General features: G+C 41.5%; 6 protein-coding genes, 1 long non-coding RNA gene and 1 pseudogene across 10 annotated transcripts; 7 read left to right on the top strand and 1 right to left on the bottom strand.

Annotated features, from left to right (window-relative positions):
* The first annotated feature begins 21,183 nt into the window (after positions 1–21,183).
* Positions 21,184–30,724, top strand: LOC111973790 (solute carrier family 2, facilitated glucose transporter member 11). 2 transcript variants are annotated; one of them, XM_024001203.2, is made up of 12 exons: positions 21,184–21,296; positions 22,264–22,362; positions 23,080–23,240; positions 23,547–23,671; positions 23,833–23,962; positions 24,075–24,223; positions 24,798–24,985; positions 25,596–25,706; positions 29,103–29,204; positions 29,477–29,552; positions 29,822–29,949; positions 30,126–30,724. In XM_024001203.2, exons 1-12 carry the CDS (start codon positions 21,258–21,260, stop codon positions 30,321–30,323), a joined length of 1,506 nt encoding a protein of 501 aa, XP_023856971.1. In that variant the 5' UTR covers positions 21,184–21,257; the 3' UTR covers positions 30,324–30,724. The 2 variants fall into 2 exon arrangements, with proteins under 2 accessions (XP_023856971.1, XP_023856970.1); XM_024001202.2 differs by lacking the exon at positions 21,184–21,296 and adding an exon at positions 21,314–21,752.
* Positions 30,725–30,956: 232 nt separating this feature from the next.
* LOC111973965 (glutathione S-transferase theta-1-like) lies at positions 30,957–36,435 on the top strand (annotated as a pseudogene).
* Positions 36,436–36,655: 220 nt separating this feature from the next.
* Positions 36,656–46,678, bottom strand: LOC111974924 (serine/threonine-protein kinase Chk2-like). Of its 2 annotated transcripts, none has more exons than XM_024003004.2 (15): positions 46,580–46,678; positions 45,760–46,023; positions 44,556–44,680; positions 44,317–44,449; positions 44,020–44,110; positions 43,812–43,911; positions 43,670–43,723; positions 43,366–43,430; positions 43,093–43,192; positions 42,443–42,529; positions 42,063–42,226; positions 41,104–41,222; positions 40,812–40,897; positions 40,579–40,671; positions 36,656–37,651 (listed from the first exon to the last, which is right to left on the bottom strand). In XM_024003004.2, the coding sequence occupies exons 2-15, from the start codon at positions 45,995–45,997 to the stop codon at positions 37,592–37,594; spliced, it is 1,515 nt and encodes a 504-aa protein (XP_023858772.1). In that variant the 5' UTR covers positions 45,998–46,023; positions 46,580–46,678; the 3' UTR covers positions 36,656–37,591. The 2 variants fall into 2 exon arrangements, with proteins under 2 accessions (XP_023858772.1, XP_023858771.1); XM_024003003.2 differs by lacking the exon at positions 46,580–46,678 and adding an exon at positions 46,382–46,546.
* Positions 46,679–46,691: 13 nt separating this feature from the next.
* Positions 46,692–58,515, top strand: LOC111974925 (endosome-associated-trafficking regulator 1-like). Its single transcript, XM_024003005.2, has 9 exons — positions 46,692–46,774; positions 46,928–47,015; positions 47,512–47,618; positions 47,851–48,279; positions 50,367–50,440; positions 50,665–50,776; positions 53,986–54,048; positions 57,816–57,955; positions 58,144–58,515. Exons 2-9 carry the CDS (start codon positions 46,970–46,972, stop codon positions 58,232–58,234), a joined length of 1,062 nt encoding a protein of 353 aa, XP_023858773.1. The 5' UTR covers positions 46,692–46,774; positions 46,928–46,969; the 3' UTR covers positions 58,235–58,515.
* Positions 58,516–59,513: 998 nt separating this feature from the next.
* Positions 59,514–88,970, top strand: LOC111975118 (snRNA-activating protein complex subunit 4-like). The gene is made up of 25 exons (XM_024003295.2): positions 59,514–59,672; positions 71,420–71,560; positions 71,709–71,749; positions 71,837–71,915; positions 72,069–72,100; positions 72,213–72,353; positions 72,845–72,970; positions 73,059–73,137; positions 73,235–73,316; positions 73,507–73,608; positions 73,850–73,922; positions 74,022–74,186; positions 74,465–74,615; positions 74,995–75,101; positions 75,253–75,347; positions 78,577–78,668; positions 78,775–78,860; positions 78,952–79,407; positions 79,843–79,932; positions 81,683–81,863; positions 84,697–84,767; positions 85,148–85,204; positions 86,315–86,354; positions 86,868–88,432; positions 88,537–88,970. The coding sequence occupies exons 2-25, from the start codon at positions 71,434–71,436 to the stop codon at positions 88,630–88,632; spliced, it is 4,134 nt and encodes a 1,377-aa protein (XP_023859063.1). The 5' UTR covers positions 59,514–59,672; positions 71,420–71,433; the 3' UTR covers positions 88,633–88,970.
* A 949-nt stretch (positions 88,971–89,919) lies between these two features.
* Positions 89,920–98,632, top strand: card9 (caspase recruitment domain family, member 9). 2 transcript variants are annotated; one of them, XM_024002639.2, is made up of 11 exons: positions 89,920–90,219; positions 90,477–90,614; positions 90,798–91,123; positions 91,328–91,507; positions 92,096–92,248; positions 92,585–92,710; positions 93,006–93,194; positions 93,669–93,714; positions 93,897–94,006; positions 94,316–94,389; positions 96,816–98,632. In XM_024002639.2, exons 1-11 carry the CDS (start codon positions 90,021–90,023, stop codon positions 96,916–96,918), a joined length of 1,644 nt encoding a protein of 547 aa, XP_023858407.1. In that variant the 5' UTR covers positions 89,920–90,020; the 3' UTR covers positions 96,919–98,632. The 2 variants fall into 2 exon arrangements, with proteins under 2 accessions (XP_023858407.1, XP_023858406.1); XM_024002638.2 differs by having other exon boundaries at positions 92,093–92,248.
* Positions 98,633–99,459: 827 nt separating this feature from the next.
* Positions 99,460–110,505, top strand: ccdc180 (coiled-coil domain containing 180). The gene is made up of 37 exons (XM_024001039.2): positions 99,460–100,209; positions 100,306–100,475; positions 100,694–100,782; positions 100,912–101,021; positions 101,222–101,350; positions 101,444–101,554; positions 101,638–101,733; positions 101,825–101,988; positions 102,170–102,289; positions 102,410–102,489; positions 102,583–102,671; positions 102,955–103,074; positions 103,180–103,353; positions 103,482–103,597; positions 103,731–103,863; positions 103,963–104,005; positions 104,108–104,235; positions 104,325–104,509; positions 104,606–104,781; positions 104,886–105,066; positions 105,187–105,333; positions 105,415–105,559; positions 105,678–105,794; positions 105,925–106,020; positions 106,197–106,283; positions 106,477–106,655; positions 106,882–106,952; positions 107,186–107,249; positions 107,395–107,472; positions 107,571–107,640; positions 107,797–107,941; positions 108,042–108,202; positions 108,605–108,742; positions 108,849–108,960; positions 109,045–109,150; positions 109,292–109,433; positions 109,569–110,505. The coding sequence occupies exons 1-37, from the start codon at positions 100,150–100,152 to the stop codon at positions 109,701–109,703; spliced, it is 4,467 nt and encodes a 1,488-aa protein (XP_023856807.1). The 5' UTR covers positions 99,460–100,149; the 3' UTR covers positions 109,704–110,505.
* Positions 110,506–120,785: 10,280 nt separating this feature from the next.
* On the top strand, positions 120,786–132,548 carry LOC111973688 (uncharacterized). The gene is made up of 3 exons (XR_002878624.2): positions 120,786–121,333; positions 131,038–131,242; positions 132,470–132,548. It is a non-coding gene; the product is annotated as an uncharacterized lncRNA (long non-coding RNA).
* The last annotated feature ends 516 nt before the right edge of the window (positions 132,549–133,064 follow it).

The raw sequence follows: 133,064 nt of genomic DNA, 5'->3' as shown, positions 1-133,064 counted from the left end.
TTATAAGGGATATTATACTTATATTATACAGGAAGTATAATTAAAGAGATGCCTTACATTGAAATACAGATAGAGATGTAGTAGTCCCAGAGTTGATCCAAGGTCAGTTTTGCATTTCACCTCCTGATGATTATGATGACTGACCGTGTTAGAATTTTAAAAAACAAAGCTTAATCGTGCTCTCTCGCTATCCATCTGTCTCTCGTCTGCAGGTATGTTTTGATGTGAGAGAGGAAGCCAGTCCCGTCAACGCCACCTCACCCGCTCTTAAGATAGCTTTGGGCTCCCAGTCGGCCCGGAGGTTGGTTAGGAGACACCGCAAGAGACACTATGTAATTGTGATGAACTGAGAGAATATTAGGGTAGCACTGTAATTCATTAATCATATGCTGTCTTCCCTGCTTCTCTGTTTTACCTCTTTTGTTTTCTGTCTTCTACACCTCTCTCCCCACCTCCTCTTTCTTCCTCTTTTTTTTAATAATATGTGCATTGAAGTATAGCTTGAACTTGTATTTAGAATATTACAATTATAATATTTATAATGCATGTATTATGTATTTATAACACCTGGATAATGAACTTTCAATAAAGCGTTTCACATTCTCCACTGGTTGAAATTAAGTATCTCATTGGAATACTACACAACTATCCTGTGTCATCAGATTAATGCAGATGAAGTATTATAGGTGTATTTCTGTATATATGAATTACAAATCAGCCTTTACTTAAATCACGTTTCTTCTCTATTGCATAGCTACAATGTGTAATCATTGATGTCCCAGGAGCAGGAGTGTCACATCGTGTATGTAGGTGGCAGGGAAGTCAAGCGCAGGAGAATTAAACTTGGTATAAATGGAATATTTTAATAACTTAAAACATAAACTCCAAAACCAAAGTCCATGATAAAATAAATGTGAGTACAAGAACCAGTCGCACACCAATCCATAGAACATGAACATAACAATAAACAATCTCTGTCAGGGACATGAGGGGAAACAGAGGGTTAAATACACAACAATTAATGAATGGGATTGGAACCAGGTGTGTAAGAAGACCAGACAAAACCAATGGAAAATGAAACATAGATCAATGATGGCTAGAAGACCGGTGACGTCGATCGCCGAGCACCGCCCGAACAAGGAGAGGAATCGACACAAGGAGTGGTAAACACTGTTGAAGTGTATAATTGTAGTACATACATGCAGACACAGCATCATTCAAATAATGGAGTTTGATACATCTGGTATTGGATATGACTGAAAAAGAATGTCTCACAGAGATTCATACCTGAACTGCACCTTTAATTGCCAAGGAAGAGTACATGATCAGTGAATATATTCAATGTACAGGCTACAATGTGGGGATCTCATGCGTGGTAATAACTACAGTACATGTATATACGACTTGCATCCTTGGCACAATACAGTTATTATATTCTACTCAATCCATAGGCTTCATTAATGCCATTCAGACTTGAAGTTGATGCAAAAACTATGATAGCTGAGGTTCATAGATAGATATGAATATTAGTTCAGAACCTAACATTTTAGGGTGCATACACAGATCGGCTACATACTGTAGCTAGCTACACATCCATAGGCGTAGAATTATTCTTATCCTCCACTACACAATAAGCAAGTAATGGTGACTAACCCCATTCCGTACAAATTTACGCAACCACGACATTCAAACGAGGCTGCAATGAAAACTAATGGGACTGCAGCGACTGTGTTGACATCCAAATCTAGGATGTGAACTACGTTTCTATTCATGCGTTAATTGACATGGTAATGGATCAATAGTATTGGAGAAAAGTTGAAAAAACTGACCCCTCCGACGCTGTACGTTAAATTGTGTCGTGTCATGACGTAACGTACAGCACACATAAAGCAACTAATTCTGTGTCTTACAGCCTCTCTCCACCAGGTGTAGCGCTTCTCTCACCGTTTAAAAATAAGAAAGGGACAGGGTAAGGGGGATAACGTTACCTAGTCATTTTTGCGTCATAACTGCAAGCCATCATGACTCTCAAAAGCCGCTGTTTACTTCTGAAGATAACTTTAGCGCCGCCCTAAAAACCTGATTCAAATTCGACACAAACCTTCAAATAGGTATGGAATAACAAATTATATAAACTCTTTATAGTGTTTTATTTACATTTTAGAGGTGATAAGGTGATAAGTTGGACAGATCTGGTGAAAAAAGCAGTTTCCCCACATTACATATCTCTCCCTTTCACTATCACGCAGTAGGTTTCGCTTCCCCACCTGCCATTTTTAAAAAGACCCGACGGAGCTCATTGCCTTCTTGAATCATGCAGAGATGGGCATCATAAAGGTCTCATCATTGGTTTTGTTGGAAAGGGGAGAAATTGTGCTTTACAATGGTGTTGATATTACAGTTGATCTGGAAGTATTACGTTTTTTGGACGCTAAAATAAGGTAAATTATACGGACCAGTGCGATGTACAAAAGTGAGTTAGTTACCGTTAAATAGTTAGCTAACTATGTTACATCAGCTGCATTGCACGGCAAGGCAAGCTTACACAATTGTACATTCAATTTGCAGTAAATGCTTTAGCTAGCTGGATTCTTTACATCCACTGCGTCCCATGACGACAGCCTGGTTTGCTGGTTTTCTCAGGAGTCCCTAAAACATTAGAATTAGAATGTCATACTCATGTCATAACACCAGCTAACTAGCTGGCTAATGTTAGCTAGTCAGCTAACTTGCTAAATAGCGATTTTCGTAAATTAACTTTATGACCAAAAAATATGCACAATCGTTTGTCTCTACATGAACTAAAATATTCCTCTCAATTGTAAATTTTTCGCTTGACTCGTTATGATGTTAAAATTACTTACACTTGCTTCCGCCGTAATGTTATGTTAGCCATCTTTGCTGAAGAAAGTAACCAGGGACTGGTAGCTCGCGTCAAATTCGTAATTGAAACCCCTCTATATGATTGGTCATATAAAAACCTTGGGACCCAAATGCATAATGAGTGCTGTAACTCCCCCTTGTGGTGGTCTGGAGCAATGACGCCATGATGCTGGGTACCTCTAAGTCCCGCGGTATAAGTTCGCAACTTTTAAAGGAGGAACCACTGTATACACTGACGCTCCCTGCCAGTCCGAGGCGGGTCCCTTTCTGCTGCGCTTAATCTGAGTGTGGTTACCCTGAGCCGCGTCTACTGTAGACCCTGTGTGCAGTTAACCTCGGTCTCCTCAGGAACGATCAGTAAGCGGAGTTAGCGTCCCATCCTCGTCGCCAATTGTTGTGGTAATTCTAACCAAAAGGAAGAGAGGTTGCAGATTCTTTCAAACAACACTTTATTTAAGATTTGTAAAAGATTGAGCAGTTAACTATGCACTTCAACAGTTGGGCAGTTAATGCCCAACGAACAGTGTCGGTTCTCAGCTTTTATAGAGAAGTACATCCTTTTTGTATATGTGCCAGTCAGCAGATAGTGTGTAAAAGGCAATTAGTTGTCTGTGCAGATTTAAGATAGCATGAGGTTGATAGCCAGAGGGCTCAACCGTCTAACTGTATTCACAACAGAAAACACTATCATGTGCTCCTTTCTGCAAGTTTCCATACATGTGACTTCCTGTAGATAGTAAACCCACGGGATGTCACATGCTGCGGTTGCACCCAAACGGCTCTTAGCTGTAAGTCCAGTCTTATGACTAAGCAACACAAGACAAGCCTGTAATTACTTCGCCACTATTGGCCTATTTATTGCCTTACCTCCTTACTTAATTAGCACACATTGTATACAGATTTTTCTATTGTGTTATTGACTGTACGTTTGTTTATCCCATGTGTAACTCTGTGTTGTTGTTTTGTCGCACTGCTTTGCCTTATCTTGGCCAAGTTGCAGTTGTAAATGAGAACTTGTTCGGGACAGGGGGCAGCATTTTCACTTTGGACGAATTGCGTGCCCAAACTGAATTTCCTCCTACTCTGTCCCAGAAGGTAATACATGCATATTATTATTACTATTGTATAGAAAACACTCTGAAGTTTCTAAAACAGTTTGAATTATGTCTGTAAGTATAACAGAACTCATATGGCAGACAAAAACCTGAGAAGAAATCCAAACAGGAAGTGAGAACTCGATTTTCAAAACAGTGCCAAATGATATCCCTTTTAGTTATGGATGAGCAAACACTTCCTAGGGCTTCCACTAGATGTCACCGTCTTTAGATTCTGGTTATATGATTCTACTATAAAGGAGGGGCTCATAGGAGCTATTTTACTGAGTGGTCTGGAGTAATTCTCGGTCTCATTGAGCGCGCTCACGAGAGAGAGTGCTCTCGTTCCAATGCTCTTTCTTCAGACAATGAAATTCTCCGGTTGGATCCTTATTGATGATTAATGTTAAAAACATCCTAAATATGGATTGCATACATTCATTGACTTTTTCTACGACCTGTAACGGAACCTTTTGAGTTTTTGTCTGGAGGGATTGCTCGTGCGTCATGAAAATGGATTACTGGGCTGAACATGCTAACAACAAGTGGCTAAATGATGGACTTTATGGAACAAATCAGTCATTTATTGTCGAACTGGGAATCCTGGGAGTGCCTTCTGATGAAGTTATTCGAAGGTAAGTGAATATTTATAGTGTTTTTGTAGCTTCTGTTGACGCCAAAATGGCGGCTATTTCTTTGGCTGGATTGTGCTCTGAGCTCCATTCTCAGATTATAATTTTTCCGTAAAGTTTTTTTTTTTTAATCTGACACAGCGTTGCATAGAGATAAGTTTACTTTATTCTGTGAATAACACTTGCATCTTTTATCAATGTTTATTATGAGTATTTCTGCAAAATCACCGGATGTTTTGGAATCAAGACATTACTGCACGTAACGCGCCAATGTAAACTGAGATTTGTTTTAATATATATATGCATATTATCGAACAAAACACACAATACATGTATAACATGATGTCCTATGACTGTCATCTGATGAAGATAATCAAAGGTTAATGATTAATTTTAACTATATTTCTGCTTTTTCTAACTCCTATTGTTGGCTGAAAAAATGGCTGTGTGTGTTTGTGACTTGGCTCTGACCTAACATAATCATATGTTGTGCTTTCACTGTAAATCATTTTTGAAATCGGACACCATTGGGTAGATTAACAAGATGTTTATCTTTCATTTGCTGTATTGGACTTGTTAATGTGTGAAAGTTAAATATTTCTAAAATTTGAATTTCGCACGCTGCCTTTTCAGTGGAATGTTGTGGGTGTTCCGCTAGCGGAACCCCTGAGCTAGAAAGGTTAAATAAAGGTGAAAAAAAATATTATAATAATTAACATATAGCAATGGACAATTCTCTAAGTAAAAAGAGCATAGTATGTCTAATTAAACAATATAGTATGTAATGAATATTACATTTCCACCACACCTCAAAGCAGGTGTTTGGAGGATATATTGGCATAATTTGCCGGACAATATAATAACAACACCCGTGCCAATATATCCTCCAAACATTGGCTTCTCTGGCATTATCACTTAAAATGTAATACCACCCAGTTCTGAACCAACTAGTATAAACACATGTTTCTTTACAGACATCGATCCAGTCACTTCATGGACAGCAGAGGGATCTAGAGATCTAGATACAGGTTTAACGGACATCAAAGAGTAACTGACCTGTCTGTCCATCTCCCTCCCGGCTTCGTCTGCCTTGCTGAGGTAGAATCGCAGCTTGTCCGCAATCTTATCGCTAAGTTTCTTCACGATGTTGAGCGTGCGCTTGCACAGCGCCTGGCCCACGGGGTCGAAGAACACAAAACCAGGTCCGCCTGGAGAGACACGTAAAGATAAGAGGCAGCCCAAGGTAGTGATTTTCTAAAAGATTAAGAGTTATTTCAAAAGGCATCCTCTTTGTTACACCCCCCCCCCCCCCCACACACCCCCACCCACCCACAGACCCACCCACCAACATACCAGAATGATTACACAAGGTGATGCAGTCCTACCTATGTGATGTGATCAGGGTGTGTGTGTTCGTGCGTGCGTGCGTGCATTTACTGTATGTGAAGCCACACCAGAGAAGGGAACGAGTCCCCGTTCAACAGGCCCGGGATGTCCACGAACGTCACCAGACTGAACTTCTTCTGCTTTTAGGTGGGAGATCTCAGCATACAGGTAGTCCGTAACATCGACAACACACGCCAACTGGGTCAGCTGGCCCCAATTCGCTCCCTACCCCTCCCCCTTGGACCTAACCCTTTAACGTTAGCCGATCTGTAGTGTATGGATAGGTATAAGCAGTGTAGTGGTGGACCTTCCACCATATTGCTTCCATCTTACATATCTGCAAACATTAGCGGGTTAGAGTCCAAGAGGAAGGGGTGAATTGGGACTGGCTGTGTGCATACATACAGAACTGGATTCTGGACTAAAGTGTGGCCCTTCTGGAGAACTTGTAGGTGATAAATAAGAAGTGGAGTCCCGCTGAAGGCTGTCAGCTCCAATGTCTGTTTTATTTGTTACCCATAAAGCCGCAGTGCGGTCAATACTTGGAAAGCCGAGGACGTGGCCCTAGTCTGCGAGAATGCAAGAACTGTCCATTCAAAATTGTTAAACTAAATGATTTTGCATACTCCTGCAGTAACAATTATGATTCATCGTTTGTAAACTACTTCAATAACCCTCTGATTTGATCCAGAGCTAGTAGTACACATTGTTTGACCCACTCCTCAGGCAAAAACATGTCCTCAGAGATCAACCCTCAATTTGACTCTGGGATCCCCATTAGTTGACGCCATAACGCCAGCTAATCTTCCTGGGGTCCAACACAGAACTAAAAAGACATTACAAACAATTAGAATTGTCATTAAGACATTACAAACATTTAACAATTAGACATTACAGACAATTAAAATACCTGACAGGTAATACATTTAACATTCAGTAGATGCTCTCTAGTCTCTGTCCAGTAATATGGTCGAACACATTAGATGTACTTTTATTGTTTTCTTGAAGGTGGATTTACTTTTTGCCTGAAAAATGTGAGTTAGTAAAGAATTCCATTCAGTGATTGCTCTGTATAAAACTGTAGATTTGTCCTTGACCTGAGGGGTATCAGGGGCCTTGAATTAGATTGAATCATGTCTTAACATCCCCATCTGCAGAGAGTTCTGTAGTCATAGTTACCCACAACAGCTCTTCAACTGGCAGCTTTACGGAGGGGAGGGAGACATAAAGCTAGCCAGTGAAGAACGACTGTGAAGCAACGCACAGCGGTGGTAACATGACTCCACATACACACACACATACGCATACACATTAAATGTAGCTATGACAGACCCTCCCCCTCCGGCCAACCCCTTCCCTCTCAGCATCAGAACAGGATGGATGAATGTTGAAACACATACCTACCCTCCTCCTCTCCCATTGGGTTGTCACAGCCTTGTGCTGCTGGTGCACATCAGCATTCCCAACATTCTCCTGCATCAACATGGCTGCTCTGTGCTCGCTCCCCTAATGCATCAATCTCCCCAGCGGCTCGAGACGAGACGTCTCCATAGATTTCCACCAACAGGACTTGTCTCCATTCACAACCCAACCAAGACTCAAGGGCAAGGTCCCGTCAACGGCACAACCAAGCTGCATGTCAAACACAGTTACCGAGTTTGAGCTCCTGTTACTGCACTCCAGTAGGGTCCAGTTATAAGACATTAAGGATCCAGCGCAGACACCTGTGTCTGCCCCTATAGGGGTTGACAGACACGAGACAACTTGTGCTACTTGTCATTATACAAGAAATTCAAAAAATAGCCAATCAGATAGATTGGGTACAGACATGTTCCTTTAATAGATTACTTAATTGTAAGCAGCCGTAAATAAGCCTCTTGAAAGATGAAAAGGTAAAGAAAGAGACATTCTACTCTGGCCCTGCTAGCGCTGGGCGCCTCAGACAGAGGGATACATACCCGCCATATCCAGTGCACCAGGAAAAGGCCAAAGGCTGCAAAAATGCAGCATCACCCAAGACTGCTAGACAAGGCGGCCCTGAGGGGCAGCATAGGACAGGGGCTGCATGTATCAAGCATCTCGAAGTAGGAGCTCTGATTTAGGATCAGTTTTGCCTTTTTAGATCACAATGAATCAGATTACATGGACAGGTGTAGCTGATCGTAGTTTGATACATATGGCCCCAGAGTAATGTAGTATAAGTATACACAACCAGAGTTGGACCAAACCGATGGCTGTCAAAACAAATCATTTCTTGACAGGAGTTTGATTAAAGACTGGTGTTCCAACACTCTGTGGAAATGATACTAGGCATATTGTTTTATAAAACACCTGTTCCACAAAGTGAGTACACATTTTCTGTTCTGACAACTGCTCAATCACCCTTCACTGCAAGGCGTACTGAATAGTGGCAAGCAAATAAAGAAACGCATCTTAAAAGACAGTATAAACCAGCAAACAAAAGCCAATAGTCTCACAAAAGATGAAGAAGGATATCAAACAGCGTTTCGATGAGTCATCCTCCAGTGCCTAATAACATCTCAACATGTCTTTGGAGAGAGGCATTGGTGTCGGGGTGGTGTGGAGATAAATGGCTACTGTATCCAGGACAGATCAATGATGATTCTCCGGCGGCAGCGGCTGAGGGTGCCTTGGCTGCTCCATCTCTAATGGCCGTGACATTTCTCAGCCGCTCCTCCTCCTGTCGTCCCGACTCCACCGCACTGCCGTCAATGGGGTGTGTGACTCACAGCTCCGTACAGTACAGTGTGCACTCTGCACCCGGTGAACCCTCTCTCTCTCAGTCTCTCTCTGTACTACACATCTCACTGTCAATGTGGCACCACACTGCACAGCCCTCCCCTGGCCCGAGGCACCTTGGGCACACCCACCCAGAACATATCTACATTGTGATTACCACATACCTAGTAGCCACCATACTGGAGCTCCAGCCTACTGCAGTGTCACATACCGTACGTCATAACGGCCACCATGCTATTGGTGTGTATGCATGTGTGCTGTTGTATTGTTGGGGATCTGATTCATTCTGTCACCCTCCCTTTGTTTTGCTGCAGACACATCATCTAGCTATCTTCTAAGTGTCATATCCTAAGATGATAGCAGTACTTGTTGTGAAACAATATATACGTAGTGTTATTTGTCCTTATCTGATGGTCCTATGTAATCCCAATAATTTCACCTCCATCTCATAAATACAGAAAAGAGATTGAAAGGCAAGCACACAGAGTCTGTAGGACAGATGACGTGGTAAATTCCCTGATATACTCAGAGGACACGTCCTAGATGGCACCCTATTCCTTAGTGCAATACTTTAAAGAAGCAACCAGAGACTATGATGACTCAGAATTGAGCATTAGCATCAAGACGAACAACCTATAACCTCTTGCTCCTATCAGACAAACACATGCTATAGAGAGAAACAATTAACAGTAGGTTACTGTGGTCATCTTTGGATCTTCAATAAGAAATCAATGCATTCCAAGTGGATTTGATGTAATGTTCTGATACTGTGGACAAAGTCACTTGGGTCAGATTTACAACTTTAAGCCTCCGCACCAGTGAACAGTTTACCACGAAATGGTATTTATTCAAGTGTGAATTTTAAACGTGTGTTTTAAACCTCCCTTAACAAAACAGGTGGACACTTAACAGGTGAAAACTTAGCAGACACTGTGGTGGTTCTGAGGTAAATATGCTTCCCATAAGAATTATGGACAGGAGCACACAGAAGTGTCATTAAGTTACAGGTGGGCAGACTTTCCTGCCACTGTGAAAACGAAAATGGGTGTCAAAATAGGAATACAGCATAAACAGTGAAATATAGGCCCAATATAAAGCTGTGGAAATTAGACGGCAATCAATCTTACTAGGGCCTCCCGGGTGGCGCAGTGGTCTAAGGCACTGCATCGCAGTGCTAGCTGTGCCACCAGAGATTCTGGGTTAGAGCCCAGGCTCTGTCGCAGCCGGTCATGACCGGGAGGTCCATGGGGCGGCGCACAATTGTCCCAGCGTCGTCCGGGTTAGGGAGGGTTTGGCTGGCAGGGATATCCTTGTCTCATCGCGCATTAGCGACTCCTGTGTCGGGCCGGGCGCAGTGCACGCTGACCAGGTCGCCAGGTGTACGGTGTTTCCTCAAACACATTGGGTGCGGCTGGCTTCCGGGTTGGATGTGCAGTGCGGCTAGATTGGGGAGAAAAAAGTTTTTAAAAAATGTAATCAACTATGTTATTACTCACGCAAGAGAAAAATATAAATTGTGCCACAAAAAGACTGGAACTCCGGAAAGAATTTCAATCCACAGGGGAGGACCTACCTTTAAACTCCAGGAGTGGTCGGAAATGGGGGTAGAGATGGAGCGTGGCGTTTCCCTGTGGAAGATAAAAAGATGGTGAGAGAGGTGGTAGGAACAGACAGACAGTGTCTAGGTACGTGTGGACTTGTTGTCAGAAAGATGTCTTCCTCCTTCTGTAGCCAGGCGAGGCGACACTCTTGATCTCAATGACAGGGGCTTTTCTGTGGCTCGCACATGGCTTTAAGCCCTTCCTGTATATAGTAGATAATCCTTCACTATAATTATATTATTCATCTTCATTTCTTTCACAATAGTAGGGGAGGGAGAGATAGAAATAAGCTTTTTCCCGAGCCTAATCATACTGCAGTTACACCTCTCTCTCTCTCTCTGTGCTCTCTCGCTCTCCCCTCTCTCTATGTGCTCTCCCTCTTCCCCCCCTCTCTCTATTTCTCTCTTTGCAGCCCAGCTCCTCTGAGGAAGGAGCAGCATGCAGAGCGAGCTATCACCACTGTCAGTACTGTTATGTTAACACAGGCATGCAGGCATCACTTCAGCGAGTAAAAAAAGTGGCCTCTCATCGCATTGTCTTGTACAACTATATGGAGTACAAATAATGTAGAGTAATATCAATATCAGCAAATCCCACAACATTGGTTGTGTAGATCCAGCTGTATGCCTCAATTCCAAATGAGTGGAAAATATGTGAAAGTGTGATGTCCCTTTAATAACGTCATAGCACCAAAGCTGTCAAGAAGATTTCCTGAATATATACAATAGCATAGCAATGGCAATAATGAATTACATTCATGGAGCTTATAACAGTAAACCATTGGTAAGCAATCATTATTATAAACAAGGTTTATTATTATGCTATTCAATCACCACTGGGTGAATACAAAATCAGTTTTTCATAGCATGGTTCAAATTCAAAAGTGCTTTGAGAGACATTCAGAGCAGTGGTGGCATGGTGCTATAAACATACCGTCAGTGATTCTCTTTTCCAGCTGTTTGTGATAAATTTAAATCCCTGTGTTTTGATGGCAACGCCTATTTTCTGAACATGTTCTTCTACATACCTGAAATAGCAGCGATTGAAATTGGGTCAACAATATACTCCAAATTGACATTAATTTCATCACCGGTGAAATCACATCAAACTTGCTAATATGAACGAATATTCATTTCAAATGTATAGGTGACCATATGAGATTCAAGATATTCTCCAAGGATACAGTGATAACCATGACAATGTCAGACAAATAAAACAGAATCTTTCAATGTCATCCTGTATGTATTAAACACAAATACATTTACATTCTTAGGTAATTCATACCCTCAATAATTTGCTTGATGCATTTCCATTAGGAAATGTCTCAGATAATCACCTGATTGTTAGGCCACAATGTCAAGGCTAAAATCTTGTTGCACCTCCAATCCCTGTCCCTGCATTGTCATTTGTTTATTTATTTCCCTCCATCCTTCCTTAATTTTCGTTTTCGTCTCACACCCGACTCAGCTCTTGACTGTGGCCTAGCCTGCTCTGGCCCTGAACAGCTATTGTGAAAGTAGAAATTGGGGAGTTATTTGACCAATTAATAATGGAGCTCTTTCCAGCAGTGGTTCCCCATTATCATCACAATGATCTTATACCCTACCCCTGGGATGAATTTCAGTGTTTGGGGAGAGTGACATAATATCACTGGATAGTGACAGAAAACGCTTGTTGATTTGAGTAGAATATTCAAGCAAGGGTAACACTTTGTTTGACGTAAGCAGAAACGTTCAAATGAATGGCTACTTTGTTGCACAGCAGACATGACCAATATGCACAGCTGTTTGTTAATGGATCATATATTTGTGCAGCAACAGCTCGCCAACTTTACGTTTTTGCCGTCGAAATATAAATTGTGGCATTCTCACAAGATTCATTCACTGGGTGTGGTCATCACGGATTCCAGAGGGACCTTATATAGACAGGTGTGTGCCTTTCCAAATCATGTCCAAACAATTGGATTTACCACAGGTGGACTCCAATCAAGTTGTAGAAACATCTCATGGATAATCGATGGAAACAGGATGCACCTGAGCTTAATTTAGAGTCCCATAGCAAAGGGTCTGTTTTTAATTTTTACTACATTTTAACAAAATTCTAATAACCTGTTTTCACTTTGTCATTATGGGGTATTGTGTGTCGATTGCTGAAGAAAATGTTTTATTTAATACATTTTAGAATAAGGCAGTAACGTAGCATAATATGGAAAAAGTCAAAGGGTCTGAATACTTTCCGAAGGCACTGTACATACAGATCAGGCGGCTTTCTTTCTTTTACACAATACTGTAACAGTTATGGGTCATGCGAGCTGTCTACCAGTGTCTTAGCTATTGCTAGCTACCTACCTATCCGCCTGCTGTGTAACGGAGTCCTAGCTTGCTAGCACTCAGTGTCCTAAACGCCTGCCGAACACCTACAACACTGGCCCTCGCCGTCGTTAACAGAACTGCGGGAAAACACTACCAAACAAGCGGGGTCTACCGGTGTGCTAGCTAGCTACCTCTCCCGCCTGCTGTGTACCGGAGTTCTAGCTAACACACAGTGTCCTTCGTTCCCGCTTGCCAAACGCCTACAGTGCCTTCGGAAAGTATTCAGTCCCCTTGACTTTTCCCATAACGAAAACAGGTTTTTAGAAAGCCTCAGAGAATAACATCGATCTATACGCTGACTCGGTGAGTGAGTTTATAAGGAAGTGCATTGGAGATGTTGTACCCATTGTGACTATTAAAACCCACACTAACTAGAACCCGTGGATGGATGGCGGCATTTGCTCAAAACTAAAAGCGTGAACCATCGCATTTAACCATGGAAAGAGAACTGGGAATATGGCTGAATATAAACAGTGTGGTTATTACCCCGCAAGGCAATCAAACAAGCGAAATGTCGGTATAGGGACAAAGTGGAGTCGTAATTCCACGGCTCAGACACAAGACGTATGTGGCAGGGTCTACAGGAAATCACAGACTACAAAAAGAAAACCAGCCACGTCACAGACCCCGACGTCTTGCTTCCAGACAAACTAAACACCTTCTTTGTCCGCTTTGAGGATAATACAGTGCCACCGTCACAGCCCGCTAACAAGGGCGTGCGGCCCCCCCCCCCCCCCCCCCCCTCCTTCTCCATGGCCGAAGTGAGTAAGACATTTAAACGTGTTAACCCTCGCAAGGTGCTGGCCCAGACAGCATCCCTAGCCGCGTCCTCAGAGCATGTGCAGACCAGCTGGCTGGTGTGTTTACGGACATATTCAATCGCTCCCTATCCCAGTCTGCTGTCCCCACACTTCAAGATGGCGACCACTGTTCCTGTACCTAAGAAGGCAAAGATAGCTGAACCTTCTGTCATCATGAAGTGCTTTGAGAGACTAGTTAAAGATCATATCACCTCCACCTTACCGGCCACCCTAGACCCACTTCAGTTTGCATACCGCCCCAACAGGTCCACACGATGCAATCGCCATCACACTGCACAATCCTATCTGGACAAGAGGAATACCTACAGTGGGGAGAACAAGTATTTGATACACTGCCGATTTGTGCAGGTTTTCCTACTTACAAAGCATGTAGAGGTCTGTAATTTTTATCATAGGTACACTTCAACTATGAGAGACGGAATCTAAAACAAAAATCCAGAAAATCACATTGTATGATTTTTAAGTAATTAATTTGCATTTTATTGCATGACATAAGTATTTGATACATCAGAAAAGCAGAACTTAATATTTGGTACAGAAACCTTTGTTTGCAATTACAGAGATCATACTTTTCCTGTAGTTCTTGACTAGGTTTGCACACACTGCAGCAGGGATTTTGCCCACTCCTCCCTACAGATCTTCTCCAGATCCTTCAGGTTTCGGGGCTGTCGCTGGGCAATACGGACTTTCAGCTCCCTCCAAAGATTTTCTATTGGGTTCAGGTCTGGAGACTGGCTAGCCACTCCAGGACCTTGAGATGCTTCTTACGGAGCCACTCCTTAGTTGCCATGGCTGTGTGCTTCGTGTCGTTGTCATGCTGGAAGACCCAGCCACACCCATCTTCAATGCTCTTACTGAGGGAAGGAGGTTGTTGGCCAAGATCTCGCGATACATGGCCCCATCCATCCTCCCCTCAATACGGTGCAGTCGTCCTGTCCCCTTTGTAGAAAAGCATCCCCAAAGAATGATGTTTCCACCTCCATGCTTCACGGTTGGGATGGTGTTCTTGGGTTGTACTCATACTTCTTCTTCCTCCAAACACGGCGAGTGGAGTTAGACCAAAAAGCTCTATTTTTGTCTCATCAGACCACAGACCTTCTCCCATTCCTCCTCTGGATCATCCAGATGGTCATTGGCAAACTTCAGACGGGCCTGGACATGCACTGGCTTAAGCAGGGGGACCTTGCGTGCGCTGCGGATTTTAATCCATGACGCGTAGTGTGTTACTAATGGTTTTCTTTGAGACTGTGGTCCCAGCTCTCTTCAGGTCATTGACCAGGTCCTGCCGTGTAGTTCTGGGCTGATCCCTCACCTTCCTCATGATCATTGATGCCCCACGAGGTGAGATCTTGCATGGAGCCCCAGACCGAGGGTGATTGACCGTCATCTTGAACTTCTTCCATTTTCTAATAATTGCGCCAACAGTTTTTCCTTCTCACCAAGCTGCTTGCCTATTGTCCTGTGAGCCATCCCAGCCTGTGCAGGTCTACAATTTTATCCCTGATGTACTTACACAGCTCTCTGGTCTTGGCCATTGTGGAGAGGTTGGAATCTGTTTGATTGAGTGTGTGGACAGTGTCTTTTATACAGGTAACGAGTTCAAACAGGTGCAGTTAATACAGGTAATGAGTGGAGAACAGGAGGGCTTCTTAAAGAAAAACTAACAGGTCGTGAAGAGCCGGAATTCTTACTGGTTGGTAGGTGATCAAATACTTATGTCATGCAATAAAATGCAAATTAATTATTTAAAAATCATACAATGTGATTTTCTGGATTTTTGTTTTAGATTCCGTCTCTCACAGTTGAAGTGTACCTATGATAAAAATGACAGACCTCTACATGCTTTGTAAGTAGGAAAACCTGCAAAATCGGCAGTGTATCAAATACTTGTTCTCCCCACTGTATGTAAGAATGCTGTTCATTGACTACAGCTCAGCATATAACACCATAGTACCCTCCAAGCTCATCATTAAGCTGGAGGCCTGGGTCTCAAACCCGCCATGTGCAATTGGGTCCTGGACTTTCTGACGTGCCACCCCCAGGTGGTGAAGGTATGAAACAACATCTTCACTTCACTTCGCTGTCACATATACATTCATTTCAGTACAGTACATTTCATTGAGATAATAAGGTATTATGTTGAATACAAACTTAAAGAAGAGGCCAGAGCAAAATATGAAACAAAATGTTAATATATTGATCAACGGTTTATCAAATCAAGTTTATTTGTAGAGCACATTTTAAAACAACTGTAGAGTGCAAAAATGCCAAACAGTGGGCACACAATGAAACAAACAAAACATATCAGATACAATGAATAAGAGTACATAGAAGTCAAACTGGGCAACAACAATGGTAAGATACAATTATGTGAAGTGCAGTGGACATAGAACTGGTGCTCTCCTGATACAAAGGGGAAACAGGGGAAGCAGGTCTACAAATCCTTTACTTTTAGTAGAAATACAGGTAAAATAGAGACTTATCAGATGCTGGTTAATTTAGGCTGTGGCTAGATTTAATTTCCCAGCCTGAATACAACTCAAAAAGTCTTGAACTCAAAAAAAAGTATTTGCTATTAAATGTACTTAAGGATCAAACATAAAATTACATTTGAAGGTTTTGTAAACCTATCAGATGCTTAATCATTTTAATAAACTTAAACCTCCTCTTCAGACTCCTCACTCTCTACCGCAATCACCCTCTTTACACGGTCCATGAAGTCTGGCCTCCTGCTCCACACAGCTTTTATTGGATCATACTACCTGATCTCTGCAGAGGACAGCTGGACCATAAGGAGATCTGACAGTGTATCAGACTTTAGGTTGGACGGCCAATCGGTTTTTTACTCGCCAAACGGAAAATCTACCCGCATTTGGCGCTTGGCGGGTGTTCATTTCGGACCCTGGTATACAGATATGCATCTGTTGGTCACAGATACCTTAAAAAAAGATAGGGGCGTGGATTGGAAAACCAGTCAGTATCTGGTGTGACCACCATTTGCCTCATGCAGCGCAACACATCTCCTTCGCATAGAGTTGATCAGGCTGTTGATTATGGCACGTGGAATGTTGTCCCACTCCTCTTCAATGGTCATGCAAAATTGTTGGATATTGGCAGGAACTGGAACATGCTGCCGTACACATCAATCCAAAGCCTCCCAAACATACTCAATGGATGACATGTCTGGTGAGTATGCAGGCCATGGAATAAATGGGACATTTTCAGATTCCAGGAATTGTGTCCAGATCCTTGCTACATGGGGCAGTGCATTATAATGCTGAAACATGAAGTGATGGTGGCGGAACGACAATGTACCTCAGGATCTTGACACGGTACCTCTGTGCATTCAAATTGCCATTGATAAAATGCAATTGTGTTCATTGTCCGTAGCTAATGCCTGCACATACCATAACCCCACCGCCACCATGGGTCCCTCTGTTCACAACATTGACATCAGCAAACGGCTTGCCCACACAACGCCATCTGTGAAACTGATTCATCCATGAGGAGCACACTTTTCCAGCGTGCCAGTGGCCATTGAAGGTGAGCATTTGCTCAATGAAGTCAGTTACGTCGCCAAACTGCAGTCAGGTCATGACCCTGGTGAGGACAACGAGCACACAAATGAGCTTCCCTGACACAGTTTGACAGTTTGTGTAGAAATTCTTCGGTTGTGCAAACCCCCAGTTTCATCAGCTGTCCGGGTGGCTGGTCTCAGACGATTGTGCAGGTGAAGAAGCTGGATGTGGAGGTCCTGGGCTGGCATGGTTACACGTGGTCTGCGGTTATGAAGCTGGTTGGATGTACTGCCAAAATCTCTAAAACAATGTTCAGAGGCAGCTAATGGTAGAGAAATGAACATTACATTTTCTGGCAACAGCTCTGGTGGACATTCCTGTAGTCAGCATGCCAAGTACACGCTTCCTCAAAACTTGAGGCATCTGTGGCATTGGGTTGTGTTGCAAAACTGTACATTTTAGAGTGGCCTTTTCAGTGGCAACCTGTCATTCAGGGCAAATCATTGAGTTAATAAACATGGTCTCTTTTTTGCTTTCTTGAGTAAGGCAGATTCAAAATGCAGGTGTTTCAGCCTAGCGCAGTCATTTCTGTGGTGGTGGGGCAGCCAGCAGAAAAGAGTGGTTAGAGCTTTGGGCCAGTAACCGAAAGGCTGCTAGATCGAATCCCCAGCTGACAAGGTAAAAATCTGTCGTTCTGCACCGGAACAAGGCAGTTAACCCACTGTTCCTAGGCCGAATTTGTTCTTAACTGACTTAACTAGTTGAATAAAAAATATTTATTAAACCCGTTTGCCAGCTCCAGGTAGGCTACACAATTGGCACAAATTAACTTGCAAATTAACTCCAGTGATATCGTCATTTCAACAAATGTATTGTATCAAATGGTAGCCTACAGTAGCCTACAATGGCATATAAATGAATAGGCTTATTGATGGCTAACAGAGGCAAATGTATCATTCTTCACATTTAATGTCAGTTTCATTGAGGACTTTTCCCTTTAAAAAGAACCACGCGATAACTTCCATTTCAAACATCCACTCGCGTAGTCCCCGACACCCAAGAACTGAGCATGCGTAAAACAGTTCTCGCTTGATTTTTTATTTAACTAGGCAAGTCAGTTAAGAACAAATTCTTATTTACAATGACGGCCTACCCCGGCCAAACCCGGACGACGCTGGGCCAATTGTGCGCCGCCCTATGGGACTCCCAATCACAGCCGTATGTGACACAGCCTGGATTCGAACCAGGGACTGTAGTGACGCCTCTTGTACTGAGATGCTGCGCCACTCGGGAGCCATTTTTTTTAAAGTGAAGTCGACATTACAATGGAGTTTAAACCACCTCAAGCGAATATATGTAATCCACCCAAAGTTGTTTTCCAATGCTTTGTCTCCATTATTTATTGATGTGCATCAGTTCTAGAGTGTTAATATGTTTAATGGGAAAAAATTTGGGGAAAAAATAGGTGTCTCCATAATGACAATCTAAATAGCCTACCTATAACTGGTAAAAGTTGTCACGACTTGCGCAAGTGCTGCTCTTTCTCCTCTCACCACTCACTCACTTTGTGTCACTGCCTGACAGTCAGCAGCAATAGAAATAGCCCAATTTTCTCCCAGGACATAATTTTCAAAGTAGCCCAATATTGGGAAAACCGCGAACAGGGCAACCCTGGGTATTATGACTCATACTGTGGCACTCCATGCATGCTGAAATCTACACCCAACAGCACTGCTGAAATCTACACCCAACAGCACTGCTGAAATCTACACCCAACAGCACTGCTGAAATCTACACCCAACAGCACTGCTGAAATCTACACCCAACAGCACTGCTGACATCTACACCCAACAGCACTGCTAAAATCTACACCCAACAGCACTGCTGAAATCTACACTCAACAGCACTGCTGAAATCTACACCCAACAGCACTGCTGACATCTACACCCAACAGCACTGCTGACATCTACACCCAAGAGCACTGCTGAAATCTACACCCAAGAGCACTGCTGACATCTACACCCAACAGCACTGCTGAAATCTACACCCAAGAGCACTGCTGACATCTACACCCAACAGCACTGCTGAAATCTACACCCAACAGCACTGCTGAAATCTACACCCAAGAGCACTGCTGACATCTACACCCAACAGCACTGCTGAAATCTACACCCAAGAGCACTGCTGAAATCTTCACCCAAGAGCACTGCTGAAATCTACACCCAAGAGTACTGTTGAAATCTACACCCAACAGCACTGCTGAAATCTACACCCAACAGCACTGCTAACATCTACACCCACCATGACATTAGAACTTTGCACTGGGTGAAATGGCATGAAAAGAGTATGTCCATACCTTACATGCTGACTAGAACGTGCATGCGCCATCACGAACATGTTGATTTTGTCCATCCACACCAGACGAGATCAGGACCCGCAGGTTTAAATATAAAAATAACTCTGAACCACCTATATTAATTTGGGGACAGCTAGCTAGCTAGCTTGCTGTTGCTAGCTAATTTGTCCTGGGATATAAACATTGGGTTGTTATTTTACCTGAAATGCACAAGGTCCTCTACTCCGACAATTAATCCACAGATAAAAAGGTAAACCTAGTTAGTTTCTAGTAATCTTTCCTCCTTCAGTCTCCTTCTTCTTTGGACATTATATGGCGGTTGGCAACCAACTTTAAGGTGCATTAAAGAGTGGGGACCTCAATTCGTCTTTCAATCACCCACGTTGGCATATGCTCCTACAAACCAATGAGGAGATGGAAGAGAGAGACTTGCAGCGCATCACGAGTCAAAAATAGAATAAAGTTCTATTTTAGCGCCTGGCTACTCAAACGTGCGTTCACCGCGTGAGCAGTTTGGATGAAACGCGAGCGATGTGGTCAGCATGAAGAAACTAATGTCCGTTGGCATGGAATAGCGTTTGGCTGGTGCAAGGAGTCTGGATTGCCAGGCAAATGTCTGACAGTAGTACTTAAGACAGTCAGTATAGTATGAAGATAGGCAGAAACTGCTTCTTCAATAAAAATCCCCGATCACGCTTGTAGGCGATGTCATGTTGTCTAGCTAAACTCAGATACATATAATTGGGTCTAACAGTCGTCTCGCGCAGAACTGCAGATGTTGCATAGTTGTTTTTGACGAAAATCAAAACGTGTTAGTTTATCACTTTCACGTGGTTGGAGTAATAACATGTTCAGATACATAAAAGTTTGGCTCGAAACTAGGTTGTGCCTTTAGATTTCGAGAAAATGAACAACTAAGGAAAGAAAGTTTTGCTTATTTCATTGACTTCTCTAACCCCAAACCCCGGCCTGGTATGCTTAGAACGCTTCGCAAGCATTCCCGGAAGTCTCGCGATGTTGCACGTCTGGGTTTAGAAACCCGTAGAACGGTTTACAGTATTTATTTAGTAGGCTATACATCAAATAATATAAGTAATTTAATGCAAGGGTCTCTTTTGTCTACAAATTGGCTAAGAATTTAGACATTTTGACATTCCAAGTCTAATGTTTGTGTAAACATGCAAGGTTATTGTAGGATAGAATGAAAGGTATCTAGTCCCCATAGGCTCAATATGCTAGTCAATACTGAAAAAATATGTTTCAGTTTTTTCCCATTGTGAAAATGTATTTAGAAATGGAAAGGATTGATATTATAGCAAAAACATGTAGATCCTATCTGGCAACAGTTAAATGACCATGCTGCTGACCAAGAAGAGGCTTATGAGCTTTGTTGGTCACTTCACAAACAATTAGGTCTTTATGATCAAAGAGGGAAATTGCCTCACTAATGAAAATGGGTGAAATCCCATATTTCCATATTATATTCTACCTCTTATCATTGTTTTTGTTTTTGTACATGGTTTTAGATCAAAATAATGGATAGTCAACCTCAGTGGAGTGCAATTTCTTAACTTGTTTCACATCAGCTTGAGGTGAATGTACTGCATAGGCTACTGGTAGCACAGAGTAAAATAATGTTGATGTGTGCTGTCAAACGCCCTAGTGATAATTATACAGCATAAGCCTACAATGGAATCACACATTAGAACTGCTGTGTGCCCTTGGCTGTTACCAGGCAATAAAGAGCCTAGGTTTTTTTAATCCATAAGTAGGTTGCAGTTGCCTAACTTTCATTAATGGTGCCTATTGAATGTTCTGGCTCAATTAACCAAAAATGGATAGTAATGAAGAGTCTGCAGAATTAAAGAAAAGGGTAGGCATAACAGATTTTCTTTATTTATTGATATAATGACAAATAAAAAAATAGCCTGTTTGATGACAATATCCACACAGAATGGATTATCTGTAACCGGTGTGTGAGAGAGGAATGCCTTTCACACAGTCATAATCAACGGTTTCTGTGTAAAGAGTGCAGAATTAACTTAGACTGTAATTCGATGTTATGCTCAGACGATGGGACACTGATTAAAACAACTGATCAATTGTATTATAGTCAGTATATTTACTGCGCATCCAACCACATTCTCGAAAGGCATTCTGCTTAAGGATGAGTACGTTTGCACTTGTAAGATAGATAGATAGATAAATGTATTTTGCTTGACAGCAAAATCTATAGATTAAACAAAGTACAGGACTCAAAATGACTAAAACAGATACGGAATATCAACCTTTGCTTGAAGGTATCACAGAAACAAAACAGAAAATTAAGGTACGTATAATAATACAATAACAATGTGTTATTACTATATTAGTAATAATAATGACAACAGTAATAACACAGTAATGACAATTTATTATAATTACTACTATTATGATTACTATTATTATTATTACAATTGCTTGTAATGACAGTTTAAAAGTGAATTATAGGTTACATAAATGTATTATAATGCATATCAACTAAGCCCACTGTTTTAAGTGTCCTTCATCTGCAGATGGGGCCTGAAATTATTAACTTATTTAAAGAAACCTATAGTTTACTTCATTGTCTACACTTGGCTATTGTAATTAATAACCTTAGCTAAAATATAGTTGATCTGTACTTGTGCCTCATTTGAACTTCTGAAAGCTATCTAATAGTAAAATATGATAATGATTAGGCTGCTCTTGTTGAAGATATCCTTTTTCTGTTAATAATGAATGTTGAAGAGTACTACTGCACAGATTCTGTACATATTATGGAATGCTAATCCACCAATTATGTGTGTTATTGGTTTCAGTGTCCTAACACATCCCTTCTACTGGCAATTTGTGCAGCTTGCATCGGAGGAACCTTTCAATATGGTTATAATATTTCGATCATCAATTCCCCCACCAAGGTAAGACATTATTGTCCATATTTGTCTACTTAAATTGACTGTACGTAGATAGCTAAAGAGGAGAGGTTTAGTTGTTATTGAACTGATGAGATGATGATGAGGACATTGGATAATAATTTGTATTTTGCCCTCATTGAACCATGCCTGTGTGTTCAGAAAACACAGTCACAGTCACATGCAACCCTGGAGACTATATTCCATTTCAATCTTAGGTCACACTACAAGGGAATCTTGACTAATCATTTAACACTAACAAGAATACTCTTTTGAGTAATTCTTTTTTAAATTCTACCATGTAATTTCAGTAGCCTTGTGTAACTGTTGTGTAACTGTTGTGTGGTTGGTACATTTCTCACACACATTCAAGGGCACAGATGTAGGATTTTAATTTGATCTATATGTTCACAACAAAATAATACTGCATTAACATTTAGTGCATAATGTTGCTTGATCGGTGGTTATGCCAAAAGTAGGTTACATGAAAAGTACAATACTATTAATATAACTGTAGGTTTTCAATGAATTTATGTAAATCACAAAGCTCATCAGCATTTCCTGCGGTGCAGGAAGATTCTCAGCAACAAAAGAGTGATCAAATTAAGATCTTACAACTGTATAATAATACTAAAATAAGGAAAATTATGATTACATTTCAGCTGTGAGCAATGCATTCTCTTTTCAAGGCAGTATTGAGTAAGGGACGCCTTCTTTGTCCAGTCTGTGCAGAATTTCATCAACCAAACCTGGCTGGAGCGCTATGAAGAGAACATCTCAGAGCAATACCTCACTCTACTGTGGTCCAGCATCGTGTCCATTTTCACAATAGGTGGATTTATTGGAGCGACTATTGGTGGAACACTGGCTATTAAATTTGGGAGGTATAGAGAAGTGTTTTGTTAATAGTGGCTACTGGCTATAATTCCCATTTGGATATTTGTGTCAGTTTCCAATTTTACACATAGGCTATTATTACTATTTTAGCAATATCCATTTGACTGTATGTATTTTTTCTATCCAAACAAGGCACTTTCAATAAATGTTGAATTAATGGCAAATATTCTCTATACCCTGATGCAGACAGCTTGTCTGTCGAAACATTGGATATTAGGTTATTAAATAATTGCATCTGAGCTCCTAGAGTGTGCGGCTTTCCTTTAATTTTTCAAATATTCTCTGTGTCACAGAAAAGGGACACTGCTGATGAACAATGCATTTGCCTTACTGGCTGCTCTGTTGATGGGCCTGAGCTATCCCACTGGATTATTTGAACTGCTCATAATTGGACGATTTTTCATTGGAGTAAATGCGGGTAAATATGTCAGTTAGTTAGTCAAGTGAAGTGTTGACATCAGCAGTTTGCAGTCTTTATTTCTAAGATGAGTGTGTTGAAAAATATAGATGTATTGAAGGTTCTGTCTTGCCTGTAAGTCAATGTGCCGCACTTTGTTCTAACAATCTGCTGATTTGCAGGCATTGGCATATGCGTTCAGCCACTGTATCTGGGGGAAATCGCCCCAAGGGCACTTCGTGGCGCCATGGCGATGGGGACCTCTATTTTCATCACTGGGGGCATCCTTACTGGACAGGTGATTGGGCTTAAGTAAGTTAAGATCATCCTGGACTAAAGCCTACCTCGCAGAGTACTTTGAAATGAAGACGGTGTATAATGTCTTGTCTGCGTTCCCACACTAAATGTGTCTATGATCCTGCAGTGAGCTCCTGGGTAAAGAAGAGTACTGGCCCATCCTACTCTCCACCACCTGTATCCCAGCGTTCCTGCAGCTCCTCATACTACCCTGGTTCCCAGAGAGCCCTCGCTACCTGCTGATCGACAGAGGGGATGACGTTGGATGTGGAATCGGTATGTTTCAATCATATGTAAAAATCCCTCTCACATAAGAACTGACAACTTGTCTTAAAACAACATTAATAGTGCTTTACACTATTTTGACAGAAAAAAAGTTGTTTCAGTGACAAAGTAGGAAGGAACAAAGTGTGCAAACCTATATCGTAACCTACAATCATTGATCTAAAAAAGAGAGCTGAGCTGTGTCACTCTCAGTCCCTGAACATTGATTTGACATGGTGCACATGGTGGAAACTTTGGAGAGGGTGATCATTCCACCTTTATCTCAGATCAGAAGGGTCGGAACTCTGAAACATCAATTGTACAAATATTTCCCCTTGAAAGACATACCGGGTCAAGCATATGACTGCAGTACATACTATAACAGAAGGTTACACTGCTAGGCAATGTCTCTCTAGTCACACAATCCTTGATTCTTAAAGAAATATTACTGTGTATCCCACTGTGTCTGATTTGGTTGGCTGGGTGAATGAGTGGATTCCTGTTTGTTATGAGTGTGAGGGATAACAAATTAACCATGGAGAGGAGAGGGACCATGTGAGCTGTGTCTTGTGTTCCTTGTGGACAGCGATGAAGCAACTCCACGGCACAGATAACTTTGACCGCGAGCGGGAGGACATGGAGAGGGAGAGGATCAGCGCTATGGGGATCAAACCCAAAAAGCCCTGGGAGCTGTTCATGGACCGCAGCCTCCGCTGGCAAGTCCTCACCATCATCCTGATCAATGCCGCCCAGCAGCTCAACGGCATCAATGCTGTACGTCAGCAGCAGACCAATTCACCACATGACCCTATGAGCCCTCAGGGCTGCAATGTTTCTCAGTATAAACGCAAGTCAGCTGAGATGAGAAGATGTTGGTTTAATTGTACAATATTCCATTCAGTTAGAACCCTTTTGGGTTTCATGTAGAACCCTTTCCACAGAGGGTTCTAGATGGAACCCCAAAAGGTTCTACCTAGTACCAAAATGGATTCTCCAAAGGGTTCTCCTATGGGGACAGTCAAAGAACCATTTTAGGTTCTAGCACTTTTTTTTCCTAAGAGTGTATGTATGCCCTGTATAGTCTATATACTCTATAACTTGCATGTCCAGGAGGCTATATGAATTTAACGCGAGAGTTCTGTAAATGGAATATTGTACACAGAGGGTTCTACATGGAACCCAAAAGGATTCTACCTGGAACCAAAAAGGGTCCTAACTGGAACCGAAAAGGGTTCTCCTATGGAGACAGCCGAAGAACCCTTTTGAAAGCGTATTTTTGTCAGAGTGTAGGGTATGGTATACACTTTACAATATAGGGTATAGTATGAAGCCCCTGTGTTTAATTCGTTTTTTATAACTCTCTCTTTTTCTCTCGCTCTTGAAGATTTATTTCTATACAGATTATGTGTTTGAGGAGGCTGGAATTCCAGAGGTTAACATACCCTACGTAACTGTGGGCACAGGAGCCTGTGAATGCCTCACTGCCCTTACCTGTGTAAGTGTCAACTATTGCTCAGAGTACAGATACTTTATATCCAAGTATTTAGAAGCATGCATGGAGTATATTGCAGAGCGTATTGTCATGCAACCCCATGCCTCTTCTCCACATGACTGATCACAAATTGCATCATGCCATGGTGGTATTCCCACAATATTGTTCTCATAGAACATAAGTATTCATACGCCTTGGATTTCTTCACATTTTATTGTTACAAAGTCGGATTCAAATGGATTTCATTGTAATTTTCTGTCAACAATCCACACAAAATACTCTTTTTATTGTATTTTTTTGACTAATAGAAATGAAATAACAAAAATATGGTCGTTACATAACTACTCAGCTCCCTGAGTCAATACATGTTAAAAACACATTTGGCAGCGATCTGGATTGTGCAACATTTCCCCATTATTCTTTTCATAATTATTCAAGCTCTGTCAAGATGTTGGGGATCATGGCTAGAAAGCAACTTTCAAGTCTTGCCATAGATTTTCAAGCAGATTTAAGTCAAAACTGTAACTTGGCTACTCAGGAACATGAACTGTCTTCTTGATAAGCTACTCCAGTGTATATTTGGCCTTTTGTTGGAGGTTATTGTCCTGCTGAAAGGTGAATTCCTCTCCCAGTGTCTGGTATAAAGCAGACTGAAGCAGGTTTTCCTCCAGGATTTTGCCTGTGCTTAGCAGCATCCCATTTCTTTTTATCCTGACAAACTCCCCAGTATTTGCCAAGCATACCCATACCATGATGCAGCCACCAACATGCTTGAAAATAAGGAGGTAGTTACTCCGTGATGTGTTGTGTTTGGCCCAAACATAAGGCTTTGAACTTAGGCCAAAAGGTTTATTCATTTTCCATGTTTTTTTTGCAGTATTACTTTAGTGCGTTGTTGCATACAGGATGCATGTTTTGGATTTTTTTTATGCTGTATATTTGTATTCAACTTTTCACTCTGTCATTTAAGTCATTATTGTGGAGTCAGTGCAATGTCGTTGATCAACCCTCAGTTTTCTCCCATCACAGCCACTGAACTCTGTAACTGTTTTAAAATCACAAATGGCCTCATGGTAACATCCCTGAGAAGTTTAATTCCTGTCCTGCAGCTCAGTTCAGAAGGACAACTGTATCTTTAATGTGTCTGGGTGGTTTTATACATAATCCACAGCATAATCATTAACTTGACCATGCTTAAAGAGATATTCAATGTCTGATTTGTTATTGTTACCAATCACCTCCCTTCTCAATGAGGCTTTCGAAAAGCTCCCTGGTCTTTGTAGTTAAATCTGTGCTTGAAATTCAATACTTTATTGGGGGACCTTACATATGTTGTATGCATGGGGGACAGAGGAAGGGTTAGTCATAAAGAAATTATGTCAACCCCTATTATTTCACACAGAGTGAGTTCATGTAACTTGTGTGATTTGTTAAGCCAAATTTTACTCCTGAACTAATTTATGTTTGCCTGAACAAAGGGGCTGAATACTTATGCAGTGACTATATTTTAGTTATACCATTTTTATTAACCTTAGTTAAAGATTTTTCCCACTTTGACATTACAGATCATTTCGAGTAGATTCAATTTAATTCAATTTTAATTCCACTTTTAACACAATAAAATGTGAAGAAATCCAAGGGTTATGAATACATTTGCAAGACACTGAATGTTACTATTCATCCAATGGATTAACATACAGTTCATTCAGAAAGTATTCAGACCCCTTCACTTTTCCCACATTTTGTTACATTACTGCCTTATTCCAAAACTGATTAAATAAAAAATGTTCCTCATCAATCTACACACAATGCCACATAATGACAAAGCCAAAAAATCTGAAATACCTTATTTACATAAGTATTCAGACCCTATGCTACGAGACGCAAAATTGAACTCAGTTGTGTCCTGTTTCCATTGACCATCCTTGAGATGTTTCACCTGTGGTAAATTTAATTGATTGGACATGATTTGGAAAGGAAGACACCTGTCAATATAAGGTCCCACAGTTGACAGTGCATGTCAGAGCAAAAACCAAGCCATGAGGTCGAAGGATTTGTCCTTAGAGCTCTGAGATAGGATTGGGTCGAGGCACAGATCTGGGGATGGGCACCAAAAAATGTCTGCAGCATTGAAGGTCCCCAAGAACACAGTGGCCTCCAGCATTCTTAAATGGAAGAACTTTGGAACCACCAAGACTCTTCCTAGAGCTGGCCGCCGGGCCAAACTGAGCGATCGGCGGAGAACAGCCTTGGTCAGGGAGGTGACTAAGAACCTGATGGTTACTCTGACAGAGCTCCAGAGTTCCTCTGTGGAGAGGAACCTTCCAGAAGGACAACCATCTCTGCAGCAGTCCACCAATCAGTCCTTTATGGTAGAGTGTACAGACGGAAGCCACTCCTCAGTAAAAGGCATATGACAGCCCACTTGGAGTTTACCAAAAGGCACCTAAAGGAATCTCAGACCATGAGAAACAAGATTCTCTGGTCTGATGAAACCAAGATTGAACTCTTTGGCCTGAATGCCAAGCGTCACGTCTGGAGGAAACCAGGCACCGCTCATCACCTGGCCAATACCATCCCTACGGTGAAGCATGGTGGTGGCAGCATCATGCTGTGGGGATGTTTTTCAGCGGAAGGGACTGGGAGAGTAGTCAGGATCAAGAGGAAGAGGAACAAAGCAAAGTACAGAGAGATCCTTGAAAACATGCTCCAGAGCTCTCAGGACCTTAGACTGTGGCGAAGGTTCACCTTCCGACAGGACAATGTCCCTAAGCACACAGCCAAGAAAATGCCAGAGTGGCTTTGGGACAAGTCTCTGAATATCCTTGAGTGGCCCAGCCAGAGCCCGGACTTGAACCCGATTGAATATCTCTGAAGATACCTGAAAATAGCTGTGCAGCAACGCTCCCCATCCAATCTGACAGAGTTTGAGAGGATCTGCAGAGAAGAATGGGAGAAACTCCCCAAATACAGGTGTGCCAAGCTTGTAGCGTCATACCCAAGTAGACTTGAGGCTGTAATCGCTGCCAAATATGGTTCAACAAAGTACTGAGTAGAGTGTCTGAATACGTATGTAAATGTGATATCAGTTTTTTAATTATTTTTTATACATTTGCAAAAATGTCTGTTTTTGCTTTGTCATTATGGGGTATTGTGTGTAGATTGATGAGGGGGAAATAACAATTTAATCAATTTTAGAATAAGGCTATAACTTAACAAAATGTGGAAAAAGTGAAGGTGTCTGAATACTTTCCGAATGCACTGTACTTAATGAAGATACCAGTGGTGTGATACTAGGTATGACTGGAAATGTGTTAATTAGGTTTTTCAACTAAGAAGATCATATATTTCTCCACGGCTTGTCTGCTGGTATGTCATGTGAGATGCTGTGTCTTTCAGGGCATGCTGATCGAATCTCTGGGACGAAAAGTGCTTATCATCGGAGGGTACACCCTTATGGCTTTCTGGTGTATTTGCTTCACTCTGACCCTCACCTTCCAAGTAAAGCATCTTTGATCTAACAATTCCATTTTGTGTGAATGTTTTAAATCAGAAAAAGATACATGTATTGCACTTATGCATTTTTAAATGTGACTTGCTAGTTTCTGTAACATCAGCAATAGTATGTTTCTATACCCTTGTGTGTTACCATAAGAAAAATTATATAAAATAAATCACGTTGGTGTTGCCAACCCTGAATGTGGCTTGGGTGGCCATTTTGGGAACACTAGTTTGTTTATGATTTTATTGTTGTGTTCTTTCCTTGAACACAGGGAGCAGGCCCATGGATACCTTATCTTAGTATGGGATGTGTCTTTGCTTTCATACTGAGCTTTGGCATGGGACCAGGTAACCGACAGAACTTACGTATAACTAATCTATGCCAGTATGGTGTGATCTCGCAGCAATATTATTTATAATCTGATTATAAATCCATTTAAAACTAACACTTTAGCTCAGGTTCTAGGTCAATTCAGGAAGCACACTGAAATTCAAATTATTTTCAATGCTTTTCAATTAGAACATTTTGAGTTGAAATTTGGTTTACTTTCTGAATTGACTGGAATTGAAATGGAATTGACCCCAACCCTGCTATACCTTCACTTTGTCCTTTGCAGGTGGTGTGACAAATATCTTGATCACAGAGTTATTCACACAAACCACACGGCCTGCTGCGTACATGATCGGAGGGTCCGTGAACTGGCTCAGCTTCTTCTTCATTGGCATGGCGTTTCCATTTATTGTGGTAGGTTCCAACTGTTTCGTGATACTTAACATTTAAAATAAAGTGGTTACTGTTAGGTTATATGTATTGATATCAGATTAGTTTTATTTAAGTACCGTTGACTGATATGGAATTAGGATATGGTTGTTTTGAAAGCTGGCTTTAGATGGATTTGGTCTGCTCTTCTACCCCCACAGACTAAGTTGCAGCAGTATTGTTTCCTGGTGTTCTTGGTTGTTTGTGTCTTGGTGGCTGTATACATATTCCTGGTAGTCCCCGAGACGAAGAACAAAACCTTCCTGGAGATCCAAACAGAGTTCCAGTCTGGAGAAAAGAGGAAGGCTTCCAAAGCTGACCACAGCCCAAGGACAACGTTGTTGTCAACCCCTCTGTGAAACAGAGCTACAGTGTTTGCTGCAGGGACTTGTCAAATGTGTACCACACTATGAATATCTCCCTGTCATTTGGATTTTTTTAAAGTTCCAGAATGTTCAGTCTTTGTCAGGGATCGTGATTTTGAAGAGTAGACATTATGATAATGGAACACAGGAAACAACATTTGGTGCTGTTAATGTTACTGTTAAGTCCAGATCCACAACATATTGGATCCGTTTTTACAAATATACTAATGATTTAAGGCTCAGTAGTTTAACATACTGGTCATATGGTATTAGCTGCTCAGGATTACATTATAAGAATTTTACTGGAAAATGTGTTGACATTTGATCTATATCTGTATCTGCCAACATCTGTCAATTTACCTAATGAATTAATAAAATACATTTTGAGATGACTATCCTCCAAGTCCATATTTCCAATAAAATCTGTCCCCAACATGTCAGTCTCCTAAATGAACACATGGAGAGAGGCTTACAAGTTTGCAGCCCACTTTATGAGGCAGTCTATGATTTCATGGATTTAACTGGACCATACCATACTCCCACCCAAATCATCTCCAAACAAACCAGCACTCAGTTCAATGTTTTTGTGCTTACACACTTACAGCATCATATTGTAGTGTAGTCATAATGTGTTGTTAGTTTACTTACTTTTTAGTTACTCAACATTTAATTTGAAGTTGGATTACCGAGATTAAAATCAATAGAATCACAGCCATATGGCCATTCCAGGGCATGTGATAATGAGGCTGTCTAGAAACTGAACAAAGGAATCATTCATGGTCAATAGGACAAAAAATGCCATTGCAGCATTATAATATAAAACAAGTGGTAATATTAAAATATAATAAAGAAATTAGCTAATGACAAAGTGAAAAAATGTTTTTAGAAATGTTTGCAAATATCTCCTTTACATAAGTATTCACACCCCTGAGTCAATACATTGTAGAAGCACCTTTGGCAGCGATTACAGCTGTGAGTCTTTCTGGGTAAGTAGCTTTCCACATATGGATTGTGCAACATTTGCCCATTATTCTTCAAGATCTGTCAAATTGGTTGTTGATCATTGCTAGACAACAATTTGCAGGTCTTGCCATAGATTTTCAAGTAGACTTAAGGCAAAACTGTCTGCCTTCTTGGTAAGCAACTTGTGTAGATTTGGCCTTGTGTTTTAGGTCAGTGGTTCCCAAACTGTGGGGCGAGGGGGAGCGCTCCAACTGGCGCACTCAGTCCGGCTTTCAACTTACTAATAGAACGTAATAACAATAGAATGCACAAGGTACAATTGCGAAATTGGTTAGTGCAAACCTACAAAATATTTTGCAAACTATTTGAAGTTTGTGTCATGAACAGTGCTTGTGCCCATAGAAATAGACGTGGCGTACGCTCGCGGGATGTTCCCCAATGCTGGAAGGGGGGCCTGAGTGAAAAAGTTTACGGACCCCTGTTTAGGTTATTGTCCTGCTGAAAGGTGAATTCATCTCCCAGTGTCTGGTGGAAAGCAGAATGAACCAAGTTTCCCTCTAGGATTTTGAGGTTTATTTTTTATCATAAAAAACTCTACAGTCCTTGACGATTACAAGCATACCCATAACATGATGCAACCACCACTATGATTGAAATTATGGAGAGTGGTATTCAGTAATGTGTTTTATTGGATTTGCCACAAATATAACACTTTGTATTCAGAACAAAAAGTGAATTGCTTTGCCACATTTTTTGCAGTATTACTTTAGTGCCTTGTTGCAAACAGAATGCATGTTTTGGACTATTTATATTCTGTACAGGCTTCCTTCTTTTCACTCTGTCAATTAGGTTAGTATTGTGGAGTAACTACAACGTTGTTGATCCATCCTCAGTTTCTCCTATCACAGCCATTAAGCATCCTTCACTCATGCTACCAAACATACCCTCGTAAAACTGACTATCCTACCGATCCTTAACTTCGGTGATGTAATTTACAAAATAGCCTCCAACACTCTACTCAGCAAATTGGATGTAGTCTATCACAGTGCCATCCGTTTTGTCACCAAAGCCCCATATACTACCCACCACTGTGACCTGTATGCTCTCATTTAGCTGGCCCTCGCTACATATTCGTCACCAAACACACTGGCTCCAGGTCATCTATAAGTCTTTGCTAGGTAAAGCCCCACCTTATCTCAGCTCACTGGTCACCATAGCAGCACACACCCGTAGCACGCACTCCAGCAGGTATATTTCACTGGTCATCTCCAAAGCCAAGTCCTCTTTGGCCGCCTTTCCTTCCAGTTCTCTGCTGCCAATGATTGAAACTAATTGCAAAAATCACTGAAGCCGGAGTCTTATATCTCCCTCACTAACTTTAAGCATCAGCTGTCAGAGCAGCTTACCGATCATTGCACCTGTACACAGCCCATCTGTAAATAGCACACCCAACTACATGATCCCCATATTGTTATTTATTTTGTTGCTCCTTTGCACCCCAGTATCTCTACTTGCACATTCATCTTCTGCACATCTATCACTCCAGTGTTTAATTGATAAATGGTCATTATTTCACCACTATGGCCTATTTATTGCCTTACCTCCCTAATCTTACTACATTTGCACACACTGTATATAGATTTTTCTATTGTGTTATTGACTGTACGTTTGTTTATCCCATGTGCAACTCTGTGTTGTTTGTGTCGCACTGCTTTGCTTTATCTTGGCTAGGTCACAGTTGTAAATGAGAACTTGTTCTCAACTGGCCTACCTGGTTATAAATAAATAAATAAAATAAAAACACTAACTGTTTTAAAGTTCCCATTGGCCTCATTGTGAAATCCCTGAGCAGTTTCCTTCCTCTCCGGCAACTGAGTTCAGAAGGAGGACTGCATCTTTGATGTGTCAGGGTGGTTTAATACATCATCCACAGCATAATTATTAACTTGACCATGCTTAAAGATATATTCAATGTCTGATTCTTTATGAGGCTTTTGAAATGTTCCCTGGTCTTTGTAGTAGAAACTGTGCTTGAAATTCAATACTTGACTAAGGGATAGATAGATGTATGTATGGGGGACAGAGGAAGGGGTAGTCATCATGTCAACCCCTATTATTTCACACAGAGTGAGTCCATATAACTTATGTGATTTGTTAAGACAAATTTGACTTCTGGTCTAATTTAGGCTTGCCTAAATAAAGGTGGTGAATACTTATGCAATTACTATATTTTAGTTATTTAAAGGTGCAATATGCAGAAATCGCTCTGCTATTCCCTGGTTGCTAAAATTCAAATAGTTCACCTACGTTCAATTGTGACAAAACAAGCAATGTATAGTGTAGAGAATCATTTTACCATCTAAACCGATGCAAAATATATTTTCAATAACCAAAAAGAGAGTATCTTCAGCTGTTTGAAACTGGTGTACAAAACCGAAAGTAAAAGAAGCAAAAACTGAACTTAAAAACAGGATTCGAACTTGCAACCTTTCGGTTACAAGTCCAACACTCTAACCACTATGCATGCCAGTCTCTCTTGGCTAAAAGTAGAGGAGAGACTGACTGCATCACTTCTTGTTTTTCTAAGAAACGTTAATGTGTTGAAAATTCCAAATTGTTTGCATAGTCAACTTACACACAACACTGATTTACCCCATCAGACATGCCACCAGGGGTTTTTCACAGTCCCCAAATCAAGAACAAATTCAAGAAGACGTACCGCCATGATTGCATAGAACTCCCTTCCGTCTCAGATTGCTCAAGTGAACAGAAAACCTGATTAAAAAAAACAGATAAAGCAACACCTCATGGCACAACGCATCTTCCCTACTTGACCTAGATATTTTGTGTATGTACTGATATATAGGCTGTGTGAGATGTTTTAAATTGATCAAATCACATTTTTTAGTGGTCACACATGGTTAGCAGATATTATTGCTTGTGTAGCGAAATGCTTGTAGATAATTCTATCCTTGAGGTGTTGTCTATTAATTCATGTTCTGTATAATGTAATGTTTCATGTTTTGAGTGTACCTCAAGAAGAGTAAGCTAATGGGATCATAATAAAATATCAAACTGATGGTTTGTAACTTCCATAATGTTGTTTTTACAGCCATATGATCTACTTTGAAAACTGAGCATAACCTGCAAAGATTTACTTAGAAATTAGATGTAAAGCGTTCTAACAAAGATTTTATAGCTAATTGTTCTGTCGTTCTACTAACATGTACTTTTTAATCAAATCTAAAAGGATCATGGGAAATCTGCTGCCAGTGTTGCCAACTTAGCGACTTGGTCGCTATATTTAGCGAGTATTCAGACCACTCTAGCGACACATTTTCAAAAAAGCAGCTTGCAAAAAATCTAGCGACTTTTTCTGGTGTTATTGGAGACTGACGTGAAAGCACGTATCGTTCTTACTCTTCTCAACGAGCAGCAGGTGCTGCGTGGGCCCCACCCCCGCCCCGTCACAAAGCACTCATAGGGGGCCCACGCAGCACCTCCTCATGCAGCAGTCCCTCCCAGCTGCAGTCAGAGCAGGAGATGTTCACCCCTCCGCGTCCAGACTGCAAATGAATCGCGCATGCGGAAAGCTGCCGCTGGCTGATCCAGCCCTGGCTTACATTAAAAAAAACAATTAACCTGAATTAGGGCCAGACTAGCTACCATAATTTTCTCACATTGACAGTTTTTTCTATTGTCTCTTTTTGGTCGATTTAGATTGTTAATGTAGATTGTATACCAAAAAAAATAAAAAATGTTATGGCTAAAAATGTTCATGTTTTACTGTGACTTGTTCCTAAGTGAGGAGCCTACAAGGTTAAAAACCAAACCAAATCAAGAAAAATAAAATAAAAAATGAGGTAACTCCACCAGTCTCTCTTTAGGTCACTTTTGCCAGTCCCAAGCCCAGAAAAAGGAGGAGGGTTGGAATTGTGACATTATTTTTTCTATTATTATTATTTTATACATACGATAGAAATAAGCTGCCCCTGAACAAGGCAGTTTTTCAGCAGAAATGCTCCTAGGCCGTCATTGAAAATAAGAATTTGTTCTTAACTGACTTGCCTAGTTAAAAATAAATGAACTTGTCTCAACTTTTTATATAGGGGAGAATAGGACTCCACAGTATACAAAACTAAATCCCATGCAGATGGTCGACAATGACTTTGTTCTGACTGAGATAAGATTCTTGATTCACGGTCAGATCCTACTAGTTGAAGGGGTTAGAAATTGAAAATAAAAGGACATTTCCCCTCCCTCATCTTGTTATAGTGATGCCATATTAAAATACCTGCCCACCAAATACAATGTCCCAAGTAAACGGTATCCTCGCCACCTGGAGAGGAGGGCGAGAGTGGATGAGTACACAGCCCGGCACCATACCAACACACCACCACATGCAACCAAGGTCTTTATCATGGAGGTAAGGCTCGCTCATGGAACACACTATGCTTTATGGCAGGTAAAATGTAGCCTAGTCCCACTGCCACCATCTCTTTGCAGCCTAGATATTACACATAATTGCAATACAAAGACTTTTGTAGGCAATGTTATAGCTGATGTTCTGTGTCTGTTGTTGCTGGCACACAATGCTGCTTTGTGGTGTAGGTTTTACTGCCCCGTATGACAGGGCAGCCCACAGACCCACTGAAGGTGGAGAGGGCTTTAGCACACCTGGGTGACACTCTGGAGAAGCTGGAGAACATGTTCCTCAAGAGGCAGCCCTTCCTCTATGGAGATGACATCAGCCTGAATGACCTTGTGTGAACTCATGCAGGTGAGGAGCAGTGGACCAACTTCTCCAGCAGAGTTCAATCACTGGGTGAAGCATACATTTCTGCTGAAAATATGGTCCTACAACGCAGTCGAGGAACATTGTCTGTTTAACCACATACTATAGAATATTTAGATTCATGGATTGTCTGATTGCTACCCATTTACAGAATCACGTGAGTCAGCCTAAATAAATTGACTGCTTGCTCTCAGCCCCTAGGTGGTGTTAGAGACATACTGAAGGATCGGCCCGAGCTGGAAGAGTCGGGTCCAGGGGGGAGACTCTTTTGACGAGGCACACACAGTGCTGTACCGTCTCTGGGACAGGTCCAATGCCAATCTATGGGATAATCTGAATATAGTTTGATATAAAAGCTTGCACAATGATTAACAGCAACACTACTCACAGATTAATGCACTGATTATGCTTGTGCTGTTCTTGTTGACCTAGAGATTGATGTTCTGTTTAAAGGCTCTATGGGTGAGTGATCAGAGTGCCTTACATGAGCCACTGTATGATATGATGCAAAATTAGTAGCTAGATGGTTCAGGTTAATGAACAAGAACCTTGACCTGGGGTGAAAATGTTCAATAGAGTAAGATTTTTTAATGATATACAAATCAAGAATTATGGGATGCACAACAATAAAAACCCAGTGGTAAATAACATTTTTGTACAAAAACAATTATTTACAAAACAGGAGGCAATTTCCAGTAGACATAGCTCCACATTGTTGCGCTGATCTATGAATGCTTCCATACAGCCATTACACATTAGCTAGTATAAGGCATAGCAGGCCAATTTTCAACTAACCTGTTCTTGGTGATACTTTCTTTGTTCTTGATATGGGAGAAAAGTACATCTTATAAATGTCCAGTTGCAGGTGGTTCTCCAAAAATATATTAAATCCACGTTTTGTATCGAGTGAGAAATGCAAATGCCTCTTGCACGTCTGCAGTTATTTGTTTTGGTCGCACTGTGTGACGCTCCGTCACCTACATGTGGCCGTATCACATAGAAACATCTAGTTCCTGCAAAGCTCTTGGGGAAACGCAAGATGCAGCTAAAATGGCGAGGGAACTCCTCACTCGGTGCAAACGTGGATTTAATATATTTTTGGAGAACCACCTGCAACTGGACATCGAGAAGATACTTTTGTCACTCTCAATTCTGGAGAAAAGTATCGCCAAGAACAGGTTAGTTGAAAATTGGCCTGCTATGCTTTACACTAGCTAATGTATAACTGCTGTATGGAAGCTTTCACATTCCACCACCGTAACAATGTGGAGCTAGCTCCACATGTGCCCACGAGTTGGAACTCAACATGCAGTAATCAAGTCAATTCCAGTTGATTGCACTATCCTGAACAGGGACATTGTGGGAATGATTACAGTGATGCGTGATGAAATGCAATATACTGATTTGAAGTAGGCCTAATTGCCAGAAGAAAAATATCAGGGGAGTCTCCAATGGGGAGACGAGGGTGGAATGTGGCTCATGTTGCCTCTGTGGATGGGCCTGGTCACCTCTTTGTTGGCTGCTGCTCTTCCTTATCTTCTCTTGACCTCTTTCCGGTTGAGGCCTAAAGTAATAAGAGACATACTTACATTTTGTGAGCAACACCATACTCTGGACAATATTGACATATGGCAAACCCTCTCCTGCGGGGACCCATCAGATAGTTCACATTTTTGTTCTTGCCCTGCACTTAAGTACCTATTTCAACTAAACACCAAGAACTTGCTTAGTTAAAGCAGGCTAGAACAAAAATGTGGACTGTCTAGTGCAGGGGTGTCAAAGTCAAATGGACGGAGGGCCAAATAAAAAATTTAGCTACAAGCCGAGGGCCGGACTGTTCGAATGTTCATTGAAAAWWTTTTAAATGACGCATATAGTCTAGTGAACCTAATTGAACCTACTGAAAACCTAACAAATATATTCCAATATGATCAGATAAATAAAGCAATATTTTCTTATGGCTCTGTCAGTAATCTTTAATTTTCAACAGACACAAAAGACAAATTTCCTTTATATAAAAATCCCCATAACATGAACATTAAATGAAAGAAACCGGTATTCAAGGCACCATCAGTAGCCTATATTTTCTATTTTAGCAAAAGTGGGCTAAATTTACTTCAAAGAAAAAAACAATAATAGCAATTTTCTATCATCCACTCAACTGAAATATTTTTAAAATATAATTGGATTGAAATACAATAAAATAAAGTGCAAAAATCTATTAATCAAAAACAACACTTTGTTTAAGGAGAAGTAACATGCAGTGAAAACAAATATTAAACTTTAACTTTTAAACTTGAACTGAGTAAAAACTCTAAATATGTGATTGCACAGTATGTTCACTTGTTTGAGGTTGAGGGTGATACTTGGTGGTGTCCATCTTTTCCACAAGTTCATCAATGTTCGGGTAAGGCTCTGAGCTGAGGAAATCCTCAGAATTGAGTGGAGGTGTTCAGCAGTAAGTCGACTTTCGTGTGATGTTTTGTTCAGGTTCATCAAAGAAACAGTTGTCACACAGGTATGTGCTGCCAAACATAGACAACGTTAGGCAGCCTGGATGCGCAGCTGGGCATTGTGTCGGGGAGAAACGGCGAACTCCGCAGCACCCACTGCCGCCATATTTTGCCCTCAGTGCATCAATGCATTGGAGGTCAATCAACTCCATTTGGAGGTTTGGTGTGAGCTTTCCACGTCACGCAATAACAGCAAAATGTGTATCAGCTTCGAGCAGTTCCAACTGCTTTTTTGTGCTTTCAAAAGTCAGGAAAATCGGCCGACAAGTTAGCGGCAAGCATACCTTATTTTTCAGCCAACTGTGCGCTCGGGAACGCACTGGTAGAGAGCTTCTCTTTCATGGTCTGCAGCTGGGAAAGTGGCTCAAATTTTCTTTCCGCATCTGCGTCTCCCACAGAGTCAGTTTGGTTTTAAATGCCTTCACTGACTGTACATATCAGAGATGACATGATCCCGACCCTGCAGCTGCAAGTTCATTGCATTCAGATGATCGTAATCACACAGAAAAGCCATTTCACACAGAAACATTTCGTCTCGGAGTTGTGTTGTGTCTTTCCCTTTGCTGTCCCAGAACAGACAAATCTCCTCACGAAGCTCGAAAACATCTTTGAAGCACCTTTCCCTGGCTTAGCCATCGCACCTCTGTGTGATAAGGCAAATCACCATGCTCCGTTTCTAACTCCGCAGAAATGCCTTGAACTGGCGGTGATTCAAACCTTTGGCTCTGATAAAGTTAACTGTGCGCGTGATGATGCTCATTACATGCTCCATTTTCAAGGCTTTTACCGCACAACGCTTCCTGGTGATTTGATACATGATAAGCTGTCAGCTCAACCTTCGCGTTTTCCTCTTGCATCTTTTCCCGTATCTTCGCCACCAGTCCGCCTCTGTGTCCACACATCGCAGGTGCTCCGTCGGTTGTCAAACCCCACGAGTTTTTCCCAAGGCAGCCCCATCTCATTTACACATCTTGACACCTCTTCATACAAATCATGCCCCGTAGTTGTGCCATGCATAGGACGTAAAGCCAAAAACTCCTCTGTCACGCTTAGGCTGGAGTCCACTCCGCGGATGAAAATTGACAACTGGGCAATGTCAGAAATGTCGGTGCTCTCATCCACAGCCAAGGAATATGCAATGAAATCTTTTCCCTTTTTCACAAGCTGCTCTTTTTAGATTGATGGACAACTGGTCTACTCTCTCGGCAATGGTGTTTCTGCTCAGACTCACATTTAAAAAGAGTTGCCTTTTTTCTGGGCAAACTTCGTCACAAACTTTAATCATGCAGTTTTTGATGAAATCCCCCTCCGTAAATGGCCGGGCTGATTTAGCGATCTCTTCTGCCAAAATAAAACTGGCCTTGACAGCAGCCTTGCCTTGTGATTTGGCTTTTTTGAACAGAGCCTGTCGAGATTGAGGCCTCGTTTTAATTCCTCTGCCTTTTGTAGCCTTTGTTCCATGTCCATATTCTTGTTTTTGTCCGCGTGTTTCGTTTCATAATGTCGTCTCAGATTATACTCTTTCAGTACCGCCACACTTTCTCCACACAGAAGACACACAGGTTTCCAGCTACCTCCGTGAACATATACTCCGACTCCCACCTTGTTTGAAACCCCCGGTGGCTCTAGTGTCCACCTTCCGTTTTGCCATTTTTGATGGGTATCTGAAAGTTAATTTTACTGTGATGCTGACGACTGCTGTGCCAATAAATATTGAAATGAAGCAGCCTACTGCTCGGTGCGTCACCGTTGCATTGTGGGAAATGTAGTATTGGTGCGTGTAAAAGATCTGCGGGCTGCCGGCTTGCTGCGGTCTGCGGGCCGGTTCTAATAATAAATCAAGATCATCCCAGGGGCCGTAAAAAACCTTCTCGCGGGCCGGATGTGGCCCGCGGGCCTTGACTCTGACATATGTGGTCTAGTGGTACCCCAGGAGAGGGGTGGGAAACTACTGTAGTAGAATGACATTGTTTCTCACTACTGTGGCATCTCCAGAGTCTGCTGTGGCATCGGCATCTCTGGAGTCCTTGGGGTACATGATGCCTTCAGCGATCTCCTTCATTGCCTCATCCTGAGATGGAGATTGATGGGATCAGAGATTACTCGCCATTGCCACTTACAACACTGCCTAGCCCAAAATACCCATTATGCAGTAAACGTACCCGCATTGATGGCACTGGGGCCAGGCAATGAGACAGCAATAAACCTTACCATCAGCCAGGGATGCTGTAAAGCCTCCTCAATGGTGAGGCGGGCATTGGGGTCCACTCGAAGCAGTTTCTTCACAACATCTTTGGCTAGACATGATTGGATAAGTAAAAGAAGTTTCGGACAACATTGAATTATCAATATGACTGTAGTAAAGTAGCAAAAGTTGTTTACAAACCCAAGACAGGTGGAATCCATTTCAAATGTATGTTCTCTAGCACACGTATGACAGAGCCAAACATGCATGCAGTACATTTTTAGGTCATTTTGATGAGGATTTACATTAGTCCCTTACCATCATCGGAGATGCCATTCCATTTTGATGGAATAAATGTATATATTCCCTGGGTGATCTGATCACTGACTGACAAACCAATTCGTGCATTAGGGTAGAATGGGGGATAGCCTGCCAAACTGTGAGGGGGAGAGAAGTAAACTTCACATATAAAAGTATTAACACTTATAAGTGAATCTGTGAACAGGAAAACTGTGTGCTGTTGAAAAGTAATCTTGGCCCAAGTTATTTGCAAATTGATTGAAATAGTTGCATTACAATGCCCTTAGTACACTGATAAGCCCGGAATGATTACATCAAGCATTACATCAAGCTTGTGACTCTACAAACCTGTTGGATGCAGTTGCTGTTTGTTTTGGTTGCGATTCAGATTATTTTGTGCCTAATAGAAATGAATAGTAAATAATGTATTGTGTCATTTTGGAGTCACTTTTATTGTAAATAAGAAAATAATGTTTCTAAACACTACTACATTAATGTGGATACTACTATGATTAGGGATATACCTGACTTTCCATAATCATGGTAGCATCCACATTAATGTAGTAGTGTTTAGAAACATTATTTTCTTATTTACAATAAAAGTGACTCCAAAATGACACTACATTATTTACCATTAATTTCTATTGGGCACAAAATAATCTGAAACACAACCAAAACAAACAGCAAATGCATCCAACAAGTTTGTAGAGTCACAAGCTTGATGTAATCATTGCGTGCTAGGAATATTGGACCAAATACTAAACTTTTGACTATTTTAATATACATAAGTGAGTTTGTCCCAATACCTTGGTCCCCTCAAATGGGAGGACTGTGTACATAAAGTGTTGTAATTTCTAAACGGTTCACCCGATATGGATGAAAATACCCTCAAATTAAAGCTGACAGTCCTGTATATCTACTACAGTCAGAGCAGCACTTATGTCTGTGATCCTGGCATGAGGAACATGGATCCCTACCACACAAACAGGACGACCCCTAAACTCCAGGCGTCTACAGCCCTGCTGTAGCCCACAGTGACTGCGTCTGTAAACACCTCTGGTGCCAGGTATGTGGGTGTTCCACAAAGGGTCCTCATCAGGGCAGACTCCTCCAGTATCTTGGACTGATTAAAGTCTGTGATCTGTCACAGAGAGAGAGGCCTGTAACTCTTCACTTCAGTGAGGCTATTCAACCAAGCTTTTAGTTTTTTTTCCTTCTCCAGATCTAGTGTGTCTAGAGGTCCACTTCAGGAGGGCAATGAATAAGTGGATAACTTTATCTACCCTCACATACTCTTGATCTACCATGATCATTCACTGTGGAAGAAAGACCCACATTGGGATTTGAGAAACCTTACCTTGATGACGCAAACATCATCGTGAGACGAAAGCAGCACATTTTCAGGTTTGAGGTCTCTGTGGATGATGCCATTGTTGTGAAGGTACTAGTGGAAGGAATGCGAGATAAACCAGTATAAGGAAGCAGTCGAATATCTACTCAAGTGACAGTATCTCCAGTATAAAACAAGATGTGTAAAGGTATGGCGTATTTTGACATTTCAACATCACACCGGAATGTATTTAATAAATCCTACCATGAATTTGCCTGGCTACCCAGACTCATTGCTCCGGCCAAATGCCACACCCACAAGCATTTGTTTCTTCTCCTCAATGAGTCTGGATTTGAATCCCTCCCCGACCCTTCTAGAACACGAACACATTCAGACCATCTGACTGGTCCTAGAAATCCAGAGCCAGAACAAGTGGGTAGTGAAGTTTGAAAATGTGTCATTGGCTTTGATACTCTGGTTAGAGACGATCCAATTGCTGATTACTTTATTTTGTACAACACCCATCGTCACGACTTCAATGATGGCAGATTCAGACTGAAGTATGTAGAAATTGATAAAGCAGCGGAAGCATTCAGTGCGAGTCGTCAGGCAAACCATAAATATCACTATTCTAACAATTCTGAAGGAAAAATTGAGAAATACATCAATCCACCCACCTCTACTGCTTTCAACATCTGGTAAAAATATAGCTTGGCAATCGGCTCCTTGATCTGTTGCTTGCTTTTGACCCTGTCGTAGAGTTCTCCACCCTCCATGCTGAAACACACACATGCTATCAGTTGAAACAGAAAACAAAGGGGAAGGGAAATACTATGCTTGTGACAATTATACTTCTTCAGAGGGCTACAGAAATTATTACACACAACGAAAATTATAATGGTTTCTCATTGATAAAAAAAGTGTCTGCTTGAATGAAAAACTAAACTCACAGCTCTAAAACAATGTAGTAGGAGTCATCTGTTTGGAAGAAGTCTTTTGTTTTGATCAGACATGGCTGGAAAAGACAGGAGGCAAAAGTTACGCACAGAAAATTAGCAGGCAAATACTAGAGGTGGTGGTAGAAAAGTGTGATGTCTGTGGCTTTGTCCTGTAGAAAACATACGTTGAAAATGACTACTTTTATGGCATTTGATTACCCCAGGTAAGGAAACATTGTTGGACATGAAGAGCCATTGCTTTACTAGGCTCCTTGGCAGTTATTACATCATAATAAGTTATAGATATAATACTTACATGGTCAATCTTTTGAAGGATCTGGATCTCTCGTTCTGCACTTCGTGTGGCAGTCTATAATTGAACAAAGATGAGTGTTACATTTATTGCATTAGTTAGTATTCATAAACTAGAAGAGGAGGAAAATGGTGATAAGATTTACGCCAACAGATGCCGGGAAATCTTTCTTGTTGATAGTCTTCAAGGCCACCTTTTTGCAAGTGGCCCTCTCAAAAGCCAGCTTCACTTCCCCGCACACACCACTGGTATAACAAATCATATTAGAATGTTATTCTGTAATTCAAAACAAAACCACGAGTAACAAGATTTAGTAAAATACACAAGTTAAAATGAATAAAATGCTCACTTACACTCCAATCGTTTTGGTGATCATGTATTTCTCGCTTAACTCTTTGGGTAGGTTGGACTGCTCATCCGCCATGAGATCAATGAACACAAACACTATTGAAGGGAGAAAATCAGTTGAATTGATTATTAATGCAAAGACTAAGGCCGACATCACCATTAAGGGAATGATGCAGCATACTTAATGTTTAGAGATACATGGAATATAGTGTCATGATGGATAGGGCCTCCTTGCTGCTATTTAAGTATCAGTGACCTAAACAGAAATGTATTGAAATAAACCTCTGGGGAACAAAAGGTACCTTTGTGGCGTTCTTCAGCTAGGGACAACACTGCATTGTTCGCTAGTGGCAACATTTTTCCTTTTCCAATAACTTTACCGTCAACAAACGTGCCATTGTTACTGTTGTCAAAGACATAGACAATGTTCTTCTCCTGCAAGGTAAAGATCTGACCATCATTACGGAGCACACTGATTAACAAAACAATGGTCTTCCTTAAATAAAATACATAGATAGTGGTGAAAAATAAATCGACCTACTCGGAATATCCTAAAATGTTTATTGCTGTATGCAGCAAATCTGGATGATTTCCTCAGTATGGGGACATCAAAGGAATAGTTGCATTTAGTGTGCCTGCCAAACCAAGCGTCGTCCTCAACACAGTCTGAGGAAAAAAAGTCAAACTAACACCATCACTTCAATAGAGGCTAAGAGAAGAGAATACACAGATGCTAGTGCTAGTTGAAAAATACAAAAAAAATCTCACTCAGTTGCCATATGGGCCACCTTCAGCAGGACACATTATTGCGCAATGTTTAAATGAACGGAAATGCTACTGATCTGAAAGACCACTTGAAGAACATTGTGATTACTGATTATGGCGGCTCAGAGGACGATGTTGTAGTGTGCTGCTGCAGTAGTTTTATGATTTGAAATGGTCACACACTTATTGATCAGGGCCGATTTCCCGATAGCAATGGAACTTAGTTTTACGGGTGTTTTAACAATACATCTTTCCTACAATGGCCGAAAATGTAACATGCGTTTCCCAAAACACCACACAGAGAAAACAGTTACTTAGTGCGTTGTTTTCTCAGTAGGTGGTAATATCTCCTAGAAAGATATTACCACCTACTGCTGCAAATACTGAAGTGGCTTACTCTAATGCTTACCGAATAAAAATGCACAAAATCCCTGATTTGGGACATCATTGTGCACATGTTAGGCTACACATCATTAATTATATTGAGAAATTACAGATGGTAGGTAGCCTACAAGTAGCAAAATAGAACTCAATTGAACATGAAAATGCATTTTAATATAATCGAAATGGGCCTATAGCCTACTGTTTATATTTTTATTCTGTTTAGCAGAGATCTTGTGTATAAAGTGATGCGTGAGGGCAAAAAAAAGCATTAACGACACACTTAACTGTTCTACAAGTGGTCTGAGGCAGGCGTTAGATTACAAGCGCTTTCAAGTGCAACGTTAATAATGTTTTGGGAAACAACTCAGAGATTTAATGATGCCCCTACGAAGGTTCTAACAGTGAACTTAGCCTTAAGATGCTTTTGAGAGGCTCAAACAGACCTCAAAAGAATGTTCCCGCACTATTGTGGAAAACTTGTTCAGTACAAACTGCAGAAAAACGTTTAAATCAACTAAACTCCCCCAGTACTCACTGCCTAAAGGCATCCTAACCTCCCAGGTAACAGGTGCACGTCATGTGGTTGTTGAACTCACTGTGGGCTCTGAAGCCTCTCTGCATAGGCAGCAGGAGGCCCCAGGGCTGTGGCTCAGGCTCCTCTGGTATGGAGCCCAGGTCCCTAACAGGGATGGTGTCCACTGAACTGACAGTGCCAGACCCTGAAGATGACTGGCTGGCAGAGCCTGGAGCAGAGGAGGAGCTGGAGCCACTCTGGGACTGGGTCTGAGGCTGCGACTGGGTCTGGCTGCAAGCGTCTGGCTTCTCTTGGGACATGGTCAATATTTCTCCTCTGTCGGAGTCTATTAAAGTAAATAATAAACACACCACTCAGGTGATCGTCACATCTTTCAATTTTCCAAACAATGTGCCCCACATCCGTAAACTTAGCAAAGTCCTTATATGTGAGAATAGATGTGAGAATACAAGGCCTACATAGGGCGCCGTGCAGTATGAATATGAAAGCATGACAATGATATGAACGAATGATTATGAATTCAAAGTGTGCGGTGTCTGGAAAATCCATGATCTTGGCAACTCCATAAATGAAGTGGAATTCATTCACCATGCTCCATCTCTATACAAATACGTTTCTTATTTATAGCTTCTTGCTAACAGTGCATAGTATTATCTGGTAACCAGCCCTCGAGCTATCCTCACCAAACATGGATAGGAACCGCAAAACTAAATTAGTTTCACAGGTGTGCCAATTTCCGTAGCTAGCAAGTCTGCGAAATTAAGTGGTTGTTTGGTAGCCGAATAAATGTGACGGCTCGCTAGCTATAGTGTGTGCAATGGAACTATATTTTAAACATGATATTGATAAGAATGGCCATTTAAATACACTTTTCCACTTACCGGGATTTCGAATTAATCGCGGCACGTGTAGATTTGCCGGAGAAATTGGATCTCTAGAGACTCATGGGAAATGTTGTTTGTTTTTCATTTTACGTCACCTGAATTTTAGCAAGTGAGAAGTTTAGGATTTTCCACGTGATTTTCAGCAGCTAGCTAACGTTTGCTGCATGGATATACACATCTGATGTGGACAATGTAATTTTGATCAATTACCATTCTTATGACAAGTCATTTTGTCTACATCGAGTTATTAGCAAGTAGCTGCATTATTTCGGGAGTTAATAATCAAATGGACCGTGTCACACTTCTGTTTTTCGCAACCTAGCTAACGCTAGCTTTCCTTTCTAGCTAGCTACCATTCCATCGCCGATTGACTGGTTAACCATCAACATGGCAAAGCATAAAACATCTGCAAAAACTCTTATTATTGAAGATGGTAAGTTGTTAATTCCATAGCAAATCCAGTATAGATACTAAGCTAGCTATAGTAGCTAGTTGATCATTGTCCAGATGACATAGGCTACTTAATATTCACATCATTGTATGAGACAACACACATCCCATCTATCTAAGGCAGGGGCACATCTATTCAACGCCATCGAAGGGTGATCAGCGTGTGTTATTAGTGTTCGGTTTAAAACCTCTGCTGTGTTTGGCCTGGGTGGTTGTTTGAAATCATGCTGCTGGCATGGTGTTGGATGGCCAGTAGGGGGCACGCTTCCCCCTGGTCAAAGTACTCTGGCACGGTGCTGTCATTTAGTGAGACATTCTGGACTCACAGGTCATTACAAATCACATGGCACTTGGAGTAGGGGCATTGCCCCCCACACATCCACAACATTGTCCAACTCTTGTATTTCTCCAATAATGACAACTAGACAGTTTGAAAATTACTATCATCCAAATATGTACCGATATGTCTTATTTCATAGATGAAGTCCGAGAAGATGGTGATGATATGAATCCCTTTTCCTTCAAAGAGTTCATCCGCAGTAAAAACCAAGGGGATCCAGATGAGAAGAAGTACCCAACGCGAAAGGTGCTGATCATTTTAAATGAACCACTGTTACATTCAATCCCAGAGATGAACTGTTACAAAGCATATGCATGTAATTTGGTGTTAGGTCATTGGAGGTGTTCATTCATTGGAAAAATGTCACAGCATAATATTCAAAGTCTGAAAAGATGGTCAGACTGTTCAGATTATTACTTTTGATGTAATTTTTATGTGAAGGTGACCTATATTCTTACTGCTGCATTTTGTGTTATAGGAGGCATATGGGCGCCCATTCCTGGCAGAGGGGGAATATACTATCCCGGGCCCTAAGAGCTTCGATCAAGACTTCCAGGGTCACTTTTACATAGACCCCGCACCGTTTCCTCAGTCTCTGGACAATGAGACAAAGGAGTGGGCTGGGAGTTACCAGCCATCAGCCATTGAGGAGGCGCATGAATTTAGACTGTGTGGCACTGCAGCAGCAGACAGCAGCACATACTCGGGTCAGTCTTCCCTGTGCACAGAGGAAGAAGAGGATACTTCCTTATCTGTATGGCAGGTGGTTGAAGAATTCTCACCAAAGACCCCCCAGTACAGGAGGGCACCAGTGAACTATGAGGGAGATGACGAGACATCCATGGCAGAGCTCTTCTACAAGACCAAGAAGAGTAGTACAGAGAATGGCCATAGGGATCAACAAAAGGTTATTTTCGTATCTCTCTCTTTGCTTACAGATGCACTTCCCTTCAAACTGGAAGTCATAGGGGTATCAATTAGTTAGTCAGCTAAGTTGCCAAAATATTCTAAAATAACTTTACTTTTTTTTTTAAACAAGCTTGAAATGGGCATGGTCTAATTGACTCAACAAACAAAATCACAAATCCAAGTTTAGCTTTTTAATTAAGCAGAAAATCAGTTATTTTATCAAATCAACATTTATTTGTCACATGTGCCAAATAAAACAGGTGTAGACCTTACAGTGAAATGCTTACTTACAAGCCCTTAACCAATAATTAAAGAGCAGCAGTAAAATAACAATAGCGTAGCTATATACAGGGGGTAGCGGTACAGAGTCAATGTGCAGGGGCACCAGTTAGTTGAGGTAATTGAGGTAATATGTACAGTCGTGGCCAAAAGTTTTGAGAATGACACAATTATTAATTTCCACGAAGTTTGCTGCTTCAGTGTCTTTAGATATTTTTGTCAGATGTTACTATGGAATACTGAAGTATAATTACAAGCATTTCATAAGTGTCAAAGGCTTTTATTGACAATTACATCAGGTTGATGCAAAGAGTCAATATTTGCAGTGTTGACCCTTCTTTTTCAAGACCTCTGCAATCCTCCCTGGCATGCTGTCAATTAACTTCTGGGCCACATCCTGACTGATGGCAGCCCATTCTTGCATAATCAATGCTTGGAGTTTGTCAGAATTTGTGGGTTTTTGTTTGTCCACCTGCCTCTTGAGGATTGACCACAAGTTCTCAATGGGATTAAGGTCTGGGGAGTTTCCTGGCCATGGACCCAAAATATCGATGTTTTGTTCCCCGAGCCACTTAGTTATCACTTTTGCCTTATGGCACGGTGCTCCATCATGCTGGAAAAGGCATTGTTCGTCACCAAACTGTTCCTGGATGGTTGAGAGAAGTTGCTCTCGGAGGATGTGTTGGTACCATTCTTTATTCATGGCTGTGTTCTTAGGCAAAATTGTGAGTAGGCCACTCTCTTGGCTGAGAAGCAACCACATGAATGGTCTCAGGATGCTTTACTGTTGGCATTTTTCCGGATGCCCCAAACAATCGTAAAGGGGATTCATCAGAGAAAATGACTTTACCCCAGTCCTCAGCAGTCCAATCCCTGTACCTTTTGCAGAATATCAGTCTGTCCCTGATGTTTTTCCTGGAGAGAAGTGGCTTCTTTGCTGCCCTTCTTGACACCAGGCCATCCTCCAAAAGTCTTCGCCTCACTGTGCGTGCAGATGCACTCACACCTGCCTGCTGCCATTCCTGAGCAAGCTCTGTACTGGTGGTGGCCCGAGCCCGCAGCTGAATCAACTTTGGGAGACGGTCCTGGCGCTTGCTGGGCTATCTTGGGCGCCCTGAAGCCTTCTTCAAAACAATTGAACCACTCTCCTTGAAGTTCTTGATGATCTGATAAATGGTTGATTTAGGTGCAATCTTACCCATCAGCAATATCCTTGCCTGTGAAGCCCTTTTTGTGCAAAGCAATGATGACGGGACGTGTTTCCTTGCAGGTAACCATGGTTGACAGAGGAAGAACAATGATTCCAAGCACCACCCTCCTTTTGAAGCTTCCAGTCTGTTATTCAAACTCAATCAGCATGACAGAGAAATCTCCAGCCTTGTCCACGTCAACACACACCTGTGTTAACGAGAGAATCACTGACATGATGTCAGCTGGTCCTTTTGTGGCAGGGCTGTAATGCAGTGAAAATGTTTTTTGGGGGATTCAGTTCATTTGCATGGCAAAGAGGGACTTTGCAATTAATTGCAATTCATCTGATCACTCTTCATAACATTCTGGAGTATATKCAAATTGCCATCATACAAACTGAGGCAGCATACTGAAAATTTATATTTGTGTCATTCTCAAAACTTTTGGCCACGACTGTACATGTAGGTAGAGTTATTAAAGTGGATCTGAGGCTGCTTATTAATGGTTGTTTTAGCAAAGTTAGCTGGCTAACTCACGGATCCTACTTTGTAGTGTACCCCCCCATGTGATTGGCCACAAGTCCTTTATTTTGTATTTTCTGTTTCTCTTTTAAAGCTGAGGGAGGAAAATACGCAGCTCAGGAATAACATTAAATATCTTGTGAAAAAGTCTGACAAGGATGATCAAAGGTAGGTGGACAGAAGTGATATGGTCTGCTGAGAACAGACCTTCCTGGAGTGTGAGAGGGATTTAGGGGATGGTGTTAAAGCCCGTATATTATGTTATGGCATGGGAGTAATGCTTTGAATATCACTCTTTACATGTATATTTAAGATGTCAATTGTACACATGTTCATGCTATTTAATGAATGTTTAACCTATGCTCATCATCATGTCTCTGACTGACCCATAGAATTCGACACCTCACAGATGAGTTGCAGAAGAGAAGAGTGCAGGAGGAGAGGGAGGCTCAGGCTTTAGAGACCATGGTCCACTCCGTAGAGCAGAACCTGCAGTTAATGACCGTATGCACCTGTCCCTCTTTCTTCTACTTCATCAGTTTATCAAGGATTTAAGAATATGTTTTGTTCACTGATCATCTAGAAGATGTGAAATACTGTGCATTCGGAAAGTATTCAGACCCCTTGACTTTTCCCACATTTTGTTGTTACAGCCTTATTCTAAAATTGATTAAATGTTTTTTTCCTCAATCTACAGACAATACCCTATACTGACAAAGCATTTTTTTTGCAAATGTATTAAAAATAAAAACTTTGCACATTTACATAAGTATTCAGACCCTTTACTCAGTACTTTGTTGAAGCACCGTTGGCAGTGATTACAGCCTCGAGTCTTCTTGGGTATGACGCTACAAACTTGGCACACCTGTATTTGGGAGATATTCAGAGACTTGTCCTGAAGCCACTCTTGCGTTGTCTTGGTCGTGTGTTTAGGGTTGTTGTCCTGTGGCAAGGTTAACCTTCTCCCAAGTCTGAGGTCCTGAGCGCTCGAGCAGGTTTTCATCAAAGATCTCTCTGTACTTTGTTCAGTTCATCTTTCACTTGATCCTGACTAGTCTCCCAGTCCCTGCTGCTGAAAAACATCCCCACAGCATGATGCTGCCACCACCATGCTTCACCGTAGGGATGGTGCCAGATTTCCTCCAGACNAGTCTCCCAGTCCCTGCTGCTGAAAAACATCCCCACAGCATGATGCTGCCACCACCATGCTTCACCGTAGGGATGGTGCCAGATTTCCTCCAGACGTAATGCTTGACATTCAGGCCAAAGAGGTTAATCTTGGTTTCATCAGACCAGATAATCTTGTTTCTCATGGTCTGAGAGTCTTTAGGTGCCTTTTGGCAAACTCCAAGCGGGCTGTCATGTGCCTTTTACTGAGGAGTGGCTTCCGTCTGACTGGTAGAGATGGTTGTCCTGGAAGGTTCTCCCATCTCCACAGAGGAACTCTGGAGCTCTGTCAGAGTGACCATTGGGTTCTTGGTCACCTCCCTGACCAAGGCTCTTCTCCCCCGATTGCTCAGTTTGGCCAGGTGGCCAGCTCTAGGAATGATCTTGGTGGTTCCAAACTTCTTCCATTTAAGAATGATGGCCACTGTGTTCTTGGGGACCTTCAATGCTGCAGACATTTTTTGGTACTCTTCCTCAGATCTGTGCCTAGACACAATCCTGTCTCGGAGCTCTACGGTCAATTCCTTCAATCTCTTGCTCTGACATGCACTGTCAACTGTGGGACCTTCTATAGACAGGTGTGTGCCTTTCCAAATCATGTCCAATCAATTTAATTTGATAGCAAAGGTTCTGAATACTTATGTACAGTTGAAGTCGTAAGTTTACATACACCTTAGCCAAATACGTTTAAACTCAGTTTTTCACAATTCCTGACATTTAATCCTAGTAAAAATTCCCTCTCTTAGGTCATTTAGGATCACCACTTATTTTAAGAATGTGAAATGTTAGAAGTAGTAGTAGAGAGAATTATTTATTTCAGCTTTTTTCTTTCATCACATTCACAGTGGGTCAGAAGTTTACATACACTCAATTTGTATTTGGTAGCATTGCCTTTAAATTGTTTAACTTGGGTCAAACGTTTCAGGTAGCCTTCCACAAGCTTCCCACGATAAGTTGGGTGAATTTTGGCCCATTCCTCCTGACAGAGCTGGTGTAACTGAGTCAGGTTTGTAGGCCTCCTTGCTCGCACACGCTTTTTCAGTTCTGCCCACAAATTTTCTATAGGCTTGAGGTCAGGGCTTTGTGATGGCCACTCCAATACCTTGACTTTGTTGTCCTTAAGCCATGTTGCCACAACTTTGGAAGTATGCTTGGGGTCATTGTCCATTTGGAAGACTCATTTGCGAACAAGCTTTAACTTCCTGACGGATGTCTTGAGATGTTGCTTCAATATATCCATATAATTTTCCTGCCTCATGATGCCATCTATTTTGTGAAGTGCACCAGTCCCTCCTGCAGCAAAGCACCCCCACAACATGATGCTGCCACCCCCGTGCTTCACGGTTGGGATGGTGTTCTTCGGCTTGCAAGCCTCCCCCTTTTTCCTCCAAACATAACGATGGCCATTATGGCCAAACAGCTTTATTTTTGTTTCATCAGACCAGAGGACATTTCTCCAAAAAGTACGATTGTTGTCCCCATGTGCAGTTGCAAACCATAGTCTGGCTTTTTTATGGCGGTTTTGGAGAAGTGGCTTCTTCCTTGCTGAGCGGCCTTTCAGGTTATGTCGATACAGGACTCGTTTTACTGTGGATGTAGATACTTTTGTACCTGTTTCCTCCATCTTCACAAGGTCATTTGCTGTTGTTCTGGGATTGATTTGCACTTTTCGCACCAAAGTACGTTCATCTTTAGGAGACAGAACGTGTTTCCTTCCTGAGCGGTTGACGGCTGCGTGGTCCCATGGTGTTTATACTTGCGTACTATTGTTTGTACAGATGAACGTGGTACCTTCAGGCGTTTGGAAATTGCTCCCAAGGATGAACCAGACTTGTGGAGGTCTACAATATTTTTTCTGAAGTCTTGGCTGATTTCTTTTGATTTTCCCATGATGTCAAGCAAAGAGGCACTCAGTTTGAAGGTAGGCCTTGAAATACGTCCACAGGTACACCTCCAATTGACTCAAATGATGTCAATTAGCATTTCAGAAGCTTCTAAAGCCATGCCATCATTTTATGGAATTTCCCAAGCTGTTTAATGGCACAGTCAACTTAGTGAATGTAAACTTCTGACCCACTGGAGTTGTGATACAGTGAAATAATCTGACTGTAAACAATTGTTGGAAAAATTACTTGTGTCATGCACAAAGTATATGTCCTAACCGATTTGCAAAAACTATAGTTTGTTAACAAGAAATCTGTGGAGTGGTTGAAAAACGAGTTTTAATGACTCCAACCTAAATGTATGTTAACTTCTGACAACTGTAAATAAGGTTTCTTTTTGATTTAATACATTTGCTAAAAATTCTAAACCTTTTTCACTTTGTCATTATGGGGTATCGTGTGTGTAGATCGATGAAAAACATTAATTTAATCAATTTTAGAATAAGGCTATAACAAAATGTGGAAAAAGTAAAGTGGTCTGAATACTTTCTCAATGCAATGTATAGCTCACTAAGATTACAAGGAAATGTCATGATTAGTTACTAAACAGAAGTGTGTTGATGTGAAGTCTTATTCATTACTTGGACCTTTTCTTCTTGACAGAAACGAGCAGTGAAGGGTGAAAACATTGTGTCAAAACTCAAACAGGAGCTTCATCAATTACAGGTTTGACTTTTACTGGTGTTACTGCATGATTAGCTCCATTGACATATGTTTGCACAGTGTTTCCCCTATATTAATTTATCAGAGGTGGCCAACGCAGCAAAACATGTGGTATTTAAATATATACAGTGGGGCAAAAAAGTATTTAGTCAGCCACCAATTGTGCAAGTTCTCCCACTTAAAAGATGAGAGAGGCCTCTATTTTCATCATAGGTACACTTCAACTATGACAGACAAAATGGAAGAAAGAAAATCCTGAAAATCACATTGTAGGATTTTTAATGAATTTATTTGCAAATTATGGCGGAAAATAAGTTTTGGTCACTCTACAAACAAGCAAGATTTCTGGCTCTCACAGACCTGTAACTTCTTCTTTAAGAGGCTCCTCTGTCTCCACTCGTTACCTGTATTAATGGCACCTGTTTGAACTTGTTATCAGTATAAAGACACCTGTCCACAACCTCAAACAGTCACCATCCAAACTCCACTATCGCCAGACCAAAGAGCTGTCAAAGGACACCAGAACAAATTGTAGACCTGCACCAGGCTGGGAAGACTGAATCTGCAATAGTTAAGCAGCTTGGTTTAAAGAAATCAACTGTGGGAGCAATTATTAGGAAATGGAAGACATACAAGACACTGATAATCTCCCTCGATCTGGGGCTCCACGCAAGATCTCACCCCGTGGGGTCAAAATGATCACAAGAACGGTGAGCAGAATCCCAGAACCACACGGGGGGACCTAGTGAATGACCTGCAGAGAGCTGGGACCAAAGTAACAAAGCCTACCATCAGTAACACACTACGCCACAGGGACTCAAATCCTGCAGTGCCAGACGTGTCCTCCTGCTTAAGCCAGTACATGTCCAGGCCCGTCTGAAGTTTGCTAGAGAGCATTTGGATGATCTAGAAGAAGATTGGGAGAATGTCATATGAAACCAAAATAGAACTTTTTGGTAAAAACTCAACTCGTCGTGTTTGGAGGACAAAGAATGCTGAGTTGCATCCAAAGAACACCATACTACTGTGAAGCATGGGGGTGGAAACATCATGCTTTGGGCTGTTTTTCTGCAAAGGGACCAGGACGACTGATCCGTGTAAAGGAAAGAATGAATGGGGCCATGTATCGTGAGATTTTGAGTGAAAACCTCCTTCCATCAGCAAGGGACATTGAAGATGAAACGTGGCTGGTCTTTCAGCATGACAATGATCCGCAAACACACCGCCCGGGCAACGAAGGAGTGGCTTCGTAAGAAGAATTTCAAGGTCCTGGAGTGGCCTAGCCAGTCTCCAGATCTCAACCCCATAGAAAATCTTTGGAGGGAGTTGAAAGTCTGTGTTGCCCAGCAACAGCCCCAAAACATCACTGCTCTAGAGGAGATCTGCATGGAGGAATGGGCCAAAATACCAGCAACAGTGTGTGAAAACCTTGTGAAGACTTACAGAAAACGTTTGACCTCTGTCATTGCAACAAAAGGGTATATAACAAAGTATTGAGATAAACTTTTTGTTATTGAGCCAAATACTTATTTCCACCATAATTTGCAAAAAATTCATAAAAATCCTACAATGTGATTTTTCTGGATTTTTTTTCTTCTCATTTTGTCTGTCACAGTTGAAGTGTACCTATGATGAAAATTACAGGCCTCTCATCTTTTTAAGTGGGAGAACTTGCACAATTGGTGGCTGACTAATACTTCTTTTGCCCCACTGTATATATATACTTCCGTTCAAAAGTTTGGGGTCACTTAGAAATGTCCTTTCTAAGTGCAGCTCAATAGGGTTGAGATCAGGTGACTATGCTGGCCACTCCATTATAGACAGAACACCAGCTGACTGCTTCTTCCCTAAATATTTCTTGCAAAGTTTGGAGCTGTGCTTTGGGTCATTGTCCTGTTGTAGTTGGAAATTGGCTCCAATTAAGCGCCGTCCACAGGGTATGGCATGGCGTTGCAAAATGGGGTGATTGCCTTCCTTCTTCAAGATCCCTTTTACCTTGTACAAATCTCCCACTTTACCACCACAAAAGCACCCCCAGACCATCACATTGCCTCCACCATGCTTGACAGAAGACGTCAAGCACTCCTCCTGCATCTTCATTTTTTTCTGCGTCTCACAAATGTTCTTTGTGATCCGAACACCTCGAACTTAGTCTGTCCCTAACACTTTTTTCCAGTCTTCCTCTGTCCAGTGTCTGTGTTCTTTTGCCCATATTAATCTTTTATTTTTATTGGCCAGTCTGAGATATGGCATTTTCTTTGCAACTCTGCGTAGAAGGCCAGCATCTCGGAGTCGCCTCTTCACTGTTGACATTGAGACTGGTGTTTTGTGGGTACTATTTAATGAAGCTGCCAGTTGAGGACTTGTGAGGCGTCTTTCTCAAACTAGACACTCTAATGTACTTGTCCTCTTGCTCAGGTGTGCACCGGTGCTCCATCTCCTCTTTCTATACTGGTTAGAGCAAGTTTGCGCTGTTCTGTGAAGGCAGTAGTACACAGTATTGTATGAGATCTTCAGTTTCTTGGCAATTTCTCACATGGAATAGCCTTCATTTCTCAGAACAAGAATAGACTGATGAGTTTCAGAAGAAAGTTCTTTGTTTCTGGCCATTTTGACCCTGTAATCGAACTCACAAATGCTGATGCTCCAGATACTCAACTAGTCTAAAGAAGGCCAGTTTTATTGCTTCTTTAATCAGAACAACAGTTTTCAGCTGTGCTTAGATAATTGCAAAAGGGTTTTCTAATGATCAATTAGCCTTTTAAAATTATCAACTTGGATGAGCAAACACAACGTGCCATTGGAACACAGGAGTGATGGTTGCTGATAATGGGCCTGTGTAGGCCTGTGTATCCATTTAACCTATGTAGATATTACATAAAACAAATATGCCGTTTCCAGCTACAATAGTCATTTACAACATTAACAATGGCTACACTGTATTTCTGATCAATTTGATGTTATTTTAATGTACAAAAAATTTGCTTTTCTTTTAAAAACAAGGACATTTTTAAGTGACCCTAAACTTTTGAACGATAGTGTACATGCATACATACTGAGTGTATGCAACATTAGGAACACCTGCTCTTTCCTTGGCAAAGACTGAACAGGTGATAACTATGATCCCTTATTGATGTCACTTGTTAAATCACGTAAATTGAAGGGGAGGGGAAAGGTTGAAGAAGGATTTTTAAGCTTGAGACAATTGAGACATGGATTGTGTATGTGTGCCATGCAGAGGTTGAATGGGCAAGACAAAAGATTTAAGTGCCTTTTGAACGGGGTATGGTTGTAGGTAGCATGCGTACCGGTTTGAGTGTGTCAAGAACTGCAATGCTGCTGGGTTTTTCACACTAACAGTTTGCCTTGTATTTCAAGAATGGTACACTACCCAAAGGACATTCAGCCAACTTGATACAACTGTGCATTGAAGTCAATGTGGAAGTCAATGTGGGCCAGCATCCTTGTAGAGTCCATTCCCCACAATTTAAGGCTGTTCTGAGGGCAAAAGGGGGTGCAACTCCATATTAGAGAAAATGTTCCTAATGCTTTGTCCACTCCAGTGTATGTATGTATATTATTATTATTATTATTTTTTGCCCGAGACACGCTTTCAAATCGATAGTTGTTGGCTCAATAACTGGAAGTGTATCTATGGAAACAGCTAGCATGACATTGCGCTAATGTTAGCAGCGCAACCCTTGCCACCACTGCTGGAAAAAATCCTAGAGGAAACACTGTTGCATGATGTGATACTCTTTATATTGCAGGGCCAAGTAGAGGGGTGCCGATATGAGAATGAGAGACTTCGAGCTAGAGAGACAGCTGCCTTAAATACAATGAAACACAATGCGCAAGTGGCCTCGGAGTACCTTAACAAAGCAGCACTCAATGCTGAGACTTCCATCAAGTAAGGTTTCTCTTCCATAGTGTCATCTACATACAGATGTGAATACACAGTTCCTCATATTGATTGTGTGGGTATTTGGTAAAATGCAACGTGCAAGATCAGTTCATAGTGTTTTCTAACCATAATTAAACATTGTGGTATTTGCTCCAAGTTCTATGACCAGGTTTTCGGTTTGATTCTGTCCACAGGCAATTACTTACAGGAGCAGAAACTCTTTGTCTAGTATCTCAACTGCTGCAGTCCATTGACAACATATCTGAGATTCACAATGAAGGCTGATGGAGTTTAAGGAGGCTATAGAATTCAGATCTAGAACCATCCATCAAGAAACTGGAAAACAATTATGGCGTGTCATTGTCACTCAACACTCACAGAGAATCTAAAGTTGTAGCACTGATTTGTGACAAAATAAGAAATATTGCTTTTTTTACTTGTACTTCATAAAATGTTTAGTTTTGAACCACTTTAACAGGCCATTTGAAAACAATATGCTAGCAGCTGTATTTAAAGCTGAGGCAAATATGACTCAGATTTCAATTAATAAATGTGACTCAAAGTTGTTTGTGTTTTATTTTGTGAGCATTGATTACACATTTTACACTGCATATGTTCCACAATCTTTGCTTGAACGTAGTCCTACTATTCATAGTAGGAATTATCAGGAGACTTTCTGTAGCTACTTGTCAGTTAATTGCTTGCTAAGTTTTCCAACTGCTGATACCACTACATTTTTTAACCAGAAATGGTATTGTATCCACTTTTGCTAAGACTCAGTCTGGTTAGTAATGAGTGTCTTTGATAGTTGTTAATTGTACTGGTATTACAGTATTAAATAATACATAAATACATTATTATACTAGGTCAAGTGGGCATTTGGCATTCATTTCATTGGTATTCATGAATGCCAGCAGTGTGGTCAAAATTGGCTATATTGTAAAAATTAACTTTGTCTTATTTTAAGGGTAGGCATAAGATTAGCAGTGTGGTTAAAATTAGGTTTAAAACCACAACCACGCCTGTATGTAGCATTTTTGGGGGTTCTGATTGGATAATAGTTATGATGATCCCACCAGCCACCACCGTGTACAGAATCTCAACCCATAACCCCACTCGCTCTAGTCTAATGTGTATGTGTAGTTTAATGTGTATTGTGCTAAACGGGTCTAATCTAGAAAATAGACTTTGGTTTTAGCATTGACTCCCTGTCTAAATATATATATTTTTAAATGCTCTGGGTTTAGAAACGGTTAGTGCTATCCCTAACCTTAAAACCCCTTGCCTTAACCCTTACCATTAACCATTTTACAGTTCATCCCAGGGGTGCCGGATAGCGAGTAACGTTGAAAAACTGGAGCTGCAGTGTAAAGCCTGTGACTTTTACTGTGGCGCATTGTGGGTATTTCATGCATTTGAAGATTACAACGCTACATTTGATTGTTTTAATCAAGGAATTGAGTTGGAACATTCGTTAATCTAAATTGTTTATGAATGCCACGATATTAAAAACAACCAACTTTGATTCCTTCAAAATTGCATGCTGGGAAAAATGTTAATGTTCCAGCCGTGTTGTTTGCGGCGCGTAGAGATGTTAAACGAATAAGCATGCCAACCAATTTCATTGGGATTTAGCTAGCGAGCCAGTTGTTTTAATATTTACCACATCATATTTTGTAACTCATAACAAGACATCTGTTAGCCTGTCTGCATTTGACACTTGGTAAGTCGAGCTAAATTAGACCAGACTTTTTGACTGATGCTGAAATTGAGGGATGTTGCTTTTGCATTAGGGTTATTTCAAGTGTTGTTTGGTATATACTGAATTAGCTGCAAATGTTATGTTGTCGTTGCTGCTCGCGCATGGGCTTGGATTCCAACACGCCCCACCAGCTCGAGTTTCCAATAGTTTGCGAGCTACCTACCATAGCCACAAAGTCAAAATTGGCTATATTGTAAAAATTAACTTTGTCTTATTTTAAGGGTAGGCATAAGATTAGCAGTGTGGTTAAAATTAGGTTTAAAACCACATTTTAAGATTTTTTTTTTTAAATGGGTGGGGTATATGACTGGTAACTATTGACAAATCAAACTTTATTTGTCACATGCGCCGAATACAAGTGTCGACCTTACGGTGAAATGCTTACTTACCAGCCCTTAACCAACAGTGCAATTCAAGAGTTAAGAAAATATAACAAACTAAAGTAACAATAACGAGGCTATATACAGGGGGTACCGAGTCAGTGTGTGTAATTTGTACACTTAGGTAGGGGTGAAGTGACTGCATAGATAATAAACAGCGAGTACCAACAGCGTACTTTTGATCCTAGACTTGGCGCTCCGGTACGGCTTTCCGTACAGTGCTGTAGTAGAGAAAACAGTCTATGACTTGGGTGATTGGAGTCTCTGACGATTTAATGGGCTTTTCTCTGACACCGCCTATTATACAGGTCCTGGATGGCAGGAAGCTTGGCCCCGGTGATGTACTGGGCTGTACGCACTACCCTCTTTAGCGCCTTACAGGCTGACTACACCGCTCGCATCGCGTGCGTTGCAAAATAAATGTATAAATCTATATTATTCAATTATTGCACCCACACTGCTCGCGCGCGCCAACGACTGTCTGCGTTGCCAAGGGCTGACCCGGACACGTCGCGTGCGCGAGTGTCGCAAAATAAATTTAGAAATCCATGTTATTCAATTATTGCACCCACACAGCTCGCACCGCCTTCAAGCGTCTGCGTTGCCAAGGGCTAAAATATAACTCCTATTTCTGACGCAGATCACGCTGAAAGTCCTGCCTCTCCCATCTTCTCATTGGTTTATAGAAGCAGGTACCCAGGTGCCATCTCCTCAATGGTTATACCCACGTGGGTGATTGAAAGATGAAATGTTTTGCCGGTTGTAGTGAAAGTGTAGATGCCAATCACCATATAATTTAAAAAATGAAAAAGCCTGGAAGGAGGAGAGATGACTAGAAATTATTCGGTTGGCCGTTTTTTGTGTGGATTAATTGTCGGAGTAGAAGACCTTGTGCATTTCAGGTAAAATAACAACTCAATGTTTATATCCCAGGACAAATTAGCTAGCAACAGCAAGCTAGCTAAATAGGACAAATTAGCTAGCAAGTGCAAGCTAACTAGCTAAATTGCCATACATGTTTAATGCTTTTCGACCTGTCCCCAAATTAATGTCATTGGTTCAGAGTTTGTTTTCAAATTTTAACCTGCGTGTCGTGATTGCGTTTGGTGTAGGGGGACAAAATACATTTATGCACGAAAGCGCACGATGGCGCACGCGCGCAGCCGGTTTGGGTTCCGTCTGCCAATTTATTTTGTCACCAAACTCGATCATGACACGCTGGTTAAAATATCAAAGCAAACTCTGAACCAATTACATTAATCAAATCAAATGGTTAGCAGGTGTTAATGCAAGCGTAGCGAAATACTTGTGCTTCTAGTTCCGACCATGCAGTAATATCTAACAAGTAATATAACCTAACAATTTCACAACAACTACCTTATACACACAAGTGTAAAGGAATGAATACGAATATGTACATAAAAATATATAAATGAGTGATGGCCGAACGGCATAGGCAAGATGCAGTAGATGGTATAGAGTACAGTATATACATATGAGATGAGTAATGTAGGGTATGAAAACATATAAAGCGGCATTGTTTAAAGTGGCTAGTGATACATTACATCAAGATGGCAAGATGCAGTAGATGGTATAGAGTATAGTATATACATATGAGATGAGTAATATAGGGTATGAAAACATTATATGAAGTGGCATTGTTTAAAGTGGCTAGTGATACATTACATTATTTTTATTATTATTATTATTTTTAAATCTTTATTTTAACAGGGAAAACAGACTGAGACCTGGATCTCTTTTACGGCTGTGCCCTGTGTAAACATATTGACATGTACAGTTTTAGACATACAGACAAGAACATTTCAAAACATACACAATTCAACAGAAACAATCACAGACAACATCATATTGATCCTCCATAAGCATTTTAAAATGGGCAAGGGACACCAGAGTGTCTAACTTAAGTTGGATCTGCAGTTTGTTCCATGAATAAGGTGCAAAGGAACTGAAGGCAGTCCTACCCAACTCTGTGGAGACCGCAGGAGTCTCTATTGTAATCCACATCTGTGATCTGGTTTTAAAATTAGTACATCTTGTGGAAATTAATGATGATATATATGGAGGTAGTTTTAAAAGAAGTGCTTTATAAATAAACAAGAGAGCATGTTGCTCTCGCCTCACAGATAGAGAGACCCAACCCACATGTTGATATAGGATACAGTGATGAGTTCTGTAACTATCACCCGTGATAAACCTGAGTGCACAATGGTAAATAGCATCCAGTGGTTTTAATGTGTTTGCCGATGCATGCATATAGATAATATCACCATAATCTAAAACGGACATAAAAGTAGCCTGCACAATTTTTTCCTATTTACAGAGGACAGACAAGCCCTGTTTCTGTAAAGGAATCCTATCTTGAATTTGAGCTTTTTCCCAATTCAGTAACATGTTTTTTAAAAAAGCCTATCATCTAACCATACCCCTAAGTATTTATATGCAGAGACCTTATTGATTTGAGTACCATCCAAGCTAGTGATTACAAACGTGTTTCTAACTGAGAGTTTAGACCTAGAGAAAAAACATGACATTTGTTTTCTTAGCGTTTAAAACAAGTTTAAGCTGTAAAAGAGACCCCTGTAGTATCCTAAAATCAAGACTCCAACTGCATTAAAGCTTGGTCCGCTGTTGGAGCAATAGAGTACATCACTGTGTCATCTGCATATAAATGGAATTTACAATATCTGACATCATCACCAATGTTGTTTATATAAAGTGAGAACAATAGTGGGCCAATTATTGAACCCTGAGGGACCCCTTTAAGTAACTGTAAGGGGTCAGACTTGACCCCACGACCATGACGGCTTGAGTTCTATCTTAAGATAGTCATAAAACCATCGGCAGGCATCAGTGCCCAGTCCTATAGATGACAGCTTACTCAAAAGGATAGCATGGTCTACAGTGTCAAAAGCTTTGACAAATCTACAAACAACGCAGCACAGTGCTTTCTATCCTAAGGCATTTGCAATATCATTTACAACAAGCATAGTGGCCGATGTGGTACTGTGTTTAGATCTAAAAACCAGATTGATTGGTACTAAGAATACTGTTAGCAGAAAGAAAAGATTGTAACTGTTTGTTGACTATAGATTCTAGAATCTTTACCAGACAAGGGAGCCTAGAGATGGGTCGATAGTTATCCAAATCACTACCGTCACCTCCCTTATGTAATGGCAGAACAAAAGCTGCTTTCCACACCTTAGGGATATTTCCTGTGCTTAATGTTAGATTAAAAATGTGTGTTACTGAACCAGCAAAAATAGGTGCAGCACACTTAAGTAAGTACGGGTCTAAATTGTCAGCGCCTAAGGATTTCTTAGTATCAATGGCACACAGGGAAATTAGAACCTCTGCTTCAGTTATTTTCTGGAAACTAAAAACAGGGTTACCATTTTTCAGAGTAACGGTTGAAAAGCAAGACGAAAAATCAACTAACTGGCCAGTACCACAAAGTCCACTTTTCCTTTCAAATAAAAAACCAGCAGAGATGAAATGCTTATTAAAAGCATCACAAATATCATTTTTTTCAGTTAGAATACAGAAGTCTGAGGTAATTTGCTTAGGAAGAGAAACAGCAGAATTCCCCCGTTTCAGTGAATTAACGGTTTTCCAGAATTTTGCAGGATCTCCTGCAGAATCTGTCATAGCATTAAGGAAGTAATTTGATTTTGCCTTTTTGACAGCTGCAGTACATTTATTTCTCAATTGCCTAAAAAACAGCCAATCAGCTGGAGTACCTGTTTTCCTCGCCAAGGCCCAGGCCCGATTCTTTTGCAGGAAAAGACCTGACAATTCAGGAGAGAACCAAGAACTGGTTCGGTTTCTTACTCTGTGATTCTTAAGCGGGGCATGTTTATCAGACATAGTGGTAACAATAGAAGAGAAAAAAGCAAGGGCTAAAACCGGGTCCAGAAAGCAGCAAGTGGATAAAAGCTCAGAGTGATATAAGTCAAGGATAAAAGCTTGCTGTGAGAAATGTTTATAATTTCTCTTAGAGATTATACAGGGATCAGAGTGTTTCAGCCTGGTATCTCTAATACAAGCAATAGGGCAGTGGTCACTGATATCATTTGCAAAAACCCCACTGGCTGTGTATTTATGGGGGGTATTTGTTAGAATAATGTCTAGTAGAGTGGATTTTACTGGGTTCTTAAAGTTGGGACGGGTAGGTTTAGTTGAGTTAGATTTAGCTCAGTACAAATGCCTTTTAATTTATCGGATACTGGTGAGAGCCAATCCAGGTTAAAATCTCCCAAAATCAGTAATTCAGAGTTTGCATAATTAGACAGTATATCAGATAATTTGCATAGAGTACAAGGAGGAGCTGAGGGGGGGCGATATACCCCTGCTAGAGTTAAATGAGCATTATTACCAAGTACCACATCAAGATGGCAAGATGCAGTAGATGGTATAGTGTACAATATATACATATGAGATGAGTAATGTAGGGTAAGTAAACATTATATAATATAAAGTGGCTAGTGATAAATTGATTACATTAATTTTTCCATAACAAATCTGCCGTTTCCAGCTACAATAGTCATTAACAATGTCTACACTGTATTTCTGATCAATTTGATGTTATTTTAATGGACAAAAAATGTGCTTTTCTTTCAAAAACAAGGACTTTTCTAAGTGACCCCAAACCTTTGAACGGTAGTGTATGCTGATATGTGTAACGGATGTGAAATGGCTATCTAGTTAGYGGTGGTGCGCGCTAATAGCCTTTCAATCGGTGACGTCACTTGCTCTGAGATCTTGAAGTRGTGGTTCCCCTTGCTCTGCAAGGGCCGCGGCTTTTGTGGAGCGATGGGTAACGATGCTTCGTGGGTGACTGTTGTTGATGTGTGCAGAGGGTCCCTGGTTCGCGCCCGGGTCGGGGCGAGGGGACGGACTAAAGTTATACTGTTACATTGGTGCCGTGACCCGGATCACTGGTTGCTGCGGAAAAGGAGGAGGTCGAAAGGGGGGTGAGTGTAACGGATGTGAAATGGCTATCTAGTTAGTGGTGGTGCGCGCTAATAGCCTTTCAATCGGTGACGTCACTTGCTCTGAGATCTTGAAGTAGTGGTTCCCCTTGCTCTGCGAGGGCTGCGGCTTTTGTAGAGCGATGGGTAACGATGCTTCGTGGGTGAATGTTGTTGATGTGTGCAGAGGGTCGGTGCGAGGGGACGGACTAAAGTTATACTGTTACATATGCCACATCTTTCATATCAGCGAGAAATAATCTTTCAAACATAAAAGATGCAGTTTTGCACAGATCTATAAACTGTGTGCCTCCAGTTGACGATCTATACTTTCTCCCCAGTTACGCTTACTCACTAGATGGCTAATAATCACAGGTGGCGGCTGTCTTCCCTCTGTCTTCCAGTAACAAGCACTGTTACATGAAGATATGGTCATATGGAAACACTAACCTTATAAATGTGTGTAGTAATTTAACCTTTTTTAGATTTGTATTATTTCTCGCTGATATGAAAGATACCTTCCTTGTGTTTCCAAAACAGTATCGCAGTATCGCAGTACCGCGTTTGAACCACGGGTTAAATTATTTTCCAATCTTTTCGTTCTGAAAAGAACCATCATTTGTTTAATTCCGTTCCACTGTTCCCACCAGCAAAATAAAGTTCTGAACTGGTTCAAACCCCAAAAGAGTAACGGTTTATATCGTTCTTTTCTGTTCCTTTTTAAACCTCTGAAATTGTTTTTTTTGGGGGGGGGGGTTAGCGCAACATTTAATTAACTTCACCAATCAGTGCAGATTAGAGTTGTGATTGGAAATCCAATGAGCGTTGAGTAACTGCTCTGGTGCTCCATGTCCTTTTCTACCACTCCTAAAAAAACGCTCACAAAGCTCATTAAAATCACAATTTAACCAACACCCATCTATTTTTTGGACTACCTCAAATCAACTTTTATTTGTCACATGCACCGAATACAACAGGTGTAGACCTTACTGTGAAATGGTTACTTACAAGCCCTTAATAACTTTGTTTTACGTTCCAGACATTTTTTCCCAGTCCTACAATAAAATGCAATAAAGCACCTATGCAAAGCCCTCATTCCAGTGTATGCCTTCCTGACAGCTGAAAATCTTTGCCAGTGTGTGTGTGTGTGTGTGTAGGCCACCAGCCCCTCCCCCTCCAAAGCATAGCCTGCTGACGTTACAAGTGTGATTCAGAAATTAGGGAGAGAAATACTTAGAGAAGAATGGATTAACTTTTTCATTGCTAGTTTATTTTTTGTTTTTTTACCTTCATTTAGCTAGCTAGGCAAGTCAGATAAGAACAAATTCTTATTTACAATGACGGCCTACAGGGGAACAGTGGGTTAACTCTTGGCGCACAGATCCCTTTAGCGGGATAATTTGTGTCAACATCCGCTGAATTGCAGAGCGCCAAATTCTAATTAAATTACTACAAATATTTAATTTCATGAAATCACAAGTGCAATATACCAAAACACAGCTTAGCTTGTTGTTAATCCATCTGTCCTGTCAGATTTTGAAAATATGCTTTACAGCTAAAGCAATCCAAGCGTTTGTGTGAGGACATCGATCAGTAGACAAAACATTACAAACAGCTAGCAGCAAAGTAGCTTGGTCACAAAAGTCAGAAAGGCAATAAAATTAATTGCTTACCTTTGATGATCTTCGGATGTTTGCACTCACGAGACTCCCAGTTACACAATAAATGTTAGTTTTGTTCGATAAAGATTATTTTTATATCCAAAAACCTCCATTTGGTTGGCGCGTTTTGTTGAGTAATCCACAGGCTCGTGCAGGTCATGACGGGCAGACGAAATTCCAAATAGTATCCGTAAAGTTCGTAGAAACATGTCAAACGTTTTTTATAATCAATCCTCAGGTTGTTTTTAACATAAATAATCGATCATATTTCAACCGGACGGTAAACTATTCAATACAAGAGAGAAAGAAAATGTTGAGCTCACACTATCGTGCGCATGAACTAATCGAAGGACATCTGGCTATCCACTGACCTTAAATCTCGCTCATTTTTCAGAATAAAAGCTTGAAACTATGTCTAAAGACTGTTCACACCATGTGGAAGGCATAGGAAAAGGAATCCGGTTGATATCCCTTTAAATGGAGGAAAGGCAGGCAATGGAACAGGGATTTTTCAAAATAAGAGGCACTTCCTGGTTGGATTTCCTCAGGTTTTCGCCTGCAAAATCAGTTCTGTTATACTCACATTTTCTATCCTAATCTGCCAATTATATGCATATTCTAGCATCTGGGCCTGAGAAATAGGCCGTTTACTTTGGGAACGTTATTTTTCCAAACATAAAAATACTGCCCCCTAGCTTCAAGAGGTTTAACTGCCTTGTTCAGGGGCAGAACGACACATTTTTACCTTGTCAGCTCAGGGATTCGATCCAGCAACCTTTCAGTTACTGGCCCAACGTTATAACCACTAAGCTACCTGCCACCCCAAGAATACTATAAATTACGTTTCACATTTTATTTATTAACTACTTTTATTATTTAAAAACTATAATAATCTGGTGCCACTCTGCACACACATAAGCTTGTTAACTAACTAGTTACATGCTGTCTGTTTACTATGAAATGTAGCCTATTTTAAATGATGTTCGCTTCTTACATTTCATAAATTCAAATACTTTACATTCAAATCCATATGGTTAGGTTTCAATACTTAAAAACCAAATTGGTAGGTCCACCACCGAGAGCATCCTGACTGGTTACATCACCGCTTGGTATGGCAACTGCTCGGCCTCCGACCGCAAGGTACTACACAGAGGGTAGTGTGTACAGCCCAGTACATCACTGGGTCCAAGCTTCCTGCCATCAAGGACCTCTATACCAGGCAGTGTCAGAGGAGGGCCCAGAAAATTGCCAAAGACTCCAGCCACCCTAGTCATAAACTGTTCTCTCTGCTGCCGATAGGCAAGCGGTACCGGCGCTCCAAGTCTAGGTCCGAAAGGCTTCTTAACAGTTTCTACACCCAAGCCATAAGACTCCTGCAAAGCTAATCAAAAGGCTACCTGGGCTATTTGCATTGTCCCCCCCCCCATTTTTACACTGCTGCTACTCTCTGTTTATTATCCATGCATAGTTACTTTCCCTCAACATATTACCTCAATTACCTTGCCTAACCAGTGTCACCGCACATTGACTCTGTACTGGTACCCCCTGTATATAGCCTCACTACTGTTATTTTATTGTTGCTCCTTAATTATTTGTTTCTTAAAAGTGCACTGTTGGTTAAAACTTCTTATGGCTGCAATCCCGGTAACGGGATCGATATGACAACAGCCAGTGAAAGTGCAGGGCGCCAAATTCAAAAAACAGAAATCTCATAATTAAAATTCCTCAGACATATATGTGTCTTATACCATTTTAAAGGTAATCTTGTTGTTAATCCCACCAAAGTGTCCGATTTCAAATATCCTTTTCAGCGAAAGCACTACAAACGATTATGTTAGGTCACACCAAACCACAATAAGCACAGCCATTTTTCCAAGGAAAGATAGCAGTCACAAAAAGCAGAAATATAGCTAAAATTAAATCACTAACCTTTGATGATCTTCATCAGATGACACTCATAGGACTTCATGTTACACAATACATGCATGTTGTTTGATAAAGTTCATATTTATATAAAAAAATCTGAGTTTACATTGGCGCGTTACATTCACTAGTTCCAAAAACATCCAGTGATAGTGGATAGCCACATCGTTTCAACAGAAATACTCATCATAAATGTAGATGATAATACAAGTTATACACATGGAATTATAGATATACCTCTCCTTAATGCAACCGCTGTGTCAGATTTTAAAAAAAACTTTACTGAAAAAGCAAACCATGCAATAATCTGAGACGGAGCTCAGAACAAGAGTCAAATTAGCCGCCATGTTGGAGTCAACAGAAACCAGAAATTACATGATAAATATTCCCTTACCTTTGATGATCTTCATCACAATGCACTCCCAGGAATCCCAGGTCCACAATAAATGCTTGATTTGTTCGATAATGTCCGTTATTTATGTCCAATTAGCTACTTTGGTTAGCGCGTTTGGTAAACAATTCCAAAGTCACAAAGCGCGTYCACTAWAACGTGACGAAATGTCCAARAGTTCCGTAACAGTCAGTWGAAACATGTCAAACGATGTATTGAATCAATCTTTAGAATGTTGTTAAAATACATCTTGAATAACGTTCCAACCGGAGAATTACATTGACTTCAGTTGAGCGTGAACGCGCGTGGTCACCTCATGGCAGTGGTTACTCATTCCTGTCTCCTTCGGCCCCCCTTCACTGTAGTCATCAGACAAAGTTCTATTGACTGTTGACATCTAGTGGAAGCCGTAGGAAGTGAAAACTCATCCATATCTCGCTGTAATTTCAATGGGAGCTTGGTTGAAAATCTACCAGCCTCAGAAAAAATCCAAACAGGAAGTGGAACTTCTCAGGTTTTTGCCTGCCATATGAGTTCTGTTATACTCACAGACATAATTCAAACAGTTTTAGAAACTTCAGAGTGTTTTCTATCCAATACTAATAATAMTATGSATATATTAGCAACTATGACTGAGGACCAGGCCGTTTACTCTGGGCACCTCTGTGCACCTTTCATCCAAGCTACTCAATACTGCCCCTGCAGCCATAAGAAGTTAACCAGTTCCCATGCTTTTAAAATAATGGTTCTTTTCCGGAACAGTATAAATTACTTTGTTCTGATTTTGTCCCAATATTTTTTTTTTATTGTCCAGTTTTCTCTTCTGTTCCCTGAACTGGTTTTAACGTTTAGAACGAGCGTTTGGACTCTTAGCAAAAGTCCCAGCCAGAAGATACTATCGTCAATAGGCACTAAAGGTACAGTGCATTCAGAAAGTAATCAGACCCCTTGACTTTTTACACATTTTGTTACGTTGTAGTCTTACTCTAAAATTGATTAAATTGTTTTTACTTAATACATCTAATTACAATACCCCATAATAAAATAAAGCAAAGACAGTTTTTTATTTTTAGCAAACTTATCACATTTACATAATTATTCAGACCCTTTACTCAGTACTTTGTTGAAGCACATTTGGCAGCGATTAAAACCTAGAGTTTCTCCAATTCTTCTTTGCAGATCCTCTCAAGCTCTGTCAGGTTGGATGGGGAGCGTCACAGCTATTTTCAGGTCTCGCCAGAGATATTCGATTGGGTTCAAGTCCACATGTGACGCTTGGCATTCAGGCCAAAGAGTTCAATCTTGGTTTCATCAGACCAGACAGCTGCCTTTTGGCAAACTCCAAGCGGGCTGTCATGTGTTTTTTATTGAGGAGTGGCTTCCGTCTGGCCACTCTACCATAAAGACCTGATTGGTGGAGTGCTGCAGAGATGGTTGTCCTTCTGGAACGTTCACCCATCTCCACAGAGGAACTCTGGAGCTCTGTCAGAGTGACCATCGGGTTCTTGGTCACCTCCCTGACCTAGGCCCTTCTTCCCTGATGGCTCAGTTTGGCCAGGCGGCCCACTCTAGGAAGAGTCTTGGTGGTTCAAACTTCTTCCATTTAAGAATGATGGAGGCCACTGTGTTCTTGGAGACCTTCAATGCTACAGACATTTTTTGGTACCCTTTCCCAGATCTGTGCCTCGACATAATCCTGTCTCGGAGCTCTTACTGACAATTCCTTCGACCTCATGGCTTGGTTTTTGCTGTGACATACACTGTCAAATGTGGAACCTTATGTAGACAGTTATGTGCCTTTCCAAATTATGTCCAATCATTTGAATTTACCACAGGTGGACTCCACAATCAAGTTGTAGAAACATCTCAAGGATGATCAATGGAAACAGGATGCACCTGAGCTCAATTTCGTGTCTCATAGCAAAGGGTCTGAATACTTATGTAAATAAGATTTCTGGTTTAAAATTTTAGTACATTTGCAAACATTTCAAAAAATCTGTTTATTCTTTGTCTTTATGGGGTATTGTCTGTAGATTGATGAGGATTTTTCTTTTTTTTGTTAATCCGTTTTAGGACAATGCTGTAACGTAACAAAATGCGGGAAATTTTGCTGAATAATTTCTGAATGCACTTATGTTAGCGTCTATGAATGGGTTACAAACAGTACCTATTCTGTAACTCCCATTAATGGAAACCAAACATCTTTGTTTAAATCACATTATCTGGTGTAACAATCTGTAGCTATGTTGTTACTAGTGTAATGTTTAGGTTAACTTAACTAGCTAGCTACTGTATTTTCAGTGTAATTTGTGCTGTTAGCTGATCCCTGGTTTTGTTATCATTCATTACCCGTTGTTTTTAAAAGGTGCCTCATTCATTATGTCCTCGGATGACCTTCTTGCACAGAGGGAGAGAATCGAACGCCAGATTTTGGCGCTGGAGCAAAACCTTGGACCCGAAAGCAATTCCGGCATTGAACTACTATCTTCAGATAGTTGTGCATCTGGTTGGTATCTAAAGCATGTTAAAACATTGTTGCAGTGGGCTTGTATAGAGAGGACACCCTGACTCCTGCACTAATCATAGAATACAATTTAGCCTTCAAAACTCCTTGGCATGCTTCTTAAATCTGTAATTTTTTTCACTGCTGTCAGATGATGGATCAGACGACAATGCTTCTCAACCAGAAGATTTGGTAAGACTTATTGACATCACCAATATTACCTTGTGACCATGATTTATTTCAGGTGATTTGAGAAATAATGTCAACCTGCTCTTCTAGGGTCCTCTGGGGAACCTGGAGGCAGAGCGGGAGCGAATACAGAGAGAGATTGAAGAGTTGGAGTGCACTCTTGGTCCAGGTGCATTTAATGCTGTGATTCTGTCAGGGAGCCAAGGCCCTTGCCTTGTGTTGTTTCGACAGGTTATTCATTGTTTCATGGATTTAAGTTTTCCTGCTAGTATACATTTATACCGGGAGTGAGTGTGACCCCTTTTATAATGTGTTGAAACAGATGTGGATGGCCAAGGAAGTGCAACAGAATTGGTTAGTATTGATTAGCATTTTCACAATTCCAGCACTCCAGTTTTCAGTTTGTCACATGATGTAAGGTTACTGTAACATGGCCTTGCGCTATCCTTTCTCCCATGTCTGGTAGAGCGAAGAGGACAGTGCTGAGGAGCTGGACCTACCCCAGAACACAGATACATGTCTGCAAATTAACCTGGTTTATCAGGAAGTGTTGAAAGAGAAATTAGAGGACCTGGAGCGACTGTTAACAGACAATCAACAGCAACAAGTAAGAGACCAATAACTAATAGCCCACAGCTTCTCTTAAAGTGTTGTAACTTTAATGTGTTACAGAGTTGATGTTTAAGTTAATTCATTGAGCTGTATCTAAAGATATTTCTTTACAGTTATTTACATATGTAATTGTATTGGTTAGTATTGAATTACGCTTTTGACTGCAAGTTCCAGAATGCCTTGCGACAGGAAGTAGAGWGWRMRCGCKMKWKWWRWGYRMWWWWMASRKGWKWWTWYKKKYKSCTYYKYWSYRSYAKCWTSYTRGCATTGCTTTGTAGAATCTAAAGTTGTTAAATGTAACGTGATCAAGAATTATTACTAAAAGAAGCTTTCATATCAAACCCGACGTCCCGAGTCATTACTTTGAAGATAGTTATTCTATATAAAGGTGCAGTCTGAAATCTGTTCAATTAATCTTTTCAAGTTTTTGCTCTGAGCTGTGCAATGTCCATGCGATGTAATAATTTTTGTTGTTTTTCCCTACAGAAAGAGATTATGTCTCAGCTATCTGGCACAGGAACTCCCCAGGCTACCACATCTGGAGAACCCACACTGAAGCTTTTCTTGGGGAGCTTTCTGAAGCCCTATTTCAGAGATAAAGTCACATTTCTGGTAGGGATGAGTTCTGATTCAGTACAATATGAGCATGGTCAAGGGGTTATACCTACATGATTTTACATTGCCTCTCTAATTCCCACAGGGCCCACCCGCTGATCCAGAAACCAGGGAGAAGATGAGTAAAAGAATCAGACCTACTGACGACGTCAAGATGAAAAGATGTGAGCCTAAAAATAATAATTGTTAGACCTTAGTCCTCCTTGCATCCTTGTTAAGTGACATCACCATTATCGGAGAGTGACTTTAAATATTTTTCAGGGGAGGGGTGGCAGAAGACTCTGCTGATAAATGCTGTGGTCAAAGACAGCATGAAACGCATGATACAGCCCAAGCTGTCCAAGTAAGTAAAGGGTGATTGTTTTCCCCTGAATGGTATCTTTTGATAATGGGAATGTCTTATTTGCTACATTTTGAAAATCACAGGAGCAAAACTTCAGATTTTTACATAGGGTTTATGAAATGTAGGTAAACATTTTTAGGATTGGTGTTAACAAATTGGCCTACATGAATGACATGATTTTGTCTCAAAGGGTTGAATACCTTACACAGAAAATGGCCAAAGCTGAAAACGTGGAAAAGCTAATCCTGCGGAAACAAATCACTGAAATTGAAAAGGACATTGAGGCCATCGGGTGATTACCATCAACTATTTTACGGGAAATAACAATCTAGCCTATTAATTCCAAGATGACACCGGCTATCTTGTCAGACATGTCTGTTTTGTGTTTGTTCTCACTTTACATGAAGAGATTAAATGGATTGAATTGTTTAATCCATACATTACAATTAATGTTCATAGACTCCAACTCCTTTTGTGGTTCTTGAGTCAAACCATTGCTATATAACTGTTGCCGGATCTGCTTTCCCTTGCAGTGCACTGAAGGAGGATGAGCTGATGGGTGGCCGCTATGATGACCATGACTGGCAAAAGATTTCCAATATTGATGTGGGTCGAGTAACTGCTGTCTTCTCCTCCATTCATGTGTTTGTTTTGCTATTGTTAAAAAGGCTTAAATGTTGATGCTAACATCTTATTCCTATCCAGTTTGAAGCCATCCGTGAAGCAGAGGACATAAAAAGCTTTTGGCAGAACTACCTGCATCCCTCCATTAACAAAGCCAGTTGGAAGGAAGACGAAATTGAGATGCTCAAGAAAGTTGCTGTGAAATATGGGCACCACAACTGGGATCAGATTGCTGATGAACTTGGGGTAAGAGCAGACAATATTGGTCAAATAGCCTCATGATTGTTACGCTCTCCTATCAGTGGGATCCAGAGGTGATATTTCTAGTCCTGATTTGTACAGTTTGATTGATTGGACTTTGTTTAGAGCGAAGTACCTGATACTGAACCGTTAAGTTTCTCGGTAGTAGGTAGGTCAAGTGAAATTCCCTGAACGTCCTAACATGACCAATTTCTTTGAATGTGTAAACTATTCAGGTTTATCCATTCTGAACTCATGTCCTCTCCCCTGTCTGTCACACACAGACCAACAGGACAGCCTTCATGTGTCTCCAGACATACCAACGCTACATCTGCACCGACTTCAAGAGGAGGATGTGGGGCAGAGTGGAGGATGACATCCTTAGAGAGCTGGTGGAGAAGATGCGGATAGGGAACTACATCCCTTACACCCAGAGTAAGTCCCCACCACCTAATGTACACCTTGGCTTTTACTCATCATCTATGTTATTGTTGGTGCACATCGATGACAGTTGTTATTGTTGTCCCCAGCTATGTCCCCTTCTTTGTAAGGCTCCAGTAGGAGCGTGAATTGATAACTGATGAAATTGTATGCACTCACTACTGTAAATCGCTCTGGACAAGAGGGTCTGCTAAATGACAAAAATAGAAATGAAAAGCTCTCAGGATACTGTCCACTGCTCTACTCTACTGATTTTTCTCTTTAGAAAAAGTGCTTGTTCAATACAAGATACTGTAGCTTGTCATGGTAGTGCATCATGTGTTGGGTTCTGGGAATTCAGCTTGCTTTCTCCATGATTTCTGTTGTACTCCAGTCTCCTATTTCATGGAGGGCCGGGATTCATGCCAGCTGATGTATCGGTGGACTCAGGTTCTGGACCCCACCCTCACGAAAGGCTATTGGTCTAAAGAAGAAGATGAGGTATGGTCAGGAGGATTTTTGGCTTTTTTGTTGGCAATAGTATCTTTAGCTTCATCTAATCTGTTCCAAGGACATTTTGTGATGTCCCCATATGTACAGTATAAATATTTGATAATATAAGTTGTGCTCTGATTTTTGTATGTTGTTGCAGATGCTACTGAGAGCAGTGGCTAAACACGGGGCGGGGAACTGGTGGAAGATGCGTCAGGATGTGCCTGGCAGAAATGATGGCCAGTGTAGGGACAGGTGAGGACTAATATTGACTCTGCTCGATAGAGCCAACGCATTGACCAAACTCTCACGACATTCACTGACAGTGAATGCACTTCATGATGAAGTATAATGACCATCCTGTGTCTCTTTACTTGGACTAAGAAAATACACTTTGACACTGTCAAGAAGCATTATGACCATCATAATCATATACAGTGGGGCAAAAAAGTATTTAGTCAGCCACCAATTGTGCAAGTTCTCCCACTTAAAAAGATGAGAGAGGCCTCTATTTTCATCATAGGTACACTTCAACTATGACAGACAAAATGAGGAAAAAAAATCCTGAAAATCACATTGTAGGATTTTTAATGAATGTATTTGCAAATTATGGTGGAAAATAAGTATTTGGTCAATAACAAAAGTTTATCTCAATACTTTGTTATATACCCTTTGTTGGCAATGACAGAGGTCAAACGTTTTCTGTAGGTCTTCACAAGGTTTTCACACACTGTTGCTGGTATTWTGGCCCATTCCTCCATGCAGATCTCCTCTAGAGCAGTGATGTTTTGGGGCTGTTGCTGGGCAACACGGACTTTCAACTCCCTCCAAAGATTTTCTATGGGGYTGAGATCTGGAGACTGGCTAGGCCACTCCAGGACCTTGAAATKCTTCTTACGAAGCCAMTCCTTCGTTGCCCGGGCRGTGTGTTTGGGATCATTGTCATGCTGAAAGACCCAGCCACGTTTCATCTTCAATGCCCTTGCTGATGGAAGGAGGTTTTCACTCAAAATCTCACGATACATGGCCCCATTCATTCATTCTTTCCTTTACACGGATCAGTCGTCCTGGTCCCTTTGCAGAAAAACAGCCCCAAAGCATGATGTTTCCACCCCCATGCTTCACAGTAGGTATGGTGTTCTTTGGATGCAACTCAGCATTCTTTGTCCTCCAAACACGACGAGTTGAGTTTTTACCAAAAAGTTATATTTTGGTTTCATCTGACCATATGACATTCTCCCAATCCTCTTCTGGATCATCCAAATGCTCTCTAGCAAACTTCAGACGGGCCTGGACATGTACTGGCTTAAGCAGGAGGACACGTCTGGCACTGCAGGATTTGAGTCCCTGGTGGCGTAGTGTGTTACTGATGGTAGGCTTTGTTACTTTGGTCCCAGCTCTCTGCAGGTCATTCACTAGGTCCCCCCGTGTGGTTCTGGGATTTYTGCTCACCGTTCTTGTGATCATTTTGACCCCACGGGGTGAGATCTTGCGTGGAGCCCCAGATCGAGGGAGATTATCAGTGGTCTTGTATGTCTTCCATTTCCTAATAATTGCTCCCACAGTTGATTTCTTCAAACCAAGCTGCTTACTTATTGCAGATTCAGTCTTCCCAGCCTGGTGCAGGTCTACAATTTTGTTTCTGGTGTCCTTTGATAGCTCTTTGGTCTTGGCCATAGTGGAGTTTGGAGTGTGACTGTTTGAGGTTGTGGACAGGTGTCTTTTATACTGATAACAAGTTCAAACAGGTGCCATTAATACAGGTAACGAGTGGAGGACAGAGGAGCCTCTTAAAGAAGAAGTTACAGGTCTGTGAGAGCCAGAAATCTTGCTTGTTTGTAGGTGACCAAATACTTATTTTYCACCATAATTTGCAAATAAATCCTACAATGTGATTTTCTGGGTTCTTTTTCCTCATTTTGTCTGTCATAGTTGAAGTGTACCTATGATGAAAATTACAGGCCTCTCTCATCTTTTTAAGTGGGAGAACTTGCACAATTGGTGGCTGACTAAATACTTTTTTGCCCCACTGTATAAGCCAGATAGGCCTATCACATACATGCCCTTATGTCAGTCAGCAGTCAAAAAGAGGGTGTCTAGTCCTGCTCCTGCATTCATCCCAGTCATCAGTAACAGAGCACTGGGCTAGGTGCATGTCTGACATCAATTTGTATGCAATTACAATGATAATTTAAAATGGTCAATTTCAGAAAATATTTTATAGCAAACATATTACTGACAAGTAGGCTATGGTGAAATGGAATGTTTTGCCATGTTTGGTAGGTTTTGTGGGTTTTCACACTCTTATGTATGTGGCATAACCTTCCATAAAATAATGCAATATAGTCACAACAGGTCTAAATATCATAAGTGTTATGACCATATTATGACAAGTTATGTAGCTGTTATGACATGGTTATGATGACTGTCACAATGTGTTATGACGCTGGGCGTCAAGTTAAGTGTTGCCTTTATTCCCCCTTCAGACAAAATATTTTTTAAATTCTGCTAAAATTACACAACACCAAAAAAATGGATGAGCATGCTTTGTAATGTTTCTAAAACAAATGTATTACTAGTAAGACGTAACGTGGTATATTGTTTAATTTCATTTTTTTGTGACCGGAGTCTTTTTAACCAAAATATCACAGATGAGACAAAAAATGAGGTTACCATGGTAGTGCGACTCCAGTTATGTTTGTGCCTGTGAGAGTCTGACTAGTAGAAGCGTTGTCTTCTCTTCCCTAGCAGTTGAAACTCAAACATAGAAAAACAATGTAAATAGCCAAGAAACACAAGGACAAAATCTCACTTCAGTAGATTTTGGTTTCAAGTAAATTAGACCAACTTTTATGCCTGTGCGCAGTGCTTCTAAAAATGAATCTGTCACTCAGCTCTTTACATGCGCACAGTCCCCAGCCAGGCAGTATTGCAGCTCGAAGTGCAATAGGCTGTATAGGATTCGTAGTTTGACTATGTGCGACTAATTTACCAGCTATGAAACTAAACGGCAGAAATACTTTGAAAACAGCTACTGCATCGTTTATTTGACTATAAATGTGATCATACTTGACTATTTTTATTCACAAATGCGAGTGAAATGCTCACACTGGGGAGCCCTGACCACCCGCCAACATGGCTGGTGAAATAGACATCTCAAACGCCAATGCCAAAATCTACCCGCAGGTGGCGGGGTGTTAATTTTAGACCCTGCAGCCATCGTATATCAGATCGTATATCACGGTATGACAAAAATATTTTTACTACTCTACGTTGGTAACCAGTTTATAATAGCAATAAGGCACCTCAGGGGTTTGTATTATATGGCCAATATACCACGGCTAAGCGCTGTATCCAGGCACTCCGCGTTGCATTGTGTGTAAGAAAAGCCCTTAGCCGTGGTATATTGGCCATATACTACACCCCTCGGGCCTTGCTTAATTAGAACATACGGTCACTGACAAACCTCTGTTTCATTCTGTAGGTATGTGGACGTCCTGATTGGGAACGTGAAGAAGGGGCCATTTGACGAGGAGGAAAAGGCGCAACTTCGACAATTGGTGGAGAAATATGGACGTAGGAACTGCTATAGAAAGCTGACTCGCATAGAAAATATATCAAAAGAATCAGGTTACCTTTCTTGATAATCAGGTCTAACAGTTTATTTTATCCTTTTCTATAGGTAAATGGGCTAAGATAGCTGCTGAAATGCCTAACAGAATTGACTGCCAGGTCCTTCAACAGTGGAGGAGAATGACAGGGTACAAGGTGAGTGTTGACTATGTAGCCTTATTGTCCTTCTCAACTCAGTCTGTGACACTGGACATACAGTTAATTACTCTCTTATTTTTGTAAACAGCCCAGACCTCGGCGGGACAGAAGTAGAAGAGGATTGCAGAGGAGAAAGGCAGTGGCTGTGAGGAGCATCAAGAGTAGGCTGAAGAGGCTAGACGATGATGTGCACTCAAGCGCCGATGAAGAGGAGAGCGTCAAGATGGAATTTATGGACAGTGACGACGAGAAGAAACAGAAGTTCTTTGAACTGTACGAATCTGATCAGGAAAGTGACATTTTTGAAGACTACACCCAACCAGACATGGAGCAATGGATCCCCATGCGAGAGAAGCAGTTTGAAGGGATGGTGAGGATTGTGATGGTTGAACGGCCCAGCAAGTACACAACGCAAGAGCAGGCAGCGACGGACAGCCAGGCCGCAGCACGCAAGTTCATGGTGGTACGCTCCACCGTCCTGGACCGCTTTGGCAAGCCTGCTGCCACTGTCATTGGACAAAACCCCCCAATCCTGGCAAAGAAGGTACCAGCATTTATTTATTAACAGTCATGTGATTCGTTGCACCATTATGTGTATAGCGTATGCAGATTTTGAACACCCATCCCTAGACGGGCCTTTATGAAGTTGTCAACTTAAAATGAATGCAACCATTGTAATTTTGTTCCCAAATACCACCATCATAAAGCAGAGACTAGATCTGCATCAGTAACCATAGCTACATATTAACTTAATCTGAATGTATCACAAAATGGGATCACTAGGCAGTTAACATTTAATAAACATTCAATCATTCATCAGCTGTGTAGCTCATTTTAAAGTGAGTCTCTTTGTTTATTAACTCAGAAATATGATTTTTATTTTAGAATATGTAGTAAAGTTAGCTGGCTAACCGATTGATTCCTGCTTTGACTTAAGTAAAGCAGCATGTGACATTCTCTGTATGTGTTCCTTCTAAAGGATTGCAACAGTGACCTGGCCATGCTCCAGGTATGCTATGGAGAGGTGAGGAACCTGATCACTTGGAAGAAAACAAATGCCACAAAACATGTAAGTCACCAGGTGACACTCAAAAATTACAACAATATTTTCATTTAGCCTCTCTTTATGTGGTGAAACAGAGACTGTTTCATACAAATAAATATAGTAAAAGCTTGAATCTATGTAAGAACAGTGTGTTAAAATAGTTGTGTGCTCTAAGGTTTCATTGCATAGCCTATCTAGCTCAATCGATGATGGAGATTGAGCTTTGTTAATACAGAGGTCTTCTTCTCATAAAGCCTGTGATGTGTGTCTTCTGTTTTCTATGTACAGTACCAGTCAAAAGTTTGGACACACCTACTCATTCAAGGGTTTTTCTTTATTTTTACTTTTTTCTACATTGTAGAATAATAGTGAAGACATCTAAACTATGAAATAACACATACCGAATCATGTAGTAACCCAAAAAGTGTTAAACAAATCAAAATATATTTGAGATTCTTTAAAGTAGCCACTCTTTGCCTTGATGACAGCTTTGCACACTCATAGCATTCTCTCAACCATCTTCATGAGGTAGTCACCTGGAATGCATTTCAATTAACAGGTCTGCCTTGTTAAAAGTTAATTTGTGGAATTTCTTTCCTTAATGTGTTTGAGCCAATCAGTTGTGTTGTGACAAGGTAGGGGTGGTATACAGAAGATAGCCCTATTTGGTAAAAGAACAAGTCCATATTATGGCAAGAACAGCTCAAATAAGCAAAGAGAAACGACAGTCCATCATTACTTTTAGGACATGAAGGTCAGTCAATGCAGAAAATTTCAAGAACTTTGAACGTTTCTTCAAGTGCAGTCGCAAAAACCATCAAGCGCTATGATGAAACTGGCTCTCATGGGGACCGCCACAGGAAAGGAAGACCTGGATAAGGTCATTAGAGTTAACTGGACCTCAGATTGCATCCCAAATAAATTCTTCACAGAGTGCAAGTAACAGACATATCTCAACATCAACTGTTCAGAATCAGACCTTCATGGTCGAATTGCTGCAAAGAAACCACTACTAAAGGACACCAATAAGAAGAGACTTGCTTGGGCCAAGAAAAACAAGCAATGGCCATTAGACTGGTGGAAATCTGTCCTTTGGTCTGATTCCAAATTTGAGATTTTTGGTTCCAACCGCCGTGGCTTTGTAAGACGCAGAGTAGGTGAACGGATGAACTCCGCATGTGTGGTTCCAACCGTGAAGCATGGAGGAGGAGGTGTGGGGGTGCTTTGCTGTTGACGCTCTCTGTGATTTATTCAAAATTCAAGGCATACTTAACCAGCATGGCTATCACAGCATTACGCCATCCCATCTGGTTTGCGCTTAGTGGGACTTTCATTTGTTTTTCAACAGGACAATGACCCAAAACGCACCTCCAGGCTGTGTAAGGTCTATTTGACCAAGGAGAGTGATGGAGTGCTGGATCAGATGACCTGACCTCCACAATCACCCGACCTCAACCCAATTGAGATGGTTTGGGATGAGTTGTCCCACAGAGTGAAGGAAAAGCAGCCAAAAAGGTCTATGTGGGAACTCCTTCAAGACAGTTGGAAAAGCATTCCTCATGAAGCTGGTTGAGGGAATGCCAAGAGAGTGCAAAGCTGTCATCAAGGCAAAGGGTGGCTACTTTGAAGAATCTCAAATATAAAAAATATTTTGATTTGTGTTATTTCATAGTTTTGATGTCTTCACTATTATTCTACAATGTAAAAAATAAAGAAAAACCCTTGACTGAGTAGGTGTGTCCAAACTTTTGACTGTTACTGTACATGTCTGCAGAAAAACACTGGGTCTACAAGCAGTGACCAGGGGACGCCTCACAATTGCTCAAGGCAAAAGGACTCCTCTGCCAACAGTGAAACCTACACCACTCTCAACTATTCCCTTCAGTTGGCAGTCACTCCCTGGGTGGGCAATGTGCTTATGCCCCCACCAATCTCTTCAAACAAGCTCAGTGAAGGTAATTTATGAGTTGTCACAGGCAATACATCCAAACTTCTCTCAATTGTAGGTAAGTAAAATGAGCTTTCTTGTTGTTAAATAATGGGTTTTGGAAGACTGAACCAAGGACTTGACTTGATCCTGAGTTATATACAGTAAGTGTACAAAACATTACGAACACCTGCTCTTTCCATGCCGTAGAATGACCAGGTTAAAGCTATGATCCCTAAGTGATATCACTTCTTAAATCCACTTCAGTCCGTGTAGATGAAGGGGAGGAGACAGGTTAAAGAAGGATTTTGAAGCCTCAAGACAATTGAGACATGGATTGTGTATGTGTTCCATTCAGAGGGTGAGTATGCAAGACAAAAGATTGAATTGCCTTTGAAAGGGGTATGGTGGTAGTTTGGCCAGGTTTTAAAATGGCTGCTATGTTAGCGCCTTTATTCTATACATGTTGGTGATGTAACAATACGAGAGTGCCTCTGACGGTTCCCTCTGAAATTAGCCACTGTAAACAAGCAAAACAGAGCTGCGAATTTAACATATGTTTTTATTGATTAGCATTCAGGATAATGTGTATCCAAGTCTGTACTGTGTTGTGATGTCAACAAATTGCAAATAAACAGCACAATGCGGAAGCTTCAATTATCACTTAGCAACAGCTATGGAGGAGAAAAGTGCCGCTCTTGGAACATTCAGACATATACCGCATTGGCTAAACTCCATATATACACTGAGTATACCAAACATTAGGAGCACCTTCCTAATATTGAGTTGCACCCCCCCCCCCCTTTTGCCCTCAGATCAGCCTTAATTCATCAGGGCATGGACTCTACACTACCGGTCAAAATATTTAGAACACCTACTCATTCAAAGTTTTTTCTTGATTTTTACTATTTTCTACATTGTAGAATAATAGTGAAGACATCAAAACTATGAAATAACACATATGGAATCATGTAGTAACCAAAAAAGTGTTAAACAAATCAAAATATATTTTATATTTGAGATTCTTAAAATAGCCACCCTTTCCCTTGATGACAGCTTTGCACACTCTTGGCATTCTCTCAACAAGCTTCACCTGGAATGTTTTTCCAACAGTCTTGAAGGAGTTCGCACATATGCTGAGCACTTGTTGACTGCTTTTCCTTCACTCTGCAGTCCAACTCATCACAAACCATCTCAATTTGGTTGAGGTTGGGGGATTGTGGAGGTCAGGTCATCTGATGCAGCACTCAATTACCCTCCTTGGTAAAATAGCCCTTACACAGCCTGGAGGTGTGTTGGGTCATTGACCTGTTGAAAAACAAATGATAGTCCCACTAAGCCCAAACCAGATGGGATGGCGTATCGCTGCAGAAGGCTGTGGTAGCCATGCTGGTTAAGTCTGCCTTTAATTTAGAATTCATCTCAAACAATGTCACCAGCAAAATTCCCCCACACCATAGCACCTCCTCCTCCATGCTTTACGGTGTTAAATACACATGCGGAGATAATCCATACACGCACACCGTGTCTCACAAAGACATGGCGGTTGGAACCAAAAATCTCCAATTTAGACTCCAGACCAAAGGACAAATTTCCACCGATCTAACGTCCATTGCTCGTGTTTCTTGGCCCAAGCAAGTATTTTCTTCTTATTGGTGTCTTTTAGTAGTGGTTTCTTTGCAGCAATTCGACCATGAAGGCCTGATTCACACAGCCTCCTCTGAACAGTTGGTGTTGAGATGTGTCTGTTACTTGAACTCCGAAGCATTTATTTGGGCTGCAAATTCTGATACTGGTAACTCTAATGAGCTTATCCTCTGCAGCAGAGGTAACTCTGGGTCTTCCATTCCTGTGGCGGTCCTCATTAGAGCCAGTTTCATCATAGCGCTTGATGGTTTTTGTGACTGCACTTGAAGAAACGTTCAAAGTTTTTTCGAAATGTTCCATATTGACTGACCTTCATGTCTTAAGGTAGTGATGGACTGCCGTTTCTCTTTGCTTATTTGAGCTGTTCTTGCCATAATATGGACTTGGTATTTTACCAAATAGGGCTATTTTCCGTATACCCCCCCTGTCACAAATCAACGTTTCCTTCTGAAATGCTTTTAAGAAGGAAATAAATGAACTTTTAAGAAGGCACACCTGTTAATTGAAATGCATTCCAGGTGACTGCCTCATGAAGCTGGTTTAGAGAATGCCAAGAGTGTGCAAAGCTGTCATCAAGGCAAAGGGTGGCTATTTTAAGAATCTCAAATATATTTTGATTTGTTTAACACTTTTTTGGTTACTACATGATTCCATATGTGTTATTTCATAGTTTGTCTTCACTATTATTCTACAATGTAGAAAATAGTACAAATAAAGAAAAACCGTTGAATGAGTAGGTGTTTTAAAACTTTTCACCGGTAGTGTACAATGTGTCGAAAGCATTCCATATACTGGCCCATGTTGACTTCAATGCTTCCCACAGTTGTCAAGTTGGCTGGATGTCCTTTGGGTGGTGGACCATTCTTGACACACGGGAAATTGTTGAGCGTGAAAAACCTAGAAGCGTTGCAGTTCTTGACACAAAACGGTGCGCCTGGCGGCACCTACTACCATACCCCGTTCAAAGGGACTTAAGTATTTTGTCTTGCCCATTCACCTTCTGAATGGCAAACATACACAATCCATGTCTAAACTGTCTCAAGGCATAAAAATCCTTTAACTCATCTCCTCTACCCTCCATCTGCACTGATTTTAAGTGGATTTAATAAGTGACATCAAAAGGGGATCATAACTTTCACCTGGTCATGGAAATAGTAGTAATATAGTCAGTGTATATGACTCTAAATTGATCATACTTTCTCTTGTGTTTGTAGCTGACATGGTGCGAGAGAGATCAGAGAGCATTGGACTCTCCATGACCCCAGTGTTCTTGTTCTTTCTGCAGGTAGGGAATGAACCAAGGGGGGGCAACATTTTTATATGAATGAGCACAATAATGCCATTATGTTAGTTGGGTTTTTCTTATGGATGCGAGCGCCTAGGCCTATGCAGAAATTCTGGCAAGTATTCTAATGCTGATAGACAAACACGAATGACTTCAAGCTACATACAGGAAAAATGGAACACATTTTACAACATATGTTCTTTATTGGCATATCGAGAGTGCATGACTAGCTATTATGGTACACAATTAATGCATCATAACCTCAGTCCAGAATATCAAGAAAGGGTTAACTGATAATTCCATATTTTGAATCCATTGTCAGCCGATCCTGATCATATGAACATTTTACATTATGCATTTTCTAATGCGATCTGAAACAGGTCCTCCGTGTGGATGCTGAGGGCTGTAAGCAGATAATTAAAATGCGTAACAAACAAGTGAGTATAATTTACTACACCATTAACAAAAAGTCCTCATACTTTAAAACCTTTACAGTTTTAGGTTTTTGCATCTATAATAATTGCTACTTACTGTGCATTCGGAAAGTATTCAGACCCCTTGACTTTTTCCACATTTTGTTACGTTACAGACTTATTCTAAAATTGATTAAATCATGTTTTCCCTCATCAATCTACACACAATACCCCATAATGACAAAGCGCTAAGTTTTTTTTAGACATTTTTGCCCATTTATAAAAAGAACCATATTTACATAAGTATTCAGACCCTTGCGTGAGATGCGAAATTGAACTCAGGTGCATCCTGTTTCCACTGATCATCCTTGAGATGTTTCTACAACTTGATTGGAGTCCACCTGTCGTAAATTCAATTGATTGGACATGATTTGGAAAGGCACACACATGTCTATATAAGGTCCCACAGTTGACAGTGCATGTCAGAGCAAAAACCAAGCCATGAGGTCGAAGGAATTTTTCGTAGAGCTCCGAGACAAGATTGTGTCGAGGCACAGATCTGGGGAAGGGTACAAAAACATGTATGCAGGGTTGAAGGTCCCAAAGAAAAAAGTGGCCTAAATCATTCTTAAAAGGGAGAAGTTTGGACCCACCAAGACTCTTCCTAGAGCTGGCCGCCTGGCCAAACTGAGCAATCGGGGAGGAGGGTCTTGGGTCAGGGTAGTGACTAACAAACCCGATGGTTACTCTGACAGAGCTCCAGATTTCCTCTGTGGAGATGGGAGAACCTTCCAGAAGGACAACTATCTCAGCAGCACTCCACCAATCAAGCCTTTATGGTAGAGTGGCCAGATGGAATCCACTCAGTAAAATGCACATGACCGCCCTCTTGGAGTTTGCTAAAAAAACAACCTAAAGGACTCTGACCATGAGAAACAAGATTCTCTGGTCTGATGAAACCAAGATTGAACTCTTTGGCCTGAATACGAGAGTGCCTCACTCTTTGGTGAACAATTTAATCAATTTTAGAATAAGGCTGTAAGGTAACCAAAGTAAAGGGGTCTTAATACTTTCCAAATGCACTGTATAAGCAATTTGAACAGAGCAATTGTGATGTCAATTTATCTGTTTCAGGCGGTACTCATGGGACACAGATCTTGGGAAGCGAAACCGGGTAACATATTATGTTTGTATATCGCATTGAATATGTCATACCCTGTGAAAGTGATCTTTACTTCCGTATCGTTTCCCATGCTGTTTTGAATGGGCTTCGTGGTTATTATTTTTTAATTTATGAAAATGCAGCCATTTTAAAATTTATATAAAATTATATTTGTGTTTGTGGATGAATTGACCTCTATCAGATACCTTTTTTATGATGTTTTTGCGCTTGAAGACCAGTGCACTATGTTCCTACGCGTTGAAGACAAAAAAAAATGAACTACAAAAGTTGAGAAACAAGGCTGAGGGGCAGTCACTTCCTTTTTCTGCATGCTCTCGCCACCAAAAATCACTTATTAATTAGCTAAGAGCTTCAGCACCCCGATCAGCGATGGTCAACTGCAAAGTATTTAAAAACAACAAATCTATTCGTTGATATTAAATGTATAATTTATTTTTATAATTGTTGTAATTACACCCATATGTGAATTACGTTTAACATAAATGACTCTTTACTTTATTCTAGCTTTATTCAAAAAAACTAAGCAACGGCATGGTCCCAGAACGGTAGCCAGTATGCTGAACCGGAAGGGAAACGAGCAGCAGAACAGCCAGCAACAGAACAGTCAACTTGTGAAGATGATCCCTCATACCTTTGTCATTGGACAGCCTGTAGTACAGTCCACCCCACATCCTACGGTCCCATTCACTCCAACTTCCAGACAACAACTCATGCCTTCTACACTTACCCAACCCGGACCCTCTACCCCCAGCCGACCCATACCTTCCACCCCCAGCCAACCTATACTCCCTGCTCCTGTCCAATCCTCAACCATAATAGACAGGGTGAATGTTCAGGTAAATGAGAATCTTTCAGCAAAGAAACGCAATCTCAAACCTACTGAGAAATCACAGGCCCCCAAAGAGGTTAAGGATGCTGCAATTGCTAAAAAGTCAGTGGAACAGTCGCCTAAACGCAAGAAAGCCCGTACGCAAAGTCCTCCCAAAGGAAACCTGGTTGGCCAACTTTCTAACATAATTCTGTCCCCTCCACAAACTGCCTGGGTCCTGACGCGCAATGGACTTGTGCCAATCAGTGGCATTGGCATTCAGATGACACCTCAGAATCTACCAGCAAATACTTTTGCACCTGCTTGTCCATCACCTGTTATTATCAACCAGCAAGTCCCTCTAACACTAAATGCTGTTGCAGCACAGGGCTCCTACAATGTGACCCATGTCTGCCCATCTCCCTCTGCGTCATCCATAGCACAGGGAACTGCCTCCCCATCTGTTTTCTCCTCTCCCTCCACCTCCACTACCTTCATAAGCAACACTGCTCCAAGGATGACCAACCCAGTGAACAGCATGAGAATGACTAACCCAGTCCTGCAGACTGTGGCAACCACTGGTCCCCAGCTCAATGCAGTGTCACCTGTTCTCTCTGTTCCCATGAACAAGGTCGTCTCGGCTCCCATTAGACCACAGACTGGCCCGCCACAGGCTTTCGTCCTCAACGTCCCTCCAGGCTCTCTTCCGGCCTCATTCCCTCAGGGAGCCTTCCGAATCATGCAGCTTTACCCCCCTAAACGTGTCCCTCCACCCCGCAATCCAGAAGTAATACAGTTTGATCCCAAGCTGATGTTCATGGAGGACCCGGCCAAAGTGAGCGAGTGGTTGAATGGCAAGAATGGAATTGCGCTTCCGGAGTTGGATGTCACTCTACCCTACCTTCCCCCCTTTGTCAGCAGCCTGAATACTCTGTCGAGTCTCCTGAAATGTAAAATTACATTGGCAATTAGTGCCATGCTGGTCCTGCGCCCAGAGGAGAAAGAAAACCAGGAAGAGGAGCAGCAGGTAGCGGCAATGCGGAGCCTCGTGGCAGAGCGTTTCATCCATAACCCGGGCTACCTCCTCCTGAAGGCTCGCTTCTTGTCTTGTTTCACCATGCCTGCTCTTCTGGCTACTATCAATCCAGTCAAATTCTCCATGTCTCCCACCCCGGACCACAGTGATGTGGAGGAGGAACCTTTCAGGAACCGTCCAGGGATGCAGAACTGTACTTTGTATGAACAGCCAACAACACTCCAGGTGAGTTCAGTCTCAAACCAATCCTCCTTCATATGTTCGATACACGGCCTTTCTGTCCTCTTCTCTCACTGAACCGTCGAGCGGATCTTATGTTCTTTTCTCAGGCCCCTCTGCTAAGCACTGATGGAACAGGATCTCCTGCCACCTTCTTCTCCGGAATCACCACAAGAAATACAAGCTGTGACCAAGACATGGAGTAATTGGAATAGTTTTGGAATGTGTCATCTTATGGGTTAAACCAGGTTTTTGTGTTTAAAAGTTCTTGGCAATTTTGTTGTGATGTCACTGTCATAGGTGTTACTGGAAATAGAAGGTAGCTGTATTCTATGATGTCACTCAATACAGTATAGTTGCTGTTGAAATTGTACTTAATGAATGGTTCATATTTGTACGTGTTTTTGTTCATAATTGAACTATTTACAGTATGTATAAGAATAATTATGTTGACCTGTACATATTTTGTAATAAATCATTCTACTTGTTAATAAATGTGTATACATTGGATCTGCAGAGCACATTGGTCAGATCGACCCTCAACAACCATTATTTTTTTTGCAGACCACATAGTGGTCCCCGAGGGTGACATTTTCATGGTGCATAATAGTTCAAATCTGTGCAGAAAATACTAGCTATAAAACTCATTATATTCTGTCAATGTACTTTATTTTTGGCCAGAAATGTCCTCAAAGGGGTGAACCTTGCCTGTGAATAAATGTTTATTAGCCAGGATGCAAACGTTTATTAGCCTCAAACTAAGGATGCAAATATTTATTAGCCCAAAGGATTATGCCGTTTCCATGAGTGATGCAAAATTCTGGTAACTTTCCCAAAATCCTCAGGTTTTCCAGAAGTCCTGGTTGAAAGATTTTCAGAATCAAGACGGAATAAACAGGAAGTTGTGAATTCTCAAACCACGATTTCTGGAAAAGCTGGGACTTTTGGGAAAGTTACTGGAATTTTGCAACCCTGGTTAAATGGATTAATATTACATTGTGTATATAAACCAGTCAATACTCAAACAAATATTTATAAACAATATTCTCCCTGATGGGCGAGTAACCTGTTTTCTATATTATTTACAATAAATATATTGTACCTTAACTTTAGAAACTACAGTAATCAAGTCAGTGTAATACTATTTCATCAGCAGAACAGTTTTTTTAACAAATGAGGGAAGGAAGTGATTGAGTCATTGTCTCACAGTCCTTAAACAAGAGGTGTGTACTACTGCCAATACTCTTATCACTCTAGTCACTCCATTATTTGGTGTTGGTTAATTGAGAATAAAAGAACATGTTGGTAGGTAGATTATTCACAACCACTCAAGAAGGCACTACTGTTGTCACACTGACAATTGCACATTATTTTCTTGAAGAGTTTGTCTCGGCACACTGTGGCACAAAATGGGGGAAATGAAAAAACTGAAATTACTTCTACAAAAAGGAACTTGACTCTTGCGTCATAAAACAGTATTTCCACATAACAGTTCCACATTTGGATTGGAACCACTTAACCATCAAGATTTTGCTCCCAGTTGATAAACCCTTAGTGAAGGAGTTGTTGAACGTACAGGGACACTGAGACAATCATGACTGACAGTCAGAGTGTGTCAGATATGGAGGATGAGCAGTGCTGGGTCCAGCTGGAGGATTACAGAATGCTGCTGACAAAGATCATTGAGCCGTCGCGAATCACTCCTTACCTGCGTCATTGTAAGGTGCTAAGCAGTGAGGATGAGGAGCAGATATTCAATGACCCCAGTCTGGTCATCCGCCAACGCAAAGTAGGTAAGGCACTGTCCTCTATTTCAGGTTATTGAGCAAACAAAGGGTCAAGTGTTACACTTTCTACTTTGAACTACAATAATTTGGTTGAATTCCAGGTTTGTATTGCAGGCACACTGCTTCTCAGAAGATTGCTATATATCAATTCAGGCATTAAGAGATGTGATAATCTGCTAAATAAATATGACCTGGAATGTGCCCACAATCTCCTGAAATTCATGTCAGTACCTTATTTATAAACCTCAGATCCATGTTCACAGGTGTACTATTGGATATTCTTCAAAGAACTGGACTCAAAGGCTATGTGACATTCCTTGAGAGCTTGGAGCTGGACTATCCTCGATTGTATCGCAAAATTACTGGCAAAGAACCTGCCCGGGTCTTTTCTGTACTAGTTGGTGAGTAGCTTTACAACATGACGTGTTTCTATAGACATGTTGTGTGTCTATCATGCAAGCTTGTAGATATTTGTGTAAGATATACTGTAGGTTGAATTTTTTGGCATGATCTTTCAAAGTGCTGGTGTCTATGACAATGGAATTGATCCTAAAAATAAAACATCCTGTCCTCTGACATCATAGACACGGTGGGTGAGTCAGGACTGACTCAGTTCTTGATGAGTGAGGTCACACGTCTGCAGAAGGGCCTGCAGGAAGAACGTCGCCGCAGACAAGAGGCCACTTGGGCTGCAGCCACGCAGGAGGACACCTTACGGAAGCAGCAGGTTAAGGAGAGGGAGCTGCAGAAGCAGCAGGAGCGCGTGCAGTTAATGAGGGAGGAGAGGGACCGGCAATGGGAGGTGGTATGCCACCTGAAGGACGAGAACTACAGCCTGATGCACAACGTAACCAAGCTGAGCGAAGAGAAGAATAGTGCTCTCATGTCCAACCGGGATCTGCAGTTGGAGGTGAGATATGGGAGGGGGGGGGGGGGGGTTGCAGTTCTGGCAAACCCAAACACATCAACTTATGACAAAAGCAATAACTATTGGTTTACATTCAGTATAGAAAAACCTCTGTAGTCCGACCTGTGGAGACATTTGTTATAGAACAGCACAAAGTCAATCGGCAACAACGAAAACAGTTTTGATGGGGTTTTCATTGATCACTAGATAGAAAAGCTGAAGCACAGCCTGATGAATGCAGAGAGTGACTCGAAAATCCAACGCAAGCAAACTGTGAACCTGAAGAATGCCATTGAGGAGAGACCCAGTCAGGACATGATTTGGCAGCTCCAGAGACACAATGATCTGCTCACAGTGCGCATCCAGGAGCTGGAGAGCTCAGCTCAGGTACGTTGATCTCTTCTCAATCAGTTTCGGGGGGGGGGGGGGCTCTGGCAAACCCAAACACATCAATTTATGACCAAACCACTAACTATTGGTTTACATTTTAAGTATAGAAAGATCTCTGTAGCCAGACATGTTGAGACATTCATTATAGAACAGCACAAAGTCAGTCGACAACAATAAAATTAAAAAAAATGGAATAACAGCTAGGAGTGGGATTTTGTTTCAGTGATCATTTCTCAGTACATGTTTAGATATGCAGTGAAATAAAAAGGACCCTGCACTGCACTGGACACATTTTGAAATAATAGCTAGGAGTGGCATTTTGTGCACCACAAGAAAAATGTCTTCACAAATAAAGTGATTGTTCAGATGCAGAATTGTACCATTTTTACATTACTGAGCCAAGCCGAGCCAATTTGTGCTGGCTTGGTTAGGCATCCACTATAGTTTGTTGGAACTGTGCTCAAAAGGACAACGTGAAAAAAAAATATGAGCCAGCACAGTTACTGTTCATGTCGGTACGGTAGTGTGAAAAATGTATTGGATTGAGTGAGTAGTGTAATAGGATTAATCTATATGTTCCAGCAGGGGACAGCTCCAGCCCCCTTGGATCAAGAGAAGCTGAGCACTGAGAGTCTGGAGGACTACAAGCAGCACTCTCAGGCTCAGCACCAGGAGCTGGTCAACAACATCTACAACCTACGCAGAGATCTGCACGATGCTGAGGCACTACGGAATCGGGTACACGGCCTGATGCACTGAGCACTGCTTAGGAATAGCTGTAGGACAAGACTACTAATTACATAGAATTTCTAAAATATAAGCTATTCAACTGCTCTTTCAACACAAGTGCAAGAGGAACAAAACATTCCAAACACAAATTATATTATTTCCTCAAAAATGATGATCTTGAGCATCAGGATGAATATATTTCCTTATTTTTGTAATCTGCCCAACCTTGTTCCTCATTCATTGGAATAGCTGACTGTGCAAAGTTAAATTGTTCAAGTGGTGTCTTCCAATGTCACAAGTTATGGTGTTCCAATTGTAATATATATGTTTGATTTTTTCTTGCAGTACTTGGAGGCGAAGGAGGTTCTTGAGTTGAAGTGCACAACATTAAAGAAAGATGCAAAAATGTATCGTGACCGAATGGAGGACATCCTGAAACAGATGGAAGAGGTTATCAGGGAGAGAGACAAGGTGAACATGGTGTGATTTTAGGACTGTGATTCTTGGACCTCACTGTCTTGGGAAATCCTAACTTCCCCTTTACTTAGTCTCCAAATGACATCAAAGTGAAAATTCAACATCAGTGAAGGTTAGGATTCACCCCATACTGCTTATTTCTTTCATCCAGAAGAGGGGACTTCTATTTGCTCAAAATTAAAGAGTTGACTATCTGTGTGGTTGTGATCAGAAGCTCATCTGCACCATTGCCATTTGTTTCATATAAACCATTACAGCAAAGCAAACCAAAGCTTTTGTTTTGCGGTAGGCCATCGCCTCTCGAGAGGAGTACCACCAGGAGAATTCACGGTGCCTCCAGGAGAAGGACCAGTACCGGAAGAAGATTCGGGAGCTGGGTGAGCGCTGTGATGAGCTGCAGGTCCAGTTGTTCCGGACTGAGGCAGAGGTTATGGCTCTACAGACCAGGCTTCACATTAACACCTGCTCCCCACATGATGTGAGAATGGATTCCACCAACCACTTCCATTTAGATCTGTCTTTTAACTCAAACATAAAATATGTCATCAGAATCACTGAACTGGCATTGCTAGCTTTTCAGATTCTATCTTAATTTGCCTTTGTTTCTGTTTTTTTATGTTTATAAAGGATAGCGTAGGATATCCTATTGATTTTGGAAATGTATTTATATTGATTTATGGTTTCCCTCTCAGATGTCAGACTTTGAGAATGGTTCCTTGCTGATATTGTAAATGTAATTTGCTTCCTGATTTACAACAAATGTTGTCCATGCAGTATTATTATGTTTGCAATGTTCAGGGATCTGAATAATTCTACTTCTACTTTTGACCTCTCTGTGTTTCCTCTATTACAAAATGACCTGCAATGATCCATCCACTTTGGCAGCTCGTGTTTTCTTGTCTCTGCAACCCACTTTATTGAGTGTTCTCTTTCTGTATGTTCTCTGCAACAGAAAAGCCAGACCAGTGAGGAAGACTGCAGAGATACATTAACCGAAGGCAAGAAGTCTATGACAAGTGACAAATAATCACACAAAAAAATATTCAACAATGATCAGAAAAGTTATACTTTTTTGTGTTCATGGTAATCATAAGCTTAGCTTGATATTTGATTTCACCATGCTTTTTGAACTCCCAGCATTCTATGTTGTTAACTACATTTAAAAAAATCTTTATCACAGCTAGTAGTGGGGACCTGCAATGTCAGACATCAGGGGAGTATGATGTGTGCATTGCTTTGCAAGTCCACCCATTGTGTGCAGAAGGGTCCCCGGAGGATAATATCTCAGGAGTAAGTACCTTCAATTGTTTCTCTTGACTAGTTCACATGTGTCTGGCCTGGGGTTGTGAGGTTTTCTTATTATAAGCCACTTGTTATAGTAGTAACATCAACTTGAACCTCAATTATCTGCATTGAACACACTTCACATAATAAGCCACTTGTTATAGTAGTAACATCAACTGAACCTCAATTATCTGCATTGAACACACTTCATATTTTAGCCCCTAGAAAAACATATTTCAGTTTAAAAAGGAAAATAATATGAAGTTTATGGTTACTGTGTATTGTATATGTATTTTGCTTTGCTCCACGTGACAGGAAAGGGCTTTATCAGAGGATGAGCCCTCAGACTGCAGCAAGCCCAGAGAGAGGTGTAACTTCTACTACAGAAGGTTGGCAAGTTTATATGTTTTAGAGAACACCACATAAGGACATTTACTGAAAATGCAGTATCTGTATTTTGTCATAAATTGTCTCCATAGGGGTAAAACTGCTATGCCCTGCAATGGGTTATGTATGGGAGTGATGTAAAGTGACTTTTCTGCTGCTTGTGTTATCCTGTTCTGTGTATAAAATATATATATACAGTGGGGAGAACAAGTATTTGATACACTGCCGATTTTGCAGGTTTTCCTACTTACAAAGCATGTAGAGGTCTGTAATTTTTATCATAGGTACACTTCAACTGTGAGAGGCGGAATCTAAAACAAAAATCCAGAAAATCACATTGTATGATTTTTAAATAATTAATTTGCATTTTATTGCATGACATAAGTATTTGATCACCTACCAAAGTAAGAATTCCGGCTCTCACAGCCTGTTAGTTTTCTTTAAGAGCCCTCCTGTTCTCCACTCATTACCTGTATTAACTTGCACCTGTTTGAACTCGTTACCTGTATAAAAGACACCTGTCCACACACTCAATCAAACAGACTCCAACCTCTCCACAATGGCCAAGACCAGAGAGCTGTGTAAGGACATCAGGATAAATTGTAGACCTGTACAAGGCTGGGATGGGCTACAGGACAATAGGCAAGCAGCTTGGTGAGAAGCGCAACAACTGTTGGCACAATTATTAGAAAATGGAGAAGTTCAAGATGACGGTCAATCACCCTCGGTCTGGGCTCCATGCAAGATCTCACCTGTGGGCATCAATGGATTCATGAGGAATGTGAGGGATCAGCCCAGAACTACACGGCAGGACCTGGTCAATGACCTGAAGAGAGCTGGGACCACAGTCTCAAAGAAAAACCATTAGTAAACACAACTACGCCGTCATGAATTAAAATCCTGCAGCCACGCAAGGTCCCCCTGCTCAAGCCAGCGCATGTTCAGGCCGTCTGAAGTTTGCCAATGACCATTCTCGGATGATCCAGAGGAGGAATGGGAGAAGGTCATGTGGTCTGATGAGACAAAAATAGAGCTTTTGGCTCTAAACTCCACTCGCCGTGTTTGGAGGAATAGAAGGATGAGTACAACCCCAAAACACCATCCCAACCGTGAAGCATGGAGTGTGGAACATCATTTTGGGGATTGTTTCTCCAAAGGGGACAGGACGACTGCACCGATTGAGGGAGGATGGATGGGCCATGTATCGCGAGATCTTGACCAAACAACCTCCTTCCCTCAGTAAGAGCATTGAAGATGGGTCGTGGCGTGGTTCTTCCAGCATGAAACGACCCGAAACACACAGCCAGGGCAACTAAGGAGTGGCTCCGTAAGAAGCATCTCAAGGTCCTGGAGTGGCCTAGCCAGTCTCCAGACCTGAACCCAATAGAAAATCTTTGGAGGGAGCCGAAAGTCCGTATTGCCAGCGACAGCCCCGAAACCTGAAGGATCTGGAGAAGGTCTGTATGGAGGAGTGGGCCAAAATCCCTGCTGCAGTGTGTGCAAACCTGGTCAAGAACTACAGGAAACGTATGATCTCTGTAATTGCAAACAAAGGTTCTGTACCAATATTAAGTTCTGCTTTTCTGATGTATCAAATACTTATGTCATGCAATAAAATGCAATTCATTACTTAAAAATCATACAATGTGATTTTCTGGATTTTTGAGATTCCGTCTCTCACAGTTGAAGTGTACCTATGATAAAAATTACAGACCTCTATATGCTTTGTAAGTAGGAAAACCTGCAAAATCGGCAGTGTATCAAATACTTGTTCTCCCCACTGTAATATATATACACGCTACCATTCAAAAGTTTGGGGTCACTTAGAAATGTGAAGGGGCCTGCTGGAGGTCATTTTGCAGGGATCTGGCAGTGCTCCTCCTTGCACAAAGGCGGAGGTAGCGGTCCTGCTGCTGGGTTGTTGCCCTCTACGGCCCTCCACGTCTCTGATGTACTGGCCTGTCTCCTGGTAGCGCCTCCATGCTCTGGACACTACGCTGACAGACACAGCAAATCTCTTGCCACAGCTCGCATTGATGTGCCACCCTGGATGAGCTGCACTACCTGAGCCACTTGTGTGGGTTGTAGACTCCGTCTCATGCTACCACTAGAGTGAAAGCACCGCCAGCTTCAAAAGTGACCAAAACATCAGCCAGGAAGCATAGGAACTGAGAAGTGGTCGTGTGGTCACCACCTGCAGAACCACTCCTTTATTGGGGGTGTCTTGCTAATTGCCTATAATTTCCACCTTTTGTCTATTCCATTTGCACAACAGCATGTGCAATATATTGTCAATCAGTGTTGCTTCCTAAGTGGACAGTTTGATTTCACAGAAGTGTGATTGACTTGGAGTTACATTGTGTTGTTTAAGTGTTCCCTTTATTTTTTTGAGCAGTGTATATATAATGATTTCATTCCTTAACAACAGGAAACGTGCCCTTAGGAGGTCAAAGGCCACATGCAAGGAATGCAAACCTTGTGTCCTGGACAACAGCAGTGGAAGTGACAACACTGACACGGATGGGATGTGACTGAGTGGGGGGGGGACTGGGGGCAGAGGAGTGGCTGAGGGACATGGCAAGGTCCTTCAGAAACATAGGCTAGTCTACTTTCCTTAACAAAAATATTAGAATTATTAAATCAATTGAAATAATAATTTTGTTGAAATGATGTAGAGCACCAGTCAAAAGATTGGACACCTATTCATTCAAGGGTTTTTCTTTATTTTTACTATTTTCTACATTGTAGAATAATAGTGAAAACATCAAAACTATGAAATAACACATATGGAATCATGTAGTAAGCAAAAAAGTGTTAAACAAATCAAAATATATTCTTCAAAGCAGCCACCCTTTGCCTTGATGACAGCTTTGCACACACTTGGCATTCTCTCAACCAGCTTCACCTGGAATGCTTTTCCAACAGTCTTGAAGGAGTTCCAACATATGCTGAGCACTTGTTGGCTGCTTTTCCTTCACCCTGCGGTCCAACTCATCCCAAACCATCTCAATTGGGTTGAGATTGGGTGATTGTGGAGGCCAGGTCATCTGATGCAGCACTCCATGACTCTACGTCTTGGTCAAATAGCCCTTAAACAGCCTGGAGGTGTGTTGGGTCATTGTCCACTAAGCGCAAACCAGATGAGATAGAGTATCGCTGCAGAATGCTGTGGTAGCCATGCTGGTTAAGTGTGCCTTGAATTCTAAATAAATCACTGACATTGTCACCAGCAAAGCACCACCACACCTCTTCCATGCGTCACGGTGGGAACCACACACGCGGAGAGCATCTGTTCACCTACTCTGCATCTCACAAAGACACAGCAGTTGGAACCAAAAATCTCAAATTTGGACTCATCAGACCAAAGGACAGATTTCCACCAGTCTAATGTCTATTGCTCGTGTTTCTTGGCAAGCAAGTCTCTTCTTCTTATTGGTGTCCTTTAATAGTAGTTTCTTCGCAGGAATTCGACCATGAAGGCCTGATTCACGCATTCTCCTCTGAACAGTTAATGTTGAGATGTGTCTGTTACTTGAACTCTGTGAAGCTTTTATTTGAGCTGCAATTTATGAGGCTGATAACTCTAATGAACTTATCCTCTTCAGCAGAGGTAACTCTGGGTCCTCCTTTCCTGTAGCAGTCCTCATGAGGGCCAGTTTCATCATAGCGCTTGATGGTTTTTGCGACTGCACTTGAAGAAACTTTCAAAGTTTTCCAGATTGCCTGACCTTCATGTCTTAAAGTAATAATGGACTGTTTGCTTATTTGAGCAGTTCTTGCCATAATATGGACTTGGTCTTTTACCAAATAGGGCTATCTTCTGTATACCACCCCTACCTTGTCACAACACAATTGATTGGCTCAAACACATTAAGAAGGAAAGAAATTCCACAAATGAACTTTTATCAAGGCACACCTGTTAATTGAAATGCGTTCCAGGCACTACCTCATGAAGCTGGTTGAGAGAATGCTAAGAGTGTGTAAAGCTGTCATCAAGGCAAAGGGTGGCTACTTTGAAGAATCTCAAATATAAAATATGTTTTGTTTAACACTTTTTTGGTTACTATATGATTCAGTATGTGTTATTTCATAGATTTTATGTCTTCACTATTATCCTACAATGTAGAAAATAGTCAAAATAAAGAAAAACCCTTTAATGAGTAGGTGTGTCCAAACTTTTGAATGGTACTGTATATATTTACTCTTTGTATTGTTCTAATAAAATTGCAATATTTTGAACTGTGACTGCATGATGAATGTGTTTATGTATGCAAGTTACTTGTACCAGAGACGGTATAGAAGCCTTCCTCTAATAACTTTGCTTGTACTTCTTAATGTGCATTTTTTTGTCCTGCAAAAGCAGAGGAAAGTAGATAATGTAGCTAGTACGAAAGGCAAAGAAAAGTTGGTGTTCTCACTAGTTACTACAGCTATATATAGTTACTATAGCTATTTTGTAAAAATTCAAGAAAACTTAACATTTACTTTTTGCTCTTAATTTAAGGTTAGGCATAAGGTTAGCAGTGTGGTTAAGGTTAGGATTCATTTTTGTTTTAAAATCATATTTTAAGATGATACATTTTTGAAATGGGAGTGGTTTATGACTTGTGTCTGTGGTAACTAGTGACGACCGTAAAGAGGGGCGGCAGATAGCCTAGCGCTTAAGAGCGTTGGGCCAGTAACCGAATGGTAGCTAATTCGAATCCCCGAGCCAACTAGGTGAAAAATCTGTCAATGTGCACTTGAGCAAAGCATTTAACCATAATTGCTCCTGTAAATCGCTCTGGATGAGAGCGTCTGCTAAATGACTAAAATGTCAATGTAAAATGTAAGTCAAACTACAATTTGTATAGAATTATTTGGTGAAGAGGCGTGGTACACACTTGCACTAAATGCGCAAACGGTTTGGTATTTATGGACCCGAACGGTTGCAATGTTTGCATCATTGGTTTGAATTTTGTGTCACAGAATTAAACATTTTCACAAACGTTACATCAAAGACAGTACAGTATGAAGGTAGGAAGAAACTGCTTCTCCAATAGAAATCCCCGATCCCTTTTGTAGGGGACGTCATGGCGACTTTGGCAAGCTAAGCGCATGCGTAGAAACCAAACTTCGCTTGTTGCAGGCCTTCAAATCAAATGCACTCCTTCAATATAATACAATTATTTTTGAGGAAAATGAAAACGGGTCAGTTTGTAACTTTCACAAGGTTGAAGTAATAACATGTTCAACTACTTATGACATTGTCTCGAATCTAGGATGTGCCTTCAGATTTTGAGAAAATGAACAGCTAAGGAGACTTTTTCACATCTCTTATTGATTTCTCAACCCCCAAAGCCCAGTCTGGTCTGCTTAAGCGTTCCTGGAAGTCTCTCGATGTTGCGTCTCTGGGTTTAGAAACTCTGTGTTTACTTGTTACAAACGAACCCGAGAAAGCTTCGAGGATCTGTTGTCATAGCGACGAATGGACGCTCTGCCTGGCTCAGATGGAATCGTGAGTTCGCATCCTAGCTAAACTCAATCGAACTTGAGCTAATAACGTGATAGCCAAATAAGTATTAACTCTATTATATAGCTGAAATAGAACACAATGTATTGTCATGCAATGTATATTTTCAACTATGGCTAGGCTTGGCGCTTGAGCTGTTTTGCAAAGTAACGTTACTGAAGTAGCAAATAACGTTAGCTAACGTTACAGTAGCTGCTTCATTACATTGCATGTTTAGAGGTAAGCTACGCAAAACTCCTGTCTCGACATTATGGCTGAGACTCGTGTCATTCCAAGTGGGAAAGTCTACCGCCAGATGTTTGACGCCCAGGTAGGCTATAGGTTGTTTATTGATATAAAATGCTTTAAAAGTTTCGTAGTGTCTATGTTGTTGCACGTTAATGCCACGCATCAATTTGATCCTCAGGTTCAGCTGTCAAGGTCTCTACATGATACTCGGAGGAAACGTGAGACTAATGAAGGATTCTTACCAAGGGACAACCCTCCTCTTAGTAGGGACACAGACACTGGTCTGCAGCAGCGGATTAGAACTCTTCAGGCTGAAACCCACCAATGCTCAGAGGAAATGGCTGTTAGGTACAGGCACTATGGAATACAAGTTGCATCCTTCATACATACTCAGAACACATTCCCCACTGGGCACAGATGTAAATTCTATGCCTAATTTAAATTACATTGAAACAACATAGTTTCAACCAGTGTGTGCCCAGTGGTTCATCGCGTATTGTCAATTTGTAATATTAATGTACCTTTGAAGGGTGTGTGAGTCTGTCTGACCCTGTTTGACACCACAGGGACCAACTGTTCTCAGGCATCAAGCATTGCCAGACGAGTGAGGAGCAGCTTGTTGAGGAGGAGATCCGTGGACTACCTGATCATGTTGGCAAGTAGAACACCAAAGTTTTGCAGGCTTAAACATTGTAAGAGGGTGGGTGATGAGTGATGGTAGGCGAATGCAGACATGTGCTTGTTTTGCCTGAGGTTATTGATCCCTTCCTTCTTATCTCCGCAGTGGCAGAAAAGCCAGGGTCAGACATCATTGACCGCCTGATGGAGAAAAAGCAGAGGAACCACCTAGAGGCTGTGGGACAGTTGTACAGGGACCTTTCTGTGCTCAGTGTGGTAGGCACCTCATATTCACTACGGTACCAAGTTTGAGTTTATATATTGAAGCAGTCATAGGCATAGTATAATTTAAAAAAGTGAGTTACTGTAAGTTAGTACAATACAATTTTGAGGTATTCAATGTAATGGCTTGGTAATTATAATTATTACTATAATTCTAGTAGTTTAGAAGTGACACAATGCCTTATTGCTCGCAGGAGTATGAGACATTATTCAGGCAAACTGGGCAAGAGGTGCTGCACCAACTCTCAGTGTATGATGGCAATGTGGAGAGACAAATGCAGAGGATTGAAAATATTTCTGATTTGGAGAAGTTCACCTTACAGGTCAGAATAGCCTTAAATGGCTTCTCTTTTCATGAAATCAATAGAATAAATAACCAACAACAACAATTTGAATTGTCACAACTTCTCTTACAGGGACTTCATGAGTTCTGGGATACAGTGAAACAAGAGTCAGTGATTAGGAGGAAGTGGATAAAGGATCTGGATGATACCCTGGCTAAGTATGAGTCTGACAGAACAGCCATGGTGAGTCTTATACAACAGTACTATAAATTATCACTATGTAAATTACTTGATATTGTTCTTGACATTGTTCTATTGGTGTACAGATTGCAGCATTGCTGAGAAACTACACAGGGAAACTGGAAAAAATCTGCTACGTAATGCCTTCGGATATCCACCGACTGATCAATAGAGAAGCCATGGTAGGATGTTCTTGGTGCATTATGATCAAGGTAGTGTAGAAATGACACTAACTGCAGTGCACGGAGACACTCATGTCGCCTCCCTCCGCAGATGATAAACCAGGCTATTCTAGCAAATAGACGAGCAGTGGCCAAGCTCTACCTGAACCTGATGGAGAATGATCTACAGAAGGAGGTATTCCAACGACTCAGATGGGAGGACAAACTGCAAGACTGGAAGAGCTTTAAGGTCCTTGGTGTGGTTAGCAGGTTCAAGTAGGTTGTTTCTTCAGTGTTCGACAAATTAATTAATCTCTTCCATGGAACTTCTAGTAGGCTATTCTGTCTTTAACTTTCACTACCAAAAACAGTCTGCCTCCTTATATTTGAGTTGTGGTAATTAGTGGTGTCATAATTCTTGGTTAACTTCTAAATCCCATCAACTTTTTGGCATTAGAGATTTCATGGGAAGCCCTCCAATCCAGTGTCCCAAGGACGTACAAGCTATTCTGGACACCATGAGTGCAGCACAGCAATCCTTTAGAGAAAGACGCATCAACATTCTTCAGTCACTCACGTGAGTGAGCAGGCAATTTCCCGTTGTTATGAGACGAGTCAGTGTGTCACACTTAGTTAGGGATACATTAGACAGATATGACGACAATGATTGATTCATTGTGTCTGGGTTTATTTGTAGTGCCATGATACCTCCAAGATGTTCAAAGACTCTAATCGCTGAGTGGTATAACTCTTTGTCATCTGTCAACGAGCAAATTGGTGAGCAAATCCTTATTCTATACTGTCTTAATATTATGTTTATATACAAGTTTATATGCATGTTCTGTGTTTTACATTTCTATGTTTCCTCAGATTGTATGCACATTGAATCAATGAGGAAGCTACATTCCTATTGTGAAAATACCTGGCAAGAATGCCTAGCTGAGGTAGAACAAGTCAAGGTACATATCGGTCATGTTTTTCTTTTCCACCTTTTAGATCATCTTATTTAAAGCCCATCTTGGGACTGATTCTGGAAATTAGCACGAGCTAAGGCATGATGGTGCAATGCACCTGACTCTTGATAATACATTTTGTCAATGTTTTAATTGTATCTGCCCCTATAAAATCAATTGTTATTATATTATCTTTGAATTATAAATATTTCTCATTTAATTTGCTAATCTGGAAATGTACCCTGTAACCATGCCAAAGTCACATTTTCCTTTCCATTGGTTTACTTAGAAAGAGATTACTACATATGGGGTTTCTCCAGAAGAGATCCAGGATACTGTTAATTCTGAGTTCCTGCCTCTGATTGGGAAATGCCAGAGCCAGACCGAGGAGCACCTTGCCACCATGGATGTAAGTCTTGCGAAAAGAGAAAGACAACAACAGCACTGTATTTTTTATTCATCCTGTTAAAGGTTGGTGTTCTGTAATGCCCTGACTTTCCGTCTCTTACCCCAGAGAGCGTTTGAGTCTTTGGCCAAGAGAGCTGCTGTGCTAAGTAAGTCGCTTTTCAAATTCACACGTGGGGCATCTCACCTGTGGGAGGTGCACAGTGCCGGGCTGCAGAGGAGGGAGCAGCAGCTGCAAGACCAGCTGGACGAGGTGCGCTACAGTCAGGAGCATGAAATCCAGGTGAGCCTCATTCCCAGTTCCAACCACCAGCCCCCCCCCCCCCAGCACTGCCCTGCCACCACAAGGACCAAGGATACTGATAGCAGAACAAGGTCCCCTGATAACTCCCACTGCTGTCTGTTTTCCAGAAGAAGGAGGCTCATCTTGATGTTATGTTGGACAGACTGAGACAGGAGAGCACTGAAGAGGCACTCAAAATCACACTGGAGAAGACTCTACACTCCCTGGATGAAATAAAACTTGTGTAGGCTACTAACTATTGTCTGTTTTTCCAGAAATATAATAGTATTTCTCTACAGAAGGAGTTTTTTCCGAGCCTGGTCTCAACTTCACATGCAGACTAGGCGTTTCCTACAGCTGTTGTATGATTTCTGTAGATACATGCACTTCTACAAAGAAGAGGTGGATACAGTGGAGAGTTATCCTGCCATGGTCTTGGAGGAGCTGCACTCTTACAGCTTTGCTGTCAGTCGATTCTTCAACGTCAAGGAGCTATATACCGGTAGTCAGGTACGGTTTTAAGATGTAAAGCAAGCCACTATTACTATAAAGATTAGCCTTGTACAGACTATTTGTTAATCACTTTAAGGGTCTATCTTTTAACCACAGGACTCTGAGGAACTTTGCTCCCTTTATCCTGTCATAAATCTTGGTGAGTTGGATATTGTCCTTTAGCAGCAGTCAATTTCATTGCTGTGACATTACTTCAGGATCCTATGTATGAGCAAACATTTGTGTGATGTTGGATCAATAGATTTAAGTGGGAGGGCCAGTGTGAAGAGGACAAGACAGACCACTGTACAGGGAAGGAAACGTTGTCCGGGAGGATTCCAGAAAAGTCCAAATCCAGCACATTCATCCTTTAATGAATTTGACACTGAGGTTCAAATCCATGCAAAAACACAAACTGCTACTTTTATTTTACCATGGCAGTGTAGGCATGGAATATAAATTGTTTCTCCTTGCTGTAGGATGTCATTGATTCCCATCGGGAGTTTCTTGACTCTCAGTCCAGTGAGACATTCTGCACCTCTAAAGGCAATGTGTACAACGGTCAGAGCTTTGTCTCTCAATGGGACACGGAGCAGGATTCCATTCCATCTGAGATGGAGTTGGTTGTGTTCCCCAGAAGTCTTCTTGCGGATCTACAAAAAGAGTACAGGCCTGGATAAAACCATTTATCTGTAGTACAAGTCATTATTTACTGTTGAAGGAGAGCCTCTTTCTGAACAATGTCCCTCTTTCCTCGTAGTATACGTCTCTTGTTTTTCAATCACCTCGAAGAGAGATATCAGACTGCTCTGACCAACACGATGAATATTGTGGCAGCCAAGAAGGAAGCACTGAAGTCAGAGCAGGACCTCCGACTGCACCTCCACCAACCACGGGCTAAGAGAATCGAGGTGGACATCCACAATGTCCGTGCTGGTGAGAAGATTAACCCATCTCACCTTCCAAATCCACTCTAAATAAACAGTCCTCCCAGTAGTTTACTGTAAATTAATGTACATTTGTCTGTCTGCCCTCTTTAGCGGAACTGGTACTGCACAGAGATCGTGTGGATAGGCACTGTAAAGGCATCTTGCAGGCCCTTGGCAACTGCCGAACGGACTTCCACGAACTCCAGATTCGACAGCACAAACTGACTGAGGACTTCAGATCCCAGATTTACAGCATGGAGGATGTCTTTACCTATGCCACCAAGTCAGACGTGTAAGGACATTTGTGGTTATCTAACAAAACGTTTAGAACATCCATTTACGTGCAGTAATGATGATTTTTTGTTGATCTTTTTCTCTTTGTCAATGCATCACTGCTCATCTCTGTCCTCAGGCTGGTTGGACTATGTGGTACGCTGCAATCCAATTTGGAGAGCCACATGAACATCATTCAGGCATCACAGAGAAACTTCAGACAGACTCTGGAGTCCAAGCTGGATGGCCTAAGAGAGACCAACGTCCAGTTAATCAAATCCTTTAAGTAGGAGTTGTTCCTCTATACTTTTTTAATAGGGTGTCAAAGTACGGATTATTTGGTAAAGGATGGCCTTTATGCCTGCAGGCTGTTCTCAGATGGAGGGAACTTCACACCCAAAGAGATCGAGGCGCATCACAAACGGATTGAGAAAATGGTTAAACGTATCGACACCAACGATGAGGCCATAATGCTGGATATGGAGGGGACAGAGTCCAAGTGTCTGGAGCTGGTATGAACTTTAACTAAACCCAAAGAAAAGTCACATTACATTTGTTTTGACTCAGATTATTTCAGTGTTACATATTTGTGCTGAGATTTGCCATACCAATGTTGCATTTACCCCTTAGGCGAAGGATGTGATAAACAGATTTGAGGAGAAATTCCACTTTTTGACAGTGGATTTGAAGTTTCTGGAGAAAATCCAAGGAATGCTAACAAATACACAGGTTCAGATAAAAACAGAGGTACATTATTATATCTGGTCTTCCCGCCTCTCATGATATCTCTCGTTTACCGTCTTGCATCCCTCTCTTGCCATTACTCACATCTTAACATACACCCACAGGTCAAAATGTGTCTGCTTCTATTTTACAGGCAACAAAGAGCAACATGCAAAATAAGAAAATCAACAGCCTCCTGACAGAGTTAAAAAGTATGGTAGATACTTGTGCCAGAAGCAGTCCAGAAAAGGTACTAAACTCAATCCAAATATGTGCTGATTGATTTATATTTTTCTCTTGTAAAAGACTACTAGACAGAGCATAGCACATAATTTTTTTGCATCAATAACAGCATATTTGTACTAATTGTACAAAATATATGTTCATTCATGTTTCATATATGTTCATTCATTTTCCCTCTTGTAGACAGTGACGACAGATGATGTTTTCACTTTTACGTGGTCTATAATAGAGGAATTGAGGGCACGATGCCATTATCTTGAATGCTTTTTGGTAAGTGTGTTGATATGGATATAAAGTCTTCTCTATAAACATACATAAAGACAGCTTACCCAAAAACACATTGTTATATGAGAAATAGACTGTAGCGGATTTTACTATGTTGTTGTTGATCCATAGTTTTTATTGTTGCATTGACCATGACTGAGGTCCAGCTAGGGTTTAATGCCGTGTGTTTTGTGTGCAGAACCCTTCCATGGCAGTACTGATGCCTGAATGCCCTCTCCAGGGGGCCTTCGGTGTAGCAGCACGCCCCAAGTCCCGCAAGTCAGCAAGCCCTGCCATAGACGGTCTGCTCCAGCCCAGCCGCATGGGGGTGTCCTTCATGGATGATGTGGCCGTGGGGGTCATCAGGGGACTGCTGAGGTCAGAGAGAAGCTCACACAGCCTCTAATAATACAATCGGTAACTCTGTTTATAAGGCCATAGAGAATCATGTTCATACAGACAGTATCCATTTAGGAAAGCGACTGTCAGAACTCCCTGGTCAAAGACGAGATGTATTAGGTCCAAATAGGCCAATTTAATGACTGATCTTTTACATGAGAAATGCAGTGAAAAGGAGTACTGACATTCTCTGATGATTCCTCAGGCTAAGCAAGCCTAAAGTCACCCAGGAAGCCAATTCAGAGTCGACAGAGAGGGTCTCAGCAGGAGTCACAGGTACCAGCCATGTTGGCTTACAATGATGTCACCCACTTCAGAGGAAGGATGGAATTAAATCTAGCCAATAAGAACTAGCCTGGTGCCCAGACTCTGAGCAATATTGCTGTTTGTACTTAGCTATACTAACGTACTATGTGGTCTGTCTGGCTCCAAGGCTAGCCAAGAACAAATGCAAAAGTCATGCTGATTCCAGTAAGATGTAATGTTTTGTCCCTCTGTACTCTTTGTAGTCAGGTTGTCGTCTCCTATTGGGCAGAGGTCAGGGGATTCTGCCGAATCTGTCAGTGCACAAAGGTCAGAGGGAACCTTTTCTGTGTCGTTATCACTGGAGCACAATCATGCAGAAATCACTTGTAGTAACAGTAGAGTTACTGTATAGCTTAGTTTTCCTGGTCAGTTTACATGGAGACCTAAGCACTCTCATCTATTTATTTTATAGTGTGAAGAGGTTTTCTAAACCCACTCGCTTTGACAAGAGATTCCAGGTGTTTGGTCCCAAACCAGAGACACATGGCGTGTGAGTAGTCCTTAATAGCACAGCAGCATGCCTTACTGAGATCAATGCTTTGCAGATCAAAACTGATTTAAATTCTCTCACACCTGTCATTCTTTCAGAACTGCCTTCAAAACTTTGATAACCAGCATTCTTTGGAAGACCAATGATATTCTTCTCCTGGTTGCTGAGGTAACAGCTCATTCGTTATAATCTGCAGTTAAACCCAATATTGCCATGTGTCATTTGATCCTATGTTATTTGTAGTAAAGTGTAATAATTGGGAATATTAGAATCTTCCCAATGTTAATTGCCAGTAACACTAATTTAATTGTGTGTGGCGATCAGGAGTTCTATAAGAAGAAGGAACGCCGGCCTGTCACAAGGCCTCAGTACCTCCAGGAGACGTTTGAACAATGTGCTGAGGAGATTAACAAAAGGCTGCTCGTCTACCAGAGCCAAACTCAGGACTACCACAACAACTGTCTGCAAGGTTAGCATGGACTTTTACATTTCCATCAATTGGGTACAGTTGAGGCACATTTTCTCCCCCTTCCTCTCCATCCTGTCACGTGTTCCCTGACTTTGGACAGAATTCCGACAGCAGCTGAAAGACATTGAGGAGGGTCTTTCCAAGGTGCCAGGGGTGCTCATCTCTAACCTGGGAGAACAACACCTGGGGAGCCTGAGCCAGGACACGGACAACATCCGTCAACAGCTAGGCATCACTCTGCATGAGAGCGAGGGGAGAAAGGTACTGTCGCCTTGTTTAAATGTCTTTTCTTGAGGAAATCTCTGATCTGACAAAGGAAGATTGGTGAAAGCCATGGGCTGGATTCAATCCGTATCGCCAAAGGTCTGCGTTAAAATTTAAAGGCAATTTCCGATTGAGCCTACATATGCAGTATTTACAGTGAATACAGTCTCTGTGACCGCGGGAACATTGTCTTTAACTATCAATCGCGCTATAAAGCGGACCTTCAGCGCGGATTGAATAGAGCCACCTTTAAATCTATTCACTCAAAAATCTGTAATTATCTCAAGGGAGGAAAGATGTATTATAAAATATATTCCAACGGGGGTGGGGGGTGGATCAGACGTACTAGTGAATCTCCTGGTGTGGAAAAGCATTCATGTCTGTAACTTGTCCTTTCAGAAAAAGCACAGTGGCAAGCTGAGTGTGCGTCTGAGCCATCCTGCTTGTGAGAAAGAGCTGGAGGCCTTGAATCGTGCTGAAGAGGAGAGACAAAGAGAGCTGACCAATGCCATCACGAACACTCTGCAAGAGCTACAAGTAAGCACTGACCATATCCACATCTGTTTTCACCTTATCAGCAGTAGGGAGTTGGCAATTTGGTGGCTGTGAGTCTCATGGATGCACATCATTTTGTGGATTTCAGGCATGTGTGAGGAAACATGGGGAGGAGTTTGTGAGAGCACTCACCTCTCTGACAGAGAACCTGCTGTTCCAGATGGACAACCTCCTGACCGTAGATGAGGTCCAAGTTGGCCGTAAGTCTCCATCCATCCTCGCAAGCCTTGCTGATTTAAAAGTCAAAATAACAGCCTTATGTTTGATCTGATCTGGAATTGTAGAAGCTGAAATGAAGAGTGAAAATGTCACCACTCTAATTCGCCGAAAACAAGCTGGTATTCCGCTAGAGGAGAAGCAAAGTGCACATCTAATACAGCGAGGCAGCAGGTAAACCAGTCTGGCAGTGAAAAGCACAATATGATGGTACAGTAAAGACTGCAGTAATATTTTCATATTGTGCACCTCTTTAAATAAATATGATTAATACAGTCCTGGAAACGTAACCATATATGACATTTTATGTGGTAGAACGTGGCCAGGAATCTCTTACTTTGGATACAGTACTGATGATCCAGTGGAGCAACCATGCAAGAAAACAGCCTCCATCACCACTGCAAAGACCACCTTAGGCCACCTGAGAGCAGTGGAGGCCCGTGAATCTATGTACCAGGTAGGAGGCCAAGGCATTAACCTCAGACATGTGAGCAGACACACACAGAGGCTAGCTATAATACATAATATGACATATTAGAATGTTCAATTAAATAGGATGTTGTAATGTGTGTGTTTGGTTTGGGGCCCACAGTGCTATGAGCAGCGGTACAGGGAGGAGCTGGCCCGGGTCGTGCAGGAGAGCCAGGTCCAGAGGACGGAGGTGCAGTGCTGGGAGGAACACTGGAGAGGCTTACTGAACACTCTGACCCAGCTCAACGCTGAGTGAGCACCTAGCAACCCCGTACCAGAGCTCACCGTTTTCTACAGCAGGACTAGACTAGATTCAAATGAGATTTCCAGTGACAAATAAATTCATGGTTTGCATTTTTCTTTCTTTTTCTGCCACTAAGGGATTGAACTGCTTCGGCAAAATTGTGTATGTGTGACTAATATTTTATAAAACGTTATATTCATCATGATTGGCTATAAAACACAATATTCAATACACAGAGCGTAGATTTTTGTTAATTCTGGACGGGATTTAATCAGATCGCAGATTGTAGTCTATGGCTTTTAAAGGCAATGTTCGGTAAATGCTGTATATGTCAGATCAATCTGAAATTACCTTAAAAACTGCATTTTCGACTGTCCAGTCGAAATAGAATGGATAGAATCCCGGACTAACTCTTTACAATGAATGCAACTTTGTTGTTGTTATACATTATTTTTTATTTCAAGTGTTGTGGTCTTCATAATTCTACATGAAGAAATGGTTAAAACGTCCAATGTAGCCATTTCTTATGCCATCATCAAATAATTTCTGGGTAACAATTTAAAGTACCTTGCTGTGATTGTTTTCAATTAAAATGGTCAAAAAGAAATTGAAAATGAGATGTTGTTGGCAGAGAGGTTTGGAACTCTTCTTATTGGTCTATTCCAGGGGTATGTGCCATACAGGATTTTGATCTAACTAGGCACCACACCAGACCAACTGAGCTAATTGATCAGTTCAGTGATTGACTAAATTCAACACACCTGGTCTTCCAGGTCGGTTAAATAAAAAACATGAAGTGCTTGCACACTCCATACCATGGTTACCTACCCCTGGTCTATTATCTAATTTACCGCATGGTGATGTCACCATGGAAGGCCAAAACATCAGCGGTGCTTGAGACGTCACTACAGATCCGGGTTCGATTCTTGGCCGCGACCGAGAGACCTGCGGCGCACAATTGGCCCAGAGTTGTCCTGGTTAAAACACAGTCTCCAGTTGTACAGTGTTTCTTCCAACACATTGGTGCGGCTGGCTTCTATGTTAAGCGAGCAGTGTGTCAAGAAGCAGTGCACCATGGCAGGTTTTCGGAGGACGCTACCAATTGGATATCATGAAAAAGGAGAACAATAAGAATCTGCATAAAGTAAATATACGCATTCCTACCAGTGGTATGTTTCCACCAAACTGACTTGTTGCAGATAAGTCATTGCATGATGACAGTGCACACAAAAATTTACTTTTTCGCTTAAGTTTTCACATACCGAATAAAAATCTAAAGTTCAATGTGTTTCCATCGCATTTTCAGCTCTACGGATAGTTTTGTCACAAAAACTGTTGTGTTAAATAGCAAATGTGCCTACGCTGGTCTTGGCACGTGCACTCTAGCCAACAGCTCACAGATACAGTGCAGGTAGGCTACCATACATTATGAGATTATTATGGGTAAGAGCGAGAATATTTTAATTTGTAAAACGGCAGTCAAGCATCATGTCACCAGAATTTTTATTGATTTATTTTACCTTTATTTAACTAGGCAAGTCAGTTAAGAACAAATTCTTATTTACAATGCCGGCCAAACACGGACGACGCTGGGCCAATTGTGCGCCGCCCTATGGGACTCCCAATCACGGCCGGATGTGATATAGTGCTATCGACAAAGCTCAGTTGGAAAAAGTTGTGATGGACTACTTTCTGGATAATTTTCAGACTCTGATTCTGAAAATGAATCGGACAATGAGGAAATTCCTGATTTAGGCAAAACCATTTTAATTGAACCAGACATTGTGGAGTCTTCTGATGACAATGGTGGGGAAGAAACGGTGTCGTTGCCACGGAAGAAGTTGATAGAGTTTTGAAAACAGTGGAATGCCCGGTGGAAGCAGTGAGATCATTGCCAGATATTGTTGGTTCCGTTTTTCTGTGCTCCGTTTAATTTACTTAACAAATAAGGAACACGCAAAATGTGCACTTATAAATCATAACAATTTAAATCAAAATACAGCTGTAGACAGAAGTCAAAGATCAAACATCACATATACAACTGATGTCTCTCATGAGTTCTGCCCCATAGGAAAAGTCCCAAGTTATTTAATTAAGCCCGAAGTCCAGCCCTAGTGATGTTACTGCATATGTCATCACCTGCTATTCATTCGACCAAGCCCATGCATACACAGCTATACAAACTTGCAAGAGAGATACAATAGTTTGAGTGTTTTCTAAAGCCTTAGCAGTAAATGTCCACTCCTCCAAGTTGATTTATAGAGGTATGTCTGACTAGCCTCTTATCTCTTTTACTCCCCTGCAGGGCTCTATGTTTATCTTTGAAGTGCTTTCTCACAGAACCCATGCAATAATTCACATACTTCTCAGATCATTTCTTTATAAGAGGCAGAGACTTAGAAAAGACTGTGGAACAATTTTAAAACCTTATAATGAATATATATGTATTGTTAATCTGTAGTCTAGGACCCTATAAATGTAGTGGGGAAGGGGTCTTATAACCCCTCCCCTTCTATTAATACAACATAACATGATCATTTATTATAATACATCAAACATTTGGTGCAGCCCCTATCATGACCCCAATTTGACCCCATCAATATTATACGTGTCTAATTTTGTCAGAAAGTGTCACGCCCTGACCTTAGAGATATTTTTAATTCTCTATTTTGGTTAGGTCAGGGTGTGACTAGGATGGGCAATCTAGTTTTCCTATTTCTTTGTTTGGCCTGGTATGGTTCCCAATCAGAGGCAGCTGTCTATCGTTGTCTCTATTTGGGGATCATACTTAGGCAGCCTTTTTTCCCACCTTAGTTTGTGGGATCTTGATTTTGTATAGTTGCTGTGTAGCCTGCAGAACTTTACGGTCGTTTTGTATTTTGTTGTTTTTCGGTGTTCATTTAAATAAAACAACGAGCGTAACAGAACGTTTTCATTGAAGTTAAAGCGTACAGTTAGTTAGCTGGGACTATTCTAGTTTTGCGGGGGTCAGCTATTGTTTTGTCTCGCCTAGGGCGGCAGAACAGTCAGGACCTGATCAGGGGTGTATTCATGTTGAAAAACGTTTCTTAAACGGAAGCAAACAAAACCGGGATAGACCTATCTGAAATTGTCCAATAGAAACTACATTTTGCAACTGTTTGGACTAATGATTACACCCTAGATCAGATAGATGCACGCAAGAGTGTGCAAGGCGGTATTGAATGTGTCACTGTCTGTCAAATCAAATCACATTTATTTATAAAGTCCTTCTTACATCAGCTGATATCTCAAAGAAGCACGGTGGCCAGTCCTCTTCTGTCTGTGCCGGGTGGAGATTATAACAGAACATGGACCAAATGTTCATAGATGACCAGCAGAGTCAAATAATAATCACAGTGGATGTCGAGGGTGCAACAGGTCAGCACCTCAGGAGTAAATGTCAGTTGGCTATTCATAACCGATCATTCAGAGTATCTCTACCGCCCCTGCTGTCTCTAGAGAGTTGAAAACAGCAGGTCTGGGACAGGTAGCACGTCCAATGAACAGGTCAGGGTTCCATAGCTGCAGGCAGAACAGTTGAAACTGGAGCAGTAACACGGCCAGGTGGACAGCAAGGAGTCATCAGGCCAGGTAGTCCTGAGGCATGGTCCTAGGGCTCAGGTCCTCCGAGAGAAAGAAAGAGAGAATTAGAGAGAGCATACTTAAATTCACACAGGACACCGGATAAGACAGGAGAAATACTCCAGATATAACAGACTGACCCTAGACCCACGACACAAACTACTGCAGCATAAATACTGGAGGCTGAGACAGGAGGGGTCGGGAGACACTGTGGCACCATCCGATGATACCCCCGGACAGGACCAAACAGGCATGATATAACCCCACCCACTTTGCCAAAGCACAGCCCCCACACCACTAGAGGGATATCTTCAACCACCAACTTACCATCCTGAGACAAGGCAGAGTATAGCCCACAAAGATCTCTGCCACGGCACAACCCAAGGGGGGCGCCAACCCAGACAGGAAGATCACATCAGTGACTCAACCCACTCAAGTGACGCACCCCTCCTAGGGACGGCATGGAAGAGCACCAGTAAGCCAGTGACTAAGGCCCTGTAATAGGGTTAGAGGCAGAGAATGCCAGTGGAGAGAGGGGAACCGGCCAGGCAGAGACAGCAAGGGCGGTTCGTTGCTCCAGTGCCTTTCCGTTCACCTTCACACTCCTGGGCCAGACTACACTCAATCATAGGACCTACTGAAGAGATGAGACTTCAATAAAGACTTAAAGGTTGAGACCGAGTCTGCGTCTCTCACATGGGTAGGCAGACATTCCATAAAAATGGAGCTCTATAGGAGAAAGCCCTGCCTCCAGCTGTTTGCTTAGAAATTCTAGGGACAGTTAGGAGGCCTGCGTCTTGTAGCGTACGTGTAGGTATGTACGGCAGGACCATATCGGAAAGATAGGTAGGAGCAAGCCCATGTAATGCTTTGTAAGTTAGCAGTAAAACCTTGAAATCAGCCCTTGCCTTAACAGGAAGCCAGTGTAGAGAGTATATTATTACTGGAGTAATATGATCAAATTTTTTGGTTCTAGTCAAGATTCTAGCAGCCGTGTTTAGCACTAACTGAAGTTTATTTTGTGCTTTATCTGAGTAGCTGGAAAGTAGAGCATTGCAGTAGTCTAACCTAGAAGTGACAAAAGCAAGGATACATTTTTCTGCATCATTTTTGGACAGAAAGTTTCTGATTTTTGCAATGTTACGTAGATGGAAAAAAGCTGTCCTTGAAACAGTCTTGATATGTTAGTCAAAAAAGAGACCAGGGTCCAGAGTAACGCCGAGGTCCTTCACAGTTTTATTTGAGACGACTGTACAACCATCAAGATTAATTGTCAGATTCAACAGAAGATCTCTTTGTTTCTTGGGACCTAGAACAAGCATCTCTGTTTGTCTGAGTTTAAAAGTAGAACATTTGCAGCCATCCACTTCCTTATGTCTGAAACACAGGCTTCCAGCGAGGGCAATTTTTGGGACTTCACCATGTTTCATCGAAATGTACAGCTGTGTGTCATCCGCATAGCAGTGAAAGTTAACATTATGTTTCCGAATGACATCACCAAGAGGTAAAATATATAGTGAAAACAATAGTGGTCCTAAAACGGAACCTTGAGGAAAACTGAAATTTACAGTTGATTTGTCAGAGGACAAACCATCCACAGAGACAAACTGATATCTTTCTGACAGATAAGATCTAAACCAGGCCATAACTTGTTCGTGTAGACCAATTTGGGTTTCTAACCTCTCCAAAAAAATGTGGTGATCGATGGTATCAAAAGCAGCACTAAGGTCTAGGAGCACGAGGACAGGTGCAGAGCCTCGGTCTGACGCCATTAAAAGGTCATTTACCACCTTCACAAGTGCAGTCTCAGTGCTATGATGGGGTCTAAAACCAGACTGAAGCATTTCGTATACATTGTTTGTCTTCGGGAAGGCAGTGAGTTGCTGCGCAACAGCTTTTTYWWWWWAAATTGAGAGGAATGGAAGATTCGATATAGGCCGATAGTTTTTAAAATATTTTCTGGGTCAAGGTTTGGCTTTTTCAAGAGAGACTTTATTACTGCCACTTTTAGTGAGTTTGGTACACATCTGGTGGATAGAGAGACGTTTATTATGTTCAACATAGGAGGGCCAAGCACAGGAAGCAGCWCTTTCAGTMRYTTAGTTGGAATAGGGTCCARTATGCAGCTTGAAGGTTTAGAGGCCATGATTATTTTCATCATTGTGTCAAGAGATATAGTACTAAAACACTTGAGTGTCTCYCTTGATCCTAGGTCMYGGCAGAGTTGTGCAGACTCAGGACAACTGAGCTTTGGAGGAATACGCAGATTTAAAGAGTCCGTAATTTGCTTTCTAATGATCATGATCTTTTCCTCAAAGAAGTTTATGAATTTATCACTGCTGAAGTGAAAGCCATCCCTCTCTTGGGGAATGCTGCTTTTTAGTTAGCTTTGCGACAGTATCAAAAAGAAATTTGGGATTGTTCTTATTTTCCTAAATTAAGTTGGAAAAATAGGATGATCGAGCAGCAGTGAGGACTCTTCGATACTGCACGGTACTGTCTTTCCAAACTAGTCAGAAGACTTCCAGTTTGGTGTGGCGCCATTTCCCTTCCAATTTTCTGGAAGCTTGCTTCAGAGCTCTGGTATTTTCTGTATACCAGGGAGCTAGTTTCTTATGACAAATGTTTTTGTTTTTAGGGGTGCGACTGCATCTAGGGTGTTGCACAAGGTTAAATTGAGTTCCTCAGTTAGGTGTTTAACTGATGTTTGTACTCTGACGTCCTTGGGTAGGCGGAGGGAGTCTGGAAGGGCATCTAGGAAGCTTTGGGTTGTCCGAAAATTTATAGCACGACTTTTGATGATCCTTGGTTGGGGTCTGAGCAGATTATTTGTTGCGATTGCAAACGTAATAAAATGGTGGTCCGATAGTCCAGGATTATGAGGAAAAACATTAAGATCCACAACATTTATTCCACGGGACAAAACTAGGTCCAGAGTATGACTGTGACAGTGAGTAGGTCCAGAGACAAGTCACCAAAAATGTGAATATTATCTGCCATGACAACAAGGTTCGATAGGAATTCAGGGAACTTAGTGAGGAACGCTGTATATGGCCCAGGAGGCCTGTAAACAGTAGCTATAAAAAGTGATTGAGTAGGATGCATAGATTTCATGACTAGAAGCTCAAAAGACGAAAACATATATATTTTTTTGTAAATTGAAATTTGCTATCATAAATGTTAGCAACACCTCCGCCTTTGCGGGATACGAAGGGATATGGTCACTAGTGTAACCAGGGGGTGAGGCCTCAGTTAACACAGTAAATTCATCAGGCCAATCACATCAAGATTATGATCAGTGATTAGTTAATTGACTATAACTGCCTTGGAAGTGTGGGATCTAACATTAAGTAGCCCTATTTTGAGATGTGAGGTATCACAATCTCTTTCAATAATGGCAGGAATGGAGGAGTTCTTTATTCCAGTGAGATTGCTAAGGCGAACACCGCCATGTTTAGTTTTGCCCAACCTAGGTCGAGGCACAGACATGGTCTCAATGGGGATAGCTGAGCTGACTACACTGACTGTGCTAGTGGCAGACTCCACTAAGCTGGCTGGCTGGCTAACAGCCTGCTGCCTGGCCAGCACCCGATCTCAGTGTGGAGCTAGGGGAGTTAGAGCCCTTTCTATGTTCGTAGATAAGATGAGAACACCCCTCCAGCTAGGATGGAGTCTGTCACTCCTCAACAGGCCAGGCTTGGTCCTGTTTGTGGGTGAGTCCCAGAAAGAGGGCCAATTATCTACAAACTCTATCTTTTGGGAGGGGCAGAAAACCGTTTCAACCAGCGATTGAGTTGTGAGACTGCTGTTGAGCCCATCACTCCCACTAACTGGGAGGGGGCCAGAGATAATTACTCGATGCCGACACATCTTTCTAGCTGATTTACACCCTGAAGCTATGTTGCGCTTGGTGACCTCTGACTGTTTCATCCTAACATCGTTGGTGCCGACGTGGATAACAATATCCCTATACTCGCCAGTTTTAACTTTAGCCAGCACCATCTTCAGATTAGCCTTAACGTCGGTAGCCCTGCCCCCTGGTAAACAGTGTATGATCGCTGGATGATTCGTTTTAAGTCTAATACTGCGGGTAATGGAGTCGCCAATGACTAGGGTTTTCAATTTGTCAGAGCTAATGGTGGGAGGCTTCGGCGTCTCAGACCCCGTAACGGGAGGAGTAGAGACCAGAGAAAGCTCGGCCTCTGACTCTGACTCGCTGCTTAATGGGGAGAACCGGTTGAAAGTTTCTGTYGGCTGAATGAGCGACACCGGTTGAGCATTCCTACAGCATTTCCCCCCAGAAGCCATGAGAAAGTTGTCCGGCTGCGGRGACTGTGCGAGGGGATTTATACTACTATCTGTACTTACTGGTGGCACAAACACTGTTTCATCCTTTCCTACACTAAAATTACCCTTGCCTAATGTGAGCGCTGCGTTATTCAAATCCGGTATCAGGATAAATAAAAAGCAAGGTCTGCTAACTTTCTTTAATTAACGCAAACAATAAATGGCAAATGCAATTTCCGTATATACGGGTTCGCTGTATCACCGCGCAGGGTAAAACAGGGAACTGGCAGGAAGTACGTAAACACCTGTTCTTATACCGTGATGACGTAGTTCCAACGCATCTGTTGGCCTATCACAGTAGAGGCTGAGCGTGGTTTAAACTTTTCCCAGCCTATGCTGGCACTCGGACTTGTCCAAGTCCCTTAGTGCTCTCCTCTGTCCGCATCTGGTTGTTGGGTAGATTAGATCCGTCTTGTGTCTTCCCGTCGATTCTACACTCAAACAGTTCCTAATATGGTATTGTCCAGTGCTCTACCCTCCCTGGTTGGCTTAGAGATATGCACCCCTCCCCTCTCCAGATTGACCACAGCCTGTATAGCCTGTCCCTTTATGTTGATCAGTCTTTACACACCTACACATCTGTATTGTTTGTGTGTGTGTGTAACAAAACAATATTAATCTTCAAACAATATGGTAGCGGGCTATAGTGCATCAACATAAATCCTAACACTAACGAATGCGTCTGAAGCTGGGCATGCTGCACAGCTATCCTCGCCGTAATGCGATCGTTCTCCTGTATATTATGAGTACAGCGACTGCAATTAGAAGGCATCATGTTAATGTTACTACTTAGCTTCGGCTGGTGGAGGTTCTGACAAACCATGTCCAGATAAAGCGTCCGGAGTTAAAAAGTTGAATGAAAAAAAATTGAGCGAGGGAAAACTAAAAATATAAACGTAATTAAAAAGTAAAAAGCGTAAAGTTGTCAGGTAGCAAAGTAAGGTTAGCAACAAAACGCACAGCAGCACGTAATCAGGTCTGTCACCTTGATTACTCCAATTTGTCTCTCGACATGTACACCTATGTTCTAAACTTTCATTCTTAAGGCTAAGTTGCAGAAACCTCATGATGGATATAGGTAAAATTTGAGTATCATGTTGTAGCCTAAACCTATCAATGTTACATTGAGCTGGGTGAATGAAATATGAATGACAGTCATCCAATATGCTGTAATAGAAATAAGGCCATGCTCATAAAAAAAAAATTGGCCTCCCCAATCTTAAAACGGCAACGACCACCAATGTAACTCATCCAGAGCTCTTTGAATTCTGGCAGAAAGCCATTATAAGATATCTGATGGGAAACATTTAGTAGTAAAATGCATTTTATCGATAGCAATTTGAATGCACAGAGATACCTTGACGAGATCCTGAGGCCCATTTTCATGCCATTCATCCACCACCATCACCTCATGTACTCACCAGACATTTCACCCATTGAGCATGTTTGGCATGCTCTGGATTAACGTGTATGAAAGCGTGTTCCAGTTCCCGCCAATATTCAGCAACTTCGCACAGTCATTGAAGAGAAGTGGGACAACATTCTAGAGGCCACAATCAACAGCCTGATCAACTCTATGCGAATGAGATGTCGCACTGCATTTGGCAAATGGTGGTCACACCAGATACTGACTGGTTTTCTGATCCACATCCCTACCTTTTAAAAAAAAGGTATCTGTGACTAACAGATGCATATCTGTATTCCCAGTCATGTGAAATCCATAGATTAGGGCCTAATGAATTTGTTTCAATTGACTGATGACCTTAAATGAACTGTAACTTTGTAAACTCTATGAAATTGTTGCATGTTGCGTTTATATTTTTGTTCAGTATAGCTAGCTAACTAGCAAGCTTTCTACATTACTATGGTTACAGCATTCTAAATGCGGAGTCATTTTACAGCTTGCATTGATGGTATCACATTTCGAAAATGAAATAGTTTGATTACAAAAAAATATATCTGATAGCAGTTCATTGGACAGAGATCTCTCTCGACCTGTCACCAGCTGTCTACTACAGTGCCTTCAGAAAGTATTCACACCCCTTGACATTTTCCACATTTTGTTGTGTAACAGCCTGAATTTAAAATTGATTAAATTGAGATGTGTCCCTGGCCTACACACAATACCCCATAATGTCGAAGTGGAATTATGTTTTTAGAAATGTTTACTAATTAATAAAAAATGTGTGTAAGTATTCAACCCCTTTGTTATGGGAAGCTTAAATAAGTTCAGGAGTAAACATTTGCTGAACAAGTCACATAATAAGTGGCATGAACTCAATCTGTGTGCAATAATGGTGTTTAACATGATTTTTGAATGACTACTTAATCTCTATACCCCACACACAATTATCTGTAAGGTCCCTCAGTCGAGCAGTGAATTTCAAACACAGATTCAACCACAAAGACTGAGGAGGTTTTTCATAGCAAGTTGGTCGTTGATCATTGTATTGAATAGATACATATTTGGTACTCCATGTAAACATCTTCTTATATAAGTTCTTGTCTCCAAATATTTAAAACACCTAACCTTAAACATATATTCCTAGTTGCTATCCTTAGGAGGCCATCGATCTAGATTATCATGTAATACTGTATTAAAATCTCTACCCCATATTACTTTGGCCAACAGAAATGTTGACATAATTTGACTTATTTTCCTCTCAATGTCTCTAAATAAAATACAGTTACTTGACTTGTTATTGGTAGCATAAGTATTCACAACAGTGAATTTAATTTGGTTGACATCTACCAAAAGCATAATCCATCACTGCATAATCTGCGCATTATCTTCTTCATGACTGTCTATGACCCTTAAAGTTGCCTTTTAAAATAGCGACACCTGCTGACCGATTGGTACCAAATGAAAGCCAAATATAATTTCCCCATTGACACGTCCAAAACGCAGTGTCTGTGGAACAGGCATGAGTTTATTGAATTAAATAAAAGTCGGCACTCTTACCCTTACAATACAAAAAATAAAGACTTCCTTTTAAAAATATTACGGATTGTTCATTATCCTAATCTGCTACGAAAAAGTCACTTCCGGTCAGGAATGGCGTGTTTTAAGGGACTCTCCTGTGATTGGCTAGTCTGGAAAACATCGGAGCCCTGAATTTGCAGTACCAAAGCAAAGAGTAAAGGTTGATCGGGTGTCATTGGCTACAGGGATTCCTATCTTCCCCTTTCTCTAATATATCTGCCGCATGGAAAAGAACAACATACCCATTTCCCGCAATGTTTAATTTTTAATCTCATTCACTACCTCGCACAGTAGGTGGCGGCAATACACCAATAGGTTGTAGTAGTCTGCCATTTAAGCTTAAAGAAGAAGAAAGAACAAACTAGATAGCTACCAACCATTGTGTGAAAATGTCTAATATAGAGTTGTTGAGATTGATTTTCAACGAACGATTTAGAGCGTGTCCTAAGCTTTTCAGAGCTGTTGAAAAGACCATAACAGAGTACCAGGAAAATGTTTCTCCATCGAAAGAGGAGAACGACTGTGTAAAGAGGCTGCTTGATTTCATCCTTCTACCAGAGATACAGTTACATAGCTAAGCTTTTCAGAGCTGTTGAAAAGACCATAACAGAGTACCAGGAAAATGTTTCTCCATCGAAAGAGGAGAACGACTGTGTAAAGAGGCTGCTTGATTTCATCCTTCTACCAGAGATACAGTTACATAGAGCAGGTCTGTTACACTTTACGTCTCGTCATTAAACAATTTCATAAACATTGGCAATTCGTTAATTTAGCTATTAAACATGTGTCATTTCTTGTTGATCAGTAGCGTCGGACCGGGGGAGCCCTAGCCCAACAATGGACTAAAGGGGCCTAACGTTAGGCTACTCCTTTAGTACTTATAAGGACCTTACATATTCTTTTATAAAAGCGAGTTGGCTCTGGAAGCCAAAACAGTCAAATACTCCATCTAAACATGAATCGATTCTCAATTGTGGTACGTATCTAGAAACATAAATCCCTCTATTTTCATATTACATTACAAAATAATTTCAAATGCAAAATACACACTTACTCTACAGTGAGGAAGTGTGTATTTCAAGCGAGAACTTGAAAATGACCAAATCTAAGTGTTCATCAATTCTTAATGTTTGGGAATTACATACACTAAGGTATTTGTGAAAATGCTATAGCAATATAGAGTGGGAATGGGGCCGTGCGTTTGGACAATTAATAAAAAACTGTCTACGCCAATCAGAGCTACAGTAGGCCTTTATGCAAACAAGGCATTTGTGATTGTTCCATTTGATTTCAATCACTTTTTGACTGCACCCCTTTTGATTTGAATGAAACTTCCCATACATATTTGCCCATGGTTGAAGTGGTCAGAAAGTGACTTTTTGGACTTGAATGCCAAAACATTCATGAGATAGAGGTGCCCAAAGTCGATCCATTTTGCATAATAACCCACCATACCATGAGCCATCCATGTCTTCATCACTGGAAAAGATAAACGGTTGAGACTGATCATTTCCTCAAATAGTTCAAAAATATAAAATGTATTTTTACCTTTTTAAAATGATCAACAAAAAAAAAATATACATTTCTGCATATGTTATAGCTTAGACCATTTTTAAGATCTAAGGTTTTTGTGTTGAGCCCGCCATCGGTTGAGACAACATGCTCTTGAATACAGGGTGGGTGTCATGTCTAGGCTGATAAATGTTCTAAAAACAACTTTCAAATGGTAACACAAAGAGGGTTGGAGGTCCACACATCAGAGAATGTTGACTTGAATGAGAATATCTATTGTTGTAAATCAGGGATGGGCAACTTTGATGGGTGTGGGGGCCACAAAACATCTGAACTCATCATGAGGGACTGCAGTGGCTCACGGGTCTGCGTACCACATCCATACCCACACATGCAGTCAGAGCCAGCCTTTTGGGGGGCCCTAAGCGAAATATTGCTTAGGGGCCCCCGCCACCTTGCAAGCAAAACATTTTAGCGGAGAGAAAAATAGATGTTTTAGAGTGAATTTCCTGATATTCTACACAATTTGCCATGGGGGGTACAGAAAATGTTGCAGTTTTAAAGTACATTTCTGCAATTCTACACTTGCCATGGGCGGAGAGAGTATTTGGCAATTTTAAAACTCATGTAATGCAATTCTACTTGTTTTGCCATTGAGTGGAAAGAAAAATTAGCAGTTTTAAATGTTTGCCGCTTTAATTTGAGGGAGAGTGACTAGCAAAACCAATGGGGGTTGCCCGGTCGGTAATTCAATCATGATTACTACAAGTTTAGATAGCTGGCCCCTAGACTAATTTACCAATCTAAAAAGGTTTTGCTGACATGGGCTAATTGAGTGACTGTCAGTAACGAGAAACTGCTGATGCACAACCAAATGTTGAAATTGCACCTTGTGTATTCAAATCAAATCAAAATCAAATCAAATTTTATTTGTCACATACACATGGTTAGCAGATGTTAATGCGAGTGTAGCGAAATGCTTGTACTTCTAGTTCCGACAATGCAGTAATAACCAACAAGTAATCTAACCTAACAATTCCACAACTACTACCTTATACACACAAGTGTAAAGGGATAAAGAATATGTACATAAAGATATATGAATGAGTGATGGTACAGAACGGCATAGGCAAGATGCAGTAGATGGTATAGTGTACAGTCTATACATATGAGATGAGTAATGTAGGGTATGTAAACATAAAGTGGCATAGTTTAAATGGCTAGTGATACATGTATTACATAATTTCCATCAATTCCCATTATTAAAGTGGCTGGAGTTGAGTCAGTATGTTGGCAGCGGCCACTAAATGTTAGTGGTGGCTGTTTAACAGTCTGATGGCCTTGAGATAGAAGCTGTTTTTCAGTCTCTCGTCCCTGCTTTGATGTACCTGTACTGACCTCCCTTCTGGATGATAGCAGGGTGAACAGGCAGTGGCTCGGGTGGTTGTTATCCTTGATGATCTTTATGGCCTTCCTGTGACATCGGGTGGTGTAGGTGTCCTGGAGGGCAGGTAGTTTGCCCCCGGTGATGCGTTGTGCAGACCTCACTACCCTCTGGAGAGCCTTACGGTTGTGGGCGGAGCAGTTGCCGTACCAGGCGGTGATACAGCCCGACAGGATGCTCTCGATTGTGCATCTGTAGAAGTTTGTGAGTGCTTTTGGTGACAAGCCGAATTTCTTCAGCCTCCTGAGGTTAAAGAGGCAATGTCTGTGTGGGTGGACCATTTCAGTTTGTCCGTGATGTGTACACCGAGAAACTTAAAACTTTCCACCTTCTCCACTACTGTCCCGTCGATGTGGATAGGGGGGTGCTCCCTCTGCTGTTTCCTGAAGTCCACAATCATCTCCTTTGTTTTGTTGACGTTGAGTGTGAGGTTATTTTCCTGACACCACACTCCGAGGGCCCTCACCTCCTCCCTGTAGGCCGTCTCGTCGTTGTTGGTAATCAAGCCTACCACTGTAGTGTCGTCCGCAAACTTGATGATTGAGTTGGAGGCGTGCATGGCCACGCAGTCCGTGGGTGAACAGGGAGTACAGGAGAGGGCTCAGAACGCACCCTTGTGGGGCCCAATGTTGAGGATCAGCGGGTGGAGATGTTGTTACCTACCCTCACACCTGGGGGCGGCCGTCAGGAAGTCCAGGACCCAGTTGCACAGGGCGGGGTCGAGACCCAGGGTCTCAAGCTTGATGACGAGTTTGAGGGTACTATGGTGTTAAATGCTGAGTGTAGTCGATGACAGCATTCTCACATAGGTATTCCTCTTGTCCAGATGGGTTAGGGCAGTGTGCAGTGTGGTTGCGATTGCGTCGTCTGTGGACCTATTGGGTCGATAAGCAAATTGGAGTGGGTCTAGGGTGTCAGGTAGGGTGGAGGTGATATGGTCCTTGACTAGTCTCTCAAAGCACTTCATGATGACGGAAGTGAGTGCTACGGGCGGTAGTCGTTTAGCTCAGTTACCTTAGCTTTCTTGGGAACAGGAACAATGGTGGCCCTCTTGGTTATTTATTTTTTATTTTTGTGGGAACAGCAGACTGGGATAAGGATTGATTGAATATGTCCTTAAACACACCAGCCAGCTGGTCTGCGCATGCTCTGAGGACGCGGCTGGGAATGCCGTCTGGGCCTGCAGCCTTGCGAGGGTTAACACGTTTAAATGTTTTACTCACCTCGGCTGCAGTGAAGGAGAGCCTGCAGGTTTTGGTAGCGGGCCGTGTCAGTGGCACTGTATTGTCTCCAAAGCGAGCAAAAAAGTTATTTAGTCTGTCTGGGAGCAAGACATCCTGGTCCGCGACGGGGCTGATTTTCTTTTTGTAATCCGTGATTGACTGTAGACCCTGCCACATACCTCTTGTGTCTGAGCTGTTGAATTGCGACTCTACTTTGTCTCTATACTGGGACTTAGCTTGTTTGATTGCCTTGCGGAGGGAATAGCTACACTGTTTGTATTCGGTCATGTTTCCGGTCACCTTGCCCTGGTTAAAAGCAGTGGTTCGCGCTTTCAGTTTCACGCGAATGCTGCCATCAATCATGGTTTCTGGTTTGGGAATGTTTTAATCGTTGCTGTGGGTACGACATCGTCAATGCACTTTCTAATGAACTCGCTCACCGAATCAGCATATTCGTCAATGTTGTTGTTGGACGCAATGCGGAACATATCCCAATCCACGTGATCGAAGCAGTCTTGAAGCGTGGAATCAGATTGGTCGGACCAGCGTTGAACAGACCTGAGCGTGGGAGCTTGCTGTTTTAGTTTCTGTTTGTAGGCTGGAAGCAACAAAATGGAGTCGTGGTCAGCTTTTCCGAAAGGAGGGCGGGGGAGGGCCTTATATGCGTCGCGGAAGTTAGAATAACAATGATCCAAGGTTTTTCCAGCCCTGGTAGCACAATCGATATGCTGATAGAATTTAGGGAGTTTTGTTTTYAGATTAGCCTTGTTAAAATCCCCAGCTACGATGAATGCAGCCTCAGGGTGTGTGGTTTCCAGTTTACAAAGAGTCGGATAAAGTTTGTTCAGGGCCATCGATGTGTCTGTTTGGGGGGGAATATATACGGCTGTGATTATAATCGAAGAGAATTCCCTTGGTAGATAATGCGGTCGACATTTGATTGTGAGGAATTCTAAATCTGGTGAACAGAATGACTTGAGTTCCTGTATGTTGTTATGATCACACCACGTCTCGTTGATCATAAGGCATACACCCCCGCCCCTCTTCTTACCAGAAAGATGTTTGTTTCTGTCGGCGCGATGCGTGAAGAAACCAGCTGGCTGCACCGACTCCGTTAGCGTCTCTCGAGTGAGCCAAAATGTATGGAAAGTTTTGTTTAAATCAAAAGGGATGCTGTCAAAAAGTGATTGAATCCAAATGGTTTTACCCCTTGTTAAGTTACTCTTCTTTTCTTAGAGTATATTCTATCATAGACAGTAAAAGTAAATTTCCCCCCTCTCCTTGACTCTAGTGTATCGCGTCCAGTGTCCCCCTCACTGGTTGCTGGTTTGAAACAAGGAATTTAATGTCCACAAACGCCAACAAGTACATGCGATTTCTTGCCAGCTGGCCATCGTTAAGTGCTGACACCTCAGTTCCATAGCATTTCGAATTGGTTTTTCTTTCCACAGTGCAATGCACTCCCTGCTTGATGTGTGCCTAGCAAATCCTTTAGTATGTATGCTTCCAGTTAGAATACCCGGATTAGGTGAAGGTCTTGTGCGTTAGCGTTGGACCCAAAATCAGAACTTTCGACCCGGGAAACAAAATACTGAATCTGCAGTAACTGAGTATTACAGCCACTCTTCTTATGAACCAGTTGCGATAAAATTAATGTTTTGCAGGTTAGCGTTTTTGAATGAACCTTGTTCTGAAGGCAGCTCTGCAGAGTGGTCACGAGCTGGCACAGCTACAAGTCATAAAACCTGATTTAAAACCTAACCGTAACCACACTGCTAACCCAAATGCCTAGCCCTAAACTTAAATTAATACCCAACATTTTGGTAATTTTAGTTTTTATGAATTTTTACAATATAGCCAATTTTGACTTTGCATCTGGCCTATATAAGGGTAAATCGCTGAGTTCTGCCTCCAGGACAAGACTCATGACAATAAAATGTGAACGTTTTTTGGACAGAACCTGCGGGTAGGGTAGGATTCTAGGCTAACCTGTGCTGGCTCCTCTGTTCCAAGATCGTCAGGAACAGTCAGAGGTGCAGGGGGCTGTGAAGCCATTATCATTTATGTTCCTCTAACTGACCTGAATGCCTCTGCTGATCCCACAGCTATTGTATGCAATAATCATGTGCCTATGAACCAGAGTTATGCTGTTAGCACTGAGGCGGTGTGCCCTAGTAGGAAGTCCACTGTGTTCAGCTCACACTGCACTAACATAAATAGCATGAGCATGTCTACTTCTGCTAAGCTTCCCAGTAAAGCAATGAAAACAGTCAAGCATCCCAGAAAAGTGCTAAAAATAGCCCACATTAACATATGTAGTCTAAGAAACAAGGTTCATGAAGTCAATAACTTGCTAGTAACAGATGACATTCATATTCTGACTATCTCTGAAACTCACTTAGATAATACCTTTGATGTTACAGTGGTTGCAATAAATGGTTATAACCTCTACAGAAAATACAGAAATGCCAATGGGGGCAGTGTTGCAGTCTATATTAACTTCTTAAGGCTGGGGGGCAGTATTGAGTAGCTTGGATGAATAAGGTGCCCAGAGTAAACTGCCTGCTACTCAGGCCCAGAAGCTAAGATATGCATATTATTAGTAGATTTTGATAGAAAACACTCTGAAGTTTCTAAAACTGTTTGAATGATGTCTATGAGTATAACAGAACTCATATGGCAGGCAAAAACCTGAGAAACAATCCAACCAGGAAGTGGGAAATCTGAGGTTTGTAGGTTTAAGTCTTTGCCTATCCAATATACAGTGTACAATTTGGTCCGATTGCACTTCCTAAGGCTTCCACTAGATGTCAACAGTCTTTAGAACCTTGTTTCAGGCTTCTACTGTGAAGGGGGAGAGAATAAGAGCTGTTTGAGTCAGGTGTCTGGCTAGCGCCCGTGAGAGTTAGCTGCGTTCCTTTTCCTTTCTAAAGACAAAGGAATTGTCCAGTTGGAATATTATTGAAGATTTATGTTAAAATCATCCTAAAGATTGATTCTATACATCGTTTGACATGTTTCTACGAACTGTAATATAACTTTTTTAACTTTTCGTCTGGACTAAGTGCCTGCACCTCTTGAATTTGGATTTGTGAACTAAACGTGCAAACAAAAAGGAGGTATTTGGACATAAATTATGGACTTTATCGAACAAAACAAACATTTATTGTGGAACTGGGATTCCTGGGAGTGCATTCCGATGAAGATCATCAAAGGTAAGTGAATATTTATAATGCTATTTCTGACTTCTGTTGACACCACAACATGGCGGGTATCTGTATGGCTTGTTTCGGTCTCTGAGCGCTGTACTCAGATTATTGCATAGTGTGCTTTTTCCGTAAAGCTTTTTGAAATCTGACACAGCGGTTGCATTAAGGAGAAGTATATCTTTAAGAGCCACATTCCTTGAAAGCTTAGAGAGAATCTCCTGTTAAATACTGTTGAAGTAATATGGCTACAGGTTCATCTGCCTCACCTAAAGCCCATTCTTGTGGGAAGCTGCTATAGACCACCAAGTGCTAACAGTCAGTATCTGGATAATATGTGTGATATCAACAGAAAGGTATGCTTTCTGGGTGATTTCGATATTGACTGGCTTTCGTCAAGCTGCCCACTCAAGAAAAAGCTTCAAACTGTAACCAGTTGCTTATCCCAGTTACTAATGAGCAGGCAGCCATTAAGAAAATGACTGTAAAAACTGTTAAATACCTGTGGATTGATGAATTGAAAAATTGTATGGCTGAGAGGGATGAGGCAAAAGGTATGACAAATAAATCTGGCAGCACAACCGATTGGCAAAAGTACTGCAAATTGAGAAATCAGGTGCCTAAATTGAATAAAAAGAAGAAACTATATTATGAAACAAAGATGCATAATATAAAGAATGATAGTAAAAAATCTTTGGAGCACCTTAAATTACATTTTGGGCAAAAAGGCAAACCCAGCTCCATCATTCATTGAATCAGATGGCTCATTCATCATAAAACCCACTGATATTACCAACTACTTTAATTATTGTTTTTATTGGCAAGATTAGCAAATTTAGGCATGACATGCTAGCAACAAACGCTGACACTACACATCCAAGTATATCTAACCAAATTATGAAAGACAAGCATTGTCATTTTGAATTCCGAGTGTGGAAGAGGTGAAAAAATTGTTGTCTATCAACAATGACAAGTCACCGGGGTCTGACAACTTGAATGGAAAATTGAGGATAACAGTGGATGATATTGCCACTCTTATTTGCCATATCTTCAATTCAAGCCTACTAGAAAGTGTGTGCCCTCAGGCCTGGAGGGAAGCGAAAGTCATTGCACTACCTAAGAATAGTAAAGCCCCCTTTACTGGCTCAAATGTTACCAACCCTTAGTAAACTTTTGGAAATAATTGTGTTTGACCAGATACAATGCTATTTTACAGTAAACAAATTAACAGACTTCCAGCATGCTTAGAGGGAAGGCCATTCAACAAGCACAGCACTTACATGAATGACTGATTGGCTGAGAGAAATCTATGATAAAAAGATTGTGGGGGGGGTGTTTTGTTAGACTTTAGTGAGGCTTTTGACATTATCGATCATAGTCTGCTGCTGGGAAAAAGTATGTGTTATGGCTTTAAACCCCCTGCTCTATTGTGGATAAAGAGAGCTGTCTAACAGAACACAGAGGGGGGTCTTTAATGGAAGCCTCTCCAACATAATCCAGGCAGAATCAGGAATTCCCCAAGGCAGCTGTCTCTGTTTTTTAAATTATTACTAACAACATGCCTCTAGCTTTGAGTAAACCCAGTGTTTATGTATGCGGATGACAACACTATACACACCAGCTACTACAGCAAATGAAATGACTGCAACACTTAACAAAGAGCTGCAGTTAGTTTCAGAATGGGTGGCAAAGAATAAGTTAGTCCTAAATATTTGAACTAAAAACATTTAGGACAAATCATTCACTAAACCCTAAACTAACTAAATCTTATAAAGAATAATGTGGAAATTGAGCAAGTTGAGTTGACTAAACTGCTTGGATTAACCTTGGATTGTAAACTGTCATGGTCAAAACATATTGATGTTCAGTTGTGTGGTCAGGTGCCACAAGGAGGGACTTAAGAAAATTGCAATTGGCTCAGAACAGGGCAGCACGGCTGGCCCTTGGATGGATACAGAGAGCTAACATTAATAATATGCATGTCAATCTCTACTGGCTCAAAGTGGAGGAGAATTTTACTTCATCACTAGTTGTTTTTATGCGAGTTATTGACTTGTTGAATGCACTTAGCTGTCTGTTTGAACTACTGGCACACAGCTTGGACACCCATGCATACCCCACAAGACTAGCCACCAGAGGTCTCTTCACAGTCCCCAAGTCCAGAACAGACTATGAGAGGCGCACAATACTACATAGAGCCATGCAAGCAGTAGTAGTAGTAGTAGTTGAGTACCCGTGGCTTAGGTAATGAATAGCACCGTCAGCTGTTTTTCAACTAACCTTTACATGGCAATACTTTCTACATTCTTGACTTGGAAGACACCGGTGTTGCTCACATTGCTAGTTGCAGGTGGAACGTTTTGACTTAGAAAATGCTCTGTTATTACATTTTTGCTACAAATTTAATGACAGATCTTTTTCTATATTCCAACGTTCCCCCTGCAATTAGCCATGGGAGTTTAGCAAGTATCGGTGACTTTCAAATTGAGAACGAAGAAAGTGTCGCTAAGTTAAGGTTAGTCGAAAATATCCTAATTGCAGCTAAACAGCAATGCACGACCTCAGACACAAGCTTTAGCTCTGCTGCTGAGGGTCCAGTTTACATGGCTAGGGGAGCTCTTGGGAACCCAAGGCCACATTGAGTATACATTGCAAAATGTTTTGCTACGGTTTATTGCGGTGTGCTCTAATGAATATGACCCAGGGGGCACAGCATGCAACGTTTCATTAAACGGAAACAATGCTGTCCTGAGCGACCAGTTGAAAAACTTTGATTATGGTGGTTTAGAGGGTGGATGTGTACATAAACCTTGGGATCATTCCGTTATATTAGTAATTCCATGAGCGTTGCAAACGGGTAACATACATATGAAGGTAGATATTGAAGAATTTACATTGAATGGTCCAAATAGGCATACAAAGCTTTTCATGTGCATTCTAATGGTAACTTAGTTGTTCGCTGCACCTGAAATATTGCCAGGTTTACAGAAACCCTTATTTCAAATACATTCTTTCTCCTTCCCTTCAGATCTCCAGAAAACCACAGTCTCTGAACAGGTTTCCCCTGAGCAGAACCATTGTGAACAAGAATGTAGCCTCAGTCTGGAGCAGGACTCAAAACCCACACAGATTAAAGAGGAACAGGAGGAACTTATGACCAGCCATGGAGAAAAGCCATTTAAAGAGCTGAAGTATGATACTAAAGACTGTATTCATTCCTTTCAGTGTGAAAAGTGAGTATGACGAGTCCTCACATCTGAGCATAACCCGAAGTAAATAATACAAAGACCCCTCCACTGAACAGATCAAAACAGAACCTGGGGAAGAGGACTCATCAGAACTAGCCAGTGACTATAAGCCCATCTCTGCAGTAAATCCAGCCTGTTCTGCAGCTCAGGGTGTAATAGTGAAGTTATTGACTGGAATGAGAGTGAAGGACCTCTGTCAGCTTTGAAGACGGATAAAGCATAAAGCACTGAATAAACTTCAGTTAGTGCTAAATACGGCTGCTAGAATCCTGACTAGAACCAAGAAATTTGATCATATTACTCCAGTGCTAGCTTCCCTACACTGGCTTCCTGTTAAGGCAAGGGCTGATTTCAAAGTTTTACTGTTAACCTATAAAGCGTTACATGGGCTTGCTCCTACCTATCTTTCCGAGTTGGTCCTGCCGTACATACCAATACGTACGCTACGGTCACAAGACGCAGGCCTCCTAATTGTCCCTAGAATTTCTAAGCAAACAGCGGGAGGCAGGGCTTTCTCCTATAGATCTCCATTTTTATGGAACAGTCTGCCTACCCATGTGAGAGACGCAGACTCGGTTCCAACCTTTAAGTCTTTACTGAAGACTTATCTCTTCAGTAGGTCATATGATTGAGTGTAGCCTGGCCCAGGAGTGTGAAGGTGAACGGAAAGGCTCTGGACAACGAACCGCCCTTGCTGTCTCTGCCAGGCCGGTTCCCCTCTCTCCACTGGGATTCTCTGCCTCTAACCCTGTTACAGGGGCTGAGTCACTGGCTTGCTGGTGCTCTTCATGCCGTCCCTAGGAGGGGTGCGTCACTTGAGTGGGTTGAGTTACTGACGTGATCTCCTGTCTGGGTTGGCGCCCCCCCTTGGTTTGTGCTGTGGTGGAGACCTTTGTGGGCTATACTCGGCCTTGTCTCAGGATTGTAAGTTGGTGGTTGAGGATTACCCTCTAGTGGTGCGGGGGCTGTGCTTTTGGCAAAGTGGGTGGGTTATATCCTTCCTATTTGGCCCTGTCCGGGGGTTTCTTCGGATGGGGCCACAGTGTCTCCTGACCGCTCCTGTCTCAGCCTCCAGTATTTATGCTGCAGTAGTTTGTGTCGGGGGGCTAGGGTCAGTTGGTTACCTGGAGTACTTCTCCTGTCTTATCCAGTGTCCTGTGTGAATTTTAAGTATGCTCTCTCTAATTCTCTCGTTCTCTCTTTCTCTCTGAGAACCTGAGCCCTAGGACCATACGTCAGGACTACCGGCATGATGACACCTTGCTGTCCCCAGTCCGCCTGGCGCTTGCTGCTATTCCAGTTTCAACTGTTCTGCCTGTGGTTACGGAACCCCTACCTGTCCCAGACCTGCTGTTTTCAACTCTTAATGATCGGCTATGAAAAGCCAACTGAGATTTATTCCTGATTATTATTTGACCATGCTTGTCATTTATGAACATTTTGAAAATCTTGGCTCTCTCTAATTTTCTCCTTCTCTCTTTCTTTCTCTCGGAGGACCTGAGCCCTAGGACCATACGTCGGGGACTACCGGCCGTGGTGACTCCTTGCTGTCCCCAGTCCGCCTGGCCTTGCTGCTATTTCCAGTTTCAACTGTTCTGCCTGCCGTTATGGAACCCCTACCTGTCCCAGACCTGCTGTTTTCAACCTTAATGATCGGCTATGAAAAGCCAACTGAGATTTATTCCTGATTATTATTTGACCATGCTTGTCATTTATGGAAATTTTGAAAATCTTGGCTCTCTCTAATTTTCTCCTTCTTCTTTCTTTCTCTCGGAGGACCTGGGCCCTAGGACCATGCGTCGGGACT

The sequence above is a fragment of the Salvelinus sp. IW2-2015 genome, linkage group LG15 (assembly GCF_002910315.2).
Source record: "Salvelinus sp. IW2-2015 linkage group LG15, ASM291031v2, whole genome shotgun sequence".
NCBI lineage: Eukaryota > Metazoa > Chordata > Actinopteri > Salmoniformes > Salmonidae > Salvelinus > Salvelinus sp. IW2-2015.
Note: the sequence above shows the minus strand (reverse complement) of the source record. Positions and strands in the feature narration are given on the sequence as shown.

Excerpts from the sequence above, each read along its gene's own strand:
- LOC111974925 (XM_024003005.2), top strand. The coding sequence starts at position 46,970 with ATGGCAAAGCATAAAACATCTGCAAAAACTCTTATTATTGAAGATG. Across the intron at positions 50,441-50,664 it reads TCTGACAAGGATGATCAAAG|AATTCGACACCTCACAGATG; the intron begins GTAGGTGGACAG and ends ACTGACCCATAG. Across the intron at positions 50,777-53,985 it reads AGAACCTGCAGTTAATGACC|AAACGAGCAGTGAAGGGTGA; the intron begins GTATGCACCTGT and ends TCTTCTTGACAG.
- LOC111974924 (XM_024003003.2), bottom strand. Across the intron at positions 43,193-43,365 it reads TACTACATTGTTTTAGAGCT|CATGGAGGGTGGAGAACTCT; the intron begins GTGAGTTTAGTT and ends TGTGTGTTTCAG. Across the intron at positions 41,223-42,062 it reads GGGGTCGTCCTGTTTGTGTG|TTTGGCAGGCTATCCCCCAT; the intron begins GTAGGGATCCAT and ends TCCCCCTCACAG.
- LOC111975118 (XM_024003295.2), top strand. The coding sequence starts at position 71,434 with ATGTCCTCGGATGACCTTCTTGCACAGAGGGAGAGAATCGAACGCCAG. Across the intron at positions 81,864-84,696 it reads TTCAAACAAGCTCAGTGAAG|CTGACATGGTGCGAGAGAGA; the intron begins GTAATTTATGAG and ends TTGTGTTTGTAG. Across the intron at positions 85,205-86,314 it reads TTAAAATGCGTAACAAACAA|GCGGTACTCATGGGACACAG; the intron begins GTGAGTATAATT and ends TATCTGTTTCAG.
- card9 (XM_024002638.2), top strand. The coding sequence starts at position 90,021 with ATGACTGACAGTCAGAGTGTGTCAGATATGGAGGATGAGCAGTGCTGG. Across the intron at positions 90,220-90,476 it reads CATCCGCCAACGCAAAGTAG|GTGTACTATTGGATATTCTT; the intron begins GTAAGGCACTGT and ends CCATGTTCACAG. Across the intron at positions 94,007-94,315 it reads CGGAGGATAATATCTCAGGA|GAAAGGGCTTTATCAGAGGA; the intron begins GTAAGTACCTTC and ends TCCACGTGACAG.
- LOC111973790 (XM_024001202.2), top strand. The coding sequence starts at position 21,684 with ATGACTAAAACAGATACGGAATATCAACCTTTGCTTGAAGGTATCACA. Across the intron at positions 22,363-23,079 it reads TCATCAATTCCCCCACCAAG|TCTGTGCAGAATTTCATCAA; the intron begins GTAAGACATTAT and ends TTCTTTGTCCAG. Across the intron at positions 24,986-25,595 it reads AGCTCAACGGCATCAATGCT|ATTTATTTCTATACAGATTA; the intron begins GTACGTCAGCAG and ends TCGCTCTTGAAG.
- ccdc180 (XM_024001039.2), top strand. The coding sequence starts at position 100,150 with ATGGCTGAGACTCGTGTCATTCCAAGTGGGAAAGTCTACCGCCAGATG. Across the intron at positions 102,290-102,409 it reads AACATTCTTCAGTCACTCAC|TGCCATGATACCTCCAAGAT; the intron begins GTGAGTGAGCAG and ends GTTTATTTGTAG. Across the intron at positions 104,006-104,107 it reads TTATCCTGTCATAAATCTTG|ATTTAAGTGGGAGGGCCAGT; the intron begins GTGAGTTGGATA and ends TTGGATCAATAG.